The sequence below is a fragment of the Lampetra planeri genome, chromosome 2, assembly GCF_965212315.1.
Source record: "Lampetra planeri chromosome 2, kcLamPlan1.2.h2, whole genome shotgun sequence".
NCBI classification, from domain to species: Eukaryota; Metazoa; Chordata; class Hyperoartia; order Petromyzontiformes; family Petromyzontidae; genus Lampetra; species Lampetra planeri.
The window spans coordinates 12,008,570-12,123,616 of record NC_136108.1 but is presented as its reverse complement, the minus strand read 5'-3'; the positions used below and the strand labels follow the sequence as shown (position 1 = coordinate 12,123,616).

General features: G+C 41.6%; 2 protein-coding genes across 8 annotated transcripts; both read left to right on the top strand.

Annotated features, from left to right (window-relative positions):
• The first annotated feature begins 3,450 nt into the window (after window positions 1-3,450).
• LOC144728053 (palladin-like) lies at window positions 3,451-6,289 on the top strand. Of its 2 annotated transcripts, none has more exons than XM_078607294.1 (4): window positions 3,451-4,081; window positions 4,497-4,619; window positions 5,403-5,531; window positions 5,697-6,289. In XM_078607294.1, the coding sequence occupies exons 1-4, from the start codon at window positions 3,631-3,633 to the stop codon at window positions 5,954-5,956; spliced, it is 963 nt and encodes a 320-aa protein (XP_078463420.1). In that variant the 5' UTR covers window positions 3,451-3,630; the 3' UTR covers window positions 5,957-6,289. The 2 variants fall into 2 exon arrangements, with proteins under 2 accessions (XP_078463420.1, XP_078463410.1); XM_078607284.1 differs by having other exon boundaries at window positions 5,400-5,531.
• Window positions 6,290-30,195: 23,906 nt separating this feature from the next.
• On the top strand, window positions 30,196-113,474 carry FMNL2 (formin like 2). Of its 6 annotated transcripts, XM_078607209.1 has the most exons (28): window positions 30,196-30,863; window positions 66,684-66,767; window positions 75,074-75,154; window positions 77,630-77,742; window positions 80,833-80,916; window positions 81,803-81,961; window positions 85,770-85,878; window positions 86,822-86,898; window positions 87,523-87,616; window positions 90,888-90,962; window positions 91,077-91,187; window positions 91,943-92,092; window positions 93,239-93,340; window positions 93,993-94,362; window positions 94,696-94,833; window positions 95,086-95,109; window positions 95,675-95,799; window positions 97,111-97,313; window positions 97,979-98,213; window positions 98,839-98,907; window positions 99,210-99,290; window positions 99,469-99,598; window positions 100,871-101,034; window positions 102,396-102,497; window positions 102,879-102,974; window positions 103,309-103,432; window positions 104,313-104,444; window positions 110,458-110,542. In XM_078607209.1, exons 1-27 carry the CDS (start codon window positions 30,693-30,695, stop codon window positions 104,405-104,407), a joined length of 3,366 nt encoding a protein of 1,121 aa, XP_078463335.1. In that variant the 5' UTR covers window positions 30,196-30,692; the 3' UTR covers window positions 104,408-104,444; window positions 110,458-110,542. The 6 variants fall into 6 exon arrangements, with proteins under 6 accessions (XP_078463335.1, XP_078463351.1, XP_078463326.1 ...); XM_078607225.1 differs by lacking the exon at window positions 104,313-104,444 and having other exon boundaries at window positions 77,666-77,742; window positions 110,458-113,474; XM_078607200.1 differs by lacking the exon at window positions 104,313-104,444 and having other exon boundaries at window positions 110,458-113,474.
• Window positions 113,475-115,047: the final 1,573 nt, after the last annotated feature.

The window sequence follows — 115,047 nt, the reverse complement described above, 5'->3', positions numbered from 1 at the left end:
ATCGTTGCGATTGCCCAATGCATATATTTAGAAAAAATATTGCATTCTAAGTTAACTTCTCTCCTTCTTAACCTCCCCAAGAACACCTTCAATTACTCTTTTTCTCCAGTTGATTTCTCCACTCTCAATTTAGAATTTTCTATACAGTCTTAATTTTAGCAGTCCTGCCAGTTGGACATCAGTGTTGTCAGGTGGGCAAACGTTCCATGGTTGCACTATGCCAAGCATTGCGTACACACAGATCAATGCAACTGGACCTTCTTCCACGGCATAGTAATGCGCTGAGAGAGAAAGCTATTTGGTCGTCATGCATTTTTGACCAATCACAAGGACATTTCTCTGGGCACCCCTTATATAGCACTGCAAATTATTCAGCTGGGGTTCATCGTAATAATTGGTGAAATTTGAAAATGTCCAGCCCGCAGCATAATATTAATTGCCACGTTCTACTTGCTGTCAGATTAGGATCGTGATTTATTGCTCCGTATTTAATGTGTATTTTTCCTCATTCATCATCTGATCCCATCTTGTTATACCACATGTGAAGATGAGAACCAACATCTGCATGCACCGAGTTTTGGTGCAATTAACACGCACACCAGTATTCGTTTAATGCCTTAATGAGAAAATATAATCTGGAATAGATTGCAACAAAAATCCATAATTATAAGAGGCAGCGATGCGAGATAACTGTGCTGTAAACATCCTCCAGCCAAATCTGGCAATTTTTTGGTCATTTTGGGACACCCACTCTGTGCAGAGTGCAGCACGCATAAACATCGATACAACGGATGTTACTTATTTACTTTCGGCTGCAGATTAAACAAAAGTTGGTGGCCATTATAGACAAAACCTGCTTATTTTTTGTCCATATAAATCCGTAACTTGACAGTTCGCTGACGTAGAAGTTGCCATTGACGTGGACAAGGGTGCGCTTTAGCAATTTCCATACATAGATGTGGAACCATACAGCCTCGGCGCGCTTCCTTCTTCAGCATACAAACAATGGAATACGCATCAAGGCTTATTAGTGAAGATCGTAACATTTTTGCCATATTTTAAGAGGCCAATTGTTTATTTTTATTTTTGCTCAGCCTTATAAAGGTAGTTTTGTTACAAAATTGATGCATGCCACAACATAGTTTACTCATAAAAGCTTAACTCAATCTCATATCTCTTTCTCAAGAAGATCCTGCTTTGGGATGTTTGGCCACGTTTTCTTTTGCTGAATTTTTCTGTGTGTTGAGTGCCCAGATTAAAAATTAGAGCAGAAGATTGGGAAAACACTAAAACACCCTATATAATAAACCTATTTGCTGTACTGTATCCTACGATACCGCACCTCTACGCCCATCGGATGCGTGTCTTGTTCAGGCTCAATCACCGCATGACCCTCCAACCCACAGTGATTGTGCAATCTGCATATCTTACTTGTGTGGAGTCACACAGGCTTGTGAATGTAACGCCACATGAAGTGACCTGCAACGTTAAACATAATTAGGGGTCGCATTCAGTTTTATACAAGGTTACAAAACACAACCAAACATTTTCAGAATAACCGAGATGGCTGCGCGGAATGGACGCAAAAGGTCAACGACGGGCCCCGTTAACCCCCTTGATGTAGACGTCAGATGCTTTCTCGTTTGTCATGACAAATTAGGCGTCTGTGCAAATAAGGGCCAGTCGACATACGTAGATAGGGACTTTTCTGCCAGCAAGACCATGTTTGGGATCTGGTTTACATGGCCCGAAACTGCAGCAGCGGACATGCAGTCACATCTGCTTAGTTTTAATTCGAGTCTATGCGAATCTGTCTGGAGTACACGATACATAACCGGTACTATATAAATACTCGGGTCATTGCAATTTGGCGATACTGCGATATATCGTACAATTCAAGATCCACCAAAAATCGTATCATCCGTTGTGCAGCATATCATTAGATCGTGATGATCGTTGCTCATGAATTTGTTCCCTTACGTTTTTAATTCCTGACACGATATCCAGAATTTAACAAACTCAAAACAGAAATAAAAATTTGTGAATAAATATATAGCATACATTATACGAGTACTACATAATATTAATCGGTCTAATTGACGGCTTGGCGATTATATTATATCACGACCTTCGGGAGTTTCATATTTAATTTACCTTCATCGTGTGACTGACAGCATGTGCGTTGTACGCCTTATGGAATGAAAGCAGAGAAAAAGATCAACGCGGGGACGTTAAAATACAATCATTGCGTCCTCGAAAACTGATGTCGTGATAATCGTCGTATCGTGAGCCTCAATATCGTATCGTGAAAATTATATCGAGGCAACTCTACATGTAATGTAGACGTTATCTAACATATAACATACTACGGTGCACGAACAGTGGGTGGGATGCTCCTTCTCATCCTTCCCACGCTGTTCGCAATGTCTAACCCCGTCAACCTCTGCTGCCTGCACAGAAACGGATCCACTCTTATCCTCTCTGTCCCCGTGAATTGATTTAACATGTCCTTCTCTCCGTGGCTGCTGCACTTTGTAGATTTCGACTCGATATCAACAATCGATGGCCCACGGTACAATTGTGGCTGTAGTCCCCAACACGTTACCATGCACAACAGAATGTTGAAGAAGGTTGCGCATGGTAGCAGGTTGCTGTGCATGGGAACAATGTGCTGTTGTACGTGGTAGGTAAAGGATTGGCATAGTACGTACGGGGCTACGTGATGGGCAGCAGGAGGGTACTAAAACCATCGTGTTGTATGGTATGTCTATGCTCCCACGTCTATGCTCCCTGCCTTCAACCCGCACTGATCAGCGTGGTGAAGTATGGTCATATAATCCCCACCGAGCAGCGCAGCGTGGGGAGGCTGTCATCCAGCAAATGGACTGACAAAGGGCTGCATATGCTTCCGCGTGGTGTAATGTAACATCCACATGTCTTTACCAATATCCTTGCACATTCATATCCCCACCCCCTTCAATTAGGATAGCTGTCAAACAGCCTGTAGGTCCTGCAGTGTGTATAAGCTAGAGACGCTAAAATACCCACCATGATGATTAACGAGGTAGCGTTACCATATATTATTGTGTAATAGCTGCAGCGGTGTGGGCAGAGTGGAGTTTTAACCTCCGGAGTAAAACAATTGATCACGCGACGGGAGAAAAAAAACCATTATAAAAAGACTGCCGGTAAAAGTGAAAAAAGCACGTTTATATTACATTATATAAAAAAAATATCCATCGAAACTTTTCATCTTGCTTCTAAAATTGGCACCAATCCAACCTCAACAACAACAACAAACATCAGAGGATACTCAAAAATAAATGAAACATTTCGTATTCCGCCAGCGGAATTTACTGGAAGTGAAAATCCGCGTGGGGGCCTCTGTGATGCCGTGTTCGAAACTTTTATCCCTATATAGGCATGCCTTGTTGTGATCCATCTGCACGGGGTTCCCGTTTGCAGAGAAAGCCGGCATTCTCGCGAGCCGTACAGCCCAGCGGTGTCACGGCGAGACACAGAGAAGGAGGAGGCATCCCCACCCAGACAAGCAGGGCAGCGCAGTCAGTCAAAAGCCCAAGGCGACCACCGAAACATCTTCTCGACGGCACGCGTCCCCCCACATCGACCATGGCTTTTCGTGCTTTAAATCAGACAAAGCCCAAAGTGGAGCCGAGCCCACAGGTAGACTTCAGAGCGGTGCTAAACAAGAAGAAGACCCCGCCAGCCGCTGGGGCATCTCCCGACAACCACGTGAAAGTGAAAGAAACCCCCGAGCCGAAGAAACTATCGGGCAACATCTTCTTGCAGCCGAAGCAGAGCCCTCAAGGTGAGCAGCCCAAGCCGCTGGATGCCTCCAAAACCGCGAAAGGGCACTTTGCTCCCAAGGTCAAGGAGGCTCCTCCGGCTGTCGCCACCTCTGCGCCCAAGATCTCGCAGGCTCTGTCCGACGCCGAGGTGCTCGAGGGCGAGAAGGTTGTGCTTCAGTGCCGGGTTGTGGGTCAGCCGGCGCCCAAAATCTCCTGGACCGTGAACGGAAAGGCCGTCCGCCCCTCCAAGGACCTCGCAATCTCGCAGGAAGGTGCGCCTTGCCTTGTGTGTGCGTGTGAGTGTGTGTGTGTTGACGCAACTCGTGCCTTGGTAATAGAGATTAAGTGTGCATATAAGCCAGACCTGGGAAGCTTAGCAGGGTTGAGTATGGATAGTGCTTGGATGGGTGACCACCATGCGAATATGCGTTGTTTTTGGGCTTTAGTGAAAACGTCAATAATGCAGAGAAACACAAAATTGTCTAGGATCGCTGCATAAAAATCACGTTTTTCTGCACTGGCCCCAACCTTCGCTAACCCGCATTTACCAGCGTGGCGAAGTATCGTTCGACAACTCTCACTGCCCGCACGGCGCATAGATATAGCTGGAGATGAGACAATTAGAGATGCGATGGCACGTGGTTGAGTCGCGTTTCTTCGTCGATCCGTTCGACGTTGGCGGCGCAGGAGACGCGTGCACGCTGACGGTGGCGAAGGCTGGGAAGGACGTCGCTGGCCAGTACGTCTGCTTGGCCGAGAACTCTGCGGGGAAAGCATCCTGCAAAGCCAACCTCGGCGTGGTCAAGAAACGTACGTGTGTGCAGAGGACACCAGGCTCGCGTAACGGTGGATTGCTGATGCTCATTAGATTCGACTTTGCGGTTTGCTTCCCCACCCCCCACACCCCAACCGCAGTGCACATTTGCCAGATTAATTTGGAAATATCATGCGTGCATGTTATGCGGCTTTGCCTTGCAACGAATGCAGAATGATTATTGATTCGGATATTTGTAGGTTTTTTTTCGCTGTTTAAATGCAGGAAAAAATGTCGAGAGGTAAAGGTGCATCCCAGCGATGTCTTGCTCACGCTCGTGTCGGCATAAAGGCCCCCGGCACAAGCAGGGACTTCAGAGATTTCCTCCAGCGTTGAATGTCATACTTGAGTGTTATCAGTTTTAATGTCAGCAAACGCAATGTCCATTGACATTGCGTTCGCGGTTGAGCGGTATCGTCTGATGCTTTGCTTAGAATACTTTAAGGTGCGTTTCAGCTTATGTTAACGCAAGCGGCGAGGTGCCATCCATCCCTGTGAGTGGGTGGCCTGCAGGGCAGGCCCTGCAGGCCACCCAGTACAGTCAATAATGAGTGTGACTTTACTCACAGCCTTCCTGGCACAGCGGCGGCGTTTCAGCTGTCATCAGTAAATTACACACACACACCACTCTTTTATGCTCGCTCTGGTTTGTGCAAATAAATACTGTGTAAACATGATGGTGAGCACATGTCCTTGTATGAAGAGTATACAAAGGTATGCCAAATGAAATGGTCCAATTATCCTTGTTACTACTATGATTATATTATTGTTTTCAGAAGAAAAGAAAGAAGAACCCCCTGTTAAGTCTGATAATGGGGCTCAGCAAATAAAGCCTCGTTTTACCAAGACTCTCCGTGATGTGGAGGTGGTGGAAGGAAGTGCTGCAAAGTTTGAGTGCAAAGTTGAAGGTGAAGTATAATGAAATGTTTTTTTTTCATTTGAGCAATGCAGCATTAACCGCATATATAAAAACAATGCATCGTGGTTTTTAACCGTGATGTTTTCTTACCCAAAAACTCTTCACATCAGAGCATAATGAGTTGCGTGTTATTTCTGTTCCCAAACCACGTTAGGCAACCCTGACCCCGAAGTGACCTGGTACAAGAACGATGACGTGATCGAAGAAACGCTGCGAGTGCAAGTGGAGTACGAGGAGAATGGCACGTGCACCCTCACCATCACAGAGGTGTTGGCAGAAGATGACGCCCGTTACACCTGCAAGGCCCTGAACGCGGCCGGAGAGGATTCTTGTTCCGGTGAGCTGCTGGTGGAACTCATGGAGGTGGAAGAGGATGATGGAGGAAAGGAAGAAGACGATGGGGGGAACGAGTAGAGGCATGATAAGGAGAAGAAGGCCTCTGCTCATACATTTCCACCAAAATGTTGCGCAAAGCAGAGCTCCGAAAGTGAAATAAGATTGTGCATGCGAATTTTAATCCCACCCCTACTAAGCCCAATTGTGTTTTTCGTTATCGTTTTGATGAGTAATATATGTCCACATGCAGACCTTTTTACATTAAAATTTTGGTGGAAATGTAGCTACATATAGCCGCTCTGTTTCAACATAATTCATGCTTTAGTTAAATATAGATGAGTGTTTTACTATTCAATGTAGTTTATTCATGCTTTATGCCGACACACAAAATAAAAGATGTACACAAGTTTATTGCTAGTTGGTATCCTTATTGCTAAGCGAAGACAGGTATCGCTCGATGTACGAAAGGGATGTGTTCTTCAAAAAACACGCCGCGAAAAACTAAATTTCGAAAATCGGAATCGTTATTCCCATGAATTCAATACTAAAAATAAGGAAATGTGTTTTGGACAGTCATTACAACTATACTCCTAACCTAAAATATACACATATATAATAGAAAAGTAACAATACAGAACAGACATTAAAAACGATTGAATAACAATGGGTTTTAAACAAATATAATATCTGCCTGTTGGAATGTCTGGAAAGGTGATGTGGATGCGTTACTGTTGCACTGTCAGGATATCGTGATGATGTCGCGGATGAATGTTGCAGTCTCCCGGGTGCTTCTTGTTGGATCTCGTGGCACGTGCCATGTGAAATTTCGTTCACGCAGAAATTCGATTTCATAAATCGAAGTGTCCATAATTTGACAATTGCGTGAACGCGAAATTTCGTAAATCGAACGTTCATGAATCGAGTGATACCTGTATTCAAATAGTTTCGTTATTTTACAATTGAAGATGCTAGAAAATAAACTATGAACAACATTAAAAGTTAAAGGGATTATGTGTAGCCTCAAAGTAAATTGTTTTGAGCAAATGTTTTCTATCCATCGTTAAACCGTAAAAAAACATACTTTATGGGTCGTTAAAACATTTAAGATCGTTATAAGATAAACATCTTTATCCCTGAAGGAGGGAGCTGTCATTAATGTGCAGCATTGAGGCATTTTGTGACGCTAAAACACTGACGTTGTTACACTTCTGATTTGCATTGTATCAAGTGGATTATCTTTGCTCCTGGCACACCCAGGTACACCATACACAGCGGTTCGTATTGCGATATCCCAAACACCCAGAAAATGCGACCAAGGTATGCCACTCTTAGCATTAACATGTGCACGTTACCAAACAGCAACCCCAAAATACAGGCACACCATACCCCAGGGGCAACAGTTCCTAGCACCAGACAGTGCCTGCACGCTCGAATTACGCACTGGGCATGTCTTAATGCAACTGCCGTGCAAGAAAATGAAAGTTCACTTATTCCTTTATTGTGTAGACCCCCACACTTTAGTTGTTATTCTCAATTAGCATGGATCACGAAGTATCGTATATGAGATTTTCTTCCCCTGCATTATGTAAGTGAATAAATAAATGAGCATATCAGTAATGCATTTAACTTTGTGAATGCTGTTGATTTTTCCTTCTGTAACAAACCTGTCGATCAACCATTTTCATTATATAAGCTTCAGAGCTTTGCTGTCTCAACAAAGTAGGTTAGTCCATTGTGTTTGAATTAAATATAGTCTTATGCATGGACAATATTCCCGTGTCTTGTATATAAAAGTAAACATTTCCCTAAAAGGGAATCTACCGTACACATTTTGGAGAAATGCTATTTCGAACCACTAAATGAAATTATTCTTTAGTCGCCGAAAAAATAAACTGAGTATAAAGCCAAATTCCTTCCCAAAGTGTTAAAGCTATTTGCCTGTCTTGTTACCATAAACTGTGAATGAAACGGTGTATATGGTATGTCTAAGACGATACGGGATGATGTGCAATTCGCTTTAAACACAACCGCATTCAAGAACGTTGCTATAAACGTGAATCGGCATAAACCCTACATTAGACACTGTACTTGATGCTCAACAGATGTAACCCAATGTCACTTGCAGCGGCACAATGCATTACACATTTACAGATCAACAATGTATACAATATTGCTCTTACATTGCGACTTGTATCACTCCATTTTATCATTAAATAATATAATAAGTTCTGCACAGAACGTATGAAAGCAACCAGAGCTAGCTTTGTAAATGTTTATGACAGCAGTAAACAAAGTAAAAATGTATTTTAAGCAATGCTCTACGAGTAAATTCTGTTGGTACAAAAATAGCTTTGTTAGAAATTTATGTGGTCGTATACAGATAATAGCGGGGTTTAGATCTCCCACAGTGTAAATGTAAAGAATTAAGCAAGATATCCGTTTAATAAAACAGTTGTCATTGCAGTCGTGTAATCCTGGAGGCCAGGCCTTGGCCACCAACAACAGACTTCAGGGACAGTTTTGAAGTCTTTGGCCTTGGCTTTGTGAATCCCACACCAACCCACGTGCATTCCAGAGCCACCTGTGAACGGTGAAAGAGGTGAAGTCGCAACCCTGCCATTGATTGCTCGTGCCAATGCTGTCGAAAGGACCTCCACTCGAGGGAGCTTAAGAGAACCCCTCGAGAGGGTAGTTTTGGTCTACGCTCCCACAGTGGCCTGACGTTTGAGAATAGGTGGGGGTGCCCACACTTTACCTAACCAAATACGACCTGCTTCATATACCAACCCTGGTGTAACCCATTTATACTGCTGGGTAGACGGCCACTGCAACGCGCGCTTTCAGATGCACTTCTGCGGCCGTCTGGAACGCTCCTCCGATATTAGGAAGCCACTAGAGCGATGCACTTTTAAATCAGCTATATTGAAACGAATTTCTTTAGGACTGATTTTTTTTTGTGTTAGTTTGTTGTCCTTCCCCCGTACCACCGATTAGCATGGTTGTCTACGTACGGTGTGAAATAAGTTCAAAATACAGGGACTCCTCTACTTAGGAACATTCGACTTACAAACTTTCAGAGATACAAACAAACCTGTCCGTATGTCCAGTTAACTTTTCGGTCCGAGAGTCGTAAGTTAAACTGCCGCCCAATAGATGGTGGTGGTGGCAGCTACATCTGCAGAACATAAAGAACCAGTGCCATCTATATCTACAAGAAATGATGAAATGTTTAAAGCCATTCCCGTGTTTAGTGTACATGCCGTAGAACGCGTTTGGAATCGACAGGAGTAAAGTAGGACTTACGAACAGACCTCTGGAACCGAACTCGCTCGTAAGTAGAGGAGTCCCTGTACATACAGAGGCGGGGCAATGAACGAATCGTGCACCATTGTTTTAGCCGTCGCGTTGGGAGAGGAAACGGCGAACCACCTGCACTGCCTCTCAATTGAAATGTTTACATGTCACAAAATACACCGCAGAACAACTCATTAAAGGAAGAATAAACATGATTTTTTTTAAAGCGAGACAAAAAAAATCCAGTAACAAGTTAGATTCCGGCAGTGATTCGTCTGTAATCTGCAAATAAAACTCTAGAATATTGGCATCAGGATAACAAAAAAATGTTCAAATGTCTCATGTGCTTGACCAGAATATGCTGCTTAAAGGAATGTTGGGTTTAGATTGTTGATTGCAATCACGTAGACACATTACAATATATGTGTGTTTGTTTACATTATTTACTAAGTACAGCAATTATTTCTTTGTTTATATAGGTTGAAGTCACGCTTGCTGAATACTGCATACAGTGTTGTTCATAATTGTTTAACACTGTTGTGTATGATCCAAGGAAGCACTCGTGATTATTTTAATACAAATAAACTGCGCATGCATATGCAGCACTGCATATCCACACAAACGCACTTACATTATAACAGCTACTGTTGTGAAAAAAAATTTGTTGAGGCAAAATGTAACATTACTGGGGTTCAAGAGACATTTTTGCAGCGAAAACCATCAAAGCAGCAAAACTCTAACTTTTATATTATGTATACCCACTCAATAATATTTTACAACCGTAGCAAAAGGTGGGCCCGAAAATGATCGAATAATAATATACATTCCTTTGTTAATCCACTGCACGATGAAGGCCTCCCAACACCATGTCGGTAAGGGACGTTGTTTGACCATACTTAATCACGCTGGTCATTGTCAGCTGGTGATATGAAGCACATGCACGACTCGTTGAGACTTCACTTGCTTCTGATGGCTCAAAATCAAACTCGGGCCATCCGCTTCATGGCGCACTGTGCTATAACCATTGCACCGATTTTCCCCCTGGGCCCTATCACATTGTAACTCGCGTCTTGTGCATGACAGAGTCTCGAAAGTGCCTGCATGAGAAGCTATTAGGCAGCGTTGACCACTAAAGACAGACGTATGGGATGGTTGGCCTGTGAATTGGGTAATGTAAACACACATGTGTTTGTGTTCATGGCATGAATGCAAGGGAGCCTTTCCACAAAGCAGTTTTTCCAAACTGTACCACCTAGGCAAGCCCCTGTGTATCCAAATATTTATTACTTGGGCAGTGACATGGCCTAGCGGTAGCACGTTCACCGCTTGTTTCAGAGGTTCACGGTGCGAATCCAGTGGCCACCCTGAGTATTACTGCGGGTGTAAAAACGATAACAACACGTGCCATCTGCTTCAAGAGTTGGCCACTTTGTGCAGAAATCAGTCCAAATTTACCTAATTAGAAAATTACCCACAATCATCTCCCTCTACTGGCAGATGAATGTCCCAGGTCACTCTTAAAATTGTCTCTCTTGAGTTCTCATCAGGTTAAGCAAAATAAAATGTAAACTTCAACTTGTAATGATCTCACCCAAGACCATGCTTGATGGCGTTGGTGTGAGAAGGCCTTCACCCAATAAGTTGATAGAGAATAGCTGACGATGATGTTGATTGCTCTTAGGACTTACAGGCTGCAGGTCAGTATTCACTAAGTCACTTTGATATACGACATGCATGTCACATTCTCAACAGCGTCCCGTAAGGTTAAATCATAACATTGTGAAGCCCATCTTTTACGAATAATAATATAATTTGCTCTTCAAATACTTGACCCTTCAACATTTGGTGACAGTGTGGGGGCAGTGGTAAACACGTACTCACAATACATATGGGAGTCAACAGAGCAAATTCCCATGCAGGATTTCTTTAATAGCAGGAAATAGCTGATTTGTGATTAGGTTACAGTACACATGTTTTTGGGAAAGTTAAAGTTCTCAGACAGATCACTATAACAGCATTCACACAGAGTTGTGGGAGCTTTAATCATTACATGCGATGTGCAGAACCAGGGTCAATAAATCACACCGACCAGGGAATGCACTGACAAACAACGTGGTTTCACATTTTTGCGTCAAAATGTAAATGGTAATACCACATTCAACACTCACATTATTGTTGTTTACAATAATGATCACCCGATGGCAATACTGTTGACTGAGAGAAATCATGAGGTTGTATTTGTAGGTTTACAATTTTTTAAAGATGAAATAAAACATTTAATGTAGTAGAATATAACGTTGTAAATATGTAATACAAGTTACATTGTGGCCTTACTTACTCAGTCCTTTCTGTAAACGAGCTAGAGTGCTTGGACATAATGGACGTAAGTGGAATTCTTCTCAAGAGAGTCAACTTGTTCACAAGTTCACGACTTTTCGATTTAAAGCTTTCGTGACTGCAGGGATTCATCTTCTTGGTTCTTTCGGTAAAGTCACGTAGAAGGGAAGTAATAAAATAATACAAATAAAACATAATAACGCTACATTCAGACGCTGTCTCCCCGACAGACCTGGTCTTCACCTGAGGACAGCTGCTTGCGTTGTGGCCGAAACGTCGTGAGAATTATTTTATTATGTTTTATTTGTATTATTGTATTACTTCCCTTCTACGTGACTTTACCGAAAGAACCAAGAAGAAGTTTACTTTTTAGAGTTTAATTCCAAACCATAGTTAACATCCGTGACGGGTGATGATATCAGAACCAGTCCTGTGTCCTTCTTTCACCAACCTACACTGATGATCTTGGTGAATTCTGGTCAAACAACTTCCATGACTAACACAGCGGTGGATGGATAGAGGGCTGTACATACAGACCATTATTGTTCCTCACTTTAGTGCTAAACAATGGTAAGACAAATGTTGTATAAAATGTATCATGAGGAATTTTAATACTGTAATAGATTTACAGCTTTCTATAATCTGCAATAAGATTTCCTGAAACGGGGCGAGGATATGTTACTGTTCTTTAGCGAGGGGTGTAGAATGTAACGGCGTATTTCCTGTGATATTACATATTAACGTACGTTTTGTTCACATTATATATATACTTTTAAAAAATACTTTAACGAGTAATCTGTATATAATGTCCGTGAGATGTTTCATTCATTTAAAGTAGGAGAGGTATATTTCCTCAGCCTTTTATGCCAATTTGAATCACAAGGTCAGCATCGATGCATTGTGTATGTGAGGGGCTGTAACAATGTTTCTCATTCTTTGAACGGTAAAACTTTTTGGCACGAATTTGTGGTCAACATCCTGGTGTTAAAATTGACAGAATACCTCCAATCAAGAGGGAACGTGTTGAAACCGAATGCTTCCTCGTATATTCATCAACCTAACGCAACTGCACATATGGTTCACATAGCTGATTGTTAATCTCATGTTACAACGAGTCACATTTTGTGATGTCATGTTTCTCTACAACACATGATTGGAGCAAACATGTATATTTTTAAATACCACATCCCAGACCTTATAATACTTGAGAGCGCTTGTATTTGTATTGGCTCTTTCTACCTTGAAAATCTAGTCATAATTCAATACTGCGTACTGCCTAATGGTGCATGATTGGTGATTGATCAGTTCCTGGCTATTCTAGCGTGAGCAGGGCTGTAATTAAGTTAGACTTGGTTGATATTTAGTTCCATCGGTACATTGGGAAATTATTTTGGCCTTTGAGAAAATTATTTTCGTTTAAAGCAAAATATAACGTGGATATATTTATATATGAGAGCTTGGGAAGACATTTTTACAGGTCTTCCCACTATAAAAAAAAATGATTCTGCGTTTAAATATAAAACCAGAAATGTTAATTAAGTTTTGCAGTACAAATGTTGATCTTACATGACAGAAAATACTGGAAACACTTTGAATGTTATGTAATAATAATAATAAAAAATAAGAAATATTGCACCTTCTAAAAACGCATGATGCATGGATGACTCAACAAAATATAAAAATGAAATTTATGCTGAAAAACGTCAAAGTGTCCTTGCAAGCATTGAAGTGGCAGTTTCTTTATTTTCACAGAAGAGGGGAAAAATATTCTAGGTACAATTGAGTACTCTATTGATGTAATTTGTGTAAAGTCCTTGATATAACTGCATCTGAAAAAAGCTATTTTTCTCAGTGGGCCCTACCTGCTAAAATAAAATTGTTTATAGTTTAGTAGTTCGCTTAATATGGCTACGCCAAGACCTGACCAGAGCACCTGGAATGTGCTCAGTGGAAACTAAGTTGGAATGAGCCTGGAGAGTGCCATGCACAAACGGGTTGTCGCAAGGCTGCAAAAATACGTGATGTGCAGGAGAGAGCAGTGAAGCAAACTCTATTGTTATGATGTCTTACTGTACTTGCTCACAAATATAAGCTCCCCGCTTTCATCAACCCTCTCTCACCAGCATGCCGAAGTATGGTCAAATAACCCCCCGACAATCTGCATGGCGTGAGGAGGCCCTCATCCAGCAGTGGATTGCCAAAAGGGACTGTGCGTGTATACCAGAATAGAGATTCCAAAATGGTGCGAAAAGACAAACACATGCGATGCATTATTTCACCTGCTGCAACTGTAGACATCCAAACATGGCAGTGGAAATTTCGCTCAGCCAGTCTTGGATCCAGGCCGGGACCCACGACGCCAAGGCCAAGGTAGAGGCCAGGAGCCACAAGACCAAGGCCGGTGTCAAGGCTGGATTCTCACAGGCGGTCGTCATCAGGAAAAGGTGATGATCGCTTGTGTTGCGATCGAAACGTCGTAGTTTTTTGTTATTTCCTTTGAACCTATCTACGTGACTTTACCGAAAGACCCTAAGAATATAACCAGTCAATATTTAGAAATGTTATGAAAATTATCTCTTGATTCAAAACTCATTTCTTTAGAACTGCTTTTTGTTTTTAGTCCGTTGTCCTTCCCGCGGACCTCCGATTACGTATGATGCGAAAGAAGTTCAACATACGTACATAGCATTATGAGAAATTACACGTGACCAGTTTGAAAGACCCAAGTACTTGAACTTCTCAGACTGACACCCGAGGCCACAGCCCCCCACGCACAGGTCAAGGATGAGACCTGGTCGATGATGGTCTTAAAGCACCAAGTCACCACTCAACCATGTTAACTTTGGCGTTTTAAATATGTGATCCCCATTCCGTCAATGACCTTGGCATTCACGTAAGAGAATTGTCATGCAATTAAGTGATGTTAAACCCGTAAAAACTCATCCTAAACCTTGTTTTTCAAAGCTAGTGATGGGCTTGGGCAAAAGCCATATATGGAATGAGATTTAAGGAGCCATTAGTGCAAATTAGAAAGTGTTTCCTGCTATTTTACAGTGCAATCCTCTGCTGTTGACCAGGACTCAGGGGCTCTTAAGAGTGAAGGTGTTTGCATCCTTTGGGAGTGAGGAGCTGACTGGCTAATGGCTTACATTCATTGGGGATGAAATACAGTAATTGCGTATCTGATGAAAACCTAAGTGGGGAAGTAACGTTTAACATGCAGTACGTTTATAATTAAACTAACAGGGAAATGTTGACTTACAGGAAAACAAGTATGAAACTTAGATTTGTTTATTCCACACGAGTCATATTTCTCATAAATACATGATTAAAACTAATTTCACCATTTGTAGTGTACAGAGCATTACGTTTCACTGTAAATGTCTTATGAAATGCAACCCCTAACCTTCTTGTGGGAGATTGGCAACATCACGAATAGAATTTGAAAGAGGTGCTAAAGGGGATCTGGTCTTGGGTTGTGGGACCCAAGCACAGTGCAACGTCGAAATGTGCCTCCAGTAGGCCAAAGGCACCCACAACTGGGAAGTGGGATATTGGAAAATCACAGCCTCACCAAGGGCAGATGAACCTCCAGTAATCATCACCAGACATGATCAATCCACTGCTGGATGAAGGCCTCCACAAGCCATTACCAATCTATCAAGGTCTCGCAATGTAACAATCCTTATGGTTGCTGCACGCTAAACAATACCGTTGCTTTTCTGATTTAAAGCTTTCGTGACTGCAGGGATTCATCTTCTTGGTTCTTTCGGTAAAGTCACGTAAAAGGGAAATAATAAAATAACAGAACAGGTCTGTCGGAAAGACAGCGTCATTCAGACGCTGTCTTTCCGACAGACCTGTTCTTCACCTGAGGACGGCTGCTTGCGTTGTGGCCGAAACGTCGTGAGAATTATTTTATTATATTATATTTATATAATTGTATTTCTATTATTTCATTATTTCCCTTCTACGTGACTTTACCGAAAGAACCAAGAAGATGAATACCGTTGCTCTTAGTCCGCAATGGAAAAGCTCTTGGAAATGCTCCCTCCATTGGCTGCCACTGAGTCGTTAGTCCCAACCAGAGGAATACAGCCATCGATAAAAAAGTGCACATTTGGAAGAAGTAAAAATGCTTTGTTTTATTTTGGGTGGCAGCTTGAATAGAGTGGTCATCATGCACGTCAAACATGCAGAGCGAATTATAAACTTTCCATCCTGTGGGCCAAGTACGGCAAATGCGACAGCTACGGAGTGGTACTGGAGAATAAACAAGGAAAACATATGTTCCATCAACCTTACAGTTGTGGGCATGACCTAGTTCACTTACATTTTCTTGGGAAAATAAGAAGAAAAAAGGAGAAAATTACTGGTTCCTGTAATTTTGAGCTGGCGTGTGCAATCATCCATCCAGATGTACAATGCATCACAAATTCTGCATAACTTATTACAAAAAAAGCTGAGTATACAATCACGAATTGCAGCTTTAAAAAAACGTTATAATACAGTTTGCTTAACATGGGTAAAGTATTTTACGTATGACTTTCATACATATTGCATACATGAAATTAAAACAAATTTAATACTGTACAGTAACTGCCATATTTTTGGATGCCAAGTGCTTAGCAAGCATTGCTTAAGACAGAGTTTATCATATTCTAAACCGTTCCACCCCATTACGGGACGGGTTGATAAGGTGAATGCATTTGCAAGGCGACTGTTGAACGTGGAGTGGTATAGCATAGGTTGGGCGTGTGGACTAGAGCTTGACAAACTGTATTGGTACATTAACCACAGCACGCCAAAAGATATGTCTCTCCGTTATGGTTTCGGGTTGTGCTGTGTGTTGTTCGGCATTTTGTCCGACGTTTCACTTCAATTTCTGAAGGACCTGCCCGTGCAGAGAATCGTTAGACAGCATATAAAAACATATCAGAGTGCAATGAATGCACAACTTCGAAAACCTACACAATTGTAGACTCCCTTACTTTCTAAAAAAACTCAGTCTACTCGTTTTTCTTAGTTGTATTTGTGTGGCATATACTGCAAACTGGAGAAGAGGGATGATGTGTGCCATGGGCATTCGTCATGAACACTTCACAACAGGAAACAGCTTTACTACTCAACTTGCATTGAAAGTGGACACTCAACCCACACGAACAATGACTTGCACGTCACCAAACAGATCCATAGCGTCCTCTCATGGAATATTTTTGTACAGTCATACAAACCAAAGCACGTGTTCATATTTAAAACAAATGTAATTTTAAGCAGGTGAGAGCCTATGTATGTATGTTGAACTTCTTTCGCACCGCACGTAGCCTCATGGGAATTTGTATTTGTTTGTTTATTTAAGGCGTGGGAACTGGACAGAAGGTATTTATAAATGGATATATTAAATATATTTGCATTCTATTCAGTTGCAGGGTTTTTTTAATTTAAACTTTAAATCTGGCATTTGAGGTACAGAACGAGCACAGAATCATCAGCAGCAGACATGGTCAATCCACTGCTGGATGATGCTCTCACTATGCCGCTGCCATCATACAGAATAAGCTCATCTTTCAAATGTCGCCATTGGGGTTTTTAATGTCATCGACACAGCTTGCAGAAAACACAAGTGATATGATTCCCCCACAGAAAATACCAGTGGAGAATTTAACCAATGACTGTCGAAATTAGTTCAGAGGAGAACCCACTCATGACTGAGCTATGCAAGCTGCTAATACAGTCAACGCATATTATCGTGACACAATAACATAAGTGTTTACGTTACAGAATGACTTGTTTGTGTTCCACATTCATTACAATGATGCTACAAGTATGGTTGCTTAACAATAACTGATCGATAACTGTTCTCAGAATCGATTATCGGTTCCGACTTTTTAGGAATCTAAGAACGTTGACAGGGGAAATTTAATAACAAATACACGGATTGGCATGCGCGAACGTTCAAATGGCACGGTGGCTTAAGTCACATCGTGGCACAGTATTTTGTTACAGAAACGAGAAATGAGGACACATGTTGTCCTCGTTTCTCATTAAAGAGGTAAGGTGCAGACTTACCATTACTGGCAGTGCTTGACTTACGCACGTGTTACGTTCCAGAGACCCGTTTGTATAAGTCGATTTGTTCGTATTTCAGAACTCAATAACTGTGCATACGGTCAGTGTTATAGAATGTGTTAAGGTTCAACACAAAAAATATTCATTGTTAAACTCATACATAAGAACTAATTTACATTTGCATGTAATACTGTAATCAATACTGTGTAATAAATAAAAGATAAAGTAAAGTAACGTTAAAAGGGGAAAAAAAATCTGTTTTCATTTCATTTATCTTGAAACCTGATGCTGACTTGCTTGTCGGAACGAGCGGTTCAATGTCGCTGTGCATCACGCGGGATGCAGAATCGCTCCACACAACAAAATAGTTCCACGGTTCGGTTCGCAAATATCATGGAACATTCGCAAGTCGGATGGTTAAATGACATATTATGGCAGTTCGTTCGTAAGTGCGGATGTTCGTAAGTTGGACGTTCGTATCTCGGTGACTGGTGGCAGGGCCTCCAGTAGAGGGAGCTCCAGATCAACTTTTACACGCCGATCAGACTTCTTGGAAGAGATGGAGGAGTTACCCACACTCTACCCCACCACACGCAACTTGTCGATAACTGCGGTGTACGCATTTATACTGCCGGATTGACAAGAGATGGGTGCGGGGGATTTAAGAAACCTGCCGCATTGTTTCAACTGCCGCTCCTGGAGATAGCATGGACCGGCTTCCTCTGGATTGCAAGTCCGATGTATTGACTATTCGTTACACCACGCCAGATTCCTTGGTTTCTCAGTAAAAAGTAAAACGTGTCCCGTTTATTGCTAGACGTATATATGTGCGGCAAACCGGTAACCATTTTTTACTGGTTTCTTTCATGCAGGTCAAGGTGATGCAAAACTATTTTAATACCCATAGTTGTAAATAGCATAGATTTAGAATTTGCTGTAAAACTGGCAATATGGGCAGACCTCGCTTAGTTCTCAAGATTCGTTCCTGGAGAAGTGAGTGCGAATTGAATCAGCACTAAAATAGGCTATTATACCATTGTATGTATGGGGATGTGTTCCCGACAGCATTATTTCTTACGTATGGGCAATTTAGGAGGGGCTTCATTGGGGTATCGGTAACAGCGATAATAATACAGATGGTAAACGTTATTATACAAATATAAATGCTATATTACATCAATATTATGAACTATAATCACCAGCGTACCCAACCAATGCTCATGACATACATCCAGATGACCCTCACCCACCTCGACCCACCTTATCACTTGAATTTTAGCATCCAAAGTGATACTTTTTCTTGACACTTTGGCCACATTTACAGCGCTAACACTTGCAGGCCTTTTCCCAGACAGTAAGACCAAGGCGTCGACGTACGTCTCTTCTTCGTTCGTTTGGCTGACGTAGATGCAGAGCAACAACTACAATGCCATCGTCAGGTGGTCGTGCCAAACAACCGCGTAAGAGGCAGGCGGAGTGTATCGCTGTGATGTCTCTTGCATATTTGGGGACCGTGCATGACCACGAATCGTCATAATAAAATCGCCGGTGCTGGTCGCTCTCACTGACTGGAGTGAATGTAAACTAGGATGGTGGCGGGTGCGTTTTCTTGACCGGTGCAGCGTGTTCTTGAAAGCGACTTTTGGATTCTCTTCATTTTTTTTCGGAAAAAATGTCGCCATGTAAAAGAGCGCTATAACGAATCAGCGTTCCACGGGAGCATGCTACAGTATCAATTATACGAATATATCGACAGAGGGCAGTAGAAAGCCATTTGAATGCTACCAGAAACGAAACTAAATGTGTTGTAGGTACAAGCTTAGCAAAAGAACTATATTAAACCAGCGATTCCGACACTTTCATCGTACAGCACCCTCTAGTTAGAAAATAAATCAGTTAAATAGTTATTTTAGGTCATTGCCCTGGCCTCAATAAGCACGCAGTAGCATGTGTTACGACGCAAATTCGCAAATGTGTTGATTGAGACTTGTTCACAGACGATATCCTGAGAGCCTCGTCAAAATATATTTTAGGCAGAACCGAGGGACCAGACACTACCACAAATGTTCACAGTCTGACCTTGCGCCAAAAGAATTAGAAAATGTTTTAATTCCTCAGAGTAGACTTAGCACTGACGTTTGAGAAAGTGGAAGGCGCCACTAATCTCATGAGACCCTGGTAATATCACTTGTTAAAACGCCTCGATGGCCCATGATAGGGTAGGCGATATATAGTTTTAAGAACATTGTCTGCATAGTCACAAATAGTAGTTTGACTAAGTAGTTACAGTAATATACAGCAATATCCCACAAACGCATAGTTACAGCCTAGCTCCACGTTCAAACTAAAGTACAAAGTGATTTTTATAAAGCGAATGATCGCCTCGCTGTGTAATACACTACAAAGCAAAGGTTGATATGAGTTAATCTGGCAGACGTGGAAGCTGTTTCCATGGTGGTATGATTGGCCAAAGTGCTCAACAGACTGCACACATTCCACAGTCTCAAGCTGTGATTAGGAATTCCACCATGTGGGCAGGAACATCTGTCACAGCCCTGACCTGGCAACATTTAAAAGGTATCGTTAACAAAGTGCAAAGTTTCCATGGACTCATGGCCCCTCACTCGCTGAGCAGGCACAGCTGGTGGTCCCATTGAGCTCGGTTTGTGTGATTTAAGCCAGCGCCACTTCTTTTTCCTTAGAAATGGAATACCATGCCAAAAAGCATGCTTCCTTCAGGGATGTGTGCTCAGTCGAGGCAGCGAATAAAACCGAGCCGAAAAATGGAAACCAGAGTTAATCACTCATGTTCATGAACCGAAACCGAAAAATGAACCTAAATTCAACTCGTTGCTCCTGGACGAAAGCAAAGAATATAATGGATCCAGTTTTCGGTTTTAACCGGTTTACATATATAAAATGTTCAGAATATCGTTAAAAGTGAGAATGGTCGTGATGCCTCGGCCAAGTTCACGGTTATTACTACGCAGAAGGGGGCCCACTCGGTGCGGTTCTGCAGAGAGACAAAACTGCACCGAGCTGGGCACCGGGCACCAGACGACGAGGTGAGAGAGCGTGGGGCCTCACTGAGACACGGACACTCAGATCGAGACACAGGACACAACACGGACAGAGACACGGCTCGAAGGCGAATATGTTTCTGATTCGATTACAGCTAAATTTATTTCCATATTTCACATTAAAATTACAATTGAAAGTGTGAACTGTGGAGCGTTATCCAGAAAAGAATCGGTAAAAAATACGTGTAGCGGCACATTTGACACACGCTGTGCGATGTTGATTGATTTGTTTAATTGTCTATTAACGCAAGCCCGAGCCATACCCAAACATGTATCGGTTCGACTCCGTTTAGGGATGTAACAATCCCTCAGAATCAGAATATGTATTTATAGTAGTTAAATCCACAGTTAAATTGATGCAGTTTCAAGATTCTGAACTGCTATTTGATTCAAACTTCATATATTTTTACCGTGTTTTTGCAATGTTTTTCGTTTTATTTTGCATTCACACTCCAGTATTAGCCATTTCACTTACATATACAGTAATTGCATACATCGATAAACATTGAATCTTACACAGACAATTTGATGCATGTATTTTGAGCCTACGTAGAAGTTCAACATACATTATGAATTATTATTTAATCGAGATTAATCTATGCATCCTTATATTCTCATTATCAGTGTTTCCTCCCCCAGAACATTAAGCAAAACGTATGTCATCGACGATTTTTTTAAATTTCATACCTAATAATTACAAATATTTTCCTGTGCGTTGTTTAGAATGGGTAAAAGTTTGTACATTGTCATTGAATAAGAATGCTATTAAGTGGTATCCAGAAAGTATAACATTCCACACACAGGAACACAACACGTGACCGATATTTCCAAGCATCACAGTGCCGAATCGATAAAAAGCAATTTGAGTTGTTTGCACATACTGTAGTGAATGGCATTGCACTCTAGAATACGTTCTTATACTGGTAGGAACGAAGTGAACCAGCCTACAATAGATTATATCGTCCGTCCGTCCGATGTCCGATTAGGTGTAGCAACATCGCCCCCTACTGCAAACACTTGGCAGGACCCTACAAAAACCTTTTGACAAGTGTAACATTCCCTTATAATTCCCTGAGATAGTTTTATAATTTCCTGAGATAGTTTTTAATTAAAACATTTAAATTAAAAATTAACTCATTCCCTGAGATAGTTTTTAATTAAAACATTTAAATTAAAAATTAACTCACAGCGGCCTAAAGCCTACAGCTAGGCCTAAAGCCTAGAACTAGGCCTCAAACTCTCCCTTCGTATCGTACCCCCGCGTGTGTGAAAGGGAGTTAATGTTTAACGATGTTACATTCCCTGATGTTTTTAAATAGAAACATTTACATTTAAAGCTTTTACATTAATAATTAAAACATTTAAATTAAAAATTAACTCACAGAGGCCTAAAGCCTACAGCTAGGCCTAAAGCCTAGAACTAGGCCTCAAACTCTCCCTTCGTATCGTATTTGTTCGTTCCTACCAGCCCACCCCGCAGGCACCTGTTCTCTTCGGCTTTGATATAATTGGACGTTAGCCTGGGCATGCTGTGAGTTGAGATGGGTGCCTGCACAGACAGACATTGGCCAGCAGAGTACGCTCAGCCTCCTGTGATCAACACAGCACCGCATCACTTACGATTCGTGACAAGTATCGTCCCATTCGTTGTACGCACGTAGGCAGTTAAGGCAGTAGGAATGAAGGATCGGTGAGCCTTAATAAAACGGTATGTTGTTGCCATTTTGCAGGAATTTTCTAAATCTTGCTTTTTATTTGTCTAAGTAATTTTTAAAAGATGTGCATATTTTGCTTCATTGCTTCAACATTCTCTGGCTGTTAAATATTCATGCAAATTGTTTCGTACCATTATGCAAACAAACTGTTCCAATGCAAAAACCGATCGTAGTTCATGCATTTCAACAACCTTTAAAATGTCACAGGAATTGAACTTCTCTTGTGGAAAACTGCCAAATGTGCCAGGAATACGTCAGGCTCGATGCAGCCACCCCTCTGGAGCCAACTGACGTTTTGACTGCAATCAAAACAATACTTCAGTTTGACAGCATGAGACAGTGAAGTAGGAGAAAGACAATTCACGGCGAGATATTTTTTTTATTGTTGAAAAATAATATACAAGCCAGAACTGGGGGGGAGGGAGTTAGATTTTTTTTGTGCCAAGAAATATAAAGCTTCATTTTTTTTCCTGATTTTTTTTTTACTTTGTGGACAGACAATAGAAATCTATTAAGGATTGCAAAGACGAAAATTTATGTTAATTAGATTAACTAGAGAATGGCAAGTTTGATTTCTTGGACATGTAATGAGAAAACAAGTGACAGAGGATATTTTGACTGGGGAAATTATAGGTACAAAAAGATGGGAAGACAGCAAATGAAATACTGTATACTCGAAGTCATTTGAACAATTGAATACAATTGGGAGTGTCTCATGCAAAATTCGTGAGTAATATCTTGAAAATAACTAAATGGAAGAAGGCCATCATCGCCGACGTCTTTGAGAAAGAAAATGGCTTGTTGCAGAAATAAGAAAATATTTTTTTGTACGGCAACAAATGTTATAAATTGATGTACAGTATCTGTTTTTAGACGCTCGACTGCATTGGTCGTGAGATGATGAATTGCTTTGGTGCCACCGTTCAGTGTTCTTGATGGGGAGTTAGAATTTGACCGTGCCCCATTGTTTATTCCGCTCCGGAGTCGCAGGTAAAAGTATATTTTATCTTCCACTTGTGTAGAAGATGAGCACATCAGTCATGTGTTCATGGTTATATAAATTTAAATAATTCCATAAAAATATCACCGTGTTGGTACTTACTAGTGTATGGAGATTTTTTTGTCTGAATTTTAAATTAACCACAAGTATGGTTATTTGTCCTATGACCAAATCAGCTGGAATGTGCTCGATCTCGTCAGATCTGGGAAGCTAAGCAATGATTAGCTTGGATAGTGATTTTAAGACTAACCACCACCATGTACCAGCGGTTGCCATTGGACTATGTGAGGGGCAGCAGAGGGCAGTGCAGTGAAATGCATTGTTGTACTGCACTGTATATGCTTTCATCGCCTATGGTCCTTGCCTTTACCAACTAGCACTTACCAGCATAGTCAAGTATGGTCAAACAACCCCTACACGACACGGGGATGTCCTCAGCCAGCAGTGGATTGACAAAAGGGCTTGTACATGTGCACAGTTACTTTGGGGGGTGCAGCAGCGGTGCAGGCTACAAACCCGACGACCTATGTTTGATTTCTGGCCGCAGATCCTGCCAATCAACCTACTGAAACTAAACTATTAAACTAAGCAATTTTTTTATTTTACCAGGTAAGGCCCACTGAGCTATATAGCTATTTTTAGGAAGCGACCTGGCCACAAATTATAGCTCAAGTGAACATTTATAGCAGCCAAATACTTTAAACACATGTTTCTAAATGTGGACGGAAAAATCCACTCGACCAAGGGGAGAGAGACATGCACATTCCAAATATACAGATGTCAGGGTCGGGATCGAACCCACGACCTCCTGTATACTTTGCGAGGCAGTAAACATCTCGCCACCACAGCGCACTGGGCAGTGTGGTGAATTATGCTCAAAACAACCACCATGACATTCTACGTGGCACTCATCCACAGTGGATTGACAAGGTAAATTATGGGGTGGCGTCGTGGTGCAATGGTTAGCACACTGCAATCTGAAGCCAGCGACCTGAATCAAATTTTCTTTCCAGGGCTCACATCAGTGGGGAGTGACATTTGAACTGACCTGGTTTCCCACTACCCTCGCAACCCACATTGAATCAGTGTGATGAAAAATAATCAAGCAACCCCATAGTAAGAAATACAGCGTGAGGAAATGCCTTCAATGAAGCAGTTGTGATAAAAGAAAAAAAAAGTGCCGTAAGTTATTGCAGTAACAAAATAGTATTTTAATAGCATAAATTAACACGGTGTGTACAGGGGCAATACGCAGCATTTCCCTCATTGCTGTGTTTGGGATTTACATGTATGTGATCCCGTAATACTGATAAACGTGGTAAGCTGATGGGAATCTGCCAGCCAGGAAGGGGAACAGATGGCGTTACCACGGTGGCTGAAAAGACTGATTGAAAAGGGAGCCCAGCTGGAAGGCTCAGGGAAAGATGTATGCCTTTTCAGGGGTTTTATTGGCAAGGAAATCCAGGGTTTTCTGCTCCCATTTTACAACATTTAACTCTGATTTTTTTTTTATGAAACATGATGATCCCTGAAATGTATATTCTGGTGTAAAAATTGTTTTATTCGTAATGCCGTACTTTGATGCTGGAGAGTATATATGTCCCATTGTGTTCCTCATTTAGCAATTGGCTTCAATGAAAATTCTACCAAAACACATACAGTACGTCCTTAATAGTATGCCTATATTTTCTGCAATTAGCTACAGTGCATACTTCAACAATATGAAAAAAAGCAGTGATTTAACATCAGATGCCAGAGGTTTATGTCATCTGCTGCTACCAAAAATGTATTTATCAGTAATTACTTTAATCAACAGTGCGAGTATTGTACTGTTAGCATGTTTACATGCATTTCTCTTATGCATTACATTACTTAGTGCCTATATTAAACTGAGTGTATTGTGTGTGTACAGTTCCTTTATTACCGCGATGCAATGTGTAAGGCAAGTGTGAAAGGACTTATGGGTGAAGCTTGATAAAATAACGCATTCTTAGCAAATGAATGTTTGTTATGCGGAGTGGTAAGAGGATATTTTCCTGGAAAATATTAAAAGTGGTTTGGGTGGCATCATACACAATGATGTATATTATTTCCCGCAAGTTTTAAACGAGGGCAATGGAAATCAGGCAACAGCTGGCTGAGTCTTGCTTTTCAGAGACGGATGAGAATGAGTGAAACTTCCAAACATGTGTTACCCAGCGTCTGATACATGAAATAAAATAAACCTTTGTTCATTACTTGCTCTCAGATCGACTTATATATTTTTTAAAAATAATGTTGCGTGAATATTTTTTTATTTTTGTAAATACAGTGCAAATGCATCTGCAACTCCGCATGAAATGATTCTTCCACAGAAAATAATTCGTTGGACAACACTGTTGCCTACACCACGTTCCAAACGGCAAAACCACATTCGTTCAGTCTGTCTCGTTGCGAATTAATTACATCATGCATAACATTTATAAAAAAAAATCACCACACATCAAGGTAATTTAAAATGTGAAGATCTTCCAGACATATACAGTCCCAGCCATCGCCTCACATTACATGCTACCGAGTGAGTGGCTGCCTTATGGCACAGACAGCAGCCTCTTGAGATGGGCTCCCAACCCCCCATCCCTCACACTCCCACCCCCATCTTCCACACAAGCCCCCAGTTGCAACAAAGCATCCAAATGAGGCCATTGTTCTTCTCGTTGGCCTGGAAAGGAGGAAGTGGTGAACGATGTGTGCAGCAGGCATCCACAAGAATTGCTGGAGGAGATCGAGGCAAGGGGACCTGCCTGGCGCTCCAGTTGCGCAGTTGTTCAAAGGGAAATGGTCCACTTTTGTTTTTTTTTTATCACACTGGCACTCTTTCAAGAGCCCATAGCCCACTGCTTAATAAAAATCAGACAATGGCACCGCAACAAAGTGCCCTTCTGTGCGAATGGACAGCTAAGAACACATGATTTGTGGCAGAGAGATAGCATTTTTGGGCTATAAAAAGTTAACTCTATATCTCTTACGTTCCTTAAAACGTTACGTTTCTTCACCAGCGAAATGGTTTATAATCTCAAATTTTCACAATCGAAAGTGTGATAAATTTGCAAATTATACATGTTCGATTTTTTTGTTATATTCAATGCATTCTAGATTTGAAGCTTTCGTGACTGCAAGAAATCATATTCTTAGGTTTTTTCGGTAAAGTCACGTAGGTAAAACATTCTGTTTGAGAGGAGGCCTGACGGATCCTTGGGACATTCTGTCTACAGGAAAGCCACCCACACAGATTCCTACTTGAAACCGGATTCCCACCACCACCCATCTCAAAAGAATTCTCTCATCAAAACGCTATACCACAGAGCCCATGGCATTTCTGACAAACACCACCTGACCGGTGAATTAAGACATGTACATCGGGCCCTCAGGATGAACGGATACTCTGACCGTACTATCCACCAAGCTGTCTCTCCCACCACACAGAAACAGCCACTTGAAACTCCGACCAAAACCATCACGTTACCATACATAGCAGGCGTGACCAAAAAGATCTCCAAAATTCTAAACAAACATAAGATCCAAGTCCGATTCAGTACAGTGCATAAAATCCGTGATCTGATTCCATCTGTGAAGGATGTCGTTGTGTGGGAGGAATTGAAATACCAAGATAAATTTCACAAAATAGGAGGGGATAACACTGAAAGTTCTGCAACCATCATCATCATCCTTCTGAAAAGTGTGAAGCTGTAATTGGCCATACATTTATTCTATACATTTGCGTAAGAGGTTTCTGGTGTATGCAAATGTCTGATAGGAATATGTATCTTAGTTATAAAAAAAAAACTCGTGTTATTTGTGACTTCATTTTCAATGGATATATTAGATACTGTAGTGCATTCGTCGCTTGCTGCTGAGGTTCATGGTTCGAATCCAGCAGCCACCACGATTATTACTGCGATTGTAGGAACCACAATAATACGCACCGTCTGCTTTACAGTGGACGTTAAATATCCCCTTACATCACTCAGCAGAAGTAGACCGTTGTGTTGTCCGAATTTTGCTAAATGAGAACATTGCCCGCAACTTACTCAATTGGGATTACACAAAGCAATCATCGCCCCCTACTGGCAGACTAAAATCCCAGATCACCCGTGCGGTTAAACTAAACTGTGGTTTGCACTGTGCAAAAGACAGATGCAATAGGTGCTGTGGGCAGCAGAGGGCAGCGCAACTAAATCCCCTGACCAGTGTGGTGAAGTATGCCTGCACGATATGGGAAGGCCCTCATCCACCAGTGGCTTAACAAAAATGAATGTTGTCCACGTTATACATGATACTAATCGCTGCATTCATATTGGCATGTAAACCATTGGTAGAGATCCACAATAATTACCCTCTTTCATCTTGCATATTAATATTTCCAGACACAAGGCCAGACAATGGCACACCTCAGCAGCACGAGCAGCAGGCATTCACGCCTCTTGATTGGTGAGTGCAGCGACCCCCACTGCATTGTGACAGGCAGAAGACACCAAGCTGTTAAAGGGAGTATCAAGCCAATTTATGTGAAAGCAGATGTACTGTACCCGTATATTCCTTGGGTCCTAAGTCTCCTCTGTCACCAGACAAAAGTGTGTATTTTTTATGTTAAGCATTGTCGATTTCTAAACACACCCTGAGATGGATTTCTTCAAACATGTCAGTTAATTGGCATTGCAAAATGAGTGAGCAAGTGATCCGTTTCACAGTCAATGCTGATGAATGACAGAGCAATCTTCCAACGTTATGAAAAACAAAATTGACATCTAACCAATGTTACATACGCCGTATTCAAACACTGTACTGTACAATTCCCAGACCTTTTTGGATTTTCAAAAAACCATGCAACGCATTTAGATATGATAGTGGTCATTGTAATGGTAATTCGGTTTTTAATTTTTGTTGGGGTATGGAGATGTATTTTTTGATTGTTACATTTTAGGGAGATGACTGTGATGTTGCAGTTTTAGTAATTGGTTCATGACATAATTGCATTGATGCAGTATTTTATGTTGATTTTGGGATATGTTTTGTTATTAATCGTTTTTAAATTGGAAAATATGTATACAGTAAATTTTTCATTGTTACCATTTTAGAGACGGTGAGTTTGATGTTTTAAATGATATTGTTAATACCGTAGATCATTGAGGATTGATATTGACAATTATGATTGCGTTGCTTTGATAACGATTCCAGTAATTGATACTAACAGTTATAGTGCCAATTTAGATTTTATAATTTTAAATAAGTCTTGATGATCATGCAATATATATTGTTTAATGATTTATCAATTACTTGGTCACCGATTGCAATTTTCTAACCCACTAGCTGATTTCTGATGAACGTTTCGATTTATTTTGTAGATAACATCGAGAACGCATTTTTTTTCACGAAGGTGATGACGAAAAGGCTTTTGAAGATGACACATCGACGTTACACGTTTCATTACGATCATCAAGCCGTCGGGCATGAACACCGGTGACGATATTCTCTCGTGCAAATCCTAACGCCGCCTTACATGTTTGTAAAAAAAACCCCTATATCATCGGCGACGTTTCGGGCAAGGGCCCCTTCTTCACAAGCCCCCACATAAGCCTGCAGACAATGAAGAGACGCGAAAATTCAAGAGTCCTTGAAACGGGGGGGTAGAAGGGGGGGGTGACGTCACACGGATTTCAGTCTCCCAGTAGCCACGTCCCGTCCGCATCCGCCGAGGAAGCCGGCGAAGGGGGAGGCGACGGTGGTGGTGGTGGAGGGTGGTGGTGGTGGAGGAGGGGGGTGGTGGTGGTGGAGGAGGAGCAGGAGGGGGGTGTGGTGGTGGTGGAGGAGGGGGATGGTGGTGGAGGAGGAGGGGGGTGGTGGAGGTGGAGGGTGGTGGTGGTGGAGGAGGGGGGTGGTGGTGGAGGAGGAGGGGGGTGCAGGGGAGGGAGAGGCGGCAGCCACCCGCGTCCGTTCCTCCGTCCGTACTCAGCCCGGATGGACCCTGGAGCGGAATAAACCCCCCCACCACCAACCCCACCACCAACACCCCCCACTACCACCACCAACACCCCCCACTACCACCACCCCCATCACCAACACCCCCACCACCACCCTACCACAACCCCCCCACCACCCTACCACAACCCCCCCCACCACCACCCCCCACCACCACCACCCCCCTACCACCCCCCCACCACCACCCCCTCACCACCACCCCCCACCACCACCAACCCCCACCACCACCACCAACCCCACCCCCCCACCACCCCCCCACCACCAACCCCACCCCCCCACCACCCCCCCACCACCAACCCCCCCACCAACCCCCACCACCCCACCAACCCCCCCACCACCAACCACCCCCCCCACCACCAACCACCCCACCAACCCCCCCCCCACCACCAACCACCCCCACCACCCCCCCACCACCAACACCCCCACCCCCCACCACTCCCCACCCTCCCCCCCCACCACCCCCACCATACCCCACCCCCCCCCCCACCACTCCCCCCCCACCACCACCCCCACCCCCCACCACTCCCCACCCCCACCACTCCCCCCCCCACCACCACCACCAACACCCCCACCCCCCACCACTCCCCACCCCCCCCCACCACCCCCACCCCTCACCACTCCCCACCCCCCACCACTCCCCACCCTCCCCTCCACCACTCCCCCCCCCACCACCAACACCCCCCACCCCCCCACCACTCCCCACCCTCCCCCCCCCACCACCACCCCCCACCACTCCCCACCCTCCCCCCCACAACTCCCCACCCCCCCTCCCCCCACCACTCCCCCCCACCCCGCCGCCTCTCCGCGGGTCCCCGTTACGCCGCTGTGGAGGAGGAGGAAACGCGACAGGGGAACAAAGCGGGCGGACGGGCCAAGCTCGCGTTGGCGAGGTTGTAACGGGATTTACAACAACAAAATGACGTCTTAGCAACAACAACAAAATGACGTTTTAACAACAACAAAATCCCGCTCTCGATCCTCGGGTAGTTCGTGAGAGATCTTCATTCCCGGTGCGTCAAGCGCACAGAATAAGCCGCGCTCATCCGTGGGCGGGCGGACGCGTCGTTCCGTTTCTTAAATCACAACAGGAATAGCACAAACACACACACAGGCGGCAACAGCATCAACAACAACAACCCAGGCGGACAAAGATAAACGAACGAAGAAGAACCTTTCTTGGGAGCGAAAGACTTGTCAGCGGCGTGCGACTCCACAAATCACGCAAAGCGGCAGCCACGGGACACGCGAAGTTACAGCAACAACAACACCACCACCAACACCACCAACTTTCGCATGCATCTATGAGAAAATCGGGGAAAAGCAAAAGCTCGGCCAAGATGGGAAACGCGGGCAGCATGGAGCCTGAGCCGCCGGCGGCCGCCGCGGCCGCCGAGTCTCGGGCGCACGGGATGCCGCTAAAGCTGCCCATGCCGGACCCCGGGGAGCTCGAGGAGAGGTTCACCATCGTGCTGGTGAGACGGCGTCTGATGATGATGATGATGCCTTTGTCTCTCTGTGTGTGTGGGTCTGTGTTGTGTGTGTCTGTGTGTCGTGGGTGTGTGTGTGTCTGTGTCATGGGTTTGTGTCTCTGTGGCGTGTGTCTGTATGTCTGTGTCTCTGTGTGTCTGTGTCATGGGTCTGTGTGTCATGGGTCTGTGTCTGTGTGTCTGTGTCATGGGTCTGTGTGTCGTGTGTCTGTGTGTGTCTCTGTGTGTCTCTGTCGTGTGTCTGTCTGTCTGTGTGTCTGTGTCATGGGTCTGTGTCTGTGTGTCTGTGTCATGGGTATGTGTGTCTCTTGTGTCGTGTCTCTGTGTGTCTGTGTCATGGGTCTGTGTGTCTGTGTCATGGGTCTGTGTGTCGTGTGTCTGTGTGTGTCTCTGTGTGCCGTGTCTCTGTGTGTGTGTGTCTGTCTGTGTGTGTGTGTCTCTGTGTCATGTGTCTGTGTATCTGTGTCATGGGTCTGTGTGTCGTGTGTCTGTCTGTGTGTGTCTCTGTGTGCCGTGTCTCTGTGTGTGTCTGTGTGTGTCTGTGTGTGTGTCGTCTGTCTGTCTCTGTGTGTCGTGTGTCTGTGTCGTGGGTCTGTGTCTCTGTGTCTGTGACATGGGTGGAAAAAAACCGATGTTTCCAGCGGCAGTCATCGGGTTTTTCTTTAATACAATTAAACCCGATTTCGTGGGAATTAAAACCTGGTTTAATGAATACGAACCTCTGATCCAAGGCTTAGGCTGCTTCTTCGTCGGTGCTGCTATCGTAGAATGCGGTGGGTGGGTGATCAGGTTGGTCTTGATGAACACGAGCTTCTTCTCCACAATCGTGGGCGCCAGTGAGTTCCTTCGCTTGGAATGGATGAAGCCCATCGTTGAGAAGTGCGGTTCTGCAATTAGAACCAATTAAACCGGATTTCTCACAATCTCAGATGATCGGGTTTAATATAAAAAGACAATTAACCCCGATTGTAAAAAAACCCGACTGTGCCACCCTTGGTCTGTGTGTGTGTGTGTTGATCTTCTTTCGCACCGTACGTTGCCGACCGTGATTAAATCGGTGGTGCCGGGGATGGCCTCTGGTGTTGATTGCTCGCTGCTGCGTTTTGCTACCAATGATTTGTGTCCGCGATTGTTGATGGTGTTGTTGGTGGTGGTGTTGGTGGTGGTGTTGTTGAAATCGTTGTGGACATTTGTTGCAGTTTTATTTCGGCCAGACCGTCAAGCCTTGCGTGCTGAGATTTTGCAACATTTAAAAAAGACTCGATTGCGTCTGATGATGATGAATGAATGAATCGGTGCGTCAACGCATGGCCGAGCAGCATCGCTCTCTTGGATGTTCAGCGGTGAAACAACCTCCAGTGTTTGCTACTGTAGCGTTGTATAACATTGAATGTGGTGTCTTTGGGCGTGCTTGAGTGCGCCAAAATAATATCGCAGTGCCAATTTTCTTGGGTGTCTCTGCAAGAGGGCCGTTGCCCGAAAATCTACCAATTTTCTATTTGTTTTTCTTATAAGGCAATGCGTTGGGTTTTTGTTGCGCTTGATACTGTAGCGGCATCACCAAATCATCTTGTCACACGTGGTGGCCCTTTTTTCCCACCCCAATTGTTTTCATTGTCGGCTCTATTGTTATGCTGTCGGTTGTGTGGCTGACTGTCCGCGATGGAGGACGCTGTTGTGATGTGTCGTCGTCTTGAATGTGTCGACGGTGGTAGATACGGAGGGGCTTCACAGCGCCGGGCCTTGAAGCATTAAGTGCAAACACATACGAGATAAGGGAGTGACAGGGAAAACAATGAAGGGCTCAGCTGCTTTGTCAGTGGTGGGTGTGGGTTCAGTGGTGGGTTCAGTGGTGGGTGTGTGTGCAGTGGTGGGTGTGGGTTCAGTGGTGTGTGCAGTGGTGGGTGTGGGTTCAGTGGTGTGTGCAGTGGTGGGTGTGGGTTCAGTGGTGGGGGTGGGTTCAGTGGTGGGTTCAGTGGTGGGTGTGGGTTCAGTGGTGGGTGTGAGTTCAGTGGTGGGTTTAGAGGTGGGTGTGTGTGCAGTGGTGGGTGTGGGTTCAGTGGTGGGTTCAGTGGTGGGTGTGGGTTCAGTGGTGGGTTCAGTGGTGGGTGTGGGTTCAGTGGTGGGTTCAGTGGTGGGTTTAGGGGTGGGTGTGTGTGCAGTGGTGGGAGTGGATTCAGTGGTGGGTTCAGTGGTGAGTGCGGGTTCCCTAGTGGGTGTGGGTTCAATGGTGCGTGTGGGTTCAATGGTGGGTTTAGTGGTGGGAGTGGGTTCAGTGGTGGGAGTGGATTCAGTGGTGGGTTCAGTGGTGGGCGTGGGTTCAGTGGTGGTTTTTTGGGTTTGGTTGTGGATTGTGGGTTCGGTGGTAGGTGTGGGTTTAGTGGTGGGAGTGGATTCTTGTACACATGTACTTGTGCACACACATGATACACAAACATGCTGTCATATCGTGAGAAAATGCAAATAAGACCAAAATATGTGCACACGTCAACACATGTACGGTACGGTGGAGTAAGCACATGTCAAAGCTCACACATTGTGAAAAGTCATATTTGCCAACTCGGACATGTAAAGACATGTACAGTATATGCTAATACTGGCAATATGCACGTGCTTTTTGTGCTTAGTTTGTTGTCCTTCCCCTGCACCTCCGATTAGCACGGTTGGCCACTTACGGTGCGAAAGAAGTTCAACATACAACATACATACATGCAAGTTTATACTGGTAGGAACCTCCTGGTTACACCAGCCCACAGGGGATTATTGTGTCCGTCCGTCGTGCAGGGAGGAGCTGGGTGGGGAGGGAGGGGTTGGGTGGGGAGGGGTGGGTGGGGAGGGAGGGGTTGGGTGGGGAGGGGCTGGGTTTGGAGGGTGGGGCTGAGAGGGGAGGGTGGGGAGGGGCTGGGTGGGGAGGGTGGGGCTGGGTGGGGGGTGGGAGGGGTGGGGCTGGGTGGGGAGGTGCTGGTCACCCCGTGGTGCCCTTATAAAACTCAACGTTTAACCTACTCACGCCGGCTTGTGCCCGCCCTCACAGTCGGGCATATTAGCGGAATACACCACGCCGCCGTTGACCCTGGCCATTGACCGAGCAACCCAACGTTCCTACCAGCTCCCTCCGCAGGAATGTGTTTGAACATACACAATGCACCATCACCACATCATGGTGCATATCACCCTTTTCGGCTTTACGCTTCAACGTGCTGACACAATCGCCAGTAACCACACGTGTATATACAGTATATATTGTAGTCCTTCAAACAAATAGCATTCATATAGACCGCTTTATACCAACGTTTACAATTTGAAGATATCAGCCAGACAGGTGATTGTCGCTTGCTTTGTTATTAAAAAAAGGCTTTACTCGGACATGCAGTGTTGTCTAAATTTGGGGGTGCCTTTGTGATTTTTGCTCTTTTTTTGCCACAAGAGAAGGGCGTGTACAGTTTTCCTTCTCTGCACAGTGTCATTGTGTCAGAAATTCCCTCGGCTGACCTAAATGCGGTGAGGTGGCAACTTGCTATGCATAAGCACTCACTCATCGCAGTTGTAAATAGCAGAGAGGTCTGAAGGTTGGCATAGCCTGGATTTGAACAGGGGATAGATATGAAAATACACGTTATTCTTAGCAAGAGACAGCTGTACTCCTTAAAGCCTTAATTATTTTGTTTAAATACAATCCTGAATATGTACAAATGTGTGTTAGTAAGCTTACCGTTTATCGCAGCACACATCAATGGTAATGTTATACATGTATAACACTATTAACTAAACAAGTGGTGGATGATGGCCAAACTCACTCCATGTAGGTCGTGGGGGCTATTTGACCTACTTTACCATGCTGGTCAGTATAGCTTGATGAAAGCTGGGAGCATAGATGTGCGACCATAGAAGTACAGTACAACACTGGACTTGTTTCCAATGCCCTCTGCTGCCTACCGTGTATCCCAACAGCCTATAGCAACCTGTTTGTACATGGTGGTCACCCATCCAATAATTGTCTTCTGAAATCTGACAAGATCGGGCGCATTGAGTGATTTTATCAAAGGCTCTTTTATACAACATATTCCACACAGTATGTATTGCATCGTGGATGTAGTTTCATTAAAATGGGGAATGTAATTATTTCAGTACATGTTCATTTTCTGTGTGTAAATAAGACATGTAATTTTCAATTTAAAGCTTTCGTGACTGCAGGGATTCATCTTCTTGGTTCTTTCGGTAAAGTCACGTAGAAGAGAAGTAATACAATAATAAAAATAAAACATAATAAAATAATTCTCACGACGTTTCGGCCACAACGCAAGCAGCCGTCCTCAGGTGAAGACCAGGTCTGTCGGGGAGACAGTGTCTGAATGTAGAGTGATCTGTCTGAGAACGGTGTCTCCCCGACAGACCTGGTCTTCACCTGAGGACGGCTGCTTGCGTTGTGGCCGAAACGTCGTGAGAATTATTATTTTATTACTTCCCTTCTACGTGACTTTACCGAAAGAACCAAGAAGAAGACATGTAATCTTCAGTAACTCGAAAATGACCTTGCTGAAAGAGTCCTCGCATTTTTTGCAATATGGAATTAAAGTTTGACTGGTTCCAGCTGACACTTGAGGCATGGTACATTGAACATAACTCTGTCCTTGGTGGTCATCACATTCAGTAAGGCTTTATGATTCAGGCTCAATATGCCAGGGGTTCGTTTGTGTCTGTTAGCCTATGAGCTCCCATTGTTTGTGCCTTTTATTGACAAAGGCGTAATTGAAACATGGAATGTGCTCCTCTTAATTTTGTTAATTAAAACTACTGGTCTGAAATTAGCTTAATTTTGCTTGGTGCTGCAATGGACGTTTTTAGTTTCAAGCTAGCCAATTGTTTGCACCCTCTTGGCCAGAGCATCTTCATAATGATCTTGGCTGAGTCTAATACTATCCAACTGCAAGTAACATTTATATCAGCACTCAACAAGAGCCTCATTCAAAGAACACTGACTGCATTTGCCAAAAACTGAGAAAATGCTTATAGAGTTGTAGCCACTCTGCATCTTTGTGTGATGGTAAAAAAATAAGTGCTTGCTAGCAGCATAACATTCACGAGATCCCATAGGGCTATAAATATGTGTTCATTCACCGCAGTGTCTGGGAAACTGTTGGTTGGCCTGCCATTCTGAGTCTGCACCTCTCACATTCCTGAGAATCCTACAGCTCCCCATGGAACACTATAGCCTGAACTTAATTCTGGTTATTTTAAATGCCGCTTCAAGAGTAGACAACTCTTACTTTACTTCATAAGCAGTGTGGTTTCTTTTGTTTTAATTAAAACAACGGACAACAACTTGCATTTGTAATATACCTATAACACAAGAAAACTCTCAGTCCTGTGAAATTTTCTTTCTAAATTGTGTGATATTTCAAACCTGTATGGGAACAAGTGAAGTCTGAACCACTTTAGGTCCAAACAATGGTTTTCCTGTAGCTCATGAACAGTTGATCAGCCACTTCATCAAGTTCTGTACAAACGTTTTTATTATAATAATTTATTCCTGGTTAACGAACATTTGCGAATACATGTCAGAGAAACTTTGCAGCGATGCTGTGTGCGAAAAAAAAGTACTGTAACGTGTTTAACAAGTGTTAAGTTCACAAATCAGGTCATGTTGTCAGCTGGACATGCTATCTAGAGTGTGCCAGTGAACCAAACGGTTTGTGTTACATGTCGTACATGCGTACCAATGGACGGCTAAAACCTAAGTCGGTGTTGATTTGAAGCTTTCGTGATTGCAGGAATCCATGCTCTTTGGTTCTTTCAGTAAAGTCACCTAGGTAGAAAAAAGAATAGATCACGACGTTTCGATCGCAACGCAAAGCAATCGTCATCTTTTTTCACCCCCTCCGCCTGATCGAAACGTCGTGATCTATTATTTCTTCTATCTACGTGACTTTACCGAAAGAACCAAAGAGTATTAAGTCGGTTATTAAATTACATATAGTACAGAACTGTAATAAAAATTAGTTTTCCATTTGCAGGCATGTAAACCATTATATGGATTTTTTTAATGAAAGTAAAAAAACATTTTTACAGCAAGTACATACATTTTTTTTATTTCTGGTGCAGTATATCAGAATTGGTGGAGTGGTGATGCAGTGTTCAGCTCGATACTATGAACCCGACAACCCAAATCTGATTCCTGGCCACAGCTAACATCAGTGGAACGTGATATCTGAACTGGTCTTGGCTGCTAACTTCACCAACCCGTACTAACCAGTGTGGTGAATTAAGGTAAATAAAAAATCCCCATGACCGCATGTCGTGTTGAAAGGCTTTCATCCAGTTAATTGACTGTAAATTAGTATTATTTTCTTATGTAGAATGTAACATTCGGGATACAGACATTGTGATGCATTGAACAATATTTGTCAAACTTAAGTAATACAAATATTGACAAAATGGCCCTTGGGTCACATCATTTGGTAACCTCAGATATGTGGCAGGAAAATTAGGCTATTTTGCCATTGGATCAGGGTCAACAGCTGGAAGGAAAATCAAACGTGATCCGTTGCTTGTTTCGCTAGGATGTGTCGAAACAGACTGATGCTCCACTTGGCATTCAAAGAGATGATGACGGAAGAAAGCCATGTCCTCTAGCAGCCAGCATTATATTCTCAAAGAACACTTGAGATAAATTACATTTTGAGAGGTTTCTCACCTCGTAAAACGTTATTAATTGTAGTTTATAACATTTAATTTTGTATTGTGTACTTCCCAGTTTACAGCACATCATGCATGTTGAGATATGTTGCGTTAGTTTAACGCTGAATTGTTAAGAATTTGCAGTCTATTCCAAAGCAAGAGATATGCTCCTCTATTTCATAACATAATAGAGGTTTTTGGGTTAGATCGCGTAAATATATAAATGTGTCGTTAAAACCCGCCACCACCCGACATAGCCAACTAGTAAGGGTTTTCACATAAAGAGAACTAGCTAATCGTTACTAGTACAGCACACCGGTGTGTTGGAGAGCCAAGCCACAACATTTTCAAACTGAGTACGACGTTTTGCCAGTAATTACAACTACTGTAACTACTCTATTTCAGTACGTTTGTTGCTTTGTGATCCTATCTCAGGCTATGGGTTGGATTGCTATTGACATGTGCCCATATCCCAAACTTAGTTTTGAGTTATTTCGAATGCTTTCCCACCAGATGATGTTGAGGGTTTCAGAAAATTAGGTACCTGAGTCGATAGCCAACAAGCAATCTACGAGGAAGGATAGCGAAGCAAGCTTAATTGGAAACGAATGACAAAACTGTAACTGGCATACCTGAACTAATTTGTTGCGTTATCGATAATGAAGGGTCAAATTGAATACGGTAATAGGGTTTAAGTGATAAAATCACATACAACACCTACTTTATCTCCTGATGTCTATTTTGTTTATGGGCTCTCTGCATATCTCCAGTTCACACATTCTTCTGTTTTCTGATTGCCAGCATCTGGTCTGCAATCTTCACCTGGGCTTGACATTCTTTCAACAGGTGTTTCTCCTCTGTCAGAAGATATCACCGCAGCTAGCATGCTGATAATAACTGGGATGACAAACCCACAATGGTTGCATTATGAAAACTTCGTAAAATGTCTATATTTGTGTATGTGATGGCAAATTATATGGACACAGGTTGCATCTTTTCAAAGTTGATATAAAGGCTGTGTGAAGTCGCGTGGTAATGGTCACATTTTCCATGCAATCTAATTGGATATACTGTACAATACTTTGTTGTGTCATAATTTGTAGGATTAGAAAAATGTGTCGATTAATAGTTAAATGTCGATTCCTAAACTCATGATATTCTCATAGAATTGCATGTGTGAGATTCTTATACAGTATTGTATATCTCACAGGTTTATGTTATCACTGAAACCACTAACTAATAATAATAACAACAAAATAATTGATATCTGAATTGAGTTTCAACCTTGAATTGCGACAATTCTTCGCATTGCCAGGGATATTTATTGTTCCCTGGCTGGTAGTTTTGATCTCATGCTTAGGCCATTGCATTTCACAAGTCATCATCGTTTAAGGTATTTTGGCATTTAAACATGGGCATAATAATAAGGCCCTCTGTGTCAAGTACCTAAATTATGAATCTGTGGCATTTATTTCGTGGCCCTTTTGTTTGAGCTGGAACCGTTACTTCCGGCCAAAGCTGAAACTGCAGACAAATGCTGTTGGCTCACTCGCAACTCATGGGAATTCCTGTCTGGCCAGCTGCCCTGTGCAATTTTTTCTGCTCTTATTTTCCTGCAAACGTGACCTCCACAAGAGACGTGCAATTGGGTCTCTTTTCCGGGATGGGTACAGAATGGAAATGTGCTGACCACCGTAATTTTTACGTGGGAAATTACTTTCAGTATTCCTATAAAAATGTCAGTGGATCATCTATCGACTTGTTGTGTGTTGTTGTTAAAATGTTGTGATTAGTTTTCATGTACTTTAAATAGCAATGGGGGGAGGTGTGGTGCCGTGCCGTGCAGTCTCTCTTATTAAAGCTTACTACAGGCACTATATTGCATCAGCACCAGAAACACTTTTTTTACATGCAATTAACCTTGGGAAATAATTCCACTGTGGAGGATAAGCGTGGCTATGAAGACGGAAGGAACAGATTTTTTCTGCGCGGTCTTTTCCCACACTGCGCTTGATTACTGATTAGCTCTGCTGGAATAAGACCTGTCCGCAAGGATCCCCCCCCTCTTTCTGGGATCTTTGGTATGAAATGGCTTTTTCAGAAATGCTCTTGTTTTCTCAGGGAGAGCCTGGTTTCCCCCTGTGCTAGCTGGGACAATGGCCCCAAAAGCGCCTGTTTTTGCACTAAACAGTGTGCTCCTTTGTCTTTTATTTATTTACTTTCGGTTCCTACAATATGTCTGTGTAAGTGTACAGTAGTTCCATTTACTGTGCAATATTGGTATTCATTGAGCCGTGTGTCATGTCCGTGCGTAATTTAAGCGTTATGTTGGCAAAATAACCCACGTGAAAACTCTTTTGGTTGCACGATTGCAGATGAAGTGAGAATTGATTTTAAGTGGCAAATGTGCTGAGTTTTATTTGGCACGATGCTCGGCCGCTGATGGCAGAGCACAATTATTGGATGCAGAGCGAGTTCATAATACAGAACCCTCCTCGCCTGATTACATTGAAGTCCATTCCTGAAGCACAGTGATTAAATATTGTCAACAGCACATGCGTGAGCCTCTGAAGATAGAACACTTTGCAGATGTTACAAGGATTGTCAAAGAAGATGCGAGTGTTTATTAGAAGGGCAGCCAGACACAGTACCTGCGGTCACATTATTATGAACTCGAAATGTCATCTTGTCCACCGTTAAAATGTTTTCCTCTGAAACTAAAATCTAGAGCTTCAAATTAGGAATGTATGATTGTGTTATCCACGTAAATATTTCATGTAACTAGATGCATCTTTTTATTTTAAGTTTTATAAAAGTAATTTTTCTTTCAGGTCATGATGGCCCAGCTGTTTCTCAGCGAAAGCCTTTAATAACATTTTAATGACATGCTTGGCTAGCTTTGCAGTAAGCCTGCTTTAATTCATTGATTTTCATGAATATATCTTGCTTATTAAAAAAAATGGCATAACACACTAGTTGTGAATATTTATTTACTGTGAATCAGTTGCAAATGACAGTAATCTGTGTTGCCTTGAAAAGAAATTGGAAATTTCCTGCAATGGTCCTGCAATGTAAAATAAAACATATTTGAAAGTAACGATTTAATGGAGCTCTGTTCACACACACAATGGGCCACTTATGTTCTTATGGTCACATGCATGATTTAAAAGGGAAACTACTGTGTGATAGGCCTACTTATTCTGTACTCTGCTGTGTTTTCATAGTGAATTTTACTTGTAGTTCTCATAGTATATCAGTAGTACATAAAATGTCAATAAGTAGAGTATGCTGGGGGAAAAAACTGTCGTAGAAGAATTTAAAATGCTAATAAATAATTTTTTGTTCATTCTTGTAGTCTCTTGTGTGTAGCTGTTCCGTCCTTGTATTTTTAAAATCAATATTTTAATTCAAATGTGGTTTGTCAGAGCTTGGATGATTACCTACATCAATTTGCACTGAGTTAAATGCTTTTTCATAATCTTTTTCCAGAATCTGATTGAGTCAGGGCAGAAAGTATATATGTGGTCGATACATGCTATAGAACAAAGTTTGCTCCTGTGGTTGTATGGCCTCTACGTTTTCCGTTCTTAGAATGAGAATTGGACAAGGAGACCGGCTTAAGCCAAAGTGATTCAGAGTAACATTAGATGTGATTGTCTAAAAGAAATATCATCGTCACCTTTGATGGTGGCAGCTAAATGAGAGAGCTGTTAGACAGAACGTTCACTGAGGAGATGGAGCAATACAATCATCTCGTGTGCAAGTACTGAGCGGATTGTTACTTTGCAGAACCATGAGAAGATGGCACATGGTGTTTGATGATGATGATAGTTGACATATATAACAAGGTTTGGCCTTTAGTTCCCATGTGGTAAACAGAATGGGAGCGTGCGTTGTACAGTATTTCTGGCAAAGAGCTTCATGGGGTTTATAAAACGAATTGTGTGCTTTTTGTAAATACAGTGTTTATCTTTTTTCATTGATTTCATGTAACATGGTTAACACTTGCGTACCAAACCAAGTTAACTTGAAAAATATATAACGCATTCGGAGAAATTGCTTTGACACCTGAAAGTGTTTTCCTGCAACGTCTTCCTTGATGGCAAGGTCATGGTGCTGAAGTGCACGTGATTTGTGAGACAGAAAAGTTAACATTATTTTGCAGTGGGACTTCTGCTCAGCTGCTCGGTGGACAATGAATGCAGGGACCATGAAGAAAAATAGACAGTGGCAGCCAAGGCATCAAAAACAAATACAAGAGGACGTCCACCAAGGACAACATGCGAAGAAGCGATTAAATTGGCCTCTACGCAAGGTGCCCAGCGGATTATCACATCGCAGGATCACAAGAGATTTTGACAGCTTTGCGGAGGCCTTCATCCAGCAGCGTGTTTAAATTGTTTTCCTTCCTCCAAACCTCCGATTAGCAAGGTTGGCTACATACAGTGCGATAGAAGTTCAACGTACATACGTACGTCTCAAGCATCAGCCGCCACCATCCCTTCTAGCCCCATGCCCTGCATCAGTGCACTCACTTTTAACAGTCAAAATTACATGTCTTAACTCCCGTATGGTTTGTAAGCCATGTGCTTTTCTTTCTGCCTCTCGGTGTAATTTAAATCACGTACCATTCCACGCTTATTTGCACACACTAACGGTGTTTTTACATTTTCTTTGTCAAAGCCCATGTTTCTGAACAATATCATAGCAGGTAATGTGCACTTCTTTAGACACATTGGTATATTACTTTTCATGTTTAAGTTCAGCTTCCCAAAAGCACTTCAACTTGCTCTTGTCTGCCTCGTGATTTTATCATTTTGAGCCTGATCTCTGATCACTAACTCTTCGAGGTATGCATCATCTTTTGTCTTTTCCAGTCGCGTCCCTCCGACAGATATCTCCAGTTTTTTAGAGAAATTATTGTAGCGTGAGTTTTGTCTTGCTCATTTTGTATCTTTGGCACAGCTTGCTTTAAGTTCTTCATCTGTTTCCTGTAGTTCATTACTATTGGCTATGCCATCAGCAAATCTGAGATGTCTTCTTCTTGGTTCTTTCGGTAAAGTCACGTAGAAGGGAAGTAATAAAAGAATAAAAATAAAACATAATAAAATAATAAAAAAAAACATAATGTTTTATTTTTATTATTTTATTACTTCCCTTCTACGTGACTTTACCGAAAGAACCAAGAAGATGAATCCCTGCAGTCACGAAAGCTTTAAATCGAAATCTGAGATGGTTAATATTTTTGTCAATTGTATTTACGCCTTCATTTCTCCAATCCAATTTTCTGAAAACTTCTTAAATAAAATCGGTGAAGTTTGTCTCTTGTATTTTGGTACATTGTCATCTCAGTGTAGCTTTTCTATCTTGAAAATGGGTTTGTTTTCAAAATATTTCTATTCAACTGTTGGTTATTCAGGAAAATATAGCCTTCAGTTGGAAAATTAACTGTTAACGGGAGCATAATACAGATGACTGCTTTCTAAGTTAGTTGCATATCTGTTTTTATTGTTGTAAGTTACATTCGAGCATTGATGCTGTTAAATACCCTGGATACAGCAGTGTTTACCATTCCATACATCCTGTGTAGGACTGACGATTAATCTATTTCAAATCTAAATCGCAATTTGAAAAATGCAATTCGCAAATCGCAAAGGCTGCGATTTTGTGCGATTTGAAAAGTCCTATTTCTTTCTTATTGGAATTGTTTTTTTTATTATTATAACTTTATTTATTTAACTTAACAATTGTTCTATGTTTGATTGTTCTATTTCAATTAAAACATTTTAATAAATACATGCTGGAAGCAATTCATATATTTTAAGTTCTCATCCTTGCATTAGAATATATAGAGCAGTTAATATTTTGATGGTATCATGTGGTAATCCTCCATCACATGTTTTAAATCTATTACACTGTGAATATTGAACTGAAGCTTGACTTTAAAAAATGTAATCGCAAATCAAATCGCAATCGCAATATCTGTCAGAAAAATCGCAATTAAATATTTTCCCCAAATCGTTCAGCCCTAATCCTGTGTGTTTTCAGACCTCCTGCTGCAGACATGGTGTAATAATTCTACAAAAGGATTATGACCAGCCCGTCCAAATATTTACCGATAAGACTGTGGCCTGGACATAAATTGAAGATTTTTCCCCCCTTTTTTGCAGGTTCAGACCGTGATATACCGTACTAAACCGAATATTATATTGGCATATTGAAATGCCGGATATGATACCTGATCTGAAACATGAAGAATTACCCATTGCATAAAATAAAGTGCCGATAAGGTTCACCTCCGAGTGGGTCATGCTTGCAGCATATAGAGTACTCTATTAACCTTAGCATTACAGTATAATGTATAAAAATAACATGTTAAATTCCATTCAATCATTTCTATAACCTCATAATTGTTAGGTTATCATTTATCTCGGAGTTTTAAGACTACAGTACTATAATGTTTTTTTTCACGAGGATCTTGCATTGGGATATATTTAGTCATTACCAAATATCAGTGGCAAGTGAGAGCATCCTGGAATATCAGGAGAAACCTCACCCACACGATGAGGGGGTAACACTGAATATTGATATGTCCTGGCCACCTTTGTAGCCCCATATCTACAACACTGGCAAGCCCTGGTAGTCATCCAGCCAAGTACAAATCAGGCTAAACTCAGATAAGCTTTCAAGGGATTGGCCACTTTTTAGGTGATATTGTCATAAGGCAAGAATTGTATCATCTAATGATTTACGTGTGCTTGTTACAGTATTATGAAGAATGTTTTTCAGTTCATTAAACCAAATGATTATAGTTGCACTAAGTATACATTTAAATAGTGCATTGATCTTGATAGCGTACGATCTGTGCATTTTTTTTGTTCCACCGTATTAGGCACAAATTATTGCCTTTCATTATACAGCACAGTACTGTTTTGTAGGGAAACAAATTCAATTTTAATGAAAATAAATCAAACTAGATTCGAAGCTTCCGTGACTGCAGGAATTACTCTTTGGTTCTTTCGGTAAAGTCACGTAGAAAATAAAATCAAATAATAGAATACGACGTTTTGGTTGCAACACAAGCAGCCATCATCAGGTAAGAATGAATGATAAAACACAGACACGGAAACAACATAGGCAGACACACATGCAGAGATACACCGAGCGAGACACACACCAAGACAAACAGAAGGACAACGAATCTGTGCCGAGGCCTTAAATGGAGAGAGGGGGGAGGGGCCGGGGCAGAGAGAGGACTGGGGAGGCGGACAAACGAGAGGGGACCAGCAGAACAAACGAGGGGACCAGCAGAACAAATGGGACAAGGAGGGCATATTTCTTAGCATAAATCATCCTGGCCTTTGTAAAACAAAACAATTCAGGATATGACAAACGCCAAATTGTATTGAGCAACTTGGAAATATCAGTCCACAGTTTGACCAAAACCAATCTGTATATTATACATACTGTACAATAATTGTAGAGTGAAGATCTTGGTCAACATTGAATGTGGTAACCAATTTTGAACCAATGTTGGTCCAACAGTGCCAACCATATGCCAACGTTGCGCGTTTACAGGGATATGCCAAACATAGACAATGTTGTGTAAGTTCAAGGATGTTCTTAAAACCGATGACATCCTATTCCAGATGTAGTTATGCATTTCTTTTGAGAGCCATTTTACGTGGCATATAACCACATTTATTTTGAGTCCCATTGTTCAAGAATGATCCAACTTCCATATATTTAGGTTAAAAGTCACATGAACTACAGTAGGATATAGGCACATGGGCGGACGTTTTTTTCTTGAAGGTGGAAAGAATGTAAGGCTTAATTGGAAAGTAAATTAAACAGTGAAATAAATTCTGACTATAATGAATTTCGAGTACCTGAGTTGAGGATGCATTTCCACAGTACAAGATGGAGTTGTGTCCAAAGGTGTAAGTGTGATTGTTTCACTTTGCAAGTGCTTTGTTTCAACGGTTTAACTCATAATTAAAATCGCTCAAAGTGGTCTATTGAACCATCAAGTGGATGTGATATTATAAAGTGCTTTAGGCTGGGAGAGGTTTTTTTTGTTTAGTTGTGCCAAGGGAATTGTGATAGACCCAGTGAATAAAGGTGAGGTTATCTGACACTGGTTCATAAGTCACACTGCCTTGGATATTAGTTGCTGGCTGGCTGCCAGGTCAGCATAAGCCTTGATGAAAGAAGGTATTCATGCAGAAGCCAATAGAGTAACTGACCAGTGTGTTTAGACAACGGTCCCTGCCAAGGCCTCCCTGCTAGGCCTTGTCGCCCAATAATTTTAGAATTTCACATTTGTCCGTTTATAAATACTTATCCATCATCCTTGTTTTGCTAGATGCAGTACTTAGAACATCATGCTTTCTTGAGCAGCAAGTGGCTGTGCTTTATAAAATAAACACAAATATTTGGTTTTACTACTTTGAACAGAAAAACTGACCAAAATTGTGCTGCAATGCATGTAAATAGCTTGTGACTAAAATCGCACACAATAAAGAGTACAGTATCGTTATTCTCTTTGTTATGTTATATAAAATATTTCCACTATAATGTACTTTAATGTACAACTGCTTTGGACTTTTATAGCTATTTTTAGGGTCGCAATGGACTCTGTTGAACGAATGCACCGAGCAGTGCATAAGGGGGGAGGCTCCGTTGTACGATTGTGCTGGAATGTTTGGTGCCGTACATCCCTTACATGGCCCCTGCCTCATCCGGGCAGGATGGTGTGGGAGGGAGCTGGTTGTCAGTTACTACTCGGGATCGTAGAATGACTGGAAGGATTGTATTGTGTGCTTTTTGCACGTGGGCTATTGGAAGATTTGTTTTGGATATATTTCTGTGGGGTTTTTTTTCATTCCAATTTTTTTCTTTAAAAGACTAAACACTGCAGAAATTAAAACTATCGTGTACTGTCGTTAAATTCCTCCATTCGGAATGTGACAACCTTGACAAGCTTGTCTAAGTGGCCAGACATTTTCTCTTTCCAGTTACGATGCTTCTTGCTCGAGACTGAATTTACTCAAAACGATCTGCATGCCTCTTCCATGTTCACAGCCAAGCGATCTGACTTTAATTACCGAGGTGCGTGTGCGTCTGCATGTGTGCTTGCGTTTTACTGTGGACGTCAAGAGTTTTTTTCTCTTTCCTTTTTTCACAGAGGGGTTACCAACCCCTCCCACATCCTGCTTCTGCTGTTGCTGCATGTTTCCAATCATGCACCCAACCGGTGGACACAGCTTATTTGTTCAGGGGATCAAAGATGTCAATGTTTATGTGGAGCCGTATTTATTGCTCTACCTTTGTCAAGGAACATGTTTCAGAAAATTCCACCAGCTCCAAAACTGCAAAGAATGGTCTTTGTCATGTTGGTCAAAAAGTCAATACAGTACTGTAGTGCACGAAATTTCGTGTGGGTGGGCATCAGAGGGCAGTGCAGAAAAAATATAATTGTACCATCCTGTACTTCTATGCTTCCCCATCTATTCTCTCTGCCCACATCAGCCCACACGAATCAGCATGGTGGAGTATAGTCAGATCACCCCCATGACCCGCATGGTGTGGAAAGGCCCTCATCTAACAAATGGATTGTGAAGCTGTACATGCACATTTTATGTTTCCTTGCATTTTACATTTCGCATCCGCGATATCCTGTAGTGCAATACTGTATAGTATTCGCTCAGCACAAACCCAATCTCTCGCTCGTGAGTAACTTACTCAACGTAGAGAAACCCAAAAAGAGGTCCATAAAAGGAGTCTGCGAGTCTTCACTCAGAGCTGAGTTGGGGAGGTCATGAGTAATTACTGTGTATGTCCACCCACGAGTAAGCCAGCAACCTCTGCACATATCACAAGTCTCGTAGCATGACCAGCTAGCATCACCTGGAAAAATTTACCTTATTTGTGCTGCACTTTTAGTATTGCAGATACAAAATTACTAGTGATGAGCTTCGGCTTTAAAATGCTTGGATTTTTAAGGACAATTTTTTATTTTTTTCCTAATTTTTCAGATTATTAAATTGATCTAATAATCATTTAACGGGGCTTTGTGCTAACAAGTGATGTCACCTGATGCCACGTGACCCCACTTTTCAGCGGGAGGGTGCATTAGTGACGTAAAACTGTATGTGATGTTGTTTCTTGTGACATACTTTCAGGTCAATCAAAAACAAACAAAAAATTCAGGTCATTAAAAATGTAGTATCTAAGTAACCACAAAGAACAGGTCAAGTCATTTCATTGATTAAAATGCGGCCTCCAGGTAAAAGCACACAAGATAGCATCTATGAATCCAAATCGACACATTTATTTGTATAATTGGACATGAATTTCGGTGTAAATCACAATAACAAGTTACATTTATAAAGCGCATTTTTACAAGGTACTCAAGGTGGTGATTGAAAATAGGTTGACATCTGTTGATAATTTGTAGAAGGAACCTCTTTTTGATGAGTCAGAATTCCACTCATGTTGAGCTTGCATGCTGGTTGGGCACACTTTCGGGGGCAGGGAGGAAGTGATGCTGCTGGTGGGGGTTTAAAGTTCATCAGGACCAGCCGTGAGTGTCACCAGCATGTCTGAATGGTAACTTTCCACACCGGGAATATTTTCTACCGCACTTGGTATGTTTTCACGTGGCTAGCAGATTTGAGGACAAGATGAGTAAGGCTGCATCATGGTTTTTGTGTGTGTGTGTCTTTTACCCATGTGCAGTCATTTAGTTCTAGTAATTGTTATTTGCTAAAACATTTTCTTTAACAGTATTAAAGTACAAATGAGCACGCTTGCCTACAGTACGGACTAAAACACATCTATAACAGACAAAGTATCAATTAGTTATATTACTTGCACATTTGTGTGTATGCATTATAATATGAACGTACTGAGTGGGTTTAAAGCGATACGTTTGTGTGTGTGTGGGCATGCCGGGACATGTGTGAGGTCTCCTTTTGCCTTTTGACTGTTAAGTCTGGAGTGTTTATTGGACAATAAAAACGCATTCTCTGATGTGGAGAATCCACACTTAGCACAAAGCAATAAAGTCTGTCAGGCCGTGAACGTGCTTTGCTTGTTAATGTGTGGACGTGCGGTAATCATGGTTCTGGGTGAGGCTGTGAGAGTGAAAGGAAGTTGAGATTTTCTGAGCCACTATCACCTGGGAATGGGAGTGGACTGTTAAGTGAAGACCGCATCATTGCTGAATGTGATTGCGATATCCCACTGTTCTTTGAAGACAGCGGAAGAGATGGCGAGATAAAGTCAACGATAATTTAGATACCACTAATGGACAAGGATGACTTGGGAAAGGAAGGAATTGAATAAAATGGGAAATGCCTTTGCCCAATACAATATTGGGAAGGTGCAGGCTAATGACAACAAAGGCTGATTTGGGAATTACCCTTACACATTGAAGCCGTTAGCTTTAAAGTGTTACTCTACAACCCACAGAATAACGCTGTGTGTGGCGTTTGATGTTTTTGTTGTTTCTTCATTGTGAGCTCAATGGTCAAAAGTATATCGCTAATCAATAGCGTATGGTGTTTACTATGCTTATTGTGATATACTGCCATACAACACAATCACAGTACTACACAGGTACGATGTCATTCATAAGAGTGGTGTAACATTTCAATTTGATTACTAGAACATGCCTCTATAATGGTAAAGTATACAATATTCATCTTGTGGCTTTCATACAATGCAGTTCTTTGATGTATGAAATACAATTAAGCGTTGTGTTTACATACCATCTAGATCTCAAGATGCTGTACAATAACAGGAGGAATATTTATTTTGCAGAATGAGGCAGAAAATCACTTTTTGAGCCCAGACTTGAACAGGGACAGGGAGTCAACAGCACGGATGGACGTGGTGGGAAGGGAGTCCCAGGGCTTTGGAGCAGCAGCGGAGAGTTCGCGACGACCCACTGAGCAAAAGTTGACAGGCGGGCTTCAACAGAAAGCCTGGGTTGTGTCTGGACTCACTAATTTGTCACGTTCATGAATATTTTTGGGAAATACTGTATGGTGATAAAGAATAACATTACGGCGCTGCGTAGGTAATTTCTTGTTGCACGTTACTATCTTGATCCATGAATGAGAAGAGTGTACAGCAGTGTTAACAGCAAAAGCGGTTGTTATCATCATCAACCATTTTGTATCAATATTTGCCTTTGGCCTGCTTTGGTATAATTTTTGGCTCGTAAAATATGCCCCCGGGGCTGAAATAGACAAACGGTTATAACATTTCCTCCCGTCAAGCCTACATTTACATCACGATGCATTGCCATGGTAACCAGCCACACTCAAAAAAAAATCTCAGTTTCTCATTAAGATGCTGTACGAGTCGTGGCTTCGGACACATGCACGAGCAGCTCGCACTGGAGAGATGCTGCCGAAAGGAGAGTACACACACACGCACGGCATCTTGATCCACACATGGTCTCCCTACTTGGTGAGGAATCCAGTGAGACATTTCCTCAACAACGATGCTGTACCACTCCAGAACAAATCTCGGGCACGTGGGTGGTCATGCACACGGGCATCCTCGTGTCCTCTGATTATCTGGTTCTAATTTCTCCACTTCAATTATGCGTTTCATGGACAGAAACTTTCACTAACACTGGCATTGGCAAATTTAATGTTGCTTTTCTGGAAACGAAAATGCAATGTTGACTCTGAAATATAATAAAATTGCTCCTGACAGTGCGCAGAGGTAACTTTATTTAGCATCAATATGAAATATCTCTTCTATATGTCAAGAGGTAATTATTGTTTGATAGTTTAAATTAAGTTTATTAGTCCAGTACGTAATTTTACATTCAAAATATACACTTAATCTTGTAATAGTGGCACAGCAACACTTACAGTAATCCCTTGAACTTTAAATTGCATAGTTGTATACATATTATAACGTACAGTATTGTACTATTAAGTACAAATGTTACAGTATAGTGTGTTCATTTTAAAACATGGTATATTAAACATTTTGCACTCTAAGGACACTGTAAGATTTAGAGCATTCTCACGAGGGAAATTGACAGCTTGAAGGGAAGCAATAACCACTCTAAATAAGAACGTGTCTGACATCCGCACCTCCGATTAGCACGTTTGGCTCCGTACGGTGCGAAAGAAGTTCAACATACACATACATTCCAGCAGCCACTGCTGGATTTGCAGTCTGCATTGAATGCCCTATGATTCACACGTCGAGCAACGGCTTGGCAGCATGTCACAGCGTGCACGCTGGCATTTACACAATGACACGCATTCAAGTGCTCCCCATCTGCTGATTTCAATATCTGGGGCAGACCACATGGCATTTACACCGGGCACAGGATCATGGGCCTCCCCCATCTGCCGGTTTCAACATCTAGGCTACCATCAGCTGTGCACATGTTTCAAAAATACATAAATGTGCACTGCATAGAGCATGGATATAAACCGGAGAGTACAGGAGGACTTCTCTTATCCGGTTTGATATCGGGTGCCCATATTTTGGATCCTGTTGCAATGTATGCTTGGTTTATCCGTGAAATTAAGACACGTATCCGCTGGGGGAAAATGCGGATAACCTTGGGTAATAGGATGAACATGCTTTGGGACTACATCAATATGCGATAAGATAGTGGATAATGGGAGTAATGATGTAAGCTAAGGGGCGCCCAATACCTGCAGATAGCCGATGGGTAATAGGATTAAATTGCTGCAGGATCCCACTTGTCTGCACAATTGCGGATAAGTGGGATCTGTGTATTTATGTCTCGCCTTGTATCCATCAGGGAGACAAAAACGGAGACAAAGACTACAGAGACAGACATCAATACAGAGGCAGACATGGAAACGCACACAAAGACATGGGCATTAGGCACACAGGCATGGAGAGAAAGAGATGGAGACACATACAGACACCGAGATAGAGACACGGAGATACCCTTTCCCAGAATTGGGCTTAAGCAGGACACATTGCTAGAAGGGATATGGGATGATGAATGATGGTCAAGAATAATAAATGGCAGCCAAGGTATGGAAAGTGTTTGAGAGGCAGTCCACCACGGAGGAGATTGAGCAATTAAATGAGCCCATGTGCAGTTGCTGGATGCATTGCTGTATCACAATATTGTGAGTTGGCACCGTGGTGGTGGCTTTGGGTGGACATAAGCAGTGGATTGATAATGGTAGTTAGCGCACTGCGTTGGGAACTCGGCCGCATGAGCTCGATTCGCGGTCAGGGATAACGTCAGTTGTGATTATCTGAACCGGTCCTGTGCCTCCAAAAGGTCGACTTGGCCATAAACGATTACCTGGTGCTGTGTGAAAACATCAGTACTGGGGGTGGGGAAGGTGGTCGGGGGTGGTTTTGGCCATACTACTCGCTCATAAGTGCACCGTGCTGGCCTTAATAGGTGCTCACAAGCAGCATGTGTAGGCTGCACGGGGGATCTTTGTCTTTGTGAGAGTGTGTATGAATGCGTGTGCCTGTATGGGTATGTGCGAGTTTAACAGAGTAGATTCATCCGATTACCCGTAGGTTATCCGCTGGTATAGTGCAGCCCTTACCTTGCTTGTGTCATAACTCCAATTATCTGCAGTTTTTTCACGCGGATACTAGAATTCACGAAATCGGTCCGCCATGTGAAGACGGACAAGAGGATCTTTGCTGTATCTCATATCCACTAGCTCTTTGCTGAACCAGAACCAAACCACGATATACTGGCTCTGGTCCAAACCAGGGCCAGGGGTGGTGCTAATGACATCGGTCGGTAACACTGAGGACCCGGCATCATTGCGTCATGATATTTCATGTAAAATCAGCAGCAGGGTTTGGGCTTCTACAGTGGAAAAAAACAAACCTGGCGCCAGGCTGGCCTGGGGCACAGGCCCCGATGTCGCTCAGTCCCACAGTGCAACAAACGGTGCGGCAATTTTGTAGACTGGTTGACTGAGATTTTGAAGTGAAAAGTACTGTATTTATTGCATATTTAATGGCACAATTGTGTAAATGCCCCGCAATACTGCATTTGGTGAAATTTTCTGCAATGTACGTCATTTTACGATAAGTACTAGTGTTAATTGTAAGTGCACCACAGTAAGAAGTTTTCTAAACCACACGATGTAGCGTTACTTTTCACTGCCACATGTAAGTGGCCCGCACTCCATTGCTCGTACATGGTTCAATGAGGACTGCTGGAGTTTTTCCTGGATGACTTTGGGTCCCTTGTGATAATTTTAGCAAATGACAGCTTGACCACTTATTTGCATATCGTGCATTCAGTTAAGCAACTGACACATTAAGCAATGCCCCCCCCACCCCGTGTAACTAATTACATTTATCCTGGTGCCTTAAAACATCACCGTATTTTTGAAGTGTGATTAATCCGAGTACAGGTAACTATCATGCGCAATGAAGCAAACGTGCGTGTTGTATGTTGTACAGTACCTTACTGCAGTACAACACTAAACTTGATGCGAGCCCAATTAAGCAAGAATGAATGTGATGCGGTAAATGTGCCATCTTATTTTTGTGGATAGTGCTTCAAGATTTGTGGATTTCTATGCGTGAAGAGATGAGAGAGATGGGTGAAAGTGAGAACAAAAATCACAAGGAAAGCATAACTTCAAATCATGCTGCAAGAAATATGGAAAACATGCGATGTGTATATAACAAACGAAAACTGATGAAAACGCAGGACGGTGCAGGATAAGTAGACGTATCACATTTTTAATTGACGTTATTTTGAGTGCGAATAGCAGATACAGCAATCCAGTGTTGGGTGTTGTTGACAACAGAAACTGGCCAAGTGTACTGTTTGTGTTATTGCTGTATGGATTAAATGCAGATGTTCTCAAATCCCAGTCCTCATGCTCTCCCAAGGCTATTCGTCTGATTAGCAGTCAATTTATCTGCATCGTAATTAACATTTGAATATAGAGCAGAGTTTTGTTAGACGTGGAAATAATATAATAACTGTTTGGTAACGTGAGCACTTGACTTTAACACAGCAGATTGATATGTTTAATCGATCTCAAGGCTGCAAACAAGTCAAAGTTCCTTCCTGTGGTGTCCTCTTGTTTCTGCAGTGGTGTTTATCCACGATACATCCTGTCTTATGCAGTAAACTTGAAAATAACAATGGCGCTATATCCTACCACACTACTATCGGGATGCATATCACTGCCGCTGGATAGTCCTTTTGCTAGGAAAACACGAACGTTTTCCACAGGGGAACACTGTGCTCCATTGCAAGATTGTTGTGATCTGCTCTCTGCTCTGTATTCTAATTACATCACATTTTGTATATGGTCAGAAGTTATTTTCTACTCATGAGTGTTGAAACGGTGCTGGTCTCCTGTTTACAGCCCTTGGCCAGGGGTAAGACGTTCTATAGTGCAATGGCAGGGGCGAGTCTCTGCATAGGACAACCACTAGTGACCTACCGACAGGTGTGTTGACCTTTTTGAGGGGCAATGGGGAACGAGTCAACCCCCCAATCTGGATTTTAACTCCGCAATCTTCCCATTCCGAGCTGCAGTATAACTCTACTTGTCCATGGCCCTATTTACCCACGGCAAAAACACTGCATCTGCACGCTTCTTAATCCTATTAATTATCCACGTTGTTCGTCCCCCCCCCCCCCCTTGTGGATAAATGGAGTAAAAAATGTGGATCGCTCGCACTGTGATAGGACATGTAAAGTTTTCTCCACACATGAGTGTGGATCAGAGAAACGTTCCTGTATTGCATTATGCTACTTTAGTTCAGTAAGTATGGTAGAGGAAATGTGAATAAGAAACATATACAGCATCAAGCATGGTTATTTTGTGGGATATGTTCACGAGTTTAAATGGTCCCCATGAATTGCCTAATTGTGTTTTGTGACAGCGATACATCACTGTAGTACATAGAAGAAGCATTCTCGCACTGCACCGTCCTTTCTCAAATAAACCACAGTATCTGGGGTAAATAAGCTGAATGCAATTCAGTACTGTGTTCATAAAGTATTGTAATAAAACAACATAAAAAAAATAGGTGTCAGCAATATATATCCTTGACCTTGTATGTTTTTCCTGCTTCATATCAGCAAGGGAAGACTTAAATCCAGCTGGATAAGCTTGCCGATATGACATCCTGTTGTACGACAGGATATTATAAGTTTACCCCTTAGCGAGCAGCGGTTTGTCTCTGGTCACGCCGAACCCGGGCTACCTGGCCATCTGGCCATCTGCTAGGTTTATGATGGAAAATCTTGGGATGGTGGGATTATCTCCAGATGAGCCTCTTTGTCTCAAGGCCATGCAGTCTGTGAGAATGGAGAGAAGCACACACGCTTGCACTGGTATCTGTGTGAAATTACAACAGCCAATCTGAACAGTAGCTTTACACGTGAAAACTGCATTTCTTCATTGTATACTTGGGGCGTAATTATATATTGATTCATCGATTACAGTAACATTGATTCTTAAGCTCATGATACATGCATCAAATTGCACGAGTAAGAATCAATTTTGTGTGGTATATAACTGTAATGATATCACTTGACCCTTTCACCACAATGTTAAACACAAAGAGAAATCATGCGGATGCATGGCTTTGTATAACACTTTCCGACATGCATTTGTCCTCGGAAGTACCGTATAAATAAATTCATATTACCTGCTGTGACACGGATCAGAAACATTGACATTAATGCGGAAAATGGAACAAAAACTGGAAAGTGCATAAAGGAGGATGGAGATGCGGTGTGTGCTGGGGTGTGCTAGGAGACCGACAGAACGAAGACGACGAAGAACACATGGAGTAGAGGACATGCACAGGTTGAAAACATCAACTGGACTGTTAGAAAAGTCAGTGCGCATGGTGCAGGACACATTGCCGGAAGGGATTGATAGCAGATGGACGAGACTGGTGACGACAAAGGAGGAAACACGTCAAAGAGGGCTTGTGCGCAGAAGCGAGATGTTATTTTCTAAGCATTGCAGGACCTTGAGAGATGTGTGACTAAGTGTGGATAAAACATACGTTACATATACTTTATTTAGCTATGATAAGCCAGTGATATACAGCCAGCAAACGCGTAGACAGTATATTTTAAATATGCGACCTGGCTGGCATAATTGGCAGTAATTTACAACAATAAAATGTATGCAATTGGTGCTTTCGCCTATATGCTCATGATACAAAGTACTGTAGTTTTACACGCTCAAGATTTGTTTAAACGTTGGCGGCTGGTGAGCTGCATAGCCTTTGAAATAGTGTACAGTGTCCCTGCCAGCTTTGATCTTACAAACCATGATTTGTTCACAATGCCGTAAGCTTGTGTTTTGAGCTGTGCTTTTTGTTGTCATTTTCAGTTCCTACCGTGCCCCCTCCCCCTGCTGTCTCTTACCCACAATCCCCCCCCGGCCCCCTTCATCATGATCGCTGGCAGCAGTAATGGGAACCAAGTGACCCGTATTGGCTTCATGAGCACATGTGGGCCTGTCTGGCTGTTTCTACAAACCTCATATCGATCTGTGCAGGCACACTAACCCAGATTGACAAAGCTCATTCGTTTACGTGTTTGCAAGCAGTCTACTGCCAATTGGCAGACGTGGCACGTTACTTAAATGCCTCATTGGCATTTGGTGGCATTATACTTTTTGTATAGCTGGTTTCAATGGAATTACACAGAAGAGAAACTGGAATGGTTGCAATGATAGGATTGTTTTGTCACATTCAGAAATTGGAATCGGTGCAGCTTGTGTTGTCTGCAGAAATAAGGGACAATTATAGGAGTTCGGTATTTTTGCTTTGTAGATACTACAGCTGTACCTCTTAACGTGAATTCTAACTGCATACTCTAAAAATGTATCTGAAGCATTATACCATTAACATATTTTTTTTTACATTTGAGTTACACAACTCAAAAGTAAACATGAATATTGTACGTAGTGCAATGAATATCGGCAGCTGTGGTTCAATCATATTTAATAAAGAGGCCAGCAAGAGGGTGGGGCTCAATTGGAAAGTTGAACTCTGTAAATGATCCGTTTGGAACCCTTGCAGGTGGCCGAGCACCATCATGTCCTGTCAGAAAACAGCCTTGATCGATGACATATCGCTTTACCTCTGAAGTCACTTCTCACTTTGCCCTTTTGTCGACTTTAGGGGCTCAGTGGGAAGTTCCTGTTTGTCCTCTACTGCCCCCCAAAGTCTTGAACTCCCTCCCGGTCATCCATGCTGTTGACTCTCTGCCCCTGTAGAAGTCCAAGCTCAGCACATTTCTATTTTCCTCTACTACTGTGTTTAAATAAATATATACATCGATCCACTTTTTCTGTACTGCTTCCTTGAGGTGTGTTCGCATTTAGCCTGTCTATAAATCCACTTATGTGATAATCTCTTTATATAAGTCGTCAATTACCAAATTGTATAATTTTCACAGAACATCAAACAATTACACTTGAGACCTTGTTTTATTCATGGGTAGGAGTTTGAATTCAAACCCACGCTCTCAGAAATTCTGGTTCAGTGCTCTGAACCCTGAGACACCCCATCAATTTCGGCATAAATTGTCCAGATCAAGGCAAAGGTACAAATTCACCATCGTACAGACTTAAAAACAGTATGTGGGCTTGGGTAGGATGGATATTTCTATGTAATGATGGCTGAGAAGACTAGTGATGGAATGGCAGCCAGAGGAGATAATGCAGATGGAGCAACAAGATGAGTTTATGTGCAGGCGTGAGATGGATTGCAGCATTATGGCCACGTGAGTGATGGTGACAGGATGGTGAGGAGAGGGGCTTGGTTTTGTAATCGATAGGCAATGGCTAATGATGATGGTGATGTACTCCATTTATTTTAAGAGCTAATGTTAATCTATTGCATACGCCTGAATACATAGTGCTTAACATCATTACTTTGACCAAATCACCTTAAAAGTGCCCGATTTCAGATTCTGGAAGATAAGCAGAATTGGGCCTGCACGGTACAGTACTCGGAGGGGTGAACAGTATTCATAACAGGTGCTATGTGGTATGAGGTGGGCAGCTAAGGCCAGTGCTGAAAAATCAATTGTTGTACTGTACTTCTGTGCACCCATGTCTATGCTTCCTGCCTTCACCAACCCCCAACTAGCATGGTGAAGTATGGTCATATCATCCTCATGGCCTACACAGCATGGGAGGCCCTCATCCAGCAGTGGAATGACAAAGGCCTGTAAATGTAGAGGTGCACAATGTCATTACAATACAGTAATGTGGTGCTCATTTCAGAAAAATATATTATTTGCTCATGTGATTTTCACGAAACGAAATGCTGCTTAATCCAAGAAAATCAGAGGTTCTGCTGGTTGGCACTCGGGCTGAGGCAAAACATTTGTAGAAGGAACAGGTGTGGCTGTCATAGACTCCGAGATTCAGTTTTCTACTCATGTAAAGAGCCTCGACACCATACTCGACCAGAATGTGTGGTTTGATCACCACGTGCAAAATATAGTCAGAGAGCTTTAAGTCAAGATTTAGAGTCAGGTTCTACAATTTTCATATCAGGGCTCTCCTACACATTTGGCCACTGTTGAGTCGTGACATAGCCAACATGGTGGCGTGTAGCATAGTATTGACAAGGCTCGATTATTGCAACTCACTACTCTACGGGACGTCTGGCAAAAACATTATCAAGCTGCAGAATTTACAAAATTCTCGGGCACGTGTCGTGACGAGTACTGCAATATCCAACTATGTCTGTCCGGTTCTCGCTGAGCTGTATTGGCTTCCGGTTGCTGAAGGAATACATCATCAGGTCGCACTCATTACACACAAAGTGCTTGCCATAAATGAACCACAATACTTTGCTGATCTCGTCAAGGAGCATAAACCATCACGCAAACACCGGGCATCCCCGCAGCGGCTTGTTGCTAACCATGCTCTTCTGCAGCTCTCCGTAACGCTCTTCCTTCCGATATTAGGAAGCCACTGGAGCTATGCACTTTTAAATCTACATTGAAAACTAATTTCTTTAGATCTGCTTTTTGTGTTTAGTTTGTTGTCCTACGTACGGTGTGAGAGAAGTTCAACATATTACATACGTGCACACATCAGATGCCCTTTTACTCCATGTGACATTTAGTCCTTAATTCCTTAATTGTGTAATCTGGGTTATCCTTGGCAACACACAACAGCTCTTCAGATTCTTCAGTTGGTCTCAAATAACTGAACTGTTGAACTGTCTTATGATGAGAATACTGGAAGTGTTTTGTCTTTGATTCTAGTGAAATGTCAACTTCACATTTGTAACTTGACAATTTTGCTGAATATGAATTCTGCTGGGTTTTGATGATTTCGGTCTACTTTAAATATTGTATTTTAACAGTTTTCTTACCTGATTCATGTTTCCTATGATAGCTTTTGACCTGGTTAATAGTAAATATTTGCGTGGCATTAATAATTATCAATGGAAACAAAGCTGCATATTTGCAAATATTGTAAAATAGTACAGACTTTTAAACCTATAGTTTTTTTCTCTACATGGAATGATTATATTAGGCATGTAACAGTTTACCCTCAGTGATTTAATTCGGTGCTTTTGGTAAGATTTTACCGTCTACAGTCGTAGTTTATGGAGCAAAATAGAAGTGTACAAACAAGACAGAAAAAACAAGAAACACGACAATCAAAGATAGATAAAAAACTAAAAACAATCGATCCTTAAGTGAAATTGTGACCCCAAATCGCGACAATTTGTTGAATCGCTGGGAAGGTGAAGCATGCTGTACCCACTTCATATGCTGAAACTGCAATTGCATTTCTTTTTATGTGCAATTTACGTGTCCTTGAGCCCAAATTATACTGAGAATTCTATATATGTTTAAGAAAATGTGCTTTGCACGCATTTCTTTTTATGCTCGCATAATCTCGGATTAGTCCTCAATGATTTTCTTTCAAGAATACCCATTGCTAATGCATGCATTGCTGTCCGCAGGCATGCAAATGCTTCTTGATAAAAAAAAACATGTACATGTTCATACATTTTAGCATTGATTTAAAACCCTGTTGCTATTTTTTCTATTACTTGTGTGTTGTTCTGGTTGTAGATTTGTTTTTTAAGTTTACCATAGTTCTTTGCTCTTATAAAAGAGCGAGTGGTTGTTAGAAGCTTGTGTATTGTGGCAAAGGTATTCAAAACTATTTTTGGATTTTACAGAACTCTTATCTGTGGCCCTATTATCAATAACTACTATTCGCGGCAACTGTGTGGTCCACGGATACGCCTATTATCCTTAGGCCCTTGTCCTCATAGATTCCTTGATTATCTGTGACTTTTTCCATAAGTCTTTGCTGAAAGGTATCCTCTATTTTCCGCAGTTTTTTTGCGAATAACAGGGGTCGTACGACAAATGCATCCTATTACCCGTAAGGTTTTGCACAATTTTCTACCCCGCAGATTGGAGTAATATTGCAGATAATAGAGCCCTAACATTGGTTCACCATATCACTACGGATAAGAAGAGTTTTCCTGTAGTACTATACGTCAGTTACTGTATGCTGTGAGGCCTGAGCTTATTCTTCCATTCCCAACCGCTTAGGTGCATTGTCCTGAAGGAACCAGATCCAGTGCATCATTAGTAGTGCTGTTAAGGTCGAGCCAAAACTCTTTATCTTGGCGTTGGTGAAATTGCAATCAACCTTAATGTTGATTAGATGGCTTGCCAATTGATTTAAGCAATGAGCTCTTTTTCGTACTTAGCTGGATTCAGCTGGCTACATCTTAAATGAGCACTGTAATGTAGTGCTGTCCTATATAGTACTGTACTGTTATATTAATTACAAAACAGCAAGAACTCTTTTCAAAATGAGCATTGTGATTTGGCAGTCCTTAGCCATTCGTGAAGATTTCACGAAAATACTTTGAGTCAGGGCCCTATTTCTTCCAATTATCTACCTTATCCATGATGTTTCCCATACTTCTACGTGGAATGGCATCAAGTTACCCGCAATATTTTCGTGGACAAGAGGAATCGTGCGGCAAATTACTGCCATGACTCGCAGGTTATCCGCAAGTAATGAGAGATGCACACATGGCATGAGGACACACATGATCAAACACAGAGACACGGAGACACACAAAGGCGCAGATACGCCCAGGATGAATTGTTGCATTGCAAGATCATGAGAGGTGGGGGTGACTTGGTGGAGACCTTCATCCAGCAGTGGATTGATGCTGGCTATTAACACACTGTGTTAGGAACCCGGTGGCCTTGTGGATAATATAATGAAAAATGTGTCTGTAGTACAGTACAACGGATAAGACAAGTTATCATATATAGCTAAATTATTGTGCAGAATATGCACTGTCGATGTTAAACACAAATTCATTAAAATATTGTAGAGTATTGCACATGGTGCTGCAGGAGATAACTTCCTCTATGTATCTTCATTCCATTTCACATATTGTGAAGCAAATTCATGGAAAATCTTGTTGCTTGTTGGGCTTTAAATGGAAATCATTGTTGAATCTGCTGCTTGCACACCTGCAGTGGGTGCACAAGAGGATGAGCCTTGCGTTACCATGGTTATTTGTGCGTAAAAGGTCATGGGAGGAGAAAAAGCAGTCTCAATCAAACATCGATCTCATGTCAACAAGATGCATTATAGTGGCTTTGCGACAATTGACCATTTGTCTTCCTTTCCTGCGTGTGAATGAGACTGCTGAAGGTCTCAAAGCTTGATACTTTAGTTGCTTGCATCAACCTTTCATTAAAAATAATCCATTGGGTTAATTTAATCCAGTAACTACCTGACATTTTCTTTTTATGGCGTAATGCTAATTACATTATATAATTGCATCACTTATGAGTTATAATCCGCGATATATTACCTGCTGGGACACGTGGATCAGAATCATGGTGAATGACAAAGCATATGTAAGGCTGACAAAAGGAATGGAGAGATGCATTTTTGGAATTGCACTGAGACAAAGATAAATACTTCTCACTGATTATAATAATATAGTAAAGTTAGAGACGTCACATTAGCTGTTAATAAAAGTGGCCTTGGGCAGGTTGCATCTCTCGGAGGGGTCGAGACTAACTACTGAATGGCAGCCAAGGTACACAGCTGAGAGGACGTCCACAGACCGATGAATTTAGCGCATGTGCAGGTTCTAGATGAATTGTTAAATCAAAAGACCATGATAAATGGTGTATGGGTTGGGGAGGCCTCATCCAGCAGTGGATAGATCATGTATGAAGCTGAAAATGGTAATAAACCAAAAGGTCAAAATACTGTATGAAGCTGAAAATGGTAATAAACCAAAAGGTCAAAATACTGTAGATAGTATTACATGTTATACACGGTACAGTGAGACGCCAAAAATCTGTAGTCTGCGAGAACTCTGATATTTTGCGGTGGCATTGGCAAAAAATGCAATTTTTGTTTAGTAAATTTTTGTCAAGTAGCTAAAAACGTCTCTCCTCCAATGATATTGCACGGTAATGCTGGACATAGGAGTGCAGACTTGCGAAATTCCGCTCTTTTATTGGAGATGAGATAAGCGTGGTTCATTACTCCTTCCGTCCATGATTTGTTTTCACGAATGCGAGGAGTTTCCTTTATTTATCGTGGTGTATCACGGATGCTCAAATAACATCCCCCACATAATTGCGGATGTGAGGAGTTCTCCTGTATACCGTATATAAAGACATCCATCCTTCCAAATTCAGTTTAAAAAAAAAGTGATTGCAACTCGGCCACAAAATATTGAATGTATACATCTCCATATATATAAAAGGCAAAGTTGTGAATATGTGTGTCTGCTCAAAATGTTTAGCGTACTTCCCGACATGCAACAAACTTGAAATTTGCCATGTGGGTACTTTGCAGACTGTACACCATGCAAAAATTATTAAAATACACTTTTGTGGGTTTTTTTTGGGTGGGGGGGAGCTCAATAATGCATCTATTTTTTGCACGGCAAGTGAGCTGTGACGTCACATCTGTCATGTCACCCGCGCACGTGGAAGCGTAACGCATTGTAGTGTAGCGTACGGTAGCGCGCTGCGCTACAAACCCGGCGACTCGAGTTCGATTCCCGCTCGCGGCCACCACCAGTGACGATTATTTGAACCGGCCCTGGGCCTCCCCTAGGTCGACTCAGCCTCAAACGAGTAAGTGGTGTGGTGTGTCAACATCGCCACTGGGGAGACAAAGGCAGCCGAGCTTGGTGAATCCAAGTCCCGGGCGAAGCCGGGTAGTAAAGCTAGTATCGTATATACTGTATGTCCATTGTAAAGTAGTAAATATGAGGTAGTACACCAGAATTGATTGTGTCGTGTATTCCAGTACTGTAGAGTGCAGTATAGTACTTTACAATGAGGAACATTTAATTTCAAACTACTGTACATTGCATTCAATGGTAATTACTGTAAATTGTTTAATTGAGTCGATAAAATTGAAGTCAGTTGTCTTGGGTAAATGCGTCGGATATTAATGCGATGTTGATTTTAAAATCAGCAGCCTTTGTTGTTGCCTGCCAAGATGCAGAGCAATATAACCTCGCATGTCAAGTCCAAAGTAAACATTTATCAAATCAATGTGCTTTCTTATGACCATTGCATTTCAGATTTCCACCGGTGCCAATGTGTTTGAGAAAAAGTACAGCACAATGTGTGGTATTGTCAGATAAGCTCATTAATGGTGAATTAATTAAAAATTGTTGTACAGCGTGGCACATGGAAGATATTTCATATTAATTCTAGGTTAAATTATGTCTGCAATGTATAAACATTTAGGAGAGCTCTACTGCACTGATTACAATTGAACAGGGACACTGCCGAGGTGTAATGGTGAGTTAGCATGCGGGACTTCCAATCCAGAGGTCGCCGATTTGATGGCCCGGCCCGGCAGTTGAAACAACGCAAGTTTCCTAAATCGCCCCCTGCCTCTGTCCACCCACCCGGCAGTATAAATGGATGCACCACAATCCGTCAAATCGGCAGATCACGTGTCGTGGTGTAAAGCGTGGGTAACTCCGTGTTCCTCCAAGATGTATGGTTAGCTTAAACTTAAACAAAATTATTTTTTATTTGACCAGGTAAGGCCCCCACTTAGCTTTATAGCTTTTTTCAGAAGTGACCCGGCCACAAATGATAGCTCAACGAAGTGGCTTATGTGCAAATTTATAGCAGCCAAATACTCAAATCGTATGTTGATTGTAAATGTGGAGGAAAAAAGCAGAGGACCCCGACAAAAATCCAGAGGGAGAACATGCAAACTTCAATTATACAGGCGTCAGGGTCAGGACCAAACCACGTACGACCTCCTGTATACCAGGCGAGGTAGTTAACATCTCACCACTGTGGCACTCTCTCCAGTGGAGGCTCTTCTACCACCAGTCCCGCAACTAATTTCATGGTTGCTTCTTTACCTTTTTTATTACAGTATAATATATTTATATATATACAATATGTGAGAAGCATAGCTTTTATGTATGATTACCTTGCTTAACAGGATTTTGTCTCACAAAAGCTTTTCACCAGGTTATGAATACAGTTTATTACGGTGCCTTACGTTATATGATTGTAATTTAACTCGCCGTATTTGACCGGGTATATATTTATTATTGAAACGATAAGGATAAGATTTGTAATTGCATTTTCTTACATTTCACTAAAAAAGCAGTTTCAAAGAAAACATTGCCAATAGTTTACAACAAAAAAGCACAGTAAGGCACGATTACATTATTTCTTGGTTATGTTTTCAGTGTGCGATGAGAAGACGTAGCGCTCTGCGTTGTGGAGTGCCGTGCCTATGCTGCAGTGGAAAGAGACCCGAAAACGAACGTCTGTATCACTCCAGCAGTGCAGTAGCACAGGGAACAGATGGTTGAGGGGCCTGGAAGATTCTTGTTAATTTAAAACCCACCCTCCATGTATCCTATTCCCCAAAGTTGCGGGCCTTTAATTGGGAACTGTCTGCCCTGCCATAAAACATTTGGACAGCACTGGAAAAAAATGTAAATTCGGTGTAGCAGTACAAGGATGTTAGATTTTCCTCCATTTACCAACTTACTGGTAAAGGCGTTTGTGTATACTCTTGTGTCCTCCAGACAGGGAAAAATATATCATAATTCATGCACCTGCATTGAGAGATATAGCTCTTATACTTAATGGGATTAACTCGATTACCATGTTTTCTCTTCCGACAAGTATTTTTTTGTCAACGTTACCGTTCCTTCAACGTTGTGCACATGATTCGAACGTCTGCATGCTTTTATTTGCTCGAGTGGTTGATCCCTTTTGTCAGATGACTGGTGGCTTTTGTATTGCCACACTTCCATTAGCTGCATATTGCATACCACAAAGAGGAGCCAGCACCATTTATCATCATTTGTTGTGTAATATTGGGGGGGTGTTTTATGATGCCTAATTTTCCTGTTTACTTACAGAAAAGTGGAACACTGATTGTTCATATAGACACCCTTCTTCATCTTCAGAGCAGTGGGTTATTTGTTAGGTTGCCCTCTGGCTCATGACAGAGGTCATACCGTGCAGTTGTGAACATGTAATTCACTTGTGTTGTTGAACATTTGACCTCACATAATTTGGGTATAAATGTCATTATTTTCAAACTCAGGCACTGTCCTTTGGGATTGATTTGTTTTGGAAATGCATTCGTGTTTTGTCTTTGAGAGTGCACAATAATTAACTTAAATTAACTCATTATGTGTTGCTGTGAAGCATTATGGGTAAAATCATATACAAACAGGGCTCTGTTCTGTCTCCACATATACAAATATATTTGTAGTCCATCAGTCTATAGGCTTTGCAGACCAATATTATTGCCGGTTGATGGGACCCAGAAGGTTTAAATTGGGCTAACGTTTGCTTGTACTACTGTATAAACAAATGCTTAGTGACAATCAATTTTGGTCTGTTAAACCTACAGAACGATGGACTCGAGTATTATTAACTTTTATGTGGATGCACAGATAGGACTTCTGCTTATAAGTGCATTCACTCAAATGAAGTGCATAGGTATATTATTGTAATGCTGGCTTTTATTTAACTACAATGCTGTTTTTCCTACTTTCAATGTCTATACCCACGTCCATCATCCGTGACGATAGCATGCCTCCAGGCACTGGCCACCGCTGAGCTAGAAACCTTTGGTATATTTTAGTTCGTGCAGAAATGACATCTGTATTGAATGTTTGTGTGTGTGAATTCATAAATGAAGCAAATTCAACAACTCAAATGCAGTCTAGCCATTGCAATAATTTATTGATCTGCAGTTTTTTTTTGGTGACCTGCTGGCTTGGGTGAAAATATAAAATCATATTTTCAAGTATGCACTGTAATAGTAAGCTGATGGTCTAAATCCAGTCGCAACAAAAAAATCGCATAAAAATATTAGAATTAAACAAAACATCAGTTTGACTGAAGGGCTCGTGCGAACACGTGCCCTCGAATGTGCAAATAAAATTGAATGGCTTGAAGGGGACCATTCTCTAATGCACGGGGCAATACACTGCTCTGTGAGTGTGCCAAATGGATACTTTGTCTCATGACATGTCCCTGATGACATGGTCGAAATGAAGATGAAAAAAGCCTGAGAAATATGATTTGACTCGCAAGACATGCATAGAATGATTCATTTAGAAAAGATTACCTTCAATTCATAATTGTTGAATTTACATGTTATTGTTTCACGTTAACCATACAGTAACTGTACATTTTGCATGCACTGGAAAAGCTAACGTTATTACATAGAATTGCTACTGCGAATCGTGACGATTCACCCAATAACCAGGCAGTGGAATAATTGAATGGCTCGTGTTACAGCAATTAATGTGTAACATTAATGTGATATGTAACACTGAACTTCTTTTTTTATTTGTTCTTGCATTTTACTGGAAAAGATTGATCCTTGTGGAATCTGTGTTGATTTTAATGGTTTGTCTTTTTGGCTTTTTCAGTTTTGTTTTACTGTACTCGCTTCGACGCAATGGAGTTTCAAGTGGTAATATGTTCTAGGTGATGACGACGACGATGATTACGTATTGCTGTACAAACTGTGTGTAGCTTATTGTGGTTAAATGTGGTGTATTCTTCTCTGCTTTCAGAATTCCATGAATCTACCACCCGACAAAGCCAGATTGCTACGACAATATGATGCTGAAAAGAAATGGGAACTAATTTGTGACCAGGTAAGTCACTAAACACTGTCACCCCCTTACATGATCCCTCAATGTCATTAAAGTCTTGCTGAAATGTTTACAGAATAGATGTGTGCAGACAAAGTGATCTATACATATTGTATGAGGATCTATATTCGTTAAGCACTTTGTGCTTACATCTGTCTTAGTAAAGACCTTTGTGATTACATTAACGCATATTGTCAATTACAGGACAGCATAGTACGTTACGCTAAAAATGGTAATCGAAACTGCTTTATCATTCGGTGCAGTCCTTTTATTGCAGTATAATTCCACTTAAATACTGTTCCGTCTTTATACGGGGGCGTTGAATGGAAAAGAAAATCGGTGTGGTAACTATTATCTGTGTATACAGCAATTCATTGAAAGCACGTGTTCACTCACGCTGCAATAATTACATAAATGTGGTACCCATGCTTTTAGAAAGCCTAATACCATATGGACAAAATTTATTTAACGTAAAATACAATAACCAAATTATGGCCATTTGGTTCTCACAGTGCAGTACTGTTGTTCTTGAAAAGGGCTGTGTTTTTCATCATTATATGAATGCATTACTTGTGTTGTATATGGTAAGTTATTGTTTTGTATTTTTTCATCAGAGAAGTTAGGTAAGGAGAGTATTGTATCCATGCTTAGTGACATAAATGTGAACACGTGGATCGGAGAAGAAACTGAAATTACAGACGTCACGTTGGCTGTTAGGAAAAGTAGATGGACTTGGGAAGGGACACATGCTAGAAAGGAATACATCAGATAAGGGAAGAAGGGAAGATAGCAGGACAAATAAGAGGGGGGGGGAGAGACCGTTCACCCAGCGGTGGATAGAAATTGGCTAATGATGGTACTTTTATGATTCTGTTTACTGCATTTATTATTTTCTTAGATAGATCCATGAAAACATCAGTCAGGATTATCACCACATGGTCTTCTTGTTGGTGAGACCTCTATCATACAAATTAGCGTTGTGATACCTAACCAGGGAATATTGCGCTTGGCCAAAAACGGATGGTGTCTGGTTTTTTGTATATTTGTTCATTGAGATCAATTTGATTAATTAAAATCTCAAGTGGAGATTTTAAGAGACCCAAAAAAGAATAATGCTCCAATTAACGTGCGTGCTGAGAAGAATAAATAGCCTTTAATATCGTTTAATTCAATTGCATAATTCCGTAACAAGATAAAATGAGCTCAGTGGTTGAAGAAGGCCGTTTACATTTTTAAAACGTGCTATTAGCCGGTGACCTTCAAAAGACACTCTCATCCGTCACTCCTACATATTTATTTTCTTAAAACCTTACTGAAGGATTGGGAAAATATTTCTTTATATATTTTTTTTAAAGCCAGTGCTCCATGTAAAAGCAGCCAAAGGACAAACAGGCCTTTGGGAAAGTGTCTGCTCACTGGGAGCCGAAGAACTGTTTGTATTAAACCCGATCCAGCAGGAAACGTGGTTGGGCCTGGGGACTTAATGATGGTGTGGCCTCAAGGTAGTTGTCATAGTGACTGGGTCTGCAGATGGCAAGAGAGTTGTGGGGGGTGGTGCCCCATTATGTACGTGACTGGTGTGGTCCTTGATAGGAGCAAGGGTGCAGTTCAGGGTGTGTGGGTTCAGAGGGTGGTGGGAAGGCAGCTCTAATGCTGATGCATTATTTAGATTACAGTACACTTCCTATTAGCACGGTTGGCTACGTACGGTGCGAAAGAAGTTCAACGTGAATACGTTTGTGTATGGGCCTTCCGAATTGTCTTGTAATATTTCTGTGAAGATGTTTGTAAAAGCAGGTTTTAAAAGTAGCATTTGTAGGATTTGATATGAGTCGCAGAACCTTGTTGTTGGTGCTCACAAGCCCAATGTCTGCAGATTATGCAGTATAGTCGTCTGTTTTGATTGTGAATTTAGAAGACATTACACTCTATGGTAACGATGCGTTGATTCATTGATTAGAAGAATGTCTTACACAATATAATGTACATGCATTGAGTTGTATGTACAGTATTAGGAATACATTGTTTACGATGTATGTGGATTATATACAAAATTTATGGTAATGGGGTTTTAAAAACTACAAACGAAATGAAAATGTCAAATCAAATGTGGTAAAAATGGGCCATAGAATGATCAATTCATGAATGCAATCATTGTCCTGAATTGCGATAATTATCTCGACAATACTTGGGGTGGATCATTACACGTGGTCGAATGTTGTAATGCAAAACTGTGTGCATCCTGAATATGACCAGTGTTTTTTTTATATCACTGAAATGTATTCACAGCAATATCAACATAATTTAATTGATTCTTAATAGACATTTAAAGCTTTCGTGACTGCAGGGATTCATCTTCTTGGTTCTTTCGGTAAAGTCACGTAGAAGGGAAGTAATAAAATAATAAAAATAAAACATAATAAAATAATTCTCACGACGTTTCGGCTACAACGCAAGCAGCCATCTTCAGGTGAAGAATGAGACACTACCAAGCTAGGAGCTTATATATACGCTGGGTTGGAGGTGCAAGAAGAGCGCCTTAACAAAAAAGAATGTGCATATGAAGAGGAATTTAGCATATTCATGGGAAATGCGTAGGAGGTGGGCGGGGGGGTTTCAAAGTCATATTATGCCCATGCATTATGCAGGATCAGCAGCACCAAGGGAGGGTGCAGGGAGTAGCATTAACAAAGGAAAGGAATGTTAATAGTATGTAGCTGCAGTTACTAAACAACCACGTAGAAAACTAAAGTATAAACTACATTAAAAAAAACTAAAGTATGAACTGCATAGCACCATCAGTATACTTACTATACTCTACAATAAGCTGAGTTACTCACAGCAAGTAATACATTACAATTCTACGTCGTAAAAATTATATAATATGCTTCCATCTAAACTTTATTCTCTTACATCACACGAGCATACACCGTACTATATACTGCTATAGATAAACCCAACATTAAATTATATACTGTATTGCTATAAACCACCTTATACATTTTAATATAACACTATGTATTATTCTACCCACCTTAATGTGTATCACACTGCTATATGTTTACTATACAATTACGATACTATATATTACTTTGTACATTGTATTAAGCATATAAATGTTATACTATTTGTTATTATACACTGTACCATTGACCGTCGTGTCAATGGGTGAGTCGTGGGGGGAAAACTTGCAGCGGAGCAAAGAATCCATTCCCTGCGGAGAATACAATGCCAGTGAGTGGAAACGTGGTCTGAAAGTCACCGTAAACGTGAACACAATCAGTTAAGATCCGAAATGGTTTATTACGTCCTTCCAATGATTGCTAAGCCAGAATCCATCTTCTCGGTTAAAATTGTCTCTGTGTTTGTATATGTGGATCGCTTCATGAACGAATCTCTCATGATAGCCAGATGGCTTGCAGAGAACCTCTGTCTTGGAGAAGTCAATGTCATGTGAGCCCACTGAGTTGTAACAGTGATCTGCCACGGCTGAGGTGTTTGTCCTACCGTGTTTCAGGTCTGCTTTATGTTCACGGATGCGGTCCGAGACATGTCGTTTGGTTTCCCCAATGTAACTGCTACCACAGAGGCAACTTAGTTTGTAAACGCCAGGGTACTGTATGTCTGGAACCACATCTTTTACAGACGGTACCAGATCACGGATTTTATGTACTGTGTTGAATCGGACCTGGATCTTGTGTTTAATCAGGATTTTGGAGATCTTTTTTGTGACCCCAGCAATGTAGGGTAAGGTGATGGTCTTGAAAGGCTCCTCAACAGGATCCTTCTTGATGGTTGGAGTGATGGCTTTGCGGATTGTGTTGTCGGAGTAACCATTAGCCTTAAGAGCTTGGCGTACGTGTTTGAGTTCACTGGAAATGTGTTCCTGGTCGGAGATGCATTGGGCTCTATGATATAGAGTCTTGATGAGGGAATTCTTCTGGGATGGATGGTGGTGGGAATCCGGTTTTAGGTAAGCATTTGTATGGGTGGCTTTCCTGTAGACAGAGTGGCTCATTGAACCATCAGGTCTCCTTTTGATTAGGACATCCAAAAAGGGTAGCTTGCCATCTTTTTCGACTTCCATGGTGAATCTGATGGCTGGGTGTATGGAATTGATGTGGTCGAGAAATTGGTCTAGAGCAGGCCGGCCATGTGGCCAGATGACAAAAGTGTCATCTACGTACCTCTTCCATAAGGTCGGGCGTAGAGTGGCGTCCGTCTCAAATTTCTCCATAAAGATGTTGGCTACAACCGGAGATAGGGGGGAGCCCATTGGGGTGCCCTCAGTTTGCTTGTAGAAAGTTCCATTCCAGGTGAAGTATGTATTGGTTAAGCAGTGTCTCACCAGGGGAGGGTACCCCAGCATTCAGTCCTTGATGAACCAAGTCTTCAATGATTGCGATGGTGTCAGGTACAGGAACCTTAGTGAATAAGGAAACCACATCAAAACTGACAAGCAGGTCGTCTGGGGACAGGGCAATCCCCTTGATTGTCGATACCAGGTCAGTAGAGTTTAGTACCGCAGAGGTGGTTTTTCCAGTGAAAGGCCGTAGGATTTCAGACAAAAAACGAGCCAATTTATAGGTGGGGGAGTTGATAGTAGAGACAATGGGACGAAGAGGTGTATCTTCTTCATGTATCTTTGGCAAGCCGTATAATCTTGGTGGCCTGGCTGCAGAAGGTTTTAACGAGAACTGTTTGGTCTGATCAATTAATGCGGTTGAATCAGAAATGATTTTGTTGGTTTTAGTGACGAGGCTGTTGGTGGGGTCTCTTTTTATTTTTGTATAGCTGCCATCGTTGAGTAGTTGTTGAATTTTGTTGTTGTATTCTATTTTGTCCATGATGACAGTGGCATTGTCGGCTGAGAGGATGACAATGTCATCCCTCTTTTTTAATTGAGCTAATTCAAAACGCTCATCTTTGCTGATGTTGCTAGCTGGCATCTTAGCGTTTTTGAGGGTTGCAGACCGCATCCGTGAATATAAAGCAGACCTGAAACACGGTAGGACAAACACCTCAGCCGTGGCAGATCACTGTTACAACTCAGTGGGCTCACATGACATTGACTTCTCCAAGACAGAGGTTCTCTGCAAGCCATCTGGCTATCATGAGAGATTCGTTCATGAAGCGATCCACATATACAAACACAGAGACAATTTTAACCGAGAAGATGGATTCTGGCTTAGCAATCATTGGAAGGACGTAATAAACCATTTCGGATCTTAACTGATTGTGTTCACGTTTACGGTGACTTTCAGACCGCGTTTCCACTCACTGGCATTGTATTCTCCGCAGGGAATGGATTCTTTGCTCCGCTGCAAGTTTTCCCCCCACGACTCACCCATTGACACGACGGTCAATGGTACAGTGTATAATAACAAATAGTATAACATTTATATGCTTAATACAATGTACAAAGTAATATATAGTATCGTAACTGTATAGTAAACATATAGCAGTGTGATACACATTAAGGTGGGTATAATAATACATAGTGTTATATTAAAATGTATAAGGTGGTTTATAGCAATACAGTATATAATTTAATGTTGGGTTTATCTATGGCAGTATATAGTACGGTGTATGCTCGTGTGATGTAAGAGAATAAAGTTTAGATGGAAGCATATTATATAATTTTTACGACGTAGAATTGTAATGTATTACTTGCTGTGAGTAACCCAGCTTATTGTAGAGTATAGTAAGTATACTGATGGTGCTATGCAGTTCATACTTTAGTTTTTTTTATGTAGTTTATACTTTAGTTTTCTACGTGGTTGTTTAGTAACTGCAGCTACATACTATTAACATTCCTTTCCTTTGTTAATGCTACTCCCTGCACCCTCCCTTGGTGCTGCTGATCCTGCATAATGCATGGGCATAATATGACTTTGAAACCCCCCCGCCCACCTCCTACGCATTTCCCATGAATATGCTAAATTCCTCTTCATATGCACATTCTTTTTTGTTAAGGCGCTCTTCTTGCACCTCCAACCCAGCGTATATATAAGCTCCTAGCTTGGTAGTGTCTCATTCTTCACCTGAAGACGGCTGCTTGCGTTGTAGCCGAAACGTCGTGAGAATTATTTTATTGTTTTATTTTTATTATTTTATTACTTCCCTTCTACGTGACTTTACCGAAAGAACCAAGAAGATATTAATAGACAATTATAACATCTCTCGCACTTCAAAAGAATGTATTTATACTAGAGGAATCCGATGAGCTATGAAGCTCTTTATTACAGATGTCCAGTAGCTATGTGTTACAAAGTGTTACACTTCAGTCAAATAGCAATGTTATCCTGCTACAGGGTAGTATATTCATGAGCAGTTATAATGAATAATGCATATAATAAAGCTCCTTATAAGGAATGTATGTTGAACTTCTTTCACACCGTACATAGCCAACTGTGTGAATCGGAGTTGCAGGGGAAGGACAACTAAAAGCAATTCGAATCATTTGCACCGTTAGATTATAATATAATTAGAACACAGTACCTTCATTTGTAATGGTTCATATCTGGTTTGTTCCTGGAATATTATGACAGCTATTTAAGCAACTGTGTCAGGTGACAATGATTATCACTTCCTTGGATATTGTCCTGAAACGTCGTACCCCTTGGCTCAATTTGGTTGTGAGGATTGTTCTTCAAATAAATGGTGAGCTGAAGCAATAGTAATAATAAGAATAATTGGCACGTTGTTAAACATGGCAACGATTCAACTGATATTTTTTGCCTCCCTGGAATGTTTTGGTTGGGTTGTACCAATGGTGACAGCCATCCTTTAAACTACAATATTTGTCTCGCAGAACCATCGTGTTAAAATGCATAAAAACCTTACACCTAATGTATAGATACATCATTGGTCTTTTTCAAGGACGATAAATATTGCATCATCCCTAATTACTGCAGCAATCAGAGAGTATATGATTCAAGAGCCTTGTGCAGCCCACTTTGGGGTGCTCTCGTTTCCAACGTGCTGAGGTGCTTGCCGTGAAACAATACAGTGGAACTTTTCTTCACCATGGTGATGTAGTGGACGAGCATTGCGGATCCTATAATCTGCGATCGTATTTGGATTTTGTACCCCATTTATCCATGAAAAAAATGTGCATATTGCAGATAATGTGAAGGATATGGGCGCAGACAATAGGAGGTCTTGCGGACCCGTCCTATAGATCCTGCAGATAATAGAAATTGTAGGTAATAGAGTTGCTAATAAAATGAATTCTACTGCACTGCATTAACTCTAGCCTCTCGGCTGGAGGAACAAGGTTTTTATCCATACTCGGCCAATGCAGCTCTGCAAACCCGTTAATGTAATTGTCATGCTTGTGATGGCTATTTTACCTTGGATGCCTTGATCAAGGATATATACGATTATATCTGGGACAATTAGTTGATTAAGTCGATTAGTCAACTAACCATTATTTATCGACTACTTATTCTGTGGTTGATTACTCTGGCCAATAAAAAAATAGCCGTACCCCCACATTCTACCTCCTGAAGACAGGAATCCCCTATCGTACACGCCCAGGTGACACGGCTGATGATGCTGATGAAGTCACCAATCTTCGCCCATCATTTTCCATCCCGCGGCACACATGGGAATAGAGGTGACACTTTTGTTCCCCAACCTTTGTCGTGTTATCCGATTAGTCGAGTAATCAAACCGATAAACGGAAAGCCTAGCTCTATGCAAGATCATCTTTTCTTTAGCAGATCCGGTGCAATTGCATTTAATTGCCTTTCACAACTCCCCTAATGCTTGCCCCCACTGGACCCCTTGCCCTTCTGTGACCCGCCTGCTGTAAACGCGCGGCAGTACTCTGCTGTATTGCATTTGAAGAACTGTCGCCTCAGACAATGTGTACGTGACATCCTGCGACTGGCAGCGGGGAAGAGATAGGTGGGGGCGCGAACACGAGCCATGGCTCAAACGTGATGAAATTGCCATCTTGCAGAGAGAGAGAGAGGCAGTGCTCTAAAATGTGGGTCACATTTTGCGGCCAGAAAAGCTATTAAATCCACACGCCTTGATAAGTTGCACGTGATGACCATTTGGTCGTTGGATTGTGTAACACAAACGAGAGCTTGCTGGGAAAATGCTATGCAGTGGTACAGCACTGTTGTTTATGCAAATAGATCAGTGCAAACGATTATACACGAGACATTAAATCTCTTTATATATTGCTGCCCTATATTCGAGACATTCGCAAATACTAAATGGGAGGGGGTGCTCTGACGGCCACGTGGTATCTGCTATGAATACTGAATGCCTGTTGTATGTTCTGTTGTTTGTAGGAGCGTTTCCAAGTAAAGAACCCTCCACACACGTACATACAGAAGCTGAAGAGCTACCTGGACCCAGGCGTGACTAGAAAGGTATCAAAACATTACACACAGGCTACTGTGCACATCAGATTAATTATAACATTTATATTTTGTGGTTAGTAAAGTATTCCTAACATTTCAGACCAATCAATTAATCTTTGATTTGACATTTTTCAGCATTGGTTTTCATGGTACATCACATTTCATGACCCCCAGTGCCGTGCATTGTGCACAGATGGGGTAGCATTGCGCATAATTGCATTATTACAATTCACTTAGACTGGCAAATAATTATGTAGGCACTGTCTCAATTTAATTATAGTATGTTATGGTGGTGTCTGGCCTCCATTGCTGTATAAGGCACATATAATCGTCTACAAACTCAAATAATATTGCATTTTCACCATTGTTGAGTGGCTAACATATATGCAGAAAAGTATTTATTGAATGTGGAGGGAGCAGGAAGGGAAAAAAAGGTTTTTTGGAAGGAAATATTTTGATGTGCATGGTTCCAACTGATTGGTAGCCTTGGTGCGGACCCATGGGAGCCGTGGTGGATTGGGCCACGTTTGCCTAGTGTCAGGGCCCGGGCAGGCCTCCAGAGAGGTTTGTTGGGTTAAGATCAGATTCCTTCCTTTGGTTAAAGGAGGCTCTCCACAACCAAGGCCTTTGTTTCTACCCCTGCCAGTGGGTTTGGGAAACCCTGTGAGATGTTGCCACAGCAACCTCTGCTGGAAGGGGCAGCTGGGGAAATTTGTTGTTTTTGCTGGGGATTGTAAGGGAATCGTGCGCCGTTGCTAACTGCTTTCAGCTGCCCCTATCTCGGACTGCAGCCAGTTCTATTTCAGCAACCTAATTGTTTCCATCCCAGGCAAATGGTTATTCTGTTCTGTCTCGTTGAGCGTCTTTTGTCGTCAAATAAAGAACTCAAAAGAGATGTAACCAATATGTGCCAGCCGGTCCTGTGATCTGCATTTAGGCTTTAATTTCATAAATGCATGATTCCTGGATGATTTTGTAATACAGTACGTAATAGCTTCTTTGAATACTTTTAAAAAGTAAGGTCGTTAAACGAATAATATCATCGTCACCCCGAGTGAGATAAATGTTTGTTATTTACAGCACTTGTTTGCACGTGCTGAAGAAGAGGTTTGCAGCTCATCGGATTCCTCCAGTATAAATAGATATTCTGATTCAGACGTAAATGTTGACGTTTTATGATTATAACATTGTACCAGTTTTCACACCTGTAAGAATGGCTCACTCAAAAATAAATAACAATTAGAACAGAAAGGAATCCAACTTCAAATTATTAGTTATTTTTATATTATTGTTTCCCTCAAGCTTCTAACAACTGGCATCAATGACTTTTGATAACTCCACGATTTTTTTACATCCGTTCCAAAAATTGTGCAACCTCATTGGGATTCTGGAAGCCATTTATCATTTCGGCATTACAACAATTACCGTATGGTTTCTAAGAAAACATGACTGCAGTGATGAACTGAGATAGTTGGTACATTTTGGGTGGCACATGACTCTTCATACCATGCTGTACCATGACAGCTGGAAGGAAGCACAAAGCTTCAATGCAGCTCACACTTGGCAGCAAGCTCCTTAGACAATGGACGCAGTCTTGTCAAAACAGAGGCCTTGCCCTGGCTTATTGTTGTGATCTGTGCAAAAGCCAGATACAGTCAATCTCCACGGCTGCTCACCGATTCAAGTTGAACTGGCTGGAAATGCGAGCACATCAACCCCTGGAAGAAATCACTTTACGCGAATCAGTTTTGGTCATCAGGATGCTGTTTCATATTGGCATGGTATGAGAGAATAAATAAGTTGTTATGTAAAACACCATACACTTTGAAAATGCGTTATTGAGTTTCTCAAATAAGCAATGTGGCATTGGTGAGTGCGCTTCGTTTTGTATGAACCCAGTCAGCTGAGTTAAATTCTTGGCCATGTGCTAACATTAGTGGAGGGTGATCTCTGAACAGGCCCTTTCACCTATGGGTGAACTTCATGCACAAACAGATTGTCATAGGATTTATGGGGCTATGTGGTGGGCAGTGTTGAACTGTATTTTTATGTTCTTACATTTATGCCACCTGCATTCACCATCCCACACTGACCACTGTGGTGAAGTATGGCCAAATAACGATTAATAACCTGCACGGCGTAGGGAGGCCCTTATTCAGCAGTGGATTTACACAAGGCCCATACAGGTACATTGTATATAGTATGAGAGAATACAAAATACAGTACAACGTCACATACCCGACACACTGGGTACTGAGGTATAGGAGGATATTTTAAAAGGTTGGATGAGTGAACATCTTCAGAAAATGACAGTTCTGCCATGTACAAATAAGGTTCTAGAACAACAACAAAATTCCAAACTTCTTTAAACATGGGAACATGCTTAACTCTACTTCAGAAGTAAACGAATGCACGCAATTAAGGAATGCATATTGTATGTGAACATGTCAAGGTGTTTTAGACCTTGGTGTCAACATAGAGAAGTGTACCTTGCTGGGATGCATGTTCTTGCCCCTGCAGAAGTTGAGGAGGCGCGTGCAGGAGTCCACACAAGTGCTGCGAGAGCTGGAGATTTCTCTGCGCACCAATCACATCGGGTAAGTCCCGGCCACCCTCCACTGCAGGAGATGATCCAACCCGGCTTGAAAGTGGCACAGTCGTGCTCTTGGATAGCCCTCGAACGCACGGGCAAGTGGGGCCTCTTGCCAAAATTGGGTAAATGAAGCAGTGCACAGGGTGATGAGATGTTTCGACAACACACTGAAATGTACAACTTTGTGTTCAAAAAGGCGTTATGTAAAACCACCAGCTCCCACAGAACGGCATTGTGGTAATTTTATCTTACGTCACCATCAATAGATTAATCTAATTGTGACCAACTTTCAGGCAATAGTAAGACAAAGATATAACTGTAAACCAGTTTTGCCATTATTAGGATTCATCACACCAGTACAGTCATAAAAGCTTTCCGCTGCCACGCCTGCCACTGGGAAGCTCAAATGTGCGGAGAACCTCACTTCTACGCAATGGGACCCATTAGCTTGCAAATGGCAACATTCATTCATCCTGTAAATTCTTCTCTTGTGATGTGGCTAATTTGTTTGGAATCATCATCAACCATTATCTATCCACTGCTGGATGAAGGGCTCCCCACGCTGTTGCCACCATGGTCCAGTGCCGCTGCCATCCCACTGCACTCCAGCACATGAACTGATCTAATAATAGAGGTTTTTATTTTTGGGTTAGATCGCATCAATATAAATGTGTCGTTAAACCTGCCACCACCCGACACAGCCAATTAGTAAGGTTTGTCACGTAAACAAAATGTGCCTTTTAGCTACTCGTTCAGCACATCGGTGTGTTGGAGAATAAACCCACAACAGTTACAATTCGAGCATCAGGTTTCACCGGTAATTAAAACCAGTCTCATCAGGCGACAGCCAGAATTGTGGCGGGTTTAACGACACATTTATATTTACGCAATCTAACAAACAAAAAAACCCCTCTATTATGGACAATATTGGTCGCGAAAGCCTACATGTTAAATGAAACTAATCTCATTGCTCTATTTTCATGGTGGCATTCTTTTGGATGCATTCTCTACTTCTTTTGAATATTCATCGGTGAAATATGAGGACAATTGCACTATATATAAGCCAATGTAATTAACAACTTCGCATATTTTTTGGTGTAGGCGACCTTCAAATACATGTATTGGATGGTAATGTGGTTATTATTACAGCATCTGTATAGTCCAGAACAAATGGAGAAAAAATTTGTCTTTAACAACTTGAGGCCAATGTACGTCAGTGAAAGTTTTAACTTTAAACATTATGCTTAGGTCACCTTACAAAATTAATTTTAAAAAGTTACCACAATTTTCTTATGGCATAATTGGAATTGTCCTTTCATTTTAATGTTTTGTGTGGTGGTAGATTTTTTTTATCGTGTTATGCTGCAGTTGTATGGCAGAGAATGTAGAGTTTATTGCATTGTCAATGCATTTTATACTGTTAAGTTGATCAATGATGGTATGCCATATCGTATTTAAGGCATCGATATCACATAGATCGTATCGTGTGGCAGCCACACATTTCTTGCACGTTCTGAAGTGTTCACGTGCAAGCAGCTCGTTTACACGAATAGCTGGTGGCTTTTTACAGATCTATGCATCTGTTCGTTGGCCACTCTTGGTTACATTTTGCCCACTGAACTACAGTTGTCCATTGCTTCATGGGCAAAGAGAGGTGCACCGAGATTGCAATTTGGGCCAGCTGGACATGGGTTAGGATGTCAGGGACTATGGGAAGCAGAAAGTTTCTGCATAGTACATACCATTCCTGGCAAGTACACTCACATTCTCAGGCGAGCGTGTGTATGTGTGTGATCAATGTTGTCAGTCTTACTCGAAACATTTAAACATATTTGAGTTGTTTGCACACAACCTAAGTACGTTGTAGTTTTTTTATGTTTACTCATCTTGTGTCGGTTACATTTTGGAATGTTTGTGCAAAGTATTTATCAACCAACATTTACACAAGTATTTATCGTTATTGTGTAGTTTGTATGCTTGAGTATGCTTTCCATCACTGTACATAAACAAGTACAATTCATATTAAAGTACTCTGTTTTTGTTTCTACAACATTGTTTTGTCTTTGCGAACCTATTTTTGTCATCCTGTTGCCTCACATTTAATACGAAGAGAGTTTTGTTTTGCATTCCTGCATGCAGCTGTGTTTCCTGTTGTGCTGTTTTTCTTCGTAATTTGGAACATCCCCCATTTCTTTTTGAAAGACAATACCCCTCCAGCCTTTGTCGCAGACATACGGGTCCCATTGCGTGAAATTATCCAAGAAAGCTTGCGGCCTTCCAATTCGCTGTCGAATGTATACACACATGCATCATGGTGATTTTTGTTTTGCTCTGCTACTTTGACCATTTCTTGCCAACTTTTGAAAGCCCCCTCCCCACCACCACCCTCGAGGGTGCCTGTGGAATTGGCCTGGCGTAAGTTTGAATCTGAAGTGGCGAGAGAAGGAGCGGATGGGAGGCCTAACTTCCTCCGCTCACTCCCCCAACCCCACCCCTCTCACAGCAGCTTGCATTAAACCAGTCCCAACTTCCAAGCACTCCCTTCAAGGTCTCCCAGCTGATTAACTTGCCCATTGTCAACCACAGCAGGAAGCAGTTGGCCTCCGCCCCATCCTCCACAAAATGGTTCGACGTATGTTCATGCAGCCCCACGATTACAGGCAGGATATAAGGGGACAGGGCGAGTGTAGTATTTTCAGCTGGTTTTGGTGTTGATGTTGTGGTCGGAATTAGTTGTTGCTAAATCTGCGCCCACTCTCTGCCATGCTCCCAATGTTGTTACGTACCTGTTTTTGTTCAAGGGCCTTATTTTTAGAACGTTGTAAAAATAATGGTGCAATAAAATGAAGGTCTGTGAAAAGCAATCAGGCCTGGATAATGAGATAAACTAATTTTATCTGAAACTTGTTTCAAAGTTCCAGAATTTGGGCATTTATGTGTTTTTTTTTAAGTGGTACCCAGTCTTTCCTTAATTTTTTAATAATTCATCACATAACACAGTGCTGTAATTATATAATGCAAGCACATGCATATATGTGAAAACACACTTAAGTACTTGAGATAACAATAATAGTGCCAATGTTCATTTGTGCAGCTGGGTGCGGGAATTCTTGAACGAAGAAAACAAAGGGCTGGATGTGCTGATAGAATACTTGTCATTTGCGCAATACGCCGTCACGTGAGTATTTCACCAACATTTACACAGATGGTTTTTTTTGGACACACTTCATGTTTAACTATAAACATTCTTACGTTTAATGTTAAAACGTGAAAATGGTGGACAGTACAGTAATATTTTAAGAGCACGTGTATAACTTTTGTAAATTTGTAAAATATCCGTGTAGTTTTCTAAACATAGGTTGGCTGAACACGACGCCAGACTTTGGGTAGAATCGGGCCAATACTATGCACTAGTCGTTGGCAATGGTAATTCTGGATGTGTAGAATCGGTGTTGCTTAGCTGATTTAAGCATAGCTAAAGCTTAGCTATGCTATATTTGCAGTAGAATCCCATTCAAATCCACAAATCGTATGTGCAGAATCCCTTTTGAAATCCCATTAAAATGAACGGAGACATTAACATGGGTATTACCCATGGAAGAATCACACATTTTGCAGGATTCTTCCACGTTGTAATCATTGGAAGTGAATATTACTTCTTTACCCAGCTCTAATGCACATTTTAACTTTTATCCATACTCGTGTTTATGTATGCCTGCACTTACAGATAGTAAGTCCCAGGTTCCCTCATGAGTAGTATAAAAATTTAATATGCCAAATATTACAAATATTCCAGTGGACTTAATGTATCTGGTTAGCTACAGGTTATGTCAGGGGTCAGCAACCTGCGGCTCTTTAAGGACTGATTCGTGACATTATTTATTTAGAACCGTATTGTATTCACACGCATTGCGGCTCTTGAAATATTGAGTTTCTTACCAAATTCGAAAAAAATGTCTCTTGTTATTTTGGTTGCCGACCTCTGGGCTATGTGCATGTTTTGTCCCTGTTGATATGCATTCTGTGGGCAATAATCCTTTCCTACTCCGTTCTCCTCACTGTAGGTTTGACATTGAAGGAGCAGAAGGTGCTGGCAATGGCACGCTCAGCCGGTCCAAGTCTCTGGATCGATCCATCGAGGACCTCTCCGGCAAGAATAACGGGCTGCATGCGGCTGTGTGTACCACCACGGCCAAGATGGCTCGCCACCACCTCAGCCTCCGGTGAGTGTGCGTCGGGAATAAAATATGACATAAGCAAGTTTGTTTTTTACCGATGTACCGCGTTATTAATTTACTAATCGTGCCAGGAAAGCCACACTCGACTCTCAAGACTCGGTTTCAGGAGGGTCAGTCTGTGAGATATTTAACCAGTTTATTATTTCAGTATTGTTTTGCATTCGGAAGGAAATTGGGGGTGCCTGGAGAAAATTTAACAAATAGGATTGTTTACACCAGGGATGCACACGTATATGCAGCTTCCGATCGGTCTCCAAATTCATTCCTCTTTCTTAAATTGGAATACCTGCTGTGAGAGTGGACATAGGTATTAAGACTTTTGCACTATTTTGATTATGCAGTCTCGGTGATGGGCTTGCTGTTGTAGGGCCAAATTTAGTTTGAATGGCAAGCCTTGACAGTGATATTAATTTACTGACACGACAATTGTAACTCAAGTTGCTGTCAAAATATCTTATACTTTTAAATATAGTTTTTCTGTATATTAGATTGGAATTTCTTTACTGTTGTGATATTTTATTTCTGCAATGGATGTGACTTCTTTCCGGAAAACCATGAAATGGGGATATTTTATTTCTTCCAAATAGGTGTTTAGTTTTACTTATTTTTTAAAGGAAATATTTTCTCACTTAACGCAAGAGTATTCCAAATGCCTTTTTCCACATCTAAATAACAGACCTCATAAAATGTTCATTGGCATATATTGCATTTGTTTATATTTAGGTAAAAACAAATAACGATTTGCATTACAGCTGTTGTGTGCATCATGTATGCAAGTAAATTGTAACCTCATCACACAGCTCTGTAGCTTCTAATGTGTTACTTTTTTATATATAATAATGCTCACAAAATATTAAAACATTTGGCATAATTACCTTTTTTATTTCTCGCAAGCGAATGCATTTTTGCCTTTAAATAACTTAATTCGTAGTCGAATGGTTGCTTAAGTTTGTGGCTTGCCTCACCACAGGTCTTTTAGGAACATCTTAAGTGCAAAACGTCAATATTTGTACGCTCTGATTAAATTAGTGTGTTTGGAGAACAAACGCTGATTTTTTTTTTAAATTGACTGAAATTATAACACAGTGAAGGTCCATGAGCTGTTTATTACAGTAGCAAATGCCATGCGCTATTTTAAACTACTGTAGTTATCAGACATAATTCTCATCCAAAATTATTAATGGCGTAATATTTGTCGTAAGCACTTGCCTTTGAACAGAGTATGTATTTGAGTGGAACGTAATTTTTATATGCCATTTCTCCATCGACCAAAGAAAGTAATCGTACCACTCTCCCAGTTTGCACAATTGACAATTCCTGCTGGCCATTAATGTGGTCGCTTTGACGAATGCAGAGTGGGTGCATCCATTACACATGAAATAAGAGGGAGGAATCTTATTATGCGTATTTTATTCTTTCCTTGTCAAATTTATTCTGCAATCTGACATTTAGTGACATTTTGGCATGGTGCAAGCGGTTGTATTGGCATTGGTCTGCGACCTTTTCATTATGGAGCTTCATTAGCAGTTTTCGAAATATGTATTCCTCTCTGAGTCATGATGGTACCAACATTCATCCAAAGGAAAGCAGAACCAATCAAATATCAGTGATATTTTGATAGTTTGCAAGTTGAAACGATGGTGGCCCAAGGCAAATTAATGAGCGCTAAATGCATTTATCATTTTCAAGCCATCAGTTGTATCATTATGCTGGAGAGGGTTCATGTTCATCTTAGTACAGTATTTCTTTTCAGTGGAAGGTACATTTATAATCACAATATTGGTTGCTGTAAATATTAATGAAGAAGCCTAATTTAATACAGTTAGAATTGTGGCTTTAGTTTGTTGGTGTGCAGCACATATGGTCCAATTAATTCTATGTCCACTTAATAACTCTTTAACTTGTATATGCATTACCCACCTGCAACTTTCACTATATTGCACCTGTAAATCATGTTATAAAATACTGTATGGATAAATCTTTGCATGTGTATTTCTTCTTCTTCTGTTTTTCTGCCATGTGACTATGAATATTCTGGTTTTTTTCCCTTTCTGCGCGTGGACGGGGGAACATCACTGAGAGTGATGGGTATGTTGATCTGTAACTCGATTATGTCGTACTTGACCCTATGTTCTCGAACTACGATCTATGGAGGGAAGTGGTAAAATTGGTATGTGCTGTCCATACACGGCAAGCATCACATGAATCAATGTCCATCTGTACTGCCCACTATGTCAGAGAAAAAAATGCTTCCCAATAGAACCCATCAGCTCATTTGAAGGTTCATCAGCCCAAAGTTAGTCATAATCCCTATTCATTATTTCGGCAGCATTATATTTTCCCAAAAATGGACACCAGCAACTAATTTCTGTAAGCTGTGGCCCTTGTAAAAAAATTCATTTGACTTTGTCCATTTCACTTTTGTGAGGTATCCGTATCAGAAATGTCGTCTCTGATTAACAAAACACAGGGACTCTCAAGCCTCAATATACAGTGGTATATTTGGAATGCCACACTTCCCTTCTAGCCGTCACCATGGGCATTAATAGCCACTGGTTTTATCGTGAGGGTTTCAACACATTTGCATGTGAATTAAGAAATCAGCTCGCTGCTGTGGCCACCCAAACTTCAACTGCATTCGTATGCATGTTGCTTTGGATGGGCGTGATGTAGTGTTGACTCAACTGCTCTGTGTTTATTGTCTGACACTGAAAAGAGCAGCCCATCTGACAGTTGATACAATAGATCCTTTCAGGTGCATTATGTTCAGTGTAACATCCAATCACAGCATCGAAACATTCACTTCAACGTTATATTTGTTTTTGTGCCAATCTACATCTAGTAAAATGTAATGATGGCAGCCACTTTGGGAAAGTGTATGCCAATAGATGTAGTGTTTGTATGTGAGGAGCGGTGGTACACTGGTTAGCACACTGTGTTATGCACCTGGAAGCCTAAGTAAAAAAAATCACATCTGGCTAATATCAGTGGCAAGTGGTATCAGAACTTGTCCTGGGCCTCCCTGAGACTTAAATGATGTCTTGTACCATGTGAAAACATCAGCGCTTGGGAGACAGGCGGCCATGCGTGGTGTTGGTCACACCACCCCATCGTGCCCTGTGTGCGGCCTTCATAGGTGCTCACTGACAGCAGTTGCTCTAACAGTCTCTGTAGGCTGTATGCAGGGATATTTGTGTTTTTGTATTGTGTGTCTACACGTTTGCACCAAAAGCAAAACATTATAATGTCTGTGCCGTTACTTGAAATAAATACCTCCTTGTAATACGTACGTGAAAAAAAGGCTGCATATGTAGTGGCTAACTTGCGGAATCTGTAATTGTATTAATCCTAGGTTGTCTTGTGAGTGCACTTGCCTCTGAGTCCAATAACATGTATTTGCAGTCCCCAGCGTTGTTTGCTTCTATATATGTGACACAGGGCACCAAGAAGCAGTATCCCTTAAACGAACATCCATTCTGTTGTCCATTTAATTATGCCGCACAAATGATCCCACAGCCCTCTTTGTGCATACAGGCCTCTCGTCGTTACTGTTGTAGCCTAAAATATCCTCACATTTTGCACCTGCTACAGTGATGGTCTTTTATTGAACAACACATTATTACTTGAACGTTACTTGTAAATTCTCCATGGAATGTTTCAAACGCTGGCGTTTAATACAGGTTGAAGAAATGAACGAAACGTCAAACAATTGTACTGCATTAGCACGTTAGGATTTTAAGGTCTTTACTGTGCTTTTTTTCGTTGACACCCGTGCTGTTGTGTATTGGCTCAGTTATAACAGCCTGCCCAGTCGCAAGACGCTCAAGAACTCACGACTGGTCAGCCAAAAGGACGATGTCCACGTGTGCATCATGTGCCTGCGGGCCATCATGAACTACCAGGTGGGCAGGCAGCGTCTCTCAACAACCTGACATTTTACCCTTTACAATTTCCGATGATGTACCGTTCCAATGATGTACACGAACCAGGTGAGAAAAACTACATTAAAATAACTTTATCGGTACCAAGGCTCTCACAAGGCCATGCGAGAGGGCGTGTGGCACTGTTTGGCACCATCTATCATACAGTGTGGTTGTGTCGCTACAGTTCTGTGCAGTGAGTACAATGTTTTTAAAAACAACGGCGCTATGCCTCTAAATGAAATTAACGCTGAACCACTTGTGCGTTCTGAGATTCAGTGGTGAATGGAACCCACCTTGCACCTTTCAGATGTCTTGGAACGGGAAAGGGTTAATCACTCCTTTTACATTCATAATACAACAGTAACATCTCCACCGTTAATCTACAGTGTTCTGTTTTCTATAACGTTTATATTAGGGGTACTCAATATATCTATCTGCCTTCCGGATTTTTTATTATTTTGTGACCTATAGTAAATCTATAAAGTTTAGATATATTTTCTAAAAGTAAACCTAATGTAAGTTCAATATTTTGTGAGTGTTTCTTTCTCAAAAGTGTATTTCTTTAAAAAGAGGCAAATAAGTATGAACATTTGACCATCACATATACAATTTTAAAAATACTTGTGACTTTGAGGTCATTTGCATCATATACTGTAGCAAGATATCTAAAAGTAGTGTTCACTTATGTTTTTGAAACTCAGTAAGATATGATCATAACTGAAGCCATGAGACTTTTTAATTTTCACCTACAGTGATGACTCTTGGTTGATGTATGAGTCCATTAAGCTCCAGATAAATGGGCACTTAATGAAAATGATCACAGTGAAATTAAATGTTTATGCTGTTTATGAGATTCACAATTGTGTCTATAATCGAATTGTGGTTTGCTCATCCTCTTGATGTTTCCTTGTCTCTTTCATAGTATGGGTTCAACATGGTGATGGCACACCCTCAGTGCGTTAATGAAATTGCTCTCAGCTTGAACAACAAAAACCCAAGGTATGAAACATACGTTAGCTTATTGTACAACTAAAACAGCAGGGCTTTTCAAACCCAAGTCCACACACTCGCTCAGCACGGGTTTATGTTGTTATCAAATTGTCATATGTGTGCATTATGTAGTGTCCTGGCTTGTGTATGAATGTAGAAGATTGATCATTTAAATCTTGACTTAAAGCTTTCGTGACTGCAGGAATTCATATTCTTTGGGTCTTTTGGTAAAGTCAAGTAGATATGTTCAAAGAAAATAACAAAAAAACTACGATGACGATCGCTTGAGTTGTGATCGAAACGTCGTAGTTTATTATTATTTTTTTCTTTTCTGATTTAACCTATCTTCGTGACTTTACCTTAAGGCCCAAAGAATAAGATTGATATTTGTTGAAAGGCATGTTGTGGTAGTGTGCGAAGACTATCGTATGGGAAGCCCCCATATTAACAGGACAAACATTTACATTAAATTTGTATCACTGTTGGCAAGCAATGGAAAAACATTGACAACATGTGTTGAGGCTGCACATGTAAATGATTAATAACATTGGAGTGTGTTATTGTTCACACTGCTGGTGTATTACGCTTCACACGGGGGTGATGCTGCTGTTTTGTGGGTCATGTGCCTGTCAGGACCAAAGCGCTGGTGCTGGAGCTTTTGGCAGCTGTGTGTTTGGTGCGGGGAGGACATGAAATCATCCTGTCTGCCTTTGACAACTTCAAGGAGGTGAGTCTTCATCAGAGTTGACAGACCAGTGAGAGATACTTGTTTGGCATGGCTGAGATGAAGTGCCATGCAAGGTGCTCATATGTGCAGCGTAAAGTTTCCTTTACAGTTACCTATTTGATCATGAGTAGTGCAGTGTGATATAAAGATAGGTTTTACCCTTTCTAGCAATAAAACAAGTATTAAGATGTGACATTTACATTGTATGACACATACCTCGCCTGGTATGCAAGAGATCTTGACCCTGACGCCTGTATATTTAGTGTGCGTGTCTCTCTCCCTGTGGTCATGTGGAGTTTTCTCCAGGTCTTCCGGTTTTTCCCTCCACATTTAGAAACATGCATACAAGAGTATTTGGCTGCTTTAAATTTCCACATGATAAGCCACTTCATTGAGCTACCATTTGTGGCCAGCTCGCTTCTGAAAATGAGCTATATAGCTCAGTGGGTCTTACCTGCTAAAATAAAAATTGTAGTATATTCAAAGTCAACGGCCGCCCCGCTCCAGTCTGATTGAAATGTTATATCCAATGTTGCTGGCTATTTACATGGTTTTCCATCGATAAAAGTTTAAATCACTTTAAAACAATAACTGGTTCTTTCGGTAAAGTCACGTAGGTAGAAATAAAATAAAAACAAATCACGACGTTTCGATCGCAACACAAGCAATCTTCATCAGGTGGAACAACCACAGCAAGAAAATGCTGAAGTAGGCGAGAGAGCTGCCGTGGCAAGAGGTTATATAGGTAAGAAAGGGGGAGAGAGAGGGGGGAGAGAGAGAGGGGTGGAGTAGGGGAAGGGGGAGGCGTGAGCGCTAGGGGAAGAGGACGTGAGGCTGGAGGGGGGGAAGTGGGCGGGGCTAGAAGTCGCAAGCTGAGTGTGGGACACGGGGAAAAAATTTTACTAGTAAACGGCAGGTAGGATGGAAACAACAACAACCAGTTAAGGCATTACCTGAATGCAAATCATAAAAAAAGCATGCAATGATTTGCCTTCCCCTCCACATCCCCATGCATTACAATGACATTGCAACTCAGGGATGTGATTTGATTCAATAAGTGAATCAAAATGTTATCATCGTGATACATTTAGAGTGTCTGCAGGATATACATGAACCACTTGCATACAAATCAAGCAATCAATCTTCCAGAGGTGTGTGGGAAAGGACAACAAACTAAACACAAAAAGAAGTTCTAAAGAAATGGGTTTTCAATCTATATTTAAAAGTGTATAGCTTCACCGGCTTCCTAATATCAATATGATGCATGCATCATTAACATCATAAGCATAATAGTCGATTATAATTAGTGAATTGATGCATCATTACATGTATGATATATAATGTATACTCTACTAGCTAAAATATACTTTGTGGTTAGAACACGTGTTGCAGTTGGTGTGTCGGCAGTTTGTGTTTGTTTCACCTGATGGCGGTTGCTTGTGTTGCGATCGAAACGTCGTGATCTATTAATTTTCTATCTACGTGACTTTACCGAAAGAACCAAAGAGTATAGAATATCTTTCTACATACAAAACACGTATTTTTGTATTTTAATATCCATATTTGCATAATTATTTTAAGCAAATGAGAGATGATCTTACAGGCCACCATAACCCCCTGTTAATTTCTTCTGGTGCAATTTGTGTCATTCTGTGTGAAGGCTTAATATGACCAAAGAATAATTTTAACACAATCTTAACTACAGTTGGTCATTTGGCATCTCGCGCGTGGTGTGGTAAAGTGTGGTAAAGTGTGGATGCTCCCACCTCTTCAAAGATGTCTTGGTGGCGTGGAAGAGTAGGCCAAAATAGATACCGTCTATAGGGACTTGTAGAGCTCCCTCGAGTAGAGGACCTTCTGCCAGAGTGGGATGAGAAAGACATTTCAGGGCTGTACGTTGAACTATAATTTAAACAGCTGGCCAAGTGGCTCCCTGTGGCAGATCAATCTATCCACGAGTTTCAATCCCCGTGCTGGGCCCATCACCAGCGAGCGAGATATGCAACATTGAGCCGTCCTGATCCATTCACGGTTTTTTTCCTGTGATGAGACTTGCGATGCTGCGGAAGTGCAGCCTTCATTGCACAGGGATTTGGGATTGTTAGCCAAGAAGAACCTCTGTAGAGAATTTCCACTTTCCTCTAAAACCTGCATGCGAGAAGAACTTCATGCCAGATGTGTTTCAGAGTTATGCACCCCAATGTATGAAACTTCAAGAAATATTTTCCACTGACATAGCATGGAAGTAATTTTGTATGGTTTCAATATACTGTATGTTATATAAGCAAGCATGAAAAGTATATTTCCTTTAAGATTTTGAGTCTACACAGTTGGTGACTTTCCAACATGCTTTATTGAAACCTTGGAGTATCCTAAAATCCAGACATAGCGTTTCCTGTCTGCTATGAGCTTTTTTTCTCGTCTTAGGGTTAAGCTGTCACGTTTCGCATGTTTACTTGAACCGAATGCCTTGCCTTTGCTACTACTGTGAATTGAGTGCTCCAAGGTTCATCCATCACTCGGCTCCACAGTAAATGTATGGCATGCAGTTACCACCAGCAGCTCATTCAATTTTATGGAATGCCTTGCCAATGCCAATTATAACCCATGCAGTGCCAGTGTCTGTTGATTGGCGAAGTCTGTTACTCACGAGCAAATGTAAAAAAATATGTACAGTACATTAATGGAAAACATATTTTCCTGGCATGAAGCTGTAATATGGATGACTTTTATATATTTGGCAGATTTAGATCCATGATGCTGTTAAAAATCAAAGTCATGAATACGTATGGTTTCTGTAATACTTTCCAATTTGCATTTGTCCTCGGGTGTATTTAGTTAGAGATAATAACGTTACTTTCTAAACCACACAATGCGATGATGTCACATAGCACGTGATGTTTGAGGTCTCGAGGTGACATCACACGCAATAACATCAAAGGGGGAGGCAGGGCACACACTCATTGTGGCATCATGGCCTTGGTTGTCAAGACAAATACATTTAATGCTAGGTTTTGTTGCCAAAATTTGGGCAATACTTTGATCAATCTGACCAGTTTTATATAAAACAACACAAGTTTACACAAACATGTCATTGATATTGGATCATCTTCACGACCATTATCGTGCATCCTCTGTTATAGACAGACCAAACCAATTGAGCAAACATATTAACGCCTTCAACAATTTAGATGGATGGGTGTATCAGAACGATGATCTTGTTTCATGGCACCCAAACACCAGTTAACTCTTACCTTTCGATTGTGCACAGGTGTGTGGCGAGAAACAACGGTTTGAAAGGTTGATGGAGTATTTCAGAAATGAAGACTCAAACATCGACTTCATGGTAAACGGAAACAAGCCGAGACAAACAGATTTTTTTTTCAAATGTAAGACTATACGCAAAAAAATGCGTATTTACACTTCGCATTAATATTTTTTCTTTTCTTTTCTTGCAAAGGTGGCCTGTATGCAGTTCATTAACATTGTGGTGCACTCCGTGGATGATATGAATTTCCGGGTCCATCTCCAGTACGAGTTCACAAAGTTAGCTCTGGACAGCTACCTGGAGGTGAGCGTTCATGAACAGGATGCCCCAGATATCCTGAAGATGTATCCCGCACCTTTACATTCTGAGCCTTCCTGTCCACATGGTAATCAACTGTTGCTTGGTCACACAAACAACATTGCCTATGCCCATATCACCTGAAATGCACCTGATCTCACATCTCAGAAGCTTAGGTTGAAGCCTCGGTAGGACTTGGATGCTCAACCACCATACATAATAGGCTGGTGGTCTTCCGTGGTGAGCAGCAGAGGGAAGTGCAGAAAAATCTAATATTATACTGTACTTCTTTGCTCCAACGTCTATAATTTTCACATTCACCAACCCGCATTGACTCGCGTGATTGAGTGATCAAATAACACTGGTGGTGTGGGGAGACTCTCCTTCAGCTGTGAATTGACAAAAGGGCTGTACATGTCCTGTACAGTTCTTGTTAAAGATGTTAAAGATCTAATGAAGCCATCAGCAAACACTGCTGCATATCTGTGCTGATCACTTTGGCCGACCCTCATATGTTTGATCCTGTATATATTTGATTACTTAAAATAAAAAGCAGATGCTTTTTTTTCTGTCTGAATATAACATAACGTCTCAATATCTCAGCTTAAGCCACTTGTTCAGGATATTAAGCCTAAGAGAGAGGGTTAGTAATACACTGGATAGATGGGTGGCACATCAGTTAATACAACGCTACTCCCAACCTGGCCCCAATTCTCATTAGGCTCGAGGTTGACATTTGTGCGTCTGTCCCGATCCCGCAGAAACTAAAGCACACGGAGAGCGACAAGCTGCAGGTGCAGATCCAGGCTTATCTGGACAATGTGTTTGATGTGGGAGCCCTTCTGGAGGACGCCGAGACCAAGAACGCTGCCCTGGAGCGGGTTGAGGAGCTGGAGGAGCACATCTCGCACGTGAGTCTACCCTGCCGCTCGGGTGCAACTGCTGTGGGGGCAGAGCCGTATTATCTAATAGGTGCACAGTAGGCACTGTCTCGGGCCTACAAAACTAAAGGGCCGACGAAAAATAAAATTTTGCATGTTTTTTGTTTGTATGATAAACATATAACGACGATATCTTCTTTAATAAATATATTTATATACCAAGCATAGTCGCAGTGTTTCAAATTAAATCTGCTTATCTGCGGCACACAGTGCTCTCCCATCGAATTAGGGCACATACTAAATAATGAACGTATCAGTAACGACATCTGTCCAGCGACTGGACAAAGTACGCATGAAGCAAGCGAGTGACAGCGGGGGTAGTAACATGGGGCGGCAGTACCAACTGGAGAAAGTTATCACTGAAGGCCAACAAGAACCTTCATCCGGCCTTGTGGAGGTCCTGGGTATGCGGAGCCCAAACATGTTTACATGTGACTAAGAGATGCACACTTATTTTAAACAAGGCGACGTGAATGTGCGTTATGCTGATGTTCGATCTTTTAAAATTGACATCAGCGCAAGGAACAGTTGACTCCCGACCCTGACTCCAGTTGATTTGGAGTTTGCTTGTTCTCTCTCCCGGTGGTCGTGTGGATTTTTCTCCAGGTTCAGAGGATTTGATGGCTATACATTTTCACATGATAAGTCACTTTGTTGAGCTATCATTTGTGACCAGGTCACTTCTGAAAAAGAGCTATATAGCTGAACGGGCCTTACTTGGAAAAATAAAAAATAGTTTAGTTTAGTTCATGAGAGAGTCGTGAAGATGTAATATAATTGTAGTGCAGTAGAACTACTGCTATTTAATGATGAAGTGGTGGGGGTGGGGGATAACGTCACATAGTGTATCTGTTATCTAACCAATAGCCTCTGGGAATAATTATTTTGTGGGACACCCCCAAACTTCCACAGCATGGCTGCACTTCTCCTATCACTGCTGTTTTACTGAATATTAGCAAAGGCTACGTTTCTGAAAACACACGATTTAGGTTCTCAGTTATGAACTTTGAATTTAATAGCTTTTGTTTAAAATATTTCTGTAGTTTGTCCACTGTGCATATTTACAAAGAGTTTCTTCGAAGCATAATAAAAGTGATGGCTGTATCTTTCTCCCAGTTGACAGAAAAGCTGATCGATTGTGAGAATGAGGCCATGGCCAAGATTGTGGAGCTGGAGAAGCAGCTGATGCAGGCTAACAAGGAGTTGGAGTCGATCAAGGTACGAGTCCTGGCAAAGTGCAATGCGCATTGTCATGCATTTTCAGTTTTTATGCAACTTTCCTTTTGAAAAGTCTTCCTCTTCTTTATGTAGTGTCAGCAAAAGGATCTGGATTATTTGTTTGTTAATATTTTTTTAAAATGTGGATGTATAGGTAATATAAATGTCTAACTCAAATGATGTGCATACTCAAATGAGCATTGGACTGCACATGGTGGCCCTGGACTAGTATTTGGCTGCTATACGTTTCCATACAATAAGTCACTTCGTTGAGCTATCATTTGTGGCCAGGTCGCTTATGAAAGAGAGCTATATAGCTTAGTGGGCCTTACCTGGTAAAATAAAAAATAGTTAGTGATAGAAATGCCAAATTTCTATACCAGGAGTAATTTTTTCAATTAAATGACTGCGGTATATTTTCCAAAATACGGTACACATTTTATGATCCTTGAAGGTATTTTGTCTGAGTTGACCCACAACCAGGATTTGAGCATGATCTTTCAGTTGTGAGATGAGTGCTCTTATGTTTGGATTGCTGTTTGGATTACTTCAAATGATAAACGAATACACAGTAAGCAGTAAGCACAGATGCTCACTGATCACTCTTACTATTCCACTGGCATTATCTTGCTCTCTACCCCTTTTGTTGCAGGTGATCTACCGTGATGCCAACACGCAGGTGAACACGCTGCGGATGATGATCAAGGAGAAGGAGGACGCCATGCTGCGGCAGTCGGACCTTGAGAAGAAAATCGAGGAGCTCGAGAGGCAGGGCACCGTGCGCATCCACAGACGCCCGGACGGGGACATCATGATTCTGCCCGTGTTGCCGCCCCTCGGGGCCATGGAGGGCGGAATCGGTGGGGGCTCGTTCGAGAACGGCCTGGCTGGGGGCGCCTTTGGGGTCGCGGGGGTGGCAGCGGCGTCGTGCGGCGCTACGGGAGGAGCGGCGTTAATCGGACACATGGGACCGCTGACCCCGCCTCCTCCGCCACCACCGCCCCCGCTGCCGAATGGAGCCGGTTAATACTTTTTTGCAGCCCTTACATTTTGTTTTTCTTGTTATCGCTTCAATGTGCATGGGGTTTGTCCAAGCACTTTGTTTTCCTCCCACATGGGAAATACTCAGTAATGATTGGGCAAAACATTTCATGCAAGACCTCTTAGATACACATACGACTGTTGATCCGAAATTGCAACTATATTTGTAACTAAATTAAGCGTGCAATAAGCCGTCTCCAGTGAAAGATCAGTCACATCGGTCTATTGTGGGTTTTTTGTTAGATATATTTGGTTGTTTTCTCTTGGTTGCCCCGGTAATGGGTTTGCCTCTGGTTTATGTTTCCCTGGTGCAGTTCCAAATGGGCCATCTCCACCATCGCCACCGCCACCACCGCCCCTCCCCTCAGGGAGGCCCCCGCCGTCACCTCCTCCCCCGCCTCCCCCCGGAGCCCCACCACTGGGTGCCTTCATAAACCCAGCTGCTATCGGAGGTGAGGTAACGGAACCACCCTTGCGTAAGCTTTTTAATTGCACCGATATGTTGTTTTGCTGAGTCTGTCCAACAAAGCCTTGTGTTTTTTTGATTCTCACCATTGTAACAGTATTCTAATACTGCATATCATTGTATCATGCGTTTTGGCAGTATCAGTGACTCCTGGAGGATTTTTTTTTCTCTGTTACTTTCATGTTTTTAATGTTTAAATGATTATGTTTTCATTTTATGCTTGCTCCTCCGCTTCCAGATGAAGGACTTCTCAAGCTTTTCTGTAGGTTTGCTTTGCGTTGCTTTTTCGCTGTGCAGTGTTTATCCCATTCCAAAGTCGTATCTGTCTTACTAACAACAACAACCATATAACTGTTTGCACAGTTTTAGAAAATCACCTGCATCGGACAAAACAGAGCTGAAACCCAACCTGACCCTGAATTGGCCTAATTTTAAAACAAAGTGTACTCATAGAAACAAATCAAAGAATTTAGCAATTAATTGTTGAATTTTACGTCTCGCTATATATTTTTACTATTTGTTGCTCCCTCATAAAGTTTTGCTTCTGTTTTCTATGTGGATGGTTTTTTTTATTTGTGTAGTCTATTTTTGTGCAATTCTAACCCCCAGAGATTTCATGCCATTGTGTGTCTTCACGGTTAGACTGTCAATGCTGACAGCACAGCTCACTTTTTCGCCAGTGTGCATCACAGTTTTGTATGTCACCATCACCATCTGTACAGTCTAATTCAGCACACGGTCGGTCATTTGTTACAGTCTTTTCAAGGGCGAATTCAGCTTGTGACATTTCTAACGATGAAATTGTTCTCTATTCTCTTCCTCTACAGCTGTGCGAATTAAGAAGCCCATCAAAACCAAGTTTCGCATGCCTGTGTTCAATTGGGTGGCTCTTAAACCCAACCAAATCAATGGCACCGTCTTCAATGAATTGGATGACGAAAAAATTCTGGAGGTACCTGACCTGCTCATGCTTTCAATGGGACAGAGTAATTGTTCTCAGCTGGCTATAAGCTATATTATACATGAACAATATGATGTTGAATTCAACAGTATTGTAAATTCGGTAACGTCACGTAGGTAAAAAATAATAAAAATAAAATAATAATAAATGAAAATAAATAAATTAACTCACGACGTTTCGGAGGCAACACAAGCATCCTTCATCAGGTGTAAAAAAGGCACAGCAAAATAACTGTAGTGAGAGTTATTTGTGGTGAGACATTATTATACTGTATAGGGCAGGGGTCGGCAACCAAAATAACAAGAAGAGCCATTTCTTTCCAATTCGGTACAAAATTCAGTATTTCAAGAGCCGCAATGCATCTGAGTACATACTGTACATACGTACATATCGTCCAGAAGCAGCCCGTAAAGAGCCGCATGCGGCTCCGGAGCCGTAGGTTGCCGACCCCTGGTATAGGGTAAGAAGAGGGGGAGGAGCCAAGGAGGACGGGTGCTGGATGGGGGGGGGGTTGGGGTGTGCGTGGAGCCAGGAAGGTGAAGGTGGTACTAAAGGGTGGCATTTATTATTATTTTACTTGTATTATTTTTTACTTACGTGACTTTACCGAAAAAAACCTACGAGTATGAATCCTTGCAGTCACGAAAGCTTCAAATCTAGAAGTATTGTAAATGTCCTTTCCGCTTCAAAGACAAACATGATTGGTTGGCAAAACTAAATAATTACAAATGACAGTCTTTAAAATGACGTTTAACATTGTACGTAACAATGTATCCAAAGACCTGCCATTGGGCAGAGGACTTAAGAGTAACTATATTTAAATAAATGTCATTGATTAAACACTTGATGTAACTATGAGAGTGCCTATTCAGTCTTCTACAAGAGAGACCTATGGAAATTTGATGAGATACAATGGCAATGAATAGAATAGAACATCTTGAAAATGAACAAATGATGCAAAAATCTATCCTGTATCAATTACAGTTATATACACGAAGGAAATATTTCGTATATTTAAAAATTCAGTGAACATAGCATATACAGTATATTTTAGCCATCGCAAATGATATAAACTACTTCCACACACAGGTTAAGCATTTATATATTTATCACGAAACAATAAAAGTGTATGCAAGGACAAAATTAACAGCTACAACTCGATTGTGTAATGCACTTTAATGTCATGTAAATTCACAATAACCTCTACAGCTGCCTGCGTTATCAGCCTCATCGTCAGATACAGGAGGGGTCCTCTCAACCTGTCAGGTAGCCTAAGCGGCCTTACCCTTTGTATTACCCCAGGACCTGGACATGGATGAGTTTGAGGAGATGTTTAAGACCCGGGCACAGGGAGCCACGGTGGATCTGTGCCTCTCCAAGATAAAGATGGTGCACAAGACCCAGAACAAGGTCACACTGCTGGAGACAAACCGTGCCAAGAACCTGGCTATCACTCTGCGGAAAGGTGGCCTTACCACCGAAGAGATCTGCCGGGCCATACAAATGTAAGTCGTGTGATGCAGTCACATTAACGTCCCAGCATGCCGAGCTTAACATGTACAGTACCGATAATTGTTATTTTTGTATTTCTGGACCAAAGATGACAGTGCTGACAGTGTCATGACTTGTGTGGGTAACCGTGGCTGTGAAGACCAATCTGTGAGTGGCAGTCTTTCCCACAGTAGATGTAAGTGTAGATTGATGTTATACCGAACTACCAGTAATAACACTGGGCAGGGTGGTGCACGCCCTGTAATGCAGCAACTTGGAAGTTGGAGCTAATGTATTTGTGAGGTATCCACCTGAAGGGCTAAACAGTGACCATTAGATGCCAGATCAGTAAGTGGTAGCTGGCCCATATGTATGTGTTTGAATGTTGCCCACTCATACAAGTGTGTTTTATCCAAGCAATTTGTTTTACCCAATTCTAAACACGTTCAATATGAAAGTGACCAAATATCCTGTTCAAGGCCCTTCTGGAAAAAGAATCTTTCCACTCACTTCGAACTTTCCTTTAAAAAAACAAACACTAAATATTAATACGACACCATTTACAAAGGTGCTTATTACGATCGAGTCTCCAATACGCCCCCCAGAGCTGTGTGATCACCACATGTCCGCTCTACGGTTGTCGGGCGGTCACTGTTTTTCTTTTGTTCGGGTGCGGCAGGTTTGACCTGCAGACGTTGCGGCTGGACTTTGTGGAGTGCCTCACAAGGTTCCTCCCATCGGAGGCTGAGGTGAAGCTGCTGCGTCAGTACGAGCGAGAGCGCAAGCCGTTGGACGAGCTGGCAGACGAGGACCGCTTCATGCTACAGTTCAGCAAGATCGAGCGCCTCACGCAGCGCATGACCATCATGATCTTCATTGGAAACTTCACCGAGAACGTACAGATGCTCACTCCAGTGAGTTATACCACACCACACACAGTGCACCTTGTGTATGGCGCCTTGCAGCCAGGTACCCGCTGCCCCCCCCCCCCCTGTGGCTGCTGTCCCTGCTAGCTTGGCAGTGGCCAGAAAGTGGGCATCAGTTGGCCAATAGGGGCAATGTTGTTATGCTGCTTCACCAATTAAGTAATTTACGAGTAATTTGTCAAATTTGGAAAAATATGAGAACCATCCCATTGCTTGTGCTGAAACGCTTTACTGTATTGCTACTCGAGGCTGATTGTGCTCGTAACAATTGTTGGCACCAAGGTCAGAGTGCTCAAGTTATGAGTTCACGTCACAGTCGGTGCTTGACTCGGCCTATAATTCCACCTGGAGCGATAAAACGAGTACCACTTTTTAGGAAGTAGACGGGAGTTGTGTCATAGAGCTGTACAGTTTTCCCTGTTTCCTAGTGGTGGCTTATCAGGGAGCACTGATTCTAATTGTTACTTCTTGCGCAAAGTTTTAATCCTTTTACAGACAGCTGTAACTTGCCTTGTTTTGGAGCTGTTTATATTTTTCAGTAGTTATCCATCAATGAGGTCCGTCATTGTCACGTCTTCTCTCATCTTTATTTCTGTGTCCTTTTGTTTTACAGCAACTCAATGCAATAATAGCAGCATCCATGTCAATTAAGTCTTCTCACAAAATAAAAAAGATATTGGAGGTATGTGTGCAAAGTACAACATTTACAAGGGTCCATCAATAGGTATTGAACATGGGACATTAACATGCTTATTATTTACACAGGCTGCAAGATATAATAACATTAAACATAAAAAACGTGTTCAATGTAATTCAATCATGTTTATTCAGCCTTATTGTCTCATTGTAAAAACAAATTAGCCATCGTTTGTAGTAAGGCACCACTGATTTATTACAGCTTGCATTGGTTTTGCTTCCAGCTGCATATTGGTTCGGAAACCTTTTGTCATTGGTACTGCACTGTTATCCTCTGCGAAATCACAGATCATCTTGGCCTTTGGAAACTACATGAACAGCAGCAAGAGAGGTGCTGTGTATGGCTTTAAGCTCCAGAGCTTGGATCTGGTAAGAGTGTGCACTTTTTACAAATCCTATAAGTGCTGTTTGTTGCTGGCTGCTTGGTGTTTTGGGCCTTCATGCCTGTGTTCAGAAACCTTGATATATGTATTTTTTAAAATACGTGTCATGCATTATTCACAACGTTGTATTTTTTCTTGGATGCCTGTCGTTCCTTCTCTTGCAGCTGATGGAGACGAAATCAACTGACAGGAAACTGACCTTGCTGCACTACATTTCCAACATCGTGCAGCACAAGTACCCAGACCTGATCACTTTTTACAATGAGCTGCGCTACATCGAGAAAGCTGCCGCAGGTGCGCGCTCTGTTTCCACGCGTGCTACACAATCTTCAGAGAAACGATCGTTTAAAATTATCTCGATTGTTATGGCTGGGTGCAGTCACTAAGCCAGCGCCGCTGAAAGTTATGGGTTAGCATCCAGGTAGCCACCCATGCTTAAACCCGGTTCTCATGTGTGGCGAGTGCATGGTCTCAAACCAGTCAACAATGACTGCACATAAAACATATCTATTTCGTTTTGCACTTCATTTACATAAATCCAAGTGCTATATTTAAAAACGAATATCTGTTGGACTGCCATGTGACAAGCATTTCTCCGTAGCAGGACATGTTGGAGAGTGCACCCCCCGACTTAGTGGCTATAAATGTCACTTCAAGGGATCCCAGAAGTAGTTCTGTGATATCTCCTTCCGTCAGCCATTCTCTTAGACCTGTGGCGATGCACTCGTCTCTAAGAGTTCCGAACGGTTACTCCATCCGATGACGTCAGGAGCACAATTGGTGTAGAATTGGGGAAAATATAAAAAAATATGAAGCATAAAATGTACCATGGTCCACTCACTACATTTGTTAAGCTCAGAGGAGTTATGCAATCCATCTTACCGCTTCAACCTTGCACTGTGGCACGTTCATTTGTTTCCCAAATTGAAGGATTGGCCTGGGGCAATACACACTGTGTAACAATGACCTTCAAAGGGTTGTCCTGTAGTGTATATGACTTCACAGAAAGAAATACCCTCTAACAGGACATTCAGTTGACCTCCAAATGAGATGTGTATCCCAGATGAAAAATATGGCATTAGAACGACAAGTGACCTATAACACCTAACCTATTTGAGCAGATTGGTACGTTCAATAGCCCTACAATACATTGCACTGTCCTTGCACCGAACACATTCATTGCAGTACCAATGCAAAGGTGCAGCCCTGCTTAATAATGCCACTGCGGGTGGTAGGGGCAGCTCTATAAAGCATCTCTGGAAGGTATTTGGCCTACTCTTCCACACTGGGCAAACATCTCGGAAGAGGTGGGAGTAACCCACACTTTGCCAGTATGCGACCTGTAGATCGAGCGTTACCGATGTATGTATCCTGATATCAATAACCAATGCCAATTGTCGTGTTGCTGCAAACGTATTCTTAAAATATTATGGACAAGGGGGTGCGATGGCGATTTATTTGTTATTTAAATCGGCATTGAAAGCACATTGCACATTGAGCCATACGTCATTTTTTGAGAGCGATTGACGCAGACGTTGCACTGCTTGTCGCCTTGCTCTGGCGCAGTGTCGATGGAGAACGTGCTGCAGGACGTGCGGGAGCTGCAGCGCGGCATGGACCTGACCAAGCGCGAGTTCAGCATGCACGAGAGCAACACCCTTCTGCGCGAGTTCCTGGCGCCCAGCGAGGCCCGGCTGGAAAGGCTGCTCAGCGACACCAAGACCGCGCAGGTGCTGCTGACGCCGCTTCTCCCGTCACTAACAGTGTTGATTGTGTAAACGAAATTTGTGACTCAAATGTTTGTCAACTAAAGTGTTTATTTTGTTAACAATGACCAAAGCGTGACTATTGACGAGATGAATTGAACGAGTCTAAATGAAGACACAGATCATGAAATAACGATGTTCGAGACCACAGTGACTGAAGAAGACTAAACATGGTAATTGACGCTCTATATGTACAGTATATCAAAAGATTAAGCTAGTTCACCGATTGGCTGACCGGATGATATTAGGGGGGTAAAAAGTCCGTGCCCAATATTTAATTACGGTGAATGGACTAAATGTTTTGTCTACTTTAGTTGACGATACTAAGAGAATGATTCGATGAAATTCACAGACCAAGACTTGAATAAACTGCCACAGATTGTTGTCGATTAGACTATGGCTAAATGCTCACTAAATTAGCGATGGTCACCACAGCCAGGATATGACAGCAATGATGGTGCCTGTGGCCCCCTGCTGGCAGATTTTTTGTTTGCAGCTTCTGGATCCTTTTGCAACGCAGATCTTTGTGTGGCGTGATGGACGCCATAGCAGCTGCTCCTTATGTTGAGACCCAGTCCTGGAATACGAGGATTTGTTAGCCCCAGAGATATTAAAATTACGCCGCACGTACGAGCCAAATGGACACTAGTTATTCCCGTCTAGAAATAAATGCTGTATTTTGTGTGTCTGTAAATCATAATTTGAGTGCCAATGAGCAATGCGTCACAAGGCCCAAACATTAAAAAATTGTTGTTTCATATTCTTGTTTTTTTCGGTAAAGTCACGTAGAAGGGAAATAATAAAATAATAAAAATAAAACAATAACATTTGAAAAAAACGCCACACCTGATGATGATTGCTTGTGTTGCAATCGAAACGTGAGAATTTTATTGTCTTATTTATATTATTTTATTATTTCCCTTCTACGTGACTTTACCGAAAGAACCAATAATATGAATCCCTGCAGTCACGAAAGCTTTAAATCGAAATCAATCTTATTTGGGTCTTTCGGTAAAGTCACGAAGATAGGTTAAAAAAAGAAAAGAAAAAATAATAATGAACTACGACGTTTCAATCACAACTCAAACGATCGTTATCGTAGTTTTTTTGTTATTTTCTTTGAACCTATCTACTTGACTTTACCAAAAGACCCAAAGAATATGAATTCCTGCAGTCACGAAAGCTTTAAGTCAAGATTTAAATTATCAATCTTCTACATTCATACACAAGCCAGGAAATTGTTGTTTCATTAATGAATTGGTTAAGAGTGCAACGTGGGAACTATGTGACTATTCTTTTTATGCTCATTTCTTTAACTAATTCAGGAGGCGTACAACACCGTGGTGCAGTATTTTGGGGAAAACCCCAAGACGACTCCCCCGTCTGTGTTCTTCCCACTCTTAGTGAGATTTGTGAAGGCATACAAGGTGAGATGTGTTTTTCGCATTATTTATTTGTATTCATTATTTAAGAAGAACTTCCGAACCGAATTATGATTTTTTTTTTTTATCTCAGACATCACGCACGCTATGTTTGACATTTCATTGCATATTTCTTTCCTGTGCTTTTCTCGCAGTGCTTGTTTCACAGAAAGTTGTGTAATCCTTGGAATTGGGGGCATTATGTGCATGTTTTTAACATAACGCCGTTAAAAATTAAATGGAAGCAAGTGGGGGGTGGGGGGGCTAAAGCGACTGTGTTGTAAAGTGGTGAGTTTTGTGCCAGGGCCTCATAGCCAGCCGGGGTGCGATGGTAATAGGCACAGTGGGTGTCAAGTGCCTCCGTTGCTTGCTTCTCTTCTCCCGCAGCAAGCCGAGCTTGATAATGAGATGAAGCGAAGGCAGGAGGAGGCCCTCAAGGAAAAGCAGGAGGAGGAAGCCGCAGCGTTGCTGGCGGCACAAAAGGTATTTTCAATATTTGACATAAAGCACTCGGTGGGGGCTTGATGTATCCTAAATTAAACCTCTTTGAGTAGACGTATTCAAAAAGAGCACAGGAAGGCAGGGTTAATAGAAGTTGTAAGTGGCAGTTTTGCGTTTAATGTCGGTGTTTTACCAGCAGTGTGATTTGAGTGGCAATTAAAGTGTTTGGTTAAATTGTGCAATTTTGTTTCCATACACGACCCCACGTTCCCATGTACGAGTGTTTACATTTACAAATGGATTTTGCGTCTTTCTGTGTGTGTTTGCACGTGATCGTGCACGTGTACCCATCTGCCTTCAAATATCACCACCGCAGCTGTCTCCATCGCACCGTAACCGGCGGCAACAGCAGGAGCTGATAGCCGAGCTGAAGAAGAAGCAGGTGAAGGAGCGAATGGTTTACGAGGGCAAAGATGGAGCCATTGAGGACATCATCACAGGTATTGTTTTTCCAGCCACCTACCTCTCCATCTCCAGGGTCACTGTGGAGTTGCCCAATTACTCTGTGATTGTGCAGACCAAATTGATGCCTGTCATAAATGTCACAGATGTGTGTCATGCAGTGTTTGCCTGCCATCTCTACTGCGTGTGCATAATTTGTCATGTGGTGTAATTATTAACATATTATCTGCAGCGCTGTTAGAATAAAAAACATCGAAATGCAGTAAATCCATTACCAATGCGTGCGGTATGTCTTGGGTTTGCCATGACAAAGTGTCAATTTTTATTAATGCGAGGTGTCGCGTATTGGTACAACTTCATGAAAGAAAAAATGATGAGTAGGATACTACACAAAACTTTGTGTATGGTGATGTTGTTGCTTAGAATCCAGCAACTTATTTGGCACCCAGGTTCTATTCTATTGCACTATTCTGCAATAGCATTTTATAGTGAGGCCTGTTGAGCCAGCACTATGCTAATGAACATTATCATCTAGTTTGTAAAACACGTACTGAATGAAATGTCATTCTATGGCCAAATTAAATGTTGAAATGAACATACATAATGATGAAAATGTAAACCAAGACTTACCGTATGCCATCTGTGCTGTTCTTTTTAACTATTAGTCATGTACATATCTTACAATTAACTTTAATAACCCGCTGAATTATTGAGCAGACGTTTTGCCAGCAATGCATTAACTCATAGCGAAATCTTAAGCCCTCCTTCCCACTCACCCCACTCTCACGCCCTCCCGCCCTAACCCCTCCCTATCCTGGTTGGTAACGTGTATTTGTGCACTCCCCATCCCTCCCCACATCCCTCCCCATCCCCTCCCTCCCCTCCTTCCCTTCCTCCCCCGAATGCCCCACCGCACAGTGCTGAAGAGCGTCCCCTTTACTGCCCGGTCGGCTAAGCGCTGCTCGCGCCTCTTCTGCGAGAACACATCTGCGAGCGAGGAGTCCCACGCCTAAAACTGCTTTAGGACACCCTTTCCCAGCTTTTAACAAGGTCTTAGACCCCCCCCCGCCCACATTGCCCCCACGCCTCCCCCCATCCCCCAGCCACCCTCCTTCACCTCCTCATCACCTCCATTGTACACCGCAAACTCTCTGCTCTGCTTCCTTGCTAATGCCTGATAGATGCAACATTCTAACTGCATAGGTTTTCGCAGTTGTGCTGTATCGCTCTCCGATGCGTTTTCGGCTTGTACCGCATGCTGTTGGGCACGATGGAGCGGAACGTCGAACATCATGCCGAACAACACGTACAACCAGTAAACACCGTGCGTTGCTGTTCGGCACGATGTCTGAAGTTGCGATGGACAAACCAGCATGTTGAGCGAAATGTCGGACATCGGGCCGAACAACCCAGAAGCTGTGACTGCCTATGTCTTCCTGGTGTCGTGCTGCACGCTGGGTGTGCCCTGTGTTCCCTGCTCGCGCAGTGCGCCCTGTATTCTTTGCTCGCTGAGTGTGCCCTCCGACGTTTGGATTCCTATTTTGCTTAATAACTATCGGCTTTTTTTTGCATCTTTAGTACTAACCTCCTGATAACTGTCGTTGGAACAGGGTCATATTGCATATGTCTGACGCAAGCTTTCCTGTGCCCATCACTGTGGAAGGATTTGTGATGTTGTTTCATTTCATTAACTTGATATTGCTTGCATGGATTGTACCCTTCGAATAACTCGCACACTATAAACAGTATATGGATATTAGAACTCCGGTTATCCACATAATTTACAATATCTTGCACAACCATTAACTTCCATTCTGCCGCTGATATTATTAAAAACAGATTTGAAAGACATTTGGCCTCGCAGCAATTTAAAAAGAAAGATTATGATTCAGATGATAAGACTCCATATTTTATTAAACCTCACAAACGTGACAGTGGCAGGAGATAGATCTGCAATTTGTCTAATATTGGCATCACACCTTAGGGACTAGAGAGCGATTGTGACTGCTACCCGAATACAATATAACACTGAGATATGTTTAAATATCGATGTGATTAAAAACAACTGTTGGCAAGGTCTTTTAATGAAAATGTGATATCAGCATTGCTGAGCTGAGCTGTATGCTGATTCTTAATTTAGTGTTCGTTTTCTTGAGAATATATTAATGGTATTAATAGGGGTGAAATTATGCATCAGTTAAAATAGATTTTTTTTTTACGATGCATGCATTGAATTGTGCGCTTGAGATTCGATTATTTTCGATAATCTGCAACCACTACAGGCGCTATAATATGCCACTACAAAGTATATATATTTTAAGAATACATGTTTAAATAAAATTATCCTGAATCGTGGCAATTCAATGAATCTGTAGTAAATCGTTGCAGGGATAGTTATGAGTAACTATTTATTGCATTTTTCCCAATCAGAGGGAATCTGCTGAATAACATGGCACCTTTGTTCTACACTTAATCAGTATGGACAGCTGGGTATAATATAATTTCCTCCGGTTTTCCACTCAATACTGGAAAATTTGGATGACATAGAAAGCCTCATCACACAAGATGTGACGTTGTACTTCCTGACAATTTGGCTAGCCGCAATGCTCACCCAATTTCTACGCTCATGACTGGAGTTCTAATGCTCTTTTACAGTTTGTATGTACTGCATCACTGTTTTGGATAAAAGTCATACAAATAATGTTGAATGTTGTGGCAGCGAATTCCACTGGCTGTGTTAAACTACTATTATTTTTATGTATCTTCATCTGCACTTTTTCTGTCCTGCTTTACACCACACTTCATGAAAACAACACAATGTCTCCGTGAATATTCAGAGTATACATCTTTAAAAGAATTGCGTTTAGCCATGCCAACTTAACTGTTTTTGCTTTTGCTGTTGTTCCATCATGTTGCCTTAACACAGAGAGAGATAACTTTTACATACAGATTAATTTACCAGTACTTGCTATTTAAGCTTACCAAATATTACATGTAAAACATATCAAGGAATGTTTGCAGGTTACCTTTTTAACAACAAATGTACGCAAAAAAACAAACCCTAGAAATACTTTCCATACTCATCAAGGATTTTAGGGCGTGATTATATTACATACTTTAAACAATGTACGCCATCCTGCTGCACATTTCCAGCAGCATTCAATCCACACCCACTGCTAAGAGACACTTAAAGGCCCTAACTTTCTCGCGTGGCTGTCGAGTGACACTGAGCTTGGCTCCGCGCTCTTCAGGGTCATGGTCATTTATGTCTGTGAAATATTGCGTACATTATAAATGCATTATTTATTGTTAAAGAGTTCAAGCATTTCACAACACTTTTGAGTGCATAATGGTAAATGTATTTCATACCTGTGGCCTAAATATCACCAATTGAGATATTTGCCTTATTATGACTTCAATGTATTTGTCCTAAATATTACATGGATTGCATTTTCCATACACAGTGTGTGTGCATCTGCTGCCATCTATTGCCACATTCCTGATCTAGCTCAGACAGCCATTGACAGTCACCTATAGTGTTCCAAGCAAGGACCTGTTTATGCAGGAATATCAAACCCTGTAATAGCAGGCCTTGTCTAGACGCAATCTGTTATCTGTGTTATTTTTCAGTAGCAATACATTTACCATAATGACCTCAAGCAGTATTGCTTGAGATCATTTTCAAAGCTGGTTGAAGGCCTCCCAAAGCTGCCACCATCTGAAAATATATTGTGCTATCCAAACAGATTTTATATTAAATTATATATTTACATTATTCTCATTTGAAATTAGATACAGTATATACTGTAATATAGTAAACAAAGTAATGTTTGCTATACATTTTAAATTATTATGCAACATAGCATGTTGTGACATAAATGCACATTGCCATGCATAACAAGCCAGATATATGTATTTTAGTATTTTCTACACGTCAATTTTCATAATTATTTATAAACATTTGTCTTTTCTCAAGCTTTGGTTTTATTATAACTTGGATGACTGCATCAGTATCCATTAAATACAATTGTTTGTATCGGCTACATTGTAAACGCTCGGCACAGTGCTAAGTTAAATTAATTTTTATTTTCCAGAATATTATTTGCAGTATGGTATATTTTGCAGAAAACCTTTCCTGAACCATGCTTGATCGTGTGGTTCGTTGGCTTCTAAATTTTCTATTATTCTGTTAGCAATGATCTTCATAAATATGATAAATGGCAAATGGGTCTATAATTTTTCAAGCAACTTTTGTCTCCCCTCTTTAATTATTATAATGATCGAGGTGTTCCAGAATTGAGGTATTTAATTTCTGAGTAATCATTCAGTGAATAGGAATGCCCCTTGATTTCCAACAACTGGTCCCTGCCTCATTGGGGATGTTCATCGTCTTTATAATGTGGGAAAAAACCAACACAAAATGCTCGGAGAACTTAATAAAGAATTCTGGAAAGTTGGGGTCAAGATACATTTGAGTAAAAGTCCGATACAAAAAGTTTGGCAAACAACTGGAGGTATTTTGATCAAATTATGAAATTACGAGGCAGACATGAAAAGGTTTAGAAAGTTGAACTATGTGCCTACAGAAGTATGCTTTAATGAGTTAATATTACCTGCTGTGGTGGAATGAATCAGAAACATAGACAATGACTTAGAAAATGGAATCTTGATTTGAAGCTTTCTTGACGGCAGGAATTCATACTCTTTGGTTATTTCGGTAAAATCACGTAGATAGGAAAATAAATAATAGATCACGACGTTTCGATTGCAACAAGCAATCGTCTTCAGGTGAGAGAGAGAAGCATGCCGTCGTGACGAGGCATTATATAGATCCGAGAGGGGGGAGGGAGGGGAGGGAGGCTGTAACGGGCGAGGGGGTGGGGGTACAATTCAAAGAGGGCTTAGGTGAGAGAGAGAAAAAAGGAAAAGGAAGCTTAGATATCAAACTTAACAAAATTTAGAATTGAAATTCAACTCGGAGAGTCGGCTAACACAACAGTTAACACTTTACCTGGTTGATCACGTCCTTCCAAAGATTTATAAATTTTGCATCCATCTTCTCGGTTGAAGTTATGTCTGAGTTGCATGAATATCCTCCCCGTAGAGGCGGTTCAATCTTGATTTGAAGCTTTCGTGACTGCAGGAATTCATACTTTACCGAAATAACCAAAGAGTTAGAAAATGGAATTAAAGGACAGTGTTGATCGTTCATAAAAGTAATTGGCCTTGAGCTGAAAACATTGCTAAACGTGCTAATGACCAGTGGTCAAGACGAATGATAAAGTGGCAGCCAAAGGAGGAAACAAACAGTTAACACCCTACCTGGTTGATTACTTTTTTCCTGAGAATGCTAAACGTGAGAGAGAGATAAAACACAGAACCAGAGGTATATAGACAGACATATAAGTGGAGACAGATATAGAGAGAGAAATCTGTCTCCACTTATATGTCTGTCTATATGTCTCTGGTTCTGTGTTTTATCTCTCTCTCAAATTTAGCATTCTCAGGAAGAACGTAATCAACCAGGTAGGGTGTTAACTGTTACGTTATCCGACTCTTTGTTGTATTAAATTACATTTCTAAGTATACTAGATTTGTGTTTCTATTTCATTTATACCTGATGATGATTGCTTGTGTTGCAATCGAAACGTCGTATGCTAGTATTTAATTTATTATTTTCTCTATCTACGTGACTTTACCGAAAGAAGCAAAGAGTAATTCCTGCAGTCACGAAAGCTCCAAATTAAGGAGGAAACAAACCTCCATAATAAGTCCACTGCGGAGATGGAGCGATGAAACCAGCTCATGTCATATCACAGGACTTGGAGATGGCAACGGCCTGGGAAGGCCTTCATCCAGCAGTGCATTGATCATGGCGGGTCATGACTGCAAATCCACACCATTTTGACCATTAACTATTCCTTTCACACTGCTTTCTGTAAATCACGAGCAAACTCTAGAGGTGGCCATTATGCTTTGTTTTTTGCTCATAAAGCAAATACATTTACCACAAAAGTGTGTCTATGTGAGTGAGCAAACAGCTGCAATAGATAGACTTCGTGTCATGCCAAACTTAGACTCTAATGGACATGCCTTCTAGACTGGAAACTGTATGCTTCTACAGTCTACTATCAAGTCGTTTTTTTACTCAACATTTTACAAGATATGTAACAGAGCATGACATACAAACAACTCTTCAAAATCTTCGCAATCGGCAGTTAATGAGCGTTTCCTCTGTACCCATCTAACGATCATCTCTTTTTGGGTGTCCTGGAGATCCTTCTTAAAAGCGTTGGTGTATTTTTTTCCTTCTCATTTTATTTGCTAGCTCTGAGGAATAATTGTACCTACGGTAAAAGACGATTGAGGGTAAGATCAAAGCTTGTTGCAGAAAAATACTGCTGGTGAAGAACCCCCACAGCAAATGCTTTCAATCCTGCTTGCCGCTTCTGCAAACATCTGCCTCGTCCGTGCCTTAGCAAAGGGCAGATGACCATTTGTTAGTACAGTTTTTTTTAAACAAAGTGAACCTTCTAATTCACGTTTGAAATGATGCCCTGCTTACATGCTCCTTGGCTTTATTTACAGTAGAATGTTTGGCAACATTTCTTGACCACGTGTGTTTATAGATTGTTTATGTGAGGGTCAATGTAACTCAGGAGTTAAACTATACATGCAGGATTGAGAAGGCAACATGTTGGCACCATTGTTTTTTTTTCTGCCTTTAATTATTTCTGTATTCTATACGTTGCTAGTATGAAATCGTGCATGTAAAGTTAAATTGCATTTCTCGAAAAAAGTATTGTATTTCTGCATACAGTCTTGAAATCCAGTATGCTGGCATGCAGACAAAACATATGCTCAGAATAATAGCAATGTAAAATAGGCTCGCCAGGTATAAACTTCTAGGATTGCTTCGGATACCGTGAGCAAACTGACAGGATGCAGTATAGACGCGTATTGCTTTGCCGCTCGGTTTGATTCAGTGTGTTCTTTAACCGTGTTTCCCATACCCCCGCCGCCCCACGCCCCAACGACACACACTCCCGCTCTGCGTGCGCAGATCTGAGAAACCAGCCGTACCGGCGCGCGGACGCTGTCCGCCGGAGCGTGAGACGTCGCTACGATGAGCAGAGCGGCCGCTGGGCCAACAGCGGCGAGATCGCGCTGTGAACCGAACGCGCCTCTTGCACCGCTCACGTCCTGCCCTGGACGCCGCCGACAGGCACCACCCCCCCCCTTCTCTCTCTACCGGTGGCAGGATGCTTTGCTTTTGAGCACCGCATGTGCTGTAGACACAACAGCTGCCGTACATTATAGTGGTGACTGATATCACTTCCTGCACTCTCGAGATTTGGGTGGGAGACGGCACTAAAACAATATAATGTTGAACCAGATTCTTAATGGCCACAAGCTTTGTTTTTTTCTCGAACTGTTTTTAAAAAAACACCGCTGACCTAATCATTGAAAATTACAGTGATGCAGTTTACTGGAGGCCTAAGTGGTTTAATTCATGTTCGTACTCTAATGAGGTTTCTTTAATGACGTTTGATTTACTTTTAAATCACTTCTGTATTTTCTGGTGTATAATTGAATCAGGTAACTTGTACTGTACTTGTCATTGTTACCATAACAGGAACATAAAGTGCCTAATATGAAGTCTTATCCTTTTGGGGAGAAATTTTAAGGAGAACAAAGATGAAATTGTGTCAAGTCTAAACTGGGTTGTGACTGAAAAATTGTGCTATTGAAATGGGCATCATGGCATGCTTCTAAGCATTGGGTATGTGCATACTACGTGAATGAATCTGTCATGTTGTAAGACTGTCTGATGGGAGTGCAGACACGTTGCAGTGAAGTTGGAAATTCAAAATATTCAAAATAACAACTTAAACTTTGTAAATATACATGATTCTAGGTGCTAGTAAACCAAGGAACGTTAATGCTGAATCCGTTTCCTTTTATCGAGAGGAATTGGTCAAAACAATATTTTTTGAGACACATACGAATTGAGTCTTACATTATCGTGCACTTAAAAGCCCAGAATCACAAAATCAGTTTAAATCAAATATGTACTCAGCAGCCAAATTAAGAGTGAACTGATCTACCAAAACATGGCATGGGATAGGAATGGGAATTCACACGATGGGACCAGGAGGAAATGGGCACTACACCAACTCGCAAACAACGCCACGAGAGAAAGTCCAGTCCAGACATTTGCAGCCTATTCACACTTTCAACACACTTTTCATAAAGGGACAGGATGAACTCAAATACATTATCCATCAACTTTCTCGTTTTTAGATATCGACCATAGGTGTTTAAAATAATGCAATATTACATATTTACAAAGTAAATGTAAAAGCCGGTGCACAACGCAGATGTTTGTAACTATGTACGCATTAGCTGGTCTTGACCGCTGTTGTCTTAATTGTTACGTAGCTTATATGATGCTATTTATGCAACCACACCTTCTCAGTAATGATCATATATGACTTTTTTTTAATGGTCATTTCTTTTGTAACATTGTTAGGATTATTATGTCTAACATTGTTGCGTTGACGTACTGGAATTTTTTTTAAACCCCCGACAAATGTAAAATGATCTTTAAAATGTGTAGATGAATATTTGGTCAATCCAGTAATTGACAGGGTTAACGTTTACTGGTCATTAATCACTATTGGAGCACAAGATAAGCAAGTAATACAAATGTTAATGCCTTTTTATATTACCATTTAAAGCTAAGGGCATCTGTGATTAACCTTTCCGAGGCCACATGTTACTGGCTCTGGCATTTAATTAAATTTTCAAAGTTATCGCTTATTTCAGTTCCTCTATTTTTAACCGACAAAACTTTTCTTCTTCGTTTCATATTCCGGCCCGTAATCCCCAACAGAGCTCAAGGGGTAAAAGTGTGTTTGGAGAGCATGTCCACGCACAAGTGGGTTCGCTTTGTCAGGATGTGCTTAATAAAAGGACCCAACATCATTGAACCATGGGCCTGGGTGGAGCTAAAGGGGGGGGGGAGGGCCCTCATTTCGCAACTTGACCATTGCTTTGCTTTGGCTCGCCCTGTACCCGTCTCGCGATTTGGCACCGTGTTGTGAACATTTTCTGTTCGCAGAGCAGCCGTTGCTGTAAATACTGTATTGGCAGTGTTGCGCTACGTTGGCTTACACGCTGTAGTTAGGATGCTAAAGTGATAGCCAACAACCTCTCTTAAGTAAAACAAAAACTACGAATATGAACTGTATAATAAGGCTTTGTAAATGCTCTTACTTTTTGCTTTCGTCATATTTTGTTTTTTAAGTGTAGCAACAACAAAAAAGTTAAGACTGTTACATACATTTTTGAGTATTCTGTTTGATGTTTAACTTCTAAAAATTATTTAAGTACAGACACTCCCATCAGTAGTGGTCATAGACGTTGGCCTCTGTACCATTTTATTTACAGTAAAAAGCCAGCTATTGAAAATATGGCGAATTTGTAAATCAACGCAGTTGCGGCAAAAAATACGTAAAATTAATGTTTTAAATGTAAAAAATATCTAAACCTTATTTACTTATGAAAAATGCAGTAGGTGAGTGACGAAGGCTAAGTTTGGAAATTTGTATCCCTTTTCCTTTTGTCACTCGTGCGATTAGGTGAGGCTGGCTTTTTCCTGTACACGGGGAAGTTGTGCGTGTAACTCACAGGAGATTCTAGCGCTAACAGTGAGTGATAGAAAAAAAAACGGACTTGCCACTTTGCGTACCATTCCGAACGACTGCTTGTCCTTGCACTTTTGCAACACCTATCTTTCTCTCTAGTTGGAGCTTTTAGTGAAACGGCAAAAACGCAGATACATCTGCATGTGTATTTTATGACTATTATTTTCAAGGTTGCTCCTGAGTTACGGTGCCCAGGCCATTGCAGCGCGTCGTTCTAGCGGAACTAACTAAAAAGTCATAAAATTGCTGTAGTTTTTGACCAGTTTGGAAAGTTATGTGTGATGCAGTAACTCAAACTTGTGACGAGCTGGCCTGGGTTCCCCTTGCGTTTCTGCTGTCGCCATGAAATAAACAGCTCTTTTGTGCCCTATTTCATGCTATGTCTTGTTTGGATATAACTTTCTTCAGTTGTGCTTGCATCTTTTATAACCACATTACATTTGAGTATCATCATGGGACCTCCTTTGCCAGTACCAAAATATGAGAATAGGGTTTCCCCTTTTTTCTGGCAACAAAACAGGTGCTAAGATGTTAAAACACCAAACTGAAACCTTTTACAAGGAATCATGTCTGCATTAACCACAATACTTGTGGTCAGAATTCAAACAAAAAACATACTCTGATAATATATGCATTGTCTTTGAAACTGATTGGTCTACACCAGAGACAGCTTTCTTTGGAGCCTCATCTCAAACGGTGTTAGACCAGAGGACGCTGTGTTTTTTTTTGCATGAAAAAAGGGGAAAACCTATTCTCATATTCTGCATTTGAGTAGTTAAAAAATCTGCAGCTACTGTATTCTCCGGATTATTAATCACTGGTTTAGACCAGGGGTCGGCAAACAAAATAACAAGAGCATTTTTGTTATCCTAATTCAGTAAAAATACTCTACAGTATTTAAAGAGCCGCATGCGGTTCCGAAGCCGCAGGTCCCCTGGTTTAGACCTTTACCACGATTGCTTAAATATGGCAGCACGAGTTTAGAATTAGACAGATGTCCACTAAGCGTACCTTTGTTTTATAAACACATCTGTCAATAAAACTGCCTTAAAAATATATAGTAGGTGACGTTTCAGGCAAATGGCCCTTATTCATAGTACATGATTAACTAGCTTAACTACTATTACTTCTGCCAATACACTACTGTATCCAGCTACAGTAATGTTATAACGAAATATCACATTTTTCTTGAAAGTTTTTCACGTCACATTTTGACTTCCCTTTAAATTAACATAATGCCTGAGATCAAATCACCCAGTATGCATCCTATCCCATCAGATATCCGAAGATGAGCAGGGTTGAGGCTAGAGAGTTTGGTTTGGTGCCCACCATTGCACAAACGTGGTCGTCGGGCAGCTGCGGGGCTACATTATGGGCATCAAGAGGGCAGTGCAGCGAAATCCCGTGTTGTCCTGTACTTCTATGCTACGTTCCCCACCTTAAACCCACACTGACCATCGTAAATTAAGTTACTGCATGGCGAAATAACCTACGTGGTGTGCGGAGGCCCTCATCGAGTAGTGAGTTGGCAAAATGTCAAAACATAACTTTTCATTTTTTGCTTTGTGCATAATTTGCCTGCATGAAAAATCACTACAATTTTAATGAAGGTATGAGTGCATTGCGGGTCAAATGTGTTTCTTTTCGAACATCTTCATGACTACACTCTGGGTAGACGTGAAGGAAATTTGCTGCTTTAGTAATTTCGCCAGGACTCACATTTACTGCCCACTGCTTTCCAAAAGAAAGAAACTCTAGCATGAATCGATCCAATAACCCAATCCACATGCACCTTAAAAACACAAAAGCCTCCCAGCAGATGACGCATGGGCCATGTTTGTGCGAAATTGGTTATACTGTCGTGCGAACAATAACCCAGTGCCTCCAGCAAACCTTTTCTGAACATCATCTGTCAACAAATCTCCAAGAAACAGACAACACGG

Coding starts and splice junctions, on each gene's coding strand:
- LOC144728053 (XM_078607284.1), top strand. CDS start 3,631: ATGGCTTTTCGTGCTTTAAATCAGACAAAGCCCAAAGTGGAGCCGAGC. Junction 4,082..4,496: donor CCTCGCAATCTCGCAGGAAG/GTGCGCCTTGCC, acceptor TTGGCGGCGCAG/GAGACGCGTGCACGCTGACG. Junction 5,532..5,696: donor GTTTGAGTGCAAAGTTGAAG/GTGAAGTATAAT, acceptor AAACCACGTTAG/GCAACCCTGACCCCGAAGTG.
- FMNL2 (XM_078607200.1), top strand. CDS start 30,693: ATGAGAAAATCGGGGAAAAGCAAAAGCTCGGCCAAGATGGGAAACGCG. Junction 94,363..94,695: donor CCCGCTGCCGAATGGAGCCG/GTTAATACTTTT, acceptor TCCCTGGTGCAG/TTCCAAATGGGCCATCTCCA. Junction 99,291..99,468: donor AGCTCCAGAGCTTGGATCTG/GTAAGAGTGTGC, acceptor CTTCTCTTGCAG/CTGATGGAGACGAAATCAAC.